The sequence below is a fragment of the Scleropages formosus genome, chromosome 6, assembly GCF_900964775.1.
Source record: "Scleropages formosus chromosome 6, fSclFor1.1, whole genome shotgun sequence".
NCBI classification, from domain to species: Eukaryota; Metazoa; Chordata; class Actinopteri; order Osteoglossiformes; family Osteoglossidae; genus Scleropages; species Scleropages formosus.
In genome coordinates, this window is record NC_041811.1 from 14,229,282 (window position 1) to 14,373,460 (window position 144,179).

General features: G+C 40.5%; 5 protein-coding genes across 14 annotated transcripts in view; 1 reads left to right on the forward strand and 4 right to left on the reverse strand.

Moving 5' to 3' along the window:
• Positions 1–7,965: 7,965 nt before the first annotated feature.
• On the reverse strand, positions 7,966–10,287 carry LOC108929886 (lysozyme C-like). Its single transcript, XM_018744719.2, has 4 exons — positions 10,036–10,287; positions 9,047–9,205; positions 8,725–8,803; positions 7,966–8,102 (listed from the first exon to the last, which is right to left on the reverse strand). The coding sequence occupies exons 1-4, from the start codon at positions 10,166–10,168 to the stop codon at positions 8,036–8,038; spliced, it is 438 nt and encodes a 145-aa protein (XP_018600235.1). The 5' UTR covers positions 10,169–10,287; the 3' UTR covers positions 7,966–8,035.
• Positions 10,288–18,134: 7,847 nt separating this feature from the next.
• macir (macrophage immunometabolism regulator) lies at positions 18,135–22,747 on the reverse strand. The gene is made up of 2 exons (XM_018744810.2): positions 22,085–22,747; positions 18,135–20,399 (listed from the first exon to the last, which is right to left on the reverse strand). The coding sequence occupies exons 1-2, from the start codon at positions 22,354–22,356 to the stop codon at positions 19,763–19,765; spliced, it is 909 nt and encodes a 302-aa protein (XP_018600326.2). The 5' UTR covers positions 22,357–22,747; the 3' UTR covers positions 18,135–19,762.
• Positions 22,748–22,840: 93 nt separating this feature from the next.
• On the reverse strand, positions 22,841–55,351 carry ppip5k2 (diphosphoinositol pentakisphosphate kinase 2). Of its 7 annotated transcripts, none has more exons than XM_029252739.1 (33): positions 55,189–55,351; positions 51,999–52,448; positions 51,090–51,285; positions 49,910–50,000; positions 49,485–49,570; positions 48,766–48,920; positions 48,474–48,575; positions 47,437–47,598; positions 46,343–46,464; positions 46,086–46,187; positions 45,749–45,835; positions 45,344–45,419; positions 44,877–44,986; positions 44,710–44,795; positions 43,135–43,260; positions 42,863–42,984; positions 42,425–42,607; positions 41,517–41,658; positions 41,182–41,405; positions 40,940–41,067; positions 40,612–40,726; positions 38,657–38,764; positions 38,439–38,555; positions 37,808–37,978; positions 34,072–34,116; positions 33,771–33,944; positions 31,043–31,115; positions 29,827–29,946; positions 28,254–28,316; positions 27,336–27,356; positions 24,834–24,977; positions 24,619–24,747; positions 22,841–24,310 (listed from the first exon to the last, which is right to left on the reverse strand). In XM_029252739.1, exons 2-33 carry the CDS (start codon positions 52,161–52,163, stop codon positions 23,592–23,594), a joined length of 4,464 nt encoding a protein of 1,487 aa, XP_029108572.1. In that variant the 5' UTR covers positions 52,164–52,448; positions 55,189–55,351; the 3' UTR covers positions 22,841–23,591. The 7 variants fall into 7 exon arrangements, with proteins under 7 accessions (XP_029108572.1, XP_029108570.1, XP_029108571.1 ...); XM_029252737.1 differs by lacking the exon at positions 34,072–34,116 and adding an exon at positions 43,789–43,833; XM_029252738.1 differs by lacking the exon at positions 34,072–34,116 and having other exon boundaries at positions 22,842–24,310.
• A 6,742-nt stretch (positions 55,352–62,093) lies between these two features.
• On the reverse strand, positions 62,094–119,198 carry pam (peptidylglycine alpha-amidating monooxygenase). Of its 4 annotated transcripts, none has more exons than XM_018744811.2 (26): positions 118,262–118,825; positions 101,227–101,798; positions 100,497–100,617; positions 97,806–97,863; positions 94,201–94,288; positions 92,627–92,718; positions 92,384–92,467; positions 90,694–90,742; positions 88,429–88,496; positions 87,374–87,454; positions 87,176–87,252; positions 83,733–83,836; positions 82,774–82,967; positions 82,512–82,574; positions 75,610–75,918; positions 73,737–73,866; positions 71,640–71,756; positions 71,399–71,471; positions 70,841–71,051; positions 69,999–70,202; positions 69,347–69,465; positions 68,697–68,796; positions 68,297–68,350; positions 67,779–68,030; positions 67,267–67,326; positions 62,094–62,893 (listed from the first exon to the last, which is right to left on the reverse strand). In XM_018744811.2, the coding sequence occupies exons 2-26, from the start codon at positions 101,316–101,318 to the stop codon at positions 62,715–62,717; spliced, it is 2,979 nt and encodes a 992-aa protein (XP_018600327.1). In that variant the 5' UTR covers positions 101,319–101,798; positions 118,262–118,825; the 3' UTR covers positions 62,094–62,714. The 4 variants fall into 4 exon arrangements, with proteins under 4 accessions (XP_018600327.1, XP_018600331.1, XP_018600330.1 ...); XM_018744814.1 differs by lacking the exon at positions 118,262–118,825 and adding an exon at positions 118,843–119,198 and having other exon boundaries at positions 62,715–62,893; XM_018744813.1 differs by lacking the exon at positions 118,262–118,825 and adding an exon at positions 115,595–115,630 and having other exon boundaries at positions 62,715–62,893.
• Positions 119,199–141,647: 22,449 nt separating this feature from the next.
• The window catches only part of st8sia4 (ST8 alpha-N-acetyl-neuraminide alpha-2,8-sialyltransferase 4), a 17,844-nt gene continuing 15,312 nt past the window's right edge, over positions 141,648–144,179 (forward strand). The window contains exon 1 of the mRNA XM_018744722.2: positions 141,648–141,887. Within this exon, the coding sequence (XP_018600238.1) occupies positions 141,778–141,887 (110 nt within the window). The 5' untranslated portion in view covers positions 141,648–141,777. The remainder of the gene's footprint in view (positions 141,888–144,179) is intronic.

Consider the following 144,179-nt stretch of genomic DNA (forward strand, 5'->3'; position numbering starts at 1 on the left):
GCGCTTAGTGGGAGATGACAGCAGAGTGAGGATACGGGGTACAGAACACCGACCAGCCACCGTACTGTTACACACTCTTTTGTGGGGTCGTTACCTCACTGGTGAAGTTAAAGCATAGCTAGAACTGTGCTCATCCCTCTCTACACTTGAACATGCATATTGCCCACCTGGGACTAACATTTACTCACATAAAGAATAAACATTTAAGGCATTTCTTAAACATTTTTTCTTTTTGTAATTTTTTTTGTACATAACATATGAAAATAGCATCTGCTAAATGAATACATGCATGCAAGGCATTAAAGAAATGCAAATCTGATTAACAGCAGAAATTAATTCACGTAGTGGAAACGAAGGTCTTACTATGTTTCACTGAGGTACACTGTACCACAGGAATCAACATTTTGTCTTTGTAAAATAATACCAGCCGTTGTATTGTTGTTATATTAAAGTCTTCCCAAAATATTCTTACGCTGGCTGCAACCAAACACATAATGGCAGTTAAATTCATTATTATTCTGGCATACCTAAAATTGTAGATCAGTTTTTCAAATATATGCTTGGTTTCTCTTTTCCCTTGCACTGCAGGTGGTTGGAGGCCATGGAAAGGGCAGTTCACCCAGTCACACAGGTACTGTTTGGAACTTGTAGTAATTATAACCTTTTTCCTGTGGTTCAGCATCACAGGAATGTATTCAGTTTGCGTTGTTAAGTTGCTGCTTCTCGGTAATTCGATAAATCACAGTGTCCTGAAAAGTCATTCTGCTGTTGTTGAAAACAGCATTTCGTTTTTCATAAAGCACACAAAACAGGTTTGGAGAAATTTTGACTCTGCATTTATATTCCAAAGAATTACATTTGATTAGTTTTTAAGTTAGGGGGTGCGGTGGCGCAGTGGGTTGGACCGGGTTCTGCTCTCCAGTGGGTCTGGGGTTCGAGTCCTGCTTGGGGTGCCTTGCAACGGACTGGTGTCCTGTCCTGGGTGTGTGTCCCCTCCCCCTCCGGCCTTACGCCCTGCGTTGCCGGGTAAGCTCCGGTTCCCCGCGACCCTGTATGGGATAAGTGGTTCTGAAAATGTGTGTGTGTGTGTGGTTTTTAAGTTCTAAAATATATTTCAGCCAGGGCCATCCTTTTTTTATGCATGTCTGTATTGACACAGAGGCTGAGTGTATAGTGAAAGTGCGAGAAACTGAGGATATTTATTCAATTTTACCCCCTTTTTCCATCTTAAACAGAACCATGTGTGGATAGATGTCACACGACACAACTCAAACCTGCCTCCCCTGGCTATCAAAAGCCCTGAATGTCTGGGACTGCTCCATCAGATGGACAAGGCCAAGGATGTCTGGGTTCAGCATTACTGCATCCTAAAAGACGGATGTCTCTACCTCTACGCCAGCATTCGTTCTACATATGCTCTGGGTGCGAATCTTCTGCCACTTTTTTTTAAATCAAATAAGCGAACCTTCATTCACATCCTAAATTAAAATAGAGAAACTGGTTGGTTTACTAGCAAATAACAGATGGGGATGTCACCCCTTTCCATTTTACCATAGTAATGACAATTTTTACCTGCGATCACAGCCATAGCTAGGAAATCTGGCCCCGCTGAAATATAATAAATTACTAGAATTTTTGTGGACCCTTTCCACATTTGTGGGCCTCTGGAATCGTCACCATCAGTCATCCCTGCCTGCAGTTATTCACAGTGTTCAGCCTTGCACAGAGAAGTGTTCAAACTTTCGGCTTATGACAGCATGTCCAGTACATTTGTGTCCTTTACCACAAGGACATTCAGGGTACATGTAAAAGCAGTCACTACAGCTACAACTTCACTTGAAGTTTGAGAACTTAGCAAAACATGTTAAAATGTATCCCATCTTCCAAACAAAAGTGTGCTTATTTCCGCATCCAGGGGGAATTTACCTACATGGTTATACCCTCAAAGAGCAACCTTTTGGGTCCAGGCGTACCACTATTGAGCTGAAGCCGCCATCAGAAGAGTTCAAAACATTTTACCTCTGTGCAGAGAATGCTGCAGAAAATAAACGGTAAGTCTTGAAGTGTAGCATTCTGAGGGTTAACCCTAACCCTAGCTTTAATGAATCACCAAGTGTTTACATTGAGCGTATGTCAAAATGTCATGATGCAACTTTATAACTCCTCATTTCCTTTGGCCATTTTCCTTGTGCTGTTCTGGTGTATTTTATAGGTGGATATCGGCACTAAAAGCATCAATAAGCAAATGGGTACCATTGCATCAAGCAATTCAGGACTTCATGAAGCGCCCACCAGAGGAGACCAGAATGTAAATGAACAATTCACGTTGCCAAAAAGATATCTTCCCTCAAGTGCTCAGTTACACTAGTGCATACTTTAAATGAATAGAACCTATGTGCTGGGAAAAACTAAGCACCTTGCTAGTGCTAAGGTATGCTTTGCTGTGACTAAAAAGGAACACTTTAGAGTTCCCTCCTAAAGTAAGGGAGTATGGGAGCTTCCATCCCCAAAAACTGCCATTCATAGCCATGCAAAGGAAGCGTGTATTACACCTCATACACGTGTCTGCGTATAGACAGAGATTAAGGCAAACCTGAATGCATCATACATAGTTTGTTTATCCATTTCATTCAAAGGGAACTTCTAATGTAACCATTTGAATTGCGGAAGCTGCCAAGGACTGATATGTTGACTGGGCATTAAATCGACAATTCAAACCATAATTACGACCATAGTTATGCAGCAAGCAACATGGCGGCATGATAACATGCAACGGCCACTTCAGGTCCGCAAATGTCTTGCGTACTGTTCTGTGTTGCACCATGGTCCTAGAGAAACAATATTTCATTCCACTGTATACAAGCTATGTAGAGGAACGCCAAAAACCCACTTGACTTATGATAAATCACGACCAGATGTCATGTTTATATACTCAAGCCCCTACAACAGGTATATCACACTATCAGTTGAACTCAGTAAGAAATAGTACTGGAAGTCAAACATCTCTAATATGTTCAGCGACACCTGAAACATTAAAATCTAATCAAAAGAGCTGAAAATATTTTACCTCTACAGAGAAAACAACCCCACCCCCTAACCCCTCAAAAAGTTTATTTTTAAAATGATCCACTAGTTTACATGTGATGTCATACAACTTTAATTCACAGTTTTCTTTGTACTGTTGCGTATTTTACCAGCAAAACTATCAATAAACAAATTGGTATTGTTACAAAAAAAAAAAAATCATGATTTCAACCACTGACCAGAGGAAACCTATATTTGAATCTACACTTTTTGTGTTGCCAGAAGGCTTTCCCCCTTACATCCAGTTACATTAATTGCTTTCAATAACTAATATTTAGATGGAAGAACCTCTGTACATCAACATTATCTTTAAATACCTTAAAAAGGCCCTTTCTGTGGTTTATGCATGCCCAAAAACACAATGCATGCTGGTTGAGACAGATGCATTTCCAAAAGGCTATAATTAAGACATTCACAGTATTTGTACTTGCAGAGGCACAGAACTTTACAATTCCACCTGTGGTACACCCATTTCTTCAAGTTGCCAAGTGCCTGTATGCTGAGTAAGCATTAAATCGAACAATTCCATGTATAGTCATGGCGAGGTGGTTTACTGCTCCTTACAACACCTTTAAGCCTTCAGTTGTAAATTCACAAGCAACTTTTGCTATAATATTTGTCAGACCTCCATTTAGAAAGTCCACAGAATGACGTCTAAACAGTGTATGGAAGCAAAATTCATATTTATTCAAACACTGACATATTGCGAACACTGAGGGCCATCCTCAGAGCAACTGCCATACACTCCACAGGCAACACCATATTGCAGATTCTGACCTTGGCAGTGTCCATTCCAGGACCCCCTGGTGATGGAGGAAGAGAGGATAGTACAGCTTTTGAAACCACGCAGCAAGTTCTTACGCTGAGAACCCATATTCCGAAACAAGACATTAAGATGAGCAACTCTGATGGTGAGATCAGACACAAAGACAAAAAAAGTAATTGGTTGCTGAATAAGATGTTGATCCATTTCCATTTTCTTAACAAGCTGTCATTCCTTTGGAATGTGTTGCTGCAAACTTTGCACATGCAACTGAAGCATTAATGTTGTTTACCAGGTCTGTCAGAATTCACACACACACTACGCTACCATGAAGCATGTGCCTTAAAATGCATTTAAGGATTGTGATCTAAACCAGTTCTGAAAGGATAGCATATAAGTAGCTTTTGGGAGATTTCTTGGCAGTTTGGATAAAGGTGTCAGGACTTTCAGCCCAGCAAACTTTGAGAAACCCTGATGAACACCCTTGCTCACACTTTCCATTACAAATAACATTACAGCGGTTAGCTGAAGGTGATGGTCTCACTACAAAACCAGCAACTGTTGAGCATGAAGGCACTACAGCTTGTTGATCCATTAGCACTGGGTCTTTCAGCACTATTGTTATAGTCTGACACCCATTTACCCACACAGACCCCTAGGAGAGGAGAGATACCATCAGTAGTGTTCCACATGGAGAAAGAATATGCAATGATCATGAACTCCACTGATCATGAAGCAGGAAGACATGCATGGAGTTGAAATACTGAAGTGCAGACAACTGTAGCCTGGTCCTTACTAGGACTTAAGAGCAGTAAACACAAAGTCAAAAATGAGCAGGTCATGGAGCATCCTTGTTCTACATACCACAAAAGGCAAGTTTCACACCAAGAAAAAAACTTCTGTAGCTGTTTGTTCACCGCACAGTTTAGCACCATCAAGAAATTGTCATGCGGCCCAGAGGACGGGGGAAGGTAGGACCCAATTGGAGGATTGCTCATTCAGAGCCAAGGGGATAGACTTGTTCTCATTGTTGGGAACGGGTGAGAGTAAAGACCCGTGGATGAAGTCAAGAAGCGAGGCAAGTGGTCAAGAGCCAGGGAACAAAGAACAGGTTTCCAGGACATGAACCATGTTGAGTGCTGTTAGCACAGAGCAGACAGTCATCTCTATGAGATTCTGCAAGTAAGAAAGGGCTGAGGAGTGTCTTTTAAGGTCAAGTACTCAAATTACTGCCCGGTGCTTAATCGGAGCCAGGTGCTGCCGACTGAGGTGTGAACGTGACAGAAGTCAGTTCGTAAGAAGTGATATTCTATTACGGCTATTAAGTTGCAACGTTTTGTTTGATTGAAAGTAAAGGATAAGTAAATTAAGCTGGGGACACTTGACTCGTGCTCATAAGTTAGAACACTGTACCATACTTCCTCTTTTTTTTTTGTTTTTTTTTTTAAATGGGCAGCGCTCAGGTTTTAGTTTACATTAGTACTTCTAAGAAAGATACTTATCCTTCATATCAGGTATGCAAAGAAAGTGGTTCATTTGTTACCTTACAAGAAGGGACAAATGGACACTACAGACTCATTGGGAAACACTGGGAGCAGTGCCAGAAAGGAGTTTTTGCCATTTAACTGAGTATTGCAGTTATGAGCAGTTCTAGTGATTCAACAAAGAACCAACTCAGGCAAGTTCTGCAACCTGCAAGTTACAGTAGTGTACAGCGAGTGTGTGCCATGTGTGGTGGGAAGGGGGGTTGTGCTGTGTGGCTGGGGGTCGTCTTCTTTCCACGTGTGAGACATGTGAAGATGACCCAAGGTGCGCTGAGGTCTAGCAGGGAGGGCAGTGTAGCTTCCAACGTCAGCAGCTTTCAAGTATCTGCCTGTTGTGATGATAAGCCTGGCAGGGAACACTGTCACTGGGTGACAACTGGTAGTGTAGTGGTTAGAGCTGCTGCCTTTAGACCCAAAGGTTGCAGGTTTCAGTCCCACCTTCAGCTGTAGTACCTTTAAGAAAGGTATTTACTCAGCAGTCTAAATGGGTAGCAAATTCTAAGTAACTGTGGAGAAGAGCGTCGGCTAAATGAGTAAATATAAGGTTGCCGAACAACACCCCCCAGATGGCAGGAGAAGCGGAAATGACGAGCACTGAGGAACCGGAATACGGAAGGACGTTACTGGAGCCCTCTAGCGGCAGCTTTTGGAACTATCCAGCAAAACATGATCGCTCTGTGCTCGCAAATATCCGTAGCTGTTGTGAAATGCGTTAACAAAAGTTTCACCGTTTGCTACTTTTTGAAGGAGGAGAGGGAGTTTTTGTTTTTTACTTATTCGTAAACATTTTGTCATTTGCGCTAAGGGGAGGCAGACTTTACATGAGGGGAATTACATCGTATTCTTTCTGAAGACACGTGTTACAGCTCTACAGCGAGCACTCGAAGTTGAGCCGATTACCGGAATACACCGTGTAGTCGCGCAATTCAATTTTCATTTAGCTACATCACATGCGCATAACGGAAACCACTGTATTTACAGACAATCAGGCTGACGCCCAGGTCACGTCGCAGAGGCACCTTCGCTTCGTACACACAACTGGCAAGGTGGCGCAAAGCAGGAACCCGATAAATCTTACTCATAGTGGCTGAATACGTTGATTGGGCTGAAATGAATCAGCGCGGCGTGAAAGCCTGTCTGGCACGCGGTAGTTTAAAGCCACACGAGCGGATATTCGCAGCGCGTGGCCACGTGACCGACAGTTCTAAGCACTTGTAAGCGGGCCGCTCTGAGCCCGAGGGTGAGCGCTCCTTTCGGAAGGGTTCGCCTGTTTGATAATGATCTCCAGGGGGCAGCGATCGCCACTTTTACACATTACGAGTAAAAAGAGTAAAAACGGGTGAAAAGATGCGTTTAACTGTATCGCTGTGCTGTTACTTAGCCTGCCTGTTGTTAGATAGGATCGCTGGTGCTGGAATCTTCCCCCGGAAAGCGATTTTAAACAATGATCAAACGACTCTGGACAGAAATTTGACAGCGCGCACACACACCAGCAGCACATTCCTTGACTTGAGCCTCGCGCTCACACACACTTTGCACTGACACCCTGGCCTGGCAGGTGATCGCCCACATCATTACTCAGTCTCTCACACACACACGTGTCTTAACTCCGCCCACTGAACTCTTCAGCCTCCGAACTTGACTTATTTTGATGATGCAGAGTTTAGACGTGAATGTCAGTGTGCGAAGGTTAAGATCTCGTATTAGTCATTAATAAAATTAATTGCTGTCTTCAGTTTATTCAAGTGCTTGTTTCAAGTCATTTTACCCAAAACACTTCACTCTCAGAACTTTATTGTGTGTTAGTACTTTTATTAACAGATGTCAGGTAAAATTACAGTCTTGCGTATAATAATTGCATGGTATTCATTGTTAATAAGACGGATGCATTTAATGGAGAAAAAGCCCTTAATAATTGTGTAGATGGGAATTCCCCCTATAATGGTGTTATATGTAGAATATTTATTAATGAGGTGGTATCCTGGTTTATTATGTAAAGTGGTAAGAGTAGGTGGAAGAGTTTCCAAAATGTGAGATCCTGGTGTGTGTATATGCCTATACATATAAAGCATGTGTTGTGATTTTTCTTTTTACTTTGTTAGTACTGAAAAGGTTCAGGTATTTAAGTGGAATCTATACGCCACCAATTTCGAAAGAAAGTGTTTAAGAGACAACAGTATATTGGCATGGGTCAAATATATACAATAATTCCCTGGGAAAAAAATTCGGTTATGTTAATCTACAATGATAAACTGAGAAAGTCTACATCTCCATTAAAAATGTACCAGTTCCGTTATTTGGTATCGATAAAACAAATTTTTCTCTCTGGGATAATAACTGTGTAAATACAAGCTTTAAAACGCACACGAAACATGTTGTTAAAAATAAGTAATTGTGATCATGTGCTGATCATTTTTCTTCTGCACAATGCTGCCCCTCCTGGACATGTCGTGTAACTTCCTCTTTCGTATGCAAGGCGATTGTAAATGCTAACAATGCAGAACAAACGCGATTTGGCGCCACCTAGTGCCAGTACACATTATACACGAAATCTCAGCACAACACCGCATGTAATTGCAATGAAAGTATTTATTGAACAGAGTATTGGCAGAGTAAACGAAATTGTTTAAGAAACATTCTGTCCTCAAACACCACAACCAGCCACGTACTGGCTCAGGTCACGACCCTTGCAGTGATTCCTCCAGGCCACCCTGGAAATAAAAACAGGATATAAGGAGATGGACCATAGAGCTGCACCTTATTCTCATGCATTCCTTGTACCTAACCACCTAACTGACTTTTCTTTTGACTCTTTTTTTCAACAATATATTTGTCAGAATAGCAGATATTGTGGGCTGAGAAGGACAATTGTGTCTTTATATAGTAGGTCTTCCAAACAGCAAAAATTAATTTCGCTGTAGTGCCCTCGTACCCTGTCACACGCTAAGATTAATATAATATTCCTTATAAATCTCCTACATTGAGGAAGTGGAGTAAGGTAGGTTCTCAGCAATCCATGCAAAGGATATTAAATTTAAGGTAAAAAGTACATGCAAGATCTAAATGCATTATACAGTAGGCTGTTTAACTTTTTTTTTAATTTTGTCTTTGTTTAAATGGCTTTTAAAAAAAAAAAAAAGAAAAAAAATTGTATTTTTTCACAGTTTTTTTTTAGTTAAAAAAAAATACAGATTTAAGATCCAAAGCCAAACTTTGTCAGAATGACTGCAGCAGAAAGTACAGGATGGACACTAAAGCGCTTGGCATCCCAGTACAGTGAGAGGCTCTCTGTGATGCTCTTGAGCAAACTTCAATTAGACATGTAATTCTTACCACGCTCCAATGCCATTGGGGTCCTGGACCACCCGCTTCGCGCACTGAATGGCCACGTCAATGTTGGGGGACAGCAGCTCTGCCGGGAAATCACAAAATCGCCATGTTCACTGTGTTGGAAGGCGTCATTTCAGCAACCTAGTGGCTGTCAAAAGGTGCTCAGACTTCCCTTACCAGACCATTTCATTGAAGCTGAAAAGTCTTATAAAATTTAGACTCTGGATGGAGACACACCGCCATTTTCTGGTTAAAACAGTCACTGAGCACAAGGTAGCATATCTATTGATCGCTTATTCATTCAATATCTATGCGTGGCCCTTACGGCTGCAGTCGATGTGACAGGCGTTGGCGGTCACTGTCCGGTGGTTGTTGCACCACCAACGGCTGTTGATCTGGAAGATGCCGTAGTCGGTGGATCCGTCGGTGTTGTGATTGATGGCGTCCGTGTTGTAGCTCGACTCCCATTTGGCCAAACAGACCCCTGGGAAGCACACGGACCGAGCGTTTGTGAAATTAAAATACAGTGATCTGCGGGTAGTGCGGTGCGAAGAAGAAGAAGAAGAAGATGGAGAGAATCTAAAATGTGCAATAAGTGTCAGGTGGTGGGATGAAATGAGAAATAAACTTGCAGAGCTGTGTTGTGTTTGACACCTCTGCTGAGGACAAAACGTACAGAATTGTCAGTCGAAACAGCTGTTCCGTTTCACTGAGCGCCAGGAAGGAGAACATTATTTACTGTAGCCCTGATCTCTTTGATTTACTTTTAATCCAATGCTTTTCATTTGCTTTATTGTACGCAAGGTGACAATTTATTTCCCCCGGGGCGCATGATCCTCATTCCAGCCACTGAAATTGTAAAACCATATGTATTACAGCTTATATAGTGTAATGTGTTCATTTGTTATGCCTTTATCTTTGCCTTGTTAGCAGCAACACTGAAATACTGAGTAAAGAAAGTATACATGTAGCGCGTCAATCACAAAGCCACAAGCCTATCAACACATGACTTGTGCAATGAGGTTCATTTCTGGTTGTTTCACTATAAATGTTGTGTCATCTTCCCACTCTTTGGATAAAAGCACTCAGACTGTTAGGTAAAGAGGAGAAGGAAGTTTCAGAAGCGTCTCGGAAGCTCTCCTGCGTAACGGCAGGATCTTGGCAATGCCGAGGCAGCGGTCCGGTGCGAACGAAAGGTTTTTAGTAACGCCACGACCGCTCTGCCAAAGGTAGGCCCGTTTAAGAAGAATCCCCGTGGGGAATCGGAGATGGATTATACGCGTTTGGTGTACAAAGAAGGAGTGCTGTACTTACAGTTAGCCAGGCCGTATCCATGGTACCCATCCATTCCTGCAGCCTTCAGTTTCCGCGCCAGCTCACATCGTGTAAAAACCTTTGCATCTGCAATGGCTAGGAGAGCCAAAAGGAGAAGCAGAGGAGCTTTCATTCTGGAAAGATTGGACGCTTCCAGATAAGTCAGTGTAAAATGGTGCCGAAACTGATGAAAGCCTGGAATTTAAGGAGGTGGGCCGTCCATTGAAGAGTCACTATTGTTTGTTTTAAAGGCAGCTTCCCTAACCGTAACAATGAAAGAGGAACTGTGTTTCCTCATACCAGTGCCTTAATGCCCAAAGCATATCTTTAAGTTTTACAAATAAGGCCAAGAAGGACTGGCAAATAATCACGAGTTCTCTGTATTGACCAAAATTATGCCCTTACATGACTCTGCTGTAAAACTGCCTTATGAGGAGACCAGGTTACTGATTTTTGAGAAATGCCCTAAGGGAGGGTGCAGTGGTGCAGTGTGGTGGTGGAGCAGGTTTGGCCTGTGCCTGCTCTCTGGCGGCTCTGGGGTTCAAGTCCCGTTTGGGGTGCCTTGCAACGGACTGGCGTCCTGTCCTGGGGGTGTCCTCTGGCCTTGCGCCCCGTGTTGCTGGGTTAGGCTCTGGCTTGCCACGACCCTGCTTCGGACAAGCGGTTTCAGACAGCGTGTGTGAGAAATGCCTAATAACTTTATAATGCTTGGAAAATTTGCATGGCTCAGTCAATAGTTGACACTTGGGTAGATACAAATTGTGCATATGATATGTTGCCTAATCCTCATTTAGTACATGCAGACAGCATCAATGCTGCAATGCTAAGTAACATAAGATGAAACACCAGTTTGCCTCCATGCATTTGCCTCTATCTGGAGCAGGTTCACGGTGATCCAGACGGCAAGGTGGGGTACACCTGCACCTTGGGCCTACTCCAGTCCAAAACTACACTTTCACACCATATCGTAAAGTCACAAAAACAGATTAACCAAGACATGTTTTGAGATGAGGGAACCTACTGCACTGATGAAGCCGTAGCTAAATTTGATCCTGCAGCTCTGAATAATGTGGTGGTATTGGAGCTGTCTACTGACTACATGCAACAGCTACACAGTATATATTAGAAATCAATTTTTAAAATTAGTTTTAAATTAATTAAGATGAATGAGGAAAGATGGACTATACAGTAAAATAGCTACCCATAATCCGTCATGAAGATTTCGGAATTAAGATGCCAAAAATGGTGCTAATTCATGATTTTCCCATTCATTGCAGCAACCTCGCTATACTATTAACTGTTAGCTTTTTAAAGTCACATTGCTACAAAACAAAAAGAGCAAGTGGAAAATGTACAAAATATCTTATCCATAGAGGTGAGTATAACTGAGTATATTCTTTGGACTTTGTTCAAGTTTATTTCAAAAAATGTTGGTCCGCCAGTGACTGAGAAGTTTTCAAGTGTCAATAACCTTTATAACAAAACAACCTTGTTAGTAACAAGTCATTATTAGATACTGAAGGATGCAGAATTACGACATTTTTGAAATGTACAAAATAACATCACATTGCATTAAGAGCATGGAAAAGCTACGTGTGTGTGTGTGTGTGTGTGTGTGTGTGTTGTGAACAGTCACACTTCTACTTACTAATCTTTTCCCTCATTTAAACAATTGCCTAAGATAAGAGCATATATGATAAGAACACCTTATCTTGGAAAGTCCTGACTGACAGACTTTCCATTTGTGCATTTAAACAAGTCTCCCATTTCATTTGGAGAACGGAATAACTGTGCACAAAAGGTCAGTGATTGCACAAGACTGTTGTTGTTCGAGAAATAATTATTGTTGAGACTGCTGAAAAATAAATTACGGTCCAGTGACAAGAAATGATTGATCCAATGGAGGTGAATGTATTTTTTTCTTTTATTGATATCAAGCAACATTAAGAATGTTGAGTTATGGAATAGCAAAATATTCTTCCAAGGATTAAAGTATTTATTTAATATGCAATTCAGTACTCATAGTCATTAAAGTTGTGTGTTTGGCAGATGTCATTCGTTACTTAAACAAGTTTAACATTTATGGGATCTGCTATTGGAACTTTGTTAATAATTGCAAAGAAAGTGCCGACACAGTCAATTGCGAAAAAATGTGGTAGGACGTCTGTATCATGACCAGCAGGTGCAGTTCTTCTAGTACAGTTGACACCAAGGTTTTTCTTGTTTGTTCAGCTGTGGACACCCCCCGCGAACCCACCCCACCCCCAAACTGAGCACACCTTAACTCTCCTCAGTGTGTTATTGCCCTAGTAGCACTTGGCCAACATTCAGATTTTACTGTAAATCGAACCAACCTGAGACCCTTTATAGAGATGTTCTCAGTTCACCAAAGGAACTGATTGATTTATTGTTTAAGGCATGGCTTTCGATGTTGGGATGCACTGAAAGAAAATGAAAAGTCACAAACAATATCTGTGATACGATGCACATGTATTTTTATGGCTCAGGTTAGCTGGGTCCCTGGGGGCCAATCATTGTCTGATGTCAAAACCTGATACCCAAGTTCCTAGTTGGGAAAAGATCTTTACTGCAAAATACTTATGGGTACCTCATGGTACTTCATGTTGGGCTCCACCTGGAGCACCACTTCCACACTGTCAAAAGGGACTGTGACAGGAAAGCATCCCTTGGTCCTCCACCCATTTTCAGGCTCTGAATAATGCGTAGATTTATTGCTACCCCTCCGTCAATCATTTCCAAGCATTGCCTTGGGATGTGCATCACGGTTGCACCCGTGTCCTTCACCACATGAGTGTCAATACAGGAGTCTGTCATCTAAAGGCTTGGCACCATATTGATGTGAAAAAAAGATCCAGTGAGAGCATTTCTTTTGTACTTTCTATGGGTTCGTCATCAAAGTCATTTGACGTGAAAAAATAAACTCGGCTTAGTTACGGTTTAAAGAAGAGGTGGAAAAGTTTTAGTACAGTCATTGTGCTTTGCATCAGTAATTTCAAAGCCTGGAAATACCCTCCCCGTGTTTTTTTTCTCCATCAGAGTGGTATTCATGAGCAATAATCTTCTCTTTTGTTAAAAACAAATTTTGCAAGGTCAGCTGGTACCAAGCCTGTGCCATACAGCAGGACACGGCAGAGCTTACATGGCTCTGAATACTTATCCACCTTATATGGGTTATCTTTGTGGTTTGTTTTATCTGCCTGGCTACTGTGTACTCAGTGACAACGGTGCCAGAATCAATTCTCTTCTAAAAACTCACAAAGCATTCTGACAAGGTTCATGTTTTCCTGACATTGTTTGACTTTCACATTACAGGAATCTCAAGAAAACTTGCCACCTCAAGGTTCTGGTAAAATTTTAACATTCTCCTTTTATGCTTCCATCCTGGAAGGATCGCCATGAACCTGAGCCTATCCTGGAATCACTGGGCACAAGGCTGAGGGGGGTACAGCCTGGACGGCACACGAGTCCATCACAGGGTAATGTCTTTTTATGTTCTGGTTAACTTACTCAGAAGATCTCCAAACATTTGAGGCACATGAGCTCATTTCTTGTGTCATGGAAATCAGAACAGATTAATCCAAATGTTTGTCCTTTCTAGCAGAAAAATATTTATCTAAACCTGACTTCCAAATATAATCATTCTTACACTTTCAGGAAACTAATTCAAAACTGCCTTAATCCTGGAAAATACAAAATTGTAAAATAAACAGAAGTAAAATGAGGGAAAATGCCACCGTGATTGTGCTGGGCTCTGTATTTCCATCTGGGTTTAAATCCGTCTCAGTGTAAATGGGGTTTGTATGTTTTCTCCATGTTTACACGGGTTTCTCCTCAGCGCTCCTCAGAGTTTCCTCCCATGGTCCAAAGAGACACGTCTCTGGTGAACTGAGAAACAGAAATTGCCTAGTAGTGTATGAATCTGTGAGTGAGCGTGTTAAATCGGGTGTCTGTAAATATGATTGTATGTAGTTTGGTACAGCGTATCTAGCATTTCAAATCAGTAGTTAGATGGGGACGGCTGGTAGCGCAGTAGTTGGAGCTGCTGCCTTTGGACCCAAAGGTTGCACATTTGATTCCTGCCTCCAGCCACAGTATCCTTGAATAAGGTACTTACCCTAAAACTTGCTCCAGTAAAATTACCCAGCTGTAAAAATGGGCAAATAATTGTAAGTAGCTCAACATTGTAAGTCACTTTGTTAAAAAAAAAAAAAAAAAAAAAAAAAAAATCAGCTAAATGAATCAATGTAATGTAAGTCACCTTGGACAGAGGTGTCAAATGAGTAAAGAGTAATCAAGCCAGTTAGCTATGCAAAGTGAAAAAACAGTATGTATGTCAAATGTTCATATTTAACATTTACTGCAATTTGCATAGTAAACATACGTCTGAAACAATGAAGTTATATGTTCCCCTTTCTATATACCCTACTTGACATATAGATTTTTCAGTTTATTTTACAGTTTTCCTGTGCAGTGTATCTCACTCACTTATCTTTGTTGCAGTAGTCTTATTCCAGAAGCACTGGGATCTAAGTAAGGAAGGGTACACCCTAGACAGGATGCTAGTCCATTGCAGAGTAGCCACACACACTCATACAGGCAAATAAATGCTATAGGCAATTTAGCATTGTCAGTTCACCTCAAACACATGTCTTTAGACTTTGGGAGGAAACCAGAGCATCCAGAGGAAACCCACACAGACAAAAGGGAGAACATAACTCTCCAGACTGAGCCAGATTCAAACCTACAGTCAAACAGCCAAGGCACTTGAAGGTGGCAGCAGCACTACCTGCTGCACCACTGTACCAACTATGGGATATCCACTCCTGAAATTTGTCATGATGTACCACTAATCTAAGAGCAGAAGAAAAAAGCCAACATATTTTCCTTTGAAATTTCAGTAGCTGTTCATCCGTAGGACATGAAATGTACAGAATAAACCCGTTTGTAATTCTGAAAGAAGAACTTCCTAACAGTAATAACGAAAGAAGGAAATCAAGGGTTCTCCAAACTGATGCAATAAATCACTTTCACAATAAGTGGAATGAAATTTCGAAAACATCAGACCTTGTCCATCACTAAAACCAAACTAAAAAGGATGTCCACAACTGGATTTCTGTCTGCTCAAAGAGGTCATTGTGGACCTGTTAATATGTTGCTGCAGTAAGCTAAATTGCAAGATTAAATATAACTCCATCAAATGAGATTAATATTTTTCTTATGTCTTGCATGTGTACAGCTTTGCGGTTTGTATAAAACTGGCACGTGAGCATGTCAAATGCAAGGACACAAAACATCTGAGTTTGCTTGTAGTTAAGGATATGTTTAATATGTGTAATTTATACATTTAGAAAAACATTTTTCCAAAATGTCACTTATAAAATATGGACTTATTTTAACAAATCACTATAAACTCTCCATAGAAGAAAAAATATGGACAGAAAATGTAAAATACTGATCATCTTACACAGGATTTGTTTGTAAAACCTGCTTTAGGCTAACTTGCACTCTTCAGAACCCATACTTCCGTGCTTACTACTTAAATTAAACTCGTCCTGCCAAAGGTCATAAACCACATCGAGAACTGTGTTAAAGCGGTTGGAGTACAAGATATATGGAAGCTGCAAGAAGGTAAATATTGGTTTCCTTTCACACACACAAAAAAAAAAAAAACCTACGTCTTCAAACGTGGACCAGGACAACTTTCGGCCAGCCTTCTCAATTTATCAGAGCTGGACGTGCTACTGGCAACACTCATCACTGAAGGTGGTCTGTGACTCATGTTACTTCAACATATAATGCAGGAAATAATTCAAAAATGCTAACGCAGTTGTGATCAAGAAACATTTAGATTAACATTGGTAAAGGTATTATTATTATTATTATTGACGCATATTACAATAATTCTGTAATGAATCTGGGAAATTTCCACCCAGTGAATAATCAATATCATACTCTTGGGTCAGTCATGTGCTGTGAATGAATGCCTAATAGGGACAATTATTTAGTCCCAGTATAAAGCACATGTTTCTGAGTAATTTGTTTACATTTCAAGTTTTGACACTGCATAATGTAAAACAAACTTGCTACAGAAGAGAATGAGGTGCCTATTAGGGCTGCCACCATGTAACCTGAAGGTAACACCGAATTAACTACACCCACTGTAATGTCCTTGTTTAAGGTACTTACCATGAATTGCTCCAGTAACACACAGCTGCATACATGGGTAAATTGTAAACTTGCTTGTCTGTCACTAAAGTAACCATCTGAGGGGCAATAATTGGAGGAATTCTTGAATCTCTTATTATCAGACTTATTGCTCATGACAAAAAAAAAAAAGACAAGCATCAGTCAAAATAATCAAAATGAAGCAAGGCATTTAGCTCTAACACTGCAGCAACTACTTTACCACAAACTATAGTTGAAACATCATTGGCCACACCTGGTACTTGTCTCATCTTCTCTTCAGGTGTGGCTGTCAGTTCAGATGGTTTGGGTGTCAATGAGCTTCACATGTACCATACTAACAGGTAAAGTTGCCTTGGACAGAGGCGTCGGCAAAATAAAGCAAAAGCTCACAAGTCAAATATCTTCTTAATGTTTTAAGTGGAAAAAACTACTTAACTTCTCAGGGACCCAAAAGAAGCATCCTCTAATTTTAAGGCTTCTCTCTAGCCTTATTACACATTGATTATGGCAGCAAAATACAACAAATACATAATAAAACATGGAGAGGGAGCCAATTAACAGTAACTTTTTAATTAATATTAAGTGTACAATCACAGATAGCTGCAACAGCAATGGCATCACAAAGCATAAAGACTCATTCAGTAAAAATTCAATTACATGAAAGTTGAGAAGAAAATTGAGTCCACAACAGTTAAAAGTAAACATCCCACTAAGCTGGAACATCCTAGAAAGTAATGTTTCAAATGAAAAGACAACATACAACACAAGCCTTGAATAAATGCACCTGAACTAAACTAAAGGCCTAGAAAAGGCACAGCAGCCAGTGCTGCAGACTGGTAATGCCTTTCATGATAAATGACATGCAATAGTCCACCATTTCCCTCCTGTATTATAATGGCTGCACTGGTGCATGAAACACACTGCCATCTCATATTCTGTTATTGAGACTTCAGGTAAGGGAATGGCTGTATTTCAGTAACTATTGTTATTGCTTTTTTTAAAAGCCATAAATACAAGCTCAGTTAGTGTTTAAATGCATGTAACATGCCCACTAGGATAAAAGGGACACACAATAGAGCGGTCTATAATCTTATTAACACTTCTGATGAGACTTCTTTCAGAAGTAGGTATAAATTGTGTGTGTAAATGTGTCAGAGAAAGACAATGATTTTGTTAAGGGACAGATAATAAATTTTGACTGATAAATTTTCCAATATTCAGGAGGCAAAAATCATAGAGGCAGAACAGGGACAAAACCTATGCATGCATGAGGATGTGTACTAGATTTTAAAAACAAATGGATTGAAAAAGCTTGATTCCACACATCAAGAAACACATGTCAGAAGATATAAATTTACTTAACCACGGTAAATACAAACTGAGAAAAAAAAAAGTCACATCATGAAGATCTGTAATGTACAGTACTGTGCAAAAGTCTTGGGCAGATGTTTCACCAAAATATTTGTTTTAGACAATTATTTAATCTCTTCTGCATTAGTGTCAATGGGAAACAGCATATTTTAGATTTCCAAGCATTCCTTTCGCAAAAAGTGAGAGTATTACAGTAAGGGTTTTGTATATCGTTAAAAAAAAAAGGAAGTATGCGCACGCACGCACACACACAGTCTGAAACCACTTACCCCAGGCGGGGTCACGGCGAACCGCAGCCTAACCCGGCAACACAGCGCACAAGGCTGGAGTGGGAGGGGACACACCCAGGACAGGACGCCAGTCCATCACAAGGCATCCCAAGCAGGACTGAAACCTCAGACCCACCAGAAAGCGGGACCCGGCCAAACCCGCTGCGACCCCGTTCGGAACAAGCGGTTGTTGATGATGGGTGGTTACTAAGCTTTGTAAGAAGTTTATCAATTAAGAGCATTATTTTTGGAAGCATTCTCACTTTACAGTCCCCCCCCCCAGTGCCTAAAGCTTTTGCACAGTACTATATCACTGGCAATTACTGTCCAACAAATATTAACACATTTGTTACTGAAAAATGCTTAACAGTCAGTGATTTGCAAAAGTTTTGTAATGTTCAGATGCTCAGGATGACAGTCACTTTACTTTTAGACATTATGCATTATAGTTTAAGGTGCTTTAACTGTGCCTTTACAAGTAGCACTTTTACTCAAAGGAATACAAGTGTTTAAAACAACAGTAACGTCTACATGGACAACAGCTGTAAGAAAAATAGACAAGAAAAAAAAATGTACAAACCACCTTTTAGTAAACATATGAGAGCACACCAGCACTGTATTAGCTGCAAATAGTTTTTTGATAAGCAGAATTAACAAAACCAGGATCTAAAATAGTTTTGAAATAAAATTTGAAAGAAAAGTCTGAAAAAAAATTTTTTTTACTTACTCAGAAATTAAGAAATGAAATTTGATCTTAATATTAAATCTACTGACCGAGTCAAAGTTCACATTTGGCGGGAAAAAGTTTTGCTCAACAGGGCCTAGCCATGTTACGTCAACCTACTCCAGGGATGAAAACTCCCACTGATTGTCCTTTGTTTTATGCAATGAAAACAAAGTTATCAAAAAGTCATCAGAAGGTTATCAAGTTTTTACAGGATATTCATCAACTCCTTTGGTTTCTAAAGCTATGTGTTTGGGATCTATAAACCTGTACAAGAAGTTTCTTATAAAACTAATTGTGCACACATAGGGCCTTAACCTTCCACTTCTCTAATTTTCAATTTTCTAATAGCCATCCACTTTCACTAAAAAGATGTTTTGAAAGCTCATACATCTACACATTCACACGCACGCAGAAAAGGATACAAAATCAAATAAAACTGGCAGATTAATGTATTCCTGTTCAGTATCAGGCATATTTGTAGGAACAGTGATAAGGATTAATTCTGGATATAACTGATCTTATTTTAAGCACTTTGCCAATAAGCTTCTTCTTCACAAATCCCTCCAAATACTCTTTTAAATAACCTTATGATTATATAACAGTCAGTGTTTTACATAAAATTACTAAAGATGTCGTATGATTCACACAGGCGAGTTTCCTAGGTGTGCTAATATCCAACATGTCGGGTCAGGTGAAGAAGAGGTGTGCTTTTAAGTTCAGAGGCAATATTTTCATAAATATTCAAGATGTCTAACAGTGCAATCAGAGGCAGAAAAATACAAATTCTGCAATAGATGCATTGCGAAAGAGAGAAAAAAAAACAAAACAAAAACAAAGGAGCACTCAGGTTATTGCTACTCTTGGAACTTAATCTAACCATTTGTAATTACTCCTTTAATGCCACACACTGCAAACTCATTTGCTGATTTAAGCAATTTTTTTGTGTGCATCGTGTAATCTCAGGTGTAACCCACATAGGCAATGGTTCACGAGACAAGAGATAAATAACACAAATGTCAGTTTGGAGAACTGCCCATGCTCCTGGGAGGTGCTGATCATAGCATCAGAGGTGGAGTCTTGTGGGAAGTGACCAAACCCACAGCACGCCCATCCTCTGCTTCACCCTCACCCCCCGACCCCCCAGGCCCCTCCTTCAAGTCTTGTTCCTCGTAAACACGCGCTCCCCTCGGAGGGTAAGGTGCTGCAACTGGTACTGCAGGACCTCCGTGTCCACAGATTCCTTGATGCTCATTTTGTCCAGGTTGAGGTAGTCAAGAGACTTCGAATGCGCCCTCTTCCCTTTGAGAAGGCAGAGCGGCAGGGGTCCGTGAAGCACCTTGCCGGGCTCCGTGGGCAATGGCTTGAGGTAGCTGTCACTTGAGCTGGGCATTCGCCTCCGCCTCTGCCCGGTGGCCGCCACAATGTCGTAAGGCTGGTAGTATCGGCTCTTGGTTCTGTATATTCGGGAGGCTCGCTGGAGACCTAGATCCAGTGGTTTAGAGCACAGGCTCGGCAAGGACTCGGTTCCGGGGTTCTCAGTGCTCGACCACTTGTGGGCCAGTTTCAGGAGCTCCTCCCCAGTGGTGAAGCCTACCAGGTAGTTGGAGTTCATGTGAACAATCTGGTATCCCGAGACTGTGCTTTTAATGGGGGAGCAGGGCGTGCTGGCACAGCGTGGTTTCTCAGGACCAGCCTTCAAGGCGGCTTTGGCCTCCGCAGCAGGCAGGACGGACACGGGTGCCCTGGACATGCCACTGACATCCATCTCCATTGTTAAAGACATGACCTGACTAAACAAATACAACACAAGCAGACCAGGTGGATATTGAAGTCTTATTAGTGTTGTCAAACATGCCTGCATTATAAGTTTTTCCTTATTTACTTGACTAAGTAGATACTTTACTTTTACTTACATGCAACTGTCTGCTCAACTTATAGTGTATATTATTTCACAGACAGTATCTGTAATATGTGTCCAGATACACCTGACAGCACCCACAAAATCCATATTACTTTACTTTGCAAAAATACTACTCAGTACTTGTATAAGCTGTGGTAAGAAGTTATACCCTTTTTTATCTATAAATATATGTAAATGAACAGCTTAGAGGTCCAATTTCAAGTGACCAGTCGTAGTAAGTAAATGGCTGTAAACAGAATAGATGCTCCAAACTCACTGAAAAAGATAAACGGCTGCAGACTCAACACATCGAGGTTCAAATACTATAAAAAGCAACAGAAAGGATTATAAAGATGCAGAGTTCTCCTTAAAGGGCAGATTGCTAGGTTGACAGATTCATCCAGCGCCTTTCAGCACTGCAGGAAAAAAAGCAATGGAGTCAGAAATATTTTAAACTGAAACAACAAATGCACTGCATTTTTAGCAAGGAAAAAATACTATGGGTTTTTTTTTTTTTTGTCTGGAGGACGTGATATGTAGTACAAAGAAACATTTATTGCTGAAAATTATGTATTGTTACACAGCGAGTAGTAACACATATTATTAATACAGTGACACATGTTCTATAAAAAATGCTTCCGATTAATCATTAATACGGTAAATTCATATCCACCGACAAGGAAAATCTGTTTCTGAATATAGATTTTAAAACTAAAAAGAGTAAAAATATATTTGTATATGAAACAAGATCATAGCAATCAGATATATCTTTGGGAATGATGTGAAAGCGGCCTGCCTCAGTGCCTGGCCCCACATCATTATTATTTATTATCACCATCATCTCATCTGCATCTCATCCAGTGAACCACTCCTGTCATTCTTTAAGGCTGCTGCACCGAAATTAAAGATTTCTTAAGAAATCCACTTGATTTCTCGTCTGAACTGATTCATCACGCTCAAAAAACACTTATTAGTTATATATAAATGATCGAGAAATTAAAAATTTAAATAAAAATACACCTGTCTCTTCCTGACGACGAGCAAAACCCAAGGATTAACCATCCGAGGACACAAAATTATGACAAGCAAAAGAAAAGGACACATCCACTAAATAAGTTATTGTTTCAAAGTAAATAATTAACAGTTAGAGCCACGAAGAGGAGGTCAGTCTCTGTACAGACAGTCTGTACTCAGAGAGTCTGTTCTGAACACAGGAGCTAGTAGCTTAGGTTTTAGCTACCGGATGGATGCGCCGCGGAGCAAACACACATTTTCCACCATTTATTCATGCTATTTCACACAAATTTCACTTCATGTTTTAAATGTAAACGTTAAGCGCGACTGACGCAAATTTGGACTATTATTATTTCCGCCCAAAAGATAAATCGTCACGTCAAGGCGGCTCTGCCGCGCTGATTACAACATCCATACAACATCGACAACAACGACATTGTACGACGTAGCACTGAATTTTATTACGCCGCCTTTTTAAAATCTATTACTAAACAAAACAAACGTGTTATTCACCACACGCATATCTGTGCGCATTATTAAACGACAAGAAAAGATGCAAACCTGTGGTGGGGGGGGTGAAGCGACCCGACTCGCGCGCCTCCACCCAAGCAGACCGAACGAGGACGCACGAGGACGCGCGTAGTAAATTCACGTGACCGAGTGAGGTAATCGGCTTGTGACGTCACCAATTGCCTCTGCAAGATGCGATTTTGACGCGATGCATTTCTTGTAAACGGAAATTGCGGAGAAACATCTGCATAAGAGTTTAGATGGTAATCACTATTCTTTCTAAATGGAGACATACCAATCCATAAACATGTATCACGTGTCATTATTTCTGACGTGATGTTACACCGCTTGATTGTAACAAAAAGCGTATGCAAAATAAGTTAAATACTGCCAAATCAAATACTACTGGTTTTATTTTAATTGGGGCATTACAACAATTAAGCATTAACCTATCCTGCATTTACCACAACGTTGCATGCTCAGCCCACTGCTATACACCTTGCTGACCCACAACTGCAGTAATCATATTATCAGGTATATTGATGACACGACAGTGGGGGACCTCATCACTGCCTTCTAATGCCCTTGTAACACTGGCACTGTCTGCAATGTTTGGACTGTGTCTATTGTCTGCATTACTGCCTGCTCTCCCCACCCCGACCTCTGCACCCTGGATCTGTGCAGTGTTCATTTGCACATCAGTACCCGATATAGGGTGGAAACCTATGTATGGGTTGCAGCAGCTACTGATTGTGCAAAAAAAAAAAAAAACTTCATAAAACTTTTGGTATTTTCAGCTGTTTAATTTTAATATTGAAAATGTATTGCATTCCTTGGAAAACTAAGTGTGCATTTCAAGCACTATTCAATTGTGTAACACAGTCCTAAATGTTTCTGTACATATTTTAATGCACATATTGAAAAAGAAAAATTTCACAACTTTACAATACATACAAAAGACCTAAACATAATTTTTTATATACAACAATCATCTCTGATTTACAATGGGAGAGAATGTTTCTCAGGTACACATAAGGCAAAGTAATCTTTGATTTTAGATATACAGGTGTGCAATATAAAATGAAAATAGTATATTCTGCACCTTTCAACAGCCCACATACCTTTTAATTGCCTTGTAAAGGATTTTTCTTCCAGATTTCTCTGTAGTTGTTCACTAGTTGTTTTGTTGAACAAAATTCAAATGTAAAATCTGAGATTTACATTAATGCTTTTTACATACCATCATTAATTAGCAAACTAGCTTACAGATTAAACACCAACTTTACACATACAGTACACTGAGAAATACAAGACTGTATGCAGATCGCATTACTAATGTGTAAGTGGAAAAATGGCCATCTAGTTTCAGTGCTAAACGCTGAAATGTTGTCTATAGGTCTCAGGCTTTACAAAACCTTCCTGTCACACAGCATTTCACTTTGCTTCTGCTTTGTTCACATAGAAAGGGGGGGGGGGACTCACAGAAGGTGTTTTGAAACCACGAATACATTCCGTTGCTTTTTGCACACATTTTCATTTTCAGCCATAATCAGCACAACTATTCCATGTTTGCCTTTGCTGGCTTTTGGATGATGCCCCGTATCTGGCTAGTGGCAAGCGAGGGTGTCCCATCAGGAGAAGCAACAGAAGTAGTGTCCTGGGGTGCTAAATCATTCATGATATCCTTTGACGAAGTCTGCAGTGGCACTTCAGCAACAGCAGTACTGGGGGCCATATCTGGTATGGATTGTGTGTTACCAGGAGTGTCCTGCTGTAACAGCTGCTGGTCTACTTCACCGATAGTTTTGGCTTTGGATTTATCACTAGTGCTACTGTAACATACATCTTGTACTGAAACCTTGCAACTGAGGGAAGCATGGGCTGAAGCTTCTAACAGCAATTTACTCTCAGGAATTTCATGCATGGAAGCTTGCATATCTCCCTTACTACCTACCTTATCAATTTTTTTATTGGATGTGGATTGCAAAGACACTTTACTACCGGGATTATTAAGGGCAGTGGCCTCTGTGGGCTCCTTAGTTTTGGAGTCATCACGGGTTGTAGTCTTCAGCTGCATCTCATCACCACAGGTGATATCAGCTGAAAGGTTTAGGGACACAGCAGGATCAAAAGGGATTTTTGGCTCTTTGCTGGTGTTTTGCTGTTTTCCAGAGTCTTTCAAGGTATGCTGCTGTAAAACTTTGTTTCCTGTGGAGCCATGGAGCAACTCGTCTGTGCAATCAACCATATGTTCTCTGGTAGGAGATTCACTGCTGACTACATAAAAGGGTTTTTAAAAAAAAAAAAAAAAAAGCAAACAGGCAATCATAGAGAAGCCACTGCCTTAGTGTAAAAAGCCATGACAACAGAAAACTGTGAAATAGGAAAACAGACATGTACTTAAATTAATCAAGGAATATTTACAACTTTGAATGACTTAATTTTTAGCAGGTTAGTGAAATTCCAATGAAGGGGGGATAATTCAAATCATTTATAAACACTCTGGGACAACCAGATCTAAAAATATAAAAAAATATTTCAAGTATACACTACATAGCAAGCTATACCTAAATAAAACCACTTACCAGTTGCAGCTTTTTCTAAAGTCTTCTTACTTGAAGAATGAGTAAAAGGACAAGGCAGAACCTTAGCTGGGGTGTACGTGTTCAAAGGTGCTTTCTTTATTGGAACAGCACTGTAACTTAATGAGGAGGCTGGAAGCAGACAGATACTACAAGTAAATACTTCTTTCGAGTTAAGTGTTCTACATTGTGTTACTGAATTATAACAAAATACATACCTGGGGAAGAGGTGGGTGTCTCAAAGATGGAGTCATGAGATGTAGCAATAGAAGCCAGGAACTCATCTACTTGCTTCAGCGAAAGCGAGTTGTGCAAAGTCTCAAGAGGGCAAATTGATGGAACCATGGAGTACAACTCAAAACCTAAAAGCAAAAAAACCGCCAAATTATCGAACTTAAAAAAACAAATCAGTGCATAGTCTTACATTTAATCAAGTTACATTTATTCACTTAGCAGACACTTTGTCCAAAGCAACTTACAACACATACTATGTAGTGTTACTAGCCCACACACCTTATTCACCAAGGTGACTACACTACTAGATACATGACTTACAAGGGGTTACTCATCCATGCATCAGTGAAACACACTCACTCTGACACACACACACTATGGGGGAACCTGAACAGCATGTCTTTGGGTCTTTGGATTGTGGGAGGGAACCAGAGCACCCAGAGGAAACCCACGCAGACACGGGGAGAACATGCAAACTCCACACAGACTGAGCGGGGATTGAACCCACGTTCTCTCACACCACCCAGGCGCTGTGAGACAGCAGCGCTACTCGCTGTGCCACCGTGCCGCCCAGTTAAGTCATGAAGTCTGTAGAGAGAGATGTAATGACTAAATTGGAAACGAGTGCAAACAATTTACAATTGGACATCTGAGATGAGCAGAATGGAAGCACATGAGTGGCAGATCTCGCCAAAATCTACCTACCAAGATGCTCTCAAAGCTGGGATGTTACCAAAACACAGCAGTCCATCTCAACCTACCGCACTGATGCTCTGGGTTATGTCTACTTTAGGAACAAGCATATGAATCCCCATGAAAATGATAAGCTCATATTTGATGACAGTCATCATGCAGCTTCAGCAGTATTTAAAAATTAAAGTTGCGGGGGGGAAATACCTGTAGGTGATGTAAATGAAAAAATTCACATATGAATGTACTGCACAGTGAGATTCTGCCTAAGAACAATTTATTAAGTGAAATGGATTGTAGAGGGGAAACATAGTAAATGGCAAAAATACTGTTAAACAAAACATCAAATAAAGAAGCTATATTAAGAAAAAAAAAAGCTAAACTGGGGAGGAAAAAAAAAAAAAAAACCCACACACTTGCTCATCCTAATGTCTCCTTAAGTATTTTCTCAATTTCACACACACACACACACACACACACACACACAAATATATAAAACTCTAATACATTTCCGAAAGTGTGCACACTGTCCTAGACTGGAGTGTTGAAACTTCCACTGCAAGCAACAGCCATCCTGCAGGAACCTGCAAGGCCAGTTAAAAGTACCAGTGTAGTTGGTAGCTGAGAGCTCACAGCAGACTTATGCCCTTCTTCCAGAGGACACGTGATACACACAGTGCTACCTGATACATTCATTTATCAACATCCTGTAAATTTGGCCATCTTTACCCATTACAGGTACAATACAGAACTATTTATGCCAATAAGATATATAAACTGGCAGTTTGGTGGGTACAGATTACCAAAATTTATGGAAATAAGACGTGAAAAGGAAAAAGAATGCCTCCAAAAATAATATACAACAGCCAATACCTAGGCAAATATATAACCAAAACATATCTATATTAAAAATGTTAAGCTTAACCCTTTGCCCAAGGAAACAGACATATAAATACATAATGTTCAATAACCTTGTGCAAAGTAAGTACTACTGACAGGATCATTTCAACACCATTAGTAAAATACAATTTCTGTTGTTGACTGAACTTCTGATGTCAACTGATTAACAAATTCTATGCAGAGAACTAAGACAATGCAATACACTAAATCAAGACACCATTATTTGTCTCTAGCTATACCACGATGATCATATGTATACACAGTACTAGTGAGTTCAGCTTACTGGAAAAAATTTATTAGTCATTTGGTTATCAAGTTTGAACAGGAAATCGGCCACATTTCCCATTCTATTACAACAGTTCCCAGAGATCCCACTTGTGGATTGTTGTTTTTACTCTTCTGCCCAGGTTGTTCCATACTAGTACTGTGTATAAATGATGGCATTTCTGTCACTCAGTTACATGTACAGTAGAACAGTCCACAACTTCCCTTTAGTTTAAAATACATCAGTGGTGCTCAAAACCTTATGTAAAGATTTGGGATGGCTATTTCAATATGTCTTTGGTCTGGTCACATTATCCTAATAAATACTGATCAGGATTTGAAAGAAACCACAGATTATCCACATTTAAACCTAAAGGTACTGCACAGAACATTAACTAATATTAAATGGGTGCCACAGACATTCTGGAAGAATTATAAATACAGTTATAGGAAAACAATATGCACACCTTAAATTAAAAGAAGAAGGAAAAAAGGTTGGCAAAGGGAGTTAAAAAATGATTTTTGAAAATAGAGGAAAAAGCTAAATTAGGACATCAAGAAAGAAGAATTAAGCAATAGAAAACACCAAACACTCAAATAGGACAAATTTATAAATTAAAAATAACACTTACCACAGAACATACTGGGAAACACTGACCCATTTAGAAAAGCAGATTTGAAAAACAAAAATAAAAAGAATGAAAATATGATATCTAATGTAATAAATGTACTTTGTGACAATTAGTATTTTTCTATTTTCACTATTTACCTCTATAGATGACTTCACTGTATGCTGGGGCAAATCAGAAAACTGAAACACCTCTATTTAATGTTTTCAGAACTGCCCTTAAACGGCTAGAAGTTGACTTGTGAAAAAATGTCAAATTAAAAATAAAATGTTAAAATACATACAAATGTAATGTTAGGCAAAACATCTTCATGAAAATGGGGTGTTTGTATCTATTATAAAATGTAAGGATTCCTTCAGGGGTTAACATCACAATTCTAAAAGCTGAAACAAACTAGATTAACATTTCCAGCTCTTTATTATGCTAACTTTAAGGCTGTAATAATATATAAATATGCAACTATAGTATCTACTCAGCATGAACAATTTCCTAACTTATATGGTACCTGCAGGTCTAATAGGCTGAAAATTAGCTGGTTTCTCATTAAACTGTACAGTAATCAACTTTTTAAAATGAAGAATTCTATCAGATCTGAGTCACTCCATTCTGAATCACACTGGCAAAAACCAATATTACTCAAACGCATTTGTTTTCCTAGCACTAAGGAATTTTAGTTAAACACAGATTTGATTTCATGAATACATGAAGCATATAACAACTCTGGGTTACAGGAGCACTTCAGCAGTCCCAACTCTTGAATGTTAAGTTTACAGTCCATACTTAGAGGTTAAGGGAAAAACTGACAGAGGAATTCTTTACTAATGGGGGGGGAAGTTAAATAAATGATGAGGCTAGGCCATTTCTTTTAAAAAAATTAAAAAAAAAAAAAAAACTTAAAAAAAACAACAAAAGCTAACATACCATTGGTTGGGTGCCGAGCAAATGAGATAGAAAATCTTTTTACAGCAGAACCACGCGTGGTCTCTGAGAAAGAGAAAAACAGGTACCTGAAATGTACAATAGCTAAATGAAAAGAAGGGATTACAGAAGTAGAAGAAATCAAGTGTTAAGTGGCATGCAAGGGAAAAAAGCACAGGAAAGAGGAAGGAGCCTGGACTCAAAGTGTTAGAGTTTAAGCTGTGTTAGCCAGCAGAAGGTATAGAATGACCCCAAAAAAAAATAAATAAATAAATAAATCTTTACTACACTTTGCTACACTACCCTACTTTGTATAGTCATCCATGGTGAACCTACCTGACAGTGAGAACTATTTGAGCGAAGGAGTAAATCTGAAATATAAACCTCTGATGACCAATGTTTGATCATATTTGTTTCTACAGCAAAATATTAAGATTCATAAGCCACTTGGTCCATTACAAGTCTCACATAAACCCAAGCGTTTTGGGATGATGGAAATGGTTTGTCTCAACTTCATTCCACATTAAAAAAAAAACCCTGAAATTCTATTTGGCAGGAAGGGAAACTATCTATTTCTATTAAAAAAAACTCAAGGAATCCTGGATTTTGTAGAATATGGAGAAAAAGTAATATCTCAGGTAACTAACACCTGGTTACCAGTATTGGGGACTTAAAAATCTGAGAAGGAATGTTCAGTGAGGCCCGGGCCTTTAAATTTGTAGCCACAGGAGATATCATTCAAATGAAGAACCTTTCATTCAGTACTACATAATCTGCAAGAAAACAACTGAAAAACTGTTCCCTAACTGTTAGGGATGTTCTCTAACCAACTGAATTCTTAAAGAAATTAAATTAACTAGAGACAATCCAACAAAAACATGTTCTCAACATTACTTAGCACATTAGTGTCAAGGAGAGCATAAAGCAAGTGTCTTTGTGGTATAAGTGTCCCATTTTGTGTTTTGCTGTGGTGCTTTTAATATCCTAATTTGAGAAAATAAAGAACATTCAAAATTCTTAAAAGTGTATGACATCAGTTTGTGTGAAACACAAACTTCTGCATGTACTGTACAGTGTGGGATGATATGTAGCAATTTATGTAAATACTATATTAAAACAGTTTCAGTTTTACACCATTAGCAAACCTTCAACAGATAACAGTAAAAGTTTTGAGCACTGCATGGATTTCAAAGCTCTGGTGTTACCAATGTTCTTGTTCGACTGATTTCATAATACAAGAAACACCTGGTTAACATTGTTCTTATTCTTTATTTAACCACTATGCTACCAATGGTTCATGTTACCTCATCAATTTCCTAGCAGTCAAGGTGTGAAACTGGTCAGCAACTTAATGACAATGACTTTTACTGCAAAACAAATGGGTGCAGTCAACAAAACATAAAATGCAGAAACACACATACAAAAAGTATATTTTGGATTGTTTTGCCCATGATAAATTCCAGGATTCCTTTTTGAACAAAAAAAAAAAAAAAAAGAAAAAAAAAGAAAAAAAAAACACGAAAGATATGGACAGAGGTTCATCTGTTAAAAGATGCGTGTGCGTGTCTGCACATACCATCTAAGAAGCCAGAGGAAGTCAGCTTTTTACGGTGTGCACGAGCATAATCTTGTAGGTTAGGTGCACTGGAGGAGCCCCCGAGCACCATGGTGCTGAACAGCCCAGCACAGTGAGACCCTGATGGGAGTTAGAGAAGACACACACAGCAACCATGTGGTCCAGGACTCACTGTGCAGACTCACGCATGCAACGTGCACTCGCTTGAGATTCTTGCCACAAAGCCCTGTCACAACCTTATTGGAAAATGCTATCATGCTGACAAGTAATGTCACTTGATACATTAGCCAATTTTTAAAATTATTTTTCCTTTTCCAACACAAAATATGGCCATTTCAGTTCACTTAGACTGACTTCCCATGCTGTTCCTCTATCTCTAACAATCACATTGTAATTTTAAAAAATAAACACATTGTCAAGGCCCATGATTACATGCAGTTCTGTGACAGCGATGACTTCATACAGTATTTAATAACTGGTTGTATGACAACGCTAAAAAATACTACAATTGGGCTGTTCTGCAAATAATGCAGAGAGATTTAATTTGAATCTCCTTGATGCAACCAGAAATTACTTACACTAATTCAAACCAAGTAGCTCACCATGGCATTACTTTCTTTGGATGAAGGACATTATCAGCATGTATGAGGCATTTGTCAGCCTCATATAAGTCAGTTATGTGGCAAAAATCTTGTTATACATCATAAAACTTGAACATTACTGGTTCTAATAAGCTGAGTCAGATTTTAGTAATTTGTCATTCAAATTCATACGATTAAAAGTCAAAGACAGCAGCCTCTGAAAGGAGATCACAATTATAGTGACAGAAACTGGAAAGATTCATAGGAAGTGTAAGAATTTCAAATGAAACAACGTCCACCTAGAAAATGCATTAGTCAAAAATCTACAGTTCAGTTTTGCACAAAATAAGCCAAAAGCTCCTTTGTAAAATTGTTTAGAAACTACCGGAACAATTCACAAGTGTAAAGCCATATATATTGTATTTCATTTGTAAAGACATCTAAACATAATATTAGTATTTTTTTATCCTTACTCAGTGTATTTGAAGGGACTTGAAATTTTAGCCAGTTCTGCTGGGCAAATCAGGTACCTCTCACAAGGCTACAATAGCAGAATCTCTCCTGGGACTTAAACCGATAACATTAGGGTTCAAGTCAACAAGATATCTACAAGAAACACATGAAAGACACCTTACCTATTCCACTGGTGAACTTGTGTTCAGAGTGCAGCCTTCCAGTTCTTGCGTGACTGTTGTTCTCGGACAAAACCTACAGGAGTGAAAGATCAACCAACATTAAAATGTTTGGGAAACGAGCATGATGATCATACTCTTTGCGTGAAGAGAGCAATTACCGGACAGAGACAAATGTTAAGCAGCACTGAAAATGTTAGCACGGGACAAAAAATATGGTGGGAAGGAGGGGAAAAGAAAAAAAGATGGCGCACCATGCAACATTTCCGAGGAAGTCCATTCCACGTATGAGATCCTTGCAGTTACAAATTATACATACCAAGAACAAAGAGGGATGCAGGAAAGATGGACAGACATGGCAACAGTTCGCAGATATGAGTTTGGTTAACAATCAAGACAGCGCAGTGTTTACCAGCTAGATACCGCACCTGTCTCAAGGAGGAGGAAAAAACAAAAAGTAACATTTGTATTTTTTTGTCTGTTGCGAACATTAATATCACTGTTTCATGCACGGATCAAACCACAACAAACTTGAAATGAGCACATCCTGGCTGATCTTCAAGTATAGCAGGGGGATTCAAGGCATGGACAGTGATGGGGCACAACACTGTGACCCCACTTCAGCATGCTTGCTTATGGGCTAAGAAAGTGCTGCTCCAGCCGGTGATGGCCACAAGGTCCACCGGTTCCATTAAGGCAAATGTCTTGTACCAGTTGCTTCATGGAACAAAATTTTTCCACTTACGCTACAGAATGCCAAGTGGAGAGAGAAGCAGAACTGGAGGTAACTGAGGTTACAATCACTGCTGCATCTGTGGAGAGCAGCTTTTATATACCACATCTCTGGTACTCTAAAGTGTCTACACAGTTTTTTCAAAAAACTTCTTCGTAAATAATATTGGAAATACAGACTTCTCTGATGACTCCGAAAATATTCACTATGTGTGAATTTATCTTGATAATACTATATACATATTCTGCCTCAATACTCCTCAGGAAAAAAATAGTTTTGAATTTTTCAAATTTTGAGGTACTGCAATTAATTTCATATACTGATATTCAGAGCACCACGCATATAGGCAAAATTTGACTCACAAACTTCATAGGTAGAGAAATATAAAGCCAATTTAAATACTGTATATATTACTAGTAAGTCTGAAAACCTATTTGATAATAGATCAAAAGAGTACTAAATAAAAGCAATGGGCAAAAAACAATACCATTTCAATTTGTCAAAGTGGTGACCCAACAGAAACAGTGTTTAAGAACAGCAAAGCAAAGACCCACATCCGGAGGGATACAATTGCTAGGCCTCTGCGAGAGCAGAGCCCTTGCTAAGAACATACACCCATTATTTGGCATACAACTATTCCCATTGCACAGTACACTGTAGCTGAGATAGCGTTCAAATTATTATTTAGCACTGCCAAAGTCGCAAAGGACAACTAAAGTCTTTTAGCAGATTAATGTAAAGTACCACGTTCATGAATACATCCTCTCAAAAGTGCTTAGCACCAAAAAAAAAGCCCTAATGCTAGATGCTGGGTGTTATGGTACTGGTGGAATATTTAGGGTGTTACCATTATAACTATAAATAAGCTAAATCTCTTACATATATCAAACACCTTTTTTCTGTACACTAGCACAATGAATAATATTAAGTGTATACCAGGTGCATAATACAACGTTTTTACGATTTGTAATGTTTCCCTTGACTTCTGGATCCTAATCACATATCCTATACATCAAGCAATTACGGGTGAATGACCAAGTCTATCAGACACAAAGTGTGTACAAAGAACTCATATGGAGCAGAGAGGCACCTCAGAGCATGCTTGGTACACAACATTAAGAGTACATACCACTTCAAAATTAATTGAGGCAATGACTCAATTAATTCATGAAACTCAGTATACGTTTAAAATTGCAATGCAATGACTAATGCAGAAAAAACAAATAATGTGCTGGCACATGTAATTATGCAAACCATAACATTTGAAGAGATTTCTCATACCATCAACATCACCTTTAGTGAATAAAGGCTTACCATTTTTGTTTTAATATAGGCATTTTGAACAAATTTTAACTGAAAGTATCCTCTCCCTTGTCCAACTAAATTTTCCTGAAAGCTTTCATTAACAGTACAGCATCTAAAACTACTGGAGACAGTATTTACAGAAATTAAAAGTAATTTTAAGTAATCATTATAAAAATGTACACAACCACAATAGTCTGACAAAAATAAAGATTTTTGGTAGCTGTTAAATCCAGGAACTGTTAGAATAATAGCTGCTTTATTATTTAAAGCTTCCATTTGCAGTTTTTAAAGACTAAGGAACAATGCACACCAAAGTTTGTCTGACAATTACCGTAAAATATTTAGCATCAGCAACTATACAGTACCATCCGTAAATGACAATAAGCCAGGCTTCACCTTTGCGCATTAATATTTTGTGTGGAGGGGAAAAAGAAAAAAACAAGAAAAAAAAAAGCAAAACAGGCTTTAACCAACCACTCACATTTCTTTACTTCCAGAAAAATTTGTACTGGTGAAAGACATGTGAGGGTTGTTCGACAGCCAAAACAGTATCTTTAAATTGATCTGCCAATTAGGTGTCCTTATTGACTTTAGCCATCTGCTTTGTGTGCAAAAACAAAACAAAAAAAAAAATATATATATAAATAATATACAAGTAACACAATTTTTGAATAATGAATAAATTTTAAAAACCTGTTGCCATGAGCCAAAAATACTGGATGTGAAAGCCAGTGATTTGGGGGAGACGGGGGAGGAAGTTTTTTGGTCCCCTGATCTGCGTCTTCGACGCCCAGTACCAACACCACAGGTGTAATGAATCCAGGTACCAATAGAGTCAGGGCTAGACACACTCAGGGGGCTCTCTTCCTGGAAGTGAGAGAGGGGGCAGAAACAGCACAGTCATGCAACAGTGAAAGAAAACAATCCCAGCTGTGAGCGTCAAAACAACATTCACAGGTAACGGTCCTTGGCGCTGGAAAATGCATCATCATACTTTGCCAGCTGGTGCCTTGTTGTTAAACTCTGGCTGCAACGGGGACTAAAAGGAAAGCAAAATCAATGTACTTTCAATCTTATGTACATAAAACATTACCAGACAAACATAGAGTTTGTTTAATAGCTGTAACTGGGTCCTCATGTTATGAACACAAGCATTTTATTTCCTTTACTTGTTTATTTTCTATAATTTATTAGTTGCAGTAAAACCTAAATTTCCGCACCCAGCCCCTAGTTTGCAGTAAAATGCACCCAAACAGCATCAAAGTATGGGACCAGTTCAATTCAGCTCCCTTCAAGAGAGATTACAGCTTGTGTCTGGTTTTTGTATCTAATCAACATCCAGACGATAAATGTTTGTTGTGGGATAAATCAGTCAATCAGTACAATAAAAGTCTAAGACTACATATTTTTAGTCATCTAATAAACGTGTAATAATGCCGCTAAGCTTAAACAGAAAATGTTCAAGATGCATTTATTAGCAATATAGAACACTTTTACAGAACTTACCCATCAAATAAATCATCTCATTTATATATACACACACTTCTCTCTCTGTCTCTCTGTGTGTGTGTGTGTGTGTGTGTGTGTGTGTGTGTGTGTGTGTGTGTGTGTGTGTGTGTGTGTGTGTGTGTGTGTGTGTGAATTAAGCTTTCACTGTGTAGATAAAACGATGCTTTCAGCTTTCTTAATTATTAGAGGTTGTAGAAATTAGGTTCTTCTCCAATTTTTTTTTTTTTTTACTTTTCAATACTTTTCGTATAAACAATGCTGTTTGAGGTTAAAAAAAAAAGATGAAGTCCGATAACGGATTGCTATCCCGACTACAGTGAACCCTGCCTTGCGTACTATGGCTTCAGGAGAGGGCTGCAATGGCCCAGAACCTGAAATGAGCAGCTGATGAAAATGGAATAAATAGTCTTTTAGACCCATTATAGCCTACCTTAAAGTTTTTACAGATCCTATGAATAAATCAACGGACATCTGTATTAAGGTTCTCACGATTGTGGAGTAGCAGTAACAGCAACTTTCAACTTAAGAAGAAATCAAGTTACAAACTGTCTTCCAGTCCCAATAGTGTTCATAAGTTGAGGGAGCCAGTGTACCTTCTTGTGAAGTTACGCAAATAGTCTGTGTGGCCTTTCCAAACAATTATTCTTAGAAGCATAGTCTTTTTCTTTTTTTAAATCCAGTACCTTCAGACTGTAGCTAACATCAGAAACCAAATACAAAATTAAAGTTATTATTTAGTATAACAATACCTCAATAAAATCAGTACTGTACAAGTGGCAGTGCCAATATACAAAAAAATCTTTACTGCGACAACTGAAAAATTTAACTTGTTTGAACCTTAATTGGAAATAAGTGTCTATTGTGACAAAAAGCAGCATGACATTGATTTGTGCACTTCCATCTGGGGTTAGTTTCAATACTGGACACCTGAGACAAGGGAACTGCTTATCTCAATTGTTTGACATAAATGCAAGTACATGCAATTCATTTTCTTGGCTCTTTAAAGATCGTTTACTGCAAATATTCAGGCTGAAAAAAATGTATTTTTAGTTTATTGCAGCAGTAAGATGGTCATCAAAAGGAAACACTACATACATTTACATTTATTTATTTAGCAGACGCTTTTCTCCAAAGCGACTTACAATTGATACTATGTAGTGTTACTAGCCCACACACCTTATTCACCAAGATGACTTACACTGCTAGATACACTACTTACGATGGGTCACTCATGCATACATCCGTGGAACACCCTCTCTGTGTCACTCACACACTATTAGGGAACTTGAAGAGCATGTCTTTGGACTGTGGGAGGAAACCCACGCAGAGACAGAGGGAACATGCAAACTCCACACAGACTGAGTGGGGATCGAATCTATGTTCTCTCGCTCCACCCAGGCGCTGTGAGACAGCAGCGCTACTTGCTGTGTCACCGTGCCGCCCGTACAAGTACATAGAAGTCAGGTACGTTTTTCACCTCTAAGAAGTCTGATGTTGCAGTAAGACCACAACACAAAATACCACCAAAAAAAAAAAAAAAAAAAAAAAAAAAAAACTACTCAGAACGTAAAATCCAGGTTTAGGTTATAATGCTTTTCAAAAAATTCTAAATCCCGTTGTTCTATTACTGTCAATTAAAAAAAAATAAAAAATTCACGGTTCTTTTTAAGTACTCAACCTGTCATCTTGTGTTAGCACAAATTAGATGTAAACCTTTCGATTGAGTATTGTTTGTGTCGTTTTACTTTCCGAATGCTTTCCTGTGCAGGATTCAAACTCCCATGTGCAGCTCAGGTACTGTGAGGAGCCAGTATTACCCAATTCACTATGCCACTTTCTGTTCCTTTCCATTATTTTCAAATGCATGCTGAAACTACCTTAGAAGCCTCCCAAATCTAAAACACCCACGGGGGGGTATGCCATCTAGCTATAAAACTGCAATGTCATGTGGGTAGAATACAAAACTAAACAGTCCATTTTTAAAGAAAAACATATTAGCATGTCTACACAAAACTTACATAACTTGTTTTTCCTCCTAAAACACCAAAATGGCTTTCTTCCCACTGTTTATATGGCTATAAGAAACCAAACAAGACTACATCTCATTTATATAATAAATTATTAGGCTTATGAGAAGCAAAGAAACAGAACACAAAGGACATGGCAAAAACCCTGGGACTCCAAAGAACCAATTTCCATAAATCACAGGATAATTATATTTCAGATTTCTAGAATCTTAACCTACCCACATCACATTATCAGTGTTAAGAAATGCAGACAGGATAACAGGTGTTTCTAGTCTTTACTTTGTTTATGCTCATATTAATATGCAAATAATAAGCAATTACTACTGTCAAGCTGTCTAAAGTGTTTCAACTGTTGCAGTATTAGGAGATTTATGGTGGAAAATTTGAACTGCCATTAGATCATAAGTACAGAATTACAAACTGAAAATAAAGTTGCAGTACACTGACAACAGGATTCTGAGATACCAAGACATCTGTGAATATGAAAGAGTCCTTTCATTTGGCTGTATACTTGAGATCTGTCACCTTTAAAAATAAGATCACACATTGCAAAAACAGTCAACCCCACACATTTATAGAACTTCATTTGCATCGTCAGGAAATTAACACATTCAAAGACAGAGAAAAATGTTAGTGTATGCATTTCACATGGTCATGTACACTGAAAATACTCTGGTAATAGCATAAGAGGGGGAAAAAAAAAAAAAAAAAAAAAAACATGAACGCTTCTGTGATAAGTACAAGATAGATAATTTAATGTGTGGCAAATACAAACAAAACACCCTGAACTCTGAAATAAATTTCATGCATACATTGTATGCTCACAGAAAGTACTTGTTTCCTCACTTCTGTACCTTAAGTTGCCATTACTGACACCAAGTTAGCTCTTACCCCTTCACACCCACAGGTGACATAGATACTCTTGTGGATTTCAAAAGTATACATCAGAAACACATGAAAAAGATGCACTACAATACCAAAAGGAACTTTTTGAATCGCTCATCAAATATCATAAATATACCCAATTTTATCAGCAGCCTACCCTTTATATAAAGTTCCTCCTCTTCTTGTTACACTATTACCCTCAAAAGCGCCATCTAAACTCCTCACAGAAAGACTGCAACAGTATTATATTCTTTCTGTAGCCCTTCGTAAAGGTCACGCTCCCATCGTTCTGGATTTGGGGACACCTACCTCTACAGAGCCGATTTTTTTGGAGCGAGGCAGGGGGGATTTCCTGTGGATGTAGATGGGGTCAGAAACCAGGGGTCTAAACATCATAAGCGCTCTGTCAGGCTCATCGCGTTTGACACTGCCAGATTCCTCGTCGCTGTCGTTCTGGGCCTTCTTTTTTGAGCCCTCATTCTGCAAAAGAGAATCCACCTGACAGTTTAACCCAGGACTTTCATTAGCTTCTTAAAGAAAGCAGAGTGCTGTCCCTATGGACATTTCATTTCAGTTCACATTGAATCCAAGGAGTTCACCTGAAAATAAGCACATATCATCAGCTTGTGTAATATGAATATGCATTAGCAGCAAGCCAGTCACACTAGGTATCAAATGTTATTCTTTAATGGCTAACTGATGTTACCTGCAATCATTTCATATTACAGCACCCAGGACCTACCTTTGAGAATTATATTTAGAACCTAGGGGGATATTAAAATTTTATCTATGTTAAAATTTATGTTGTAGCATTAAACTGAGTTCCATAATTAGCAACTATGCAGGCAAAAAGTGACAAGGATTGAACTCAGCTTATTTCTATGAAGTACAGACTTGTGCTGGGGTAAGCATAAAAAAAGAGGTCTTTATTGAAGTTTACCTCTCGAGATGCAGGTCTGTAGCCAAATCCTGATGGAAGATTTTTTTCATCCTCACAGCCTTTTGCCCCAGGACTGAAGTGCAGCTCAACATGGAAGCGGTCTTCTGACGATGGGTCCTAAGAGTAACGTACACCAAAGCCAACATAAACAAGTGATAAAGAGGTACATGTCTGTACCTGCTGCTGTAACCATACAAAAAAAATCCAAAACAAACTACCTTGTTTGGGTCCTCATACAGCATGATCACAATCTGAGTCATGTAGTTGAGCTCACTGACAACTTTGAGGTAGTCCATAGCTCTCTTCCACTGCTCATCTTTGGTTTCCTAATATGAAAATAAAAAGGAATAATTTCTATAAAAATAAAAATACAAATGTGAACAATGTGTCTCCAACAGATGCATATAATTGCCTCAAGGAAGGAAAAACATGCTCTTTTGAGTGAGTTTTATCAGGTAAGCCCAAGTGTTTATGAGGAGACAGTGATTTAAAAAAAGGGTAATTTTTTTTGTATTAAATCTGTTAAAAAAAAAAAAAAAAAAGTTTTTCCATGGGGACAATTAATGCATACACACACAGGGTTCCCACACTTTAATCAATTCAGATTTACAAAAAAACCAAAACTAAATCCACAACACAAATTGCTTATCCAAAACTAAAACATTTGGCAACAGGATTGAGTCCAGTGACAGAATATTTTCCTTTTCCTTGATTAAGAGGGGAAAAAATGTCTTCTGACTACAGGATCTACCACAAATGTATTCAGCATTTGCAATGATATAAAAAATCCCAAGTGGCTATTTTCCCCCCTCACCAACATAAAGGATACCCAGACATCTTAGCCCTGTGTCCAAGTTTATGTAGAGAAGATACCTTGAGTATGGCTGTAAATTTGAAAACATAAGCCTGTTTAGTTAATGAGAACTTCACTTTACTCAGAGCTTCATTTAATACCCCTAACTTCAGTTTGCAAGGCATTTCTTCCAATAGGAGGACTTAATTTGGAGAGCTGTGTGGAGTGAGACCAGTATCACCATGGGGTCTTGTTCACCATTATTTGGCTCCTGCTGTATTAAGTTGTGCTGGTGTTTGCTTACCAAGGGAGTGATGCATGCAGGGGGCAGTGTAATAGCAGGGGCAGCATGTCGCAGAGTGGCGGAGTGGTCGGAGCTGCCGCCTTCAGACACAAAGGTCACAGGTTTGATTGTCCCCCCTGCTGTGGTGCTCTTGATCAAGGAACTTATCCCAAAATTGTGCCAGTAATAAAATTAAGTAATTTTTGACTCCTGTCTTAAGTTGACATCAGTGTGAAATCCCCTTATACTGTATTATATAAACCACAAGGGTGTATGAACAATTAACATTAATGCATGAATGCTCTGTTGTAACCAAGGGGTGCGGTGGCGCAGTGGGTTGGACCAGGTCCTGCTCTCCGGTGGGTCTGGGGTTCAAGTCCCGCTTGGGGTGCCTTGTGGCGGACTGGCGTCCCGTCCTGGGTGTGTCCCCTTCCCCCTCTGGCCTTACGCCCTGTGTTGCCGGGTAGGCTCCGGTTCCCCGTGACCCCGTAAGGGACAAGCGGTTCTGAAAATGTGTGTGTGTGTGTATTAAGTTCTCAGCCTCCATTACCTCCTGTTTGCTAGTTTTACCAGTTATAATTTTGGTAATTACAGCCCATTTCAGTAATTATTTTATAATTAATTTTAACTATCCAAACAAACCATTACATATAGAGTATCATATCTATGTATGTTTTGCCTGTGAGCTTTTTTTAAGTGTACTGTATGTAATAGCTATGAAAGTGCTGCATGGGTACAGGTAGACAGCCATACAGTATTATAGAAAGGATCGTTATTTTCAATCCTTCTAAATTTGCTGTAATTTTAATGCAGTTCAGAGGTAATATTAAAAGACTTAAGTTTTTTTTTAAATGACTTAAGCTCTACCTGAGACAAAGGTAAATTGAGGGACTTTACTCAAAAACTTAACTGTTACAGCCATTTATAATAAGCACTTACATAAAATAAGCAACAATATTTAAAAATATGTTGTATCTAAAAGAAGTCTCTTTGAAGATTTTCCATTTTAATGTATTCTGAATGCAGGACACATAGTCCAAGCACATGAGAAAACACCAGAAACAACCAGAAGTGATTTTGTACTGCAAGCCTCTTACGTCACAAAGTGCTCCATATCGTAGAATGGAGAGCAGAGAGTGTACGTGACTTTCACTAGTAAAGTACAGTCTGGTTCTGACGTGACGTTCTGGTGACATTACCCCTCTTGAATACCTGGAGACAACAGAACAACTGTAACATGCTGAAGATTTTTAAAAATATATAACCAAAAAAGTATTTTAAAAAGGATCAAGACGGATAAGTATGTAGAAATACACGTAAATTAAGGTAAATGGTACCTCTGCAACAATTAATTCAGAACCTTGCATCTAAAGCAGTTCCAGATTTAAAAATAATAAAAATGAAACTGCCTGCTATTGGTCTTACACAGGGTGAAGTTTGTTGACAGTATCATCATCTTGCGTCCTCTGGAGATCAGACCGTATCTTTCGGATAAGAGGTGTGCAGTATCCCTTGGCAATGTCAAGTTTCTCCAGCTGGGATATACCATATTCCTAAGAGGGAAGTGGGAGTTTTACATCTTCCTAAACCACTTAAGGTCTTTATGAGAAACGTTCTCCTATATTCAAAACAATGCCCTCAGTTACATATTGGAGAAAAACACTTACCTGAGGAATGACTATGTCGGCAAGTGCTTTAGAAAGTCTGTAGATCTCCATTGTGTTATCTAGCTTCAAGGAGCTATTGTGCTGTACATCGTATTTAATACAGTCATAAATGTCTGGAATCTTGCTAATATTGTATCTACCGTTCTTCATTTTAAAATCCTTTTCCAGTTTGGCCCAGCGACGGAGCATTAGCTCCAGCGTTTCACTGTGATACAGCTGTATATCTTAGAAGAAAGAACAAAGAGACATCACTGACAGCAGTAAAGGCCTCAAAATTAAATGTTTATATTTGTTAAAACATCTTTCTTACTGAGATTAGAATATATTGGTATTACCAGCTGACTTGGGATCCTCCATCCTTTGCCGGATCTGTAACGTTAGGCTTTGGATAAGAGAGTACACTTTGTCACATGTCTTCACTGGATTCTTGATCATTTGCATTGATTTGACCAGGGATGTACTGGATGTTGGCGCAAGCTGTACAAAGAAATCAAAACAAACAAAATAAAAAGTGTAGCACAATATTAAAATAATTGTATTTCAGTTATAAAGCTACTAAAATCCTTTAAAAGTATCCTTTTTTATGCAGCACTACTTTTTACCCATAATGTTCATGGTCAAACTGAATCACGCTTTAATATATTAGGTTTTTTTTTTTAATCAAAATATATAAATATGATCTTTTGCATATTGATTTTTTCCACTTTTATTAAAAATCTCAATGGTTTTGTGAAATCAATAAACACACACACACATTTTCAGAACCGCTTGTCCCATACGGGGTCACGGGGAACCGGAGCCTACCCAGTAACACAGGGCGTAAGGCCAGAGGGGGAGGGGACACACCCAGGACGGGACGCCAGTCCGTCACAAGGAACCCCAAGCGGGACTCGAACCCCAGACCCACCGGAGAGCAGGACTGTGGTCCAACCCACTGCGCCACCGCACCCCTACTGAAATCAATAAACATCAGTCATTAAAAATTTAGTGATTTGTCTCATTTGGCAAAAATTCCAATAATCATAAACTATGTGATAACTACTTACAATAAAGGCTGTGGCAGCTGGAAGCATCCAAATATTGTGCATTTCTCTTTTAAATATTTTTATCACTAAACGCAACATTGCCGTTGACCCTGAGCACTACCAAGTTTGTCTGGCTCTTCCAGTGACAACTTAATTAGTCAACAGCGTCACTCCAGCGGAGTTTTTGTACATGTTGGCGACAGGGTGTCCCTACAGACCTTCTCATAGTCTTCAGCCGTGAAGTCACGGTCCTTCTGCAGGATCTCATGCAGACGCGCCTTGACACGTTGCTGACAACTGTTAAGGGAGTCGCTGTCACTGTCTAGAAGCCCATTCATATTGGCGCTTTTCACCATCTGGACCAGGATGGGTGTCAGCTCCCCTTCCAGTGCTAGCAGACCCTGAAATGCACGAAGGACATAACTCATCAGCTTTTACCACTGCCAGCCCACCATGTTTTCACCACAATTACATAAGCAACATGTAATATTAAACAAAAAAAAAAATTGTGCCCTTTCTTTGTACAGCTAGTAAAGGTGCATGGAGAATTTGCACAACAAATGCAAGAAAAAGGTTTAACATTTTTTAACAGTAGGGACTATAAATATTATGACAAGTGTCTTTCATGAGTAATATATTCTGTGTGGTGCAACTACCTTGGCAAAGGCTGCAGCTGTCATCTGGACCCTGCCTTCATCAGATGCATAGATCTTCAGGTCATGACGGTAGGTGCTGTGAAGCCGAAGCAAGCCACACCCAGGGAACCCCGCATAGTCACCTGGAGGAATGACAACACCAAGTGCTGGTTGGTGATAGCAAAAATTTGAACATAACCCATCTTTGCACGGCTGAATGACAGAGAAAAGTAGTGACATTATTTATAATTTAGGATCCCCCTCTCAGTGAATGGGAAAGGTACATGGTGCACCTTGTCCTCCTGGGTACATGCAGCGGAAGGCTCGGCCAAGCTCCTCAGCCTGTACCCTGCCTGCAGGGGTCAGCTCCCCACCCCATTTCAGCACCAAGAGAAGGGAGGGGTCATCACGTCGGACATCTGGGAAGAGAAAGCAGGTCAACCAATGTGATGGAAAGCCCAATAAAAATGAGTCCAATACTGGTCTACAATCAGAACATCAAATTTACTTCAGAACTTTGCGTTTTAAATTTTTTTGTATTTACATATACACTGGGTCCTTGATTTACGAACGTAACTAGGACTCAAAGTCTGGTCGTAACTTCATTTGTTCATAAATCCAACCACTGTATCAAAAGCAATAAAAGCTTAACAGACATAATTTGATTTATTCACAAGCTAGGTTGTGTAAAAACCTTAAAGCTGCAATTAATTAATTTGCTGTAATACTTTTATCATTTTCATCAACCACTTTTCCTATGCAGAGTTTCTTTTGTTCCAAAGCTCGTCTTGGAAAGAAGGTCTGAGGGGAGTACACCATGGACGGGATGCCAGTCCACTGCAAGCCTTATTTTTATTTACTTTTAACATTTACAATATTCTTCATTATCTGGTCATCTGAAGTTTGCTTTATTGCCAATTAAAATAAAAGTGTAGTAAGAAACATACCTCGATATATTCTCTGGAAAGGTTCTGTAAATGTCTTGGATATAGCTATAATAAATAAAAAATATGGTGTAAGACTTTCAAATTAAGATTTTATTAACTGAGCTACATTAAAACCAATTTTAAAAGACTAAAAATAAAAATACATTTGTCATCACAAATTCCTATTTAATGCTGATTTTTGGTTAATGTATCACGCAAATATGTGCAACGTTTGTTATCTTACTATTGATTATCCCTCAAGCACTATACACAAGCTTTGAATACCACGGAAGTCAGTTCAACTAATCCAGATCCACATTCTCACTCTCAACTGTCAACTAATGACTGGTTAAAGAAAAGCAGATGACATTTTCTCCACAATATATTTTTTTGGAAATAAGGAAAAAAAATAAATAAATAAATAAAAAGGAATCAAAAGAAAAATTTTATCTTTGGGAATTCGTAAATTGAATGTTCGTAATACAAGGACCCAGTGTATAATACAAAATGAAAACTTTGTTATACAGGAACCAGATGTGAACCCTCTTACTAAGTATTTTACATGACATTTTACACAATCTTTTTTAAAACAGGTTTTGACATTCCAAGCCATAAATAAATGTTACAAAAACTGTCCAGGTCTCAATTAAAGAAAGGCAGAGGTAACCTTTCCCTCTTTTCAAGTGGGTTTAAATGACATGTAAGGGATCAGAATGCTAAATGCTACTGCACCATGACACATGGGATGTTTAACTGGCCTTGTAAAACCATCAACTCTCTTAGCATTTTAATGAAGAATGCTATCATATTTCCCCCAAGGAGGCAATTGCAGTGAAGGGATTGCAATATTTACAGTATACTGAGCAGATAAATTTCACATTGCAATGCAGATTAGAAGGCCTCATATTTACTAGGTCACAATGAACAAGGGCAATCTCTCACCATCCTCCTCACTCGATGTTTTTGGACACCCATGAGGAAGGTATGTTAGCTGCACCTTGCGATTAATACCGGAGAAGTGGCCGTACCTGCAAAAGTATTCTTGAGTTAGTGCTATTATATAACAAAGAGAACGACATGCACACGCATGATGTGCGTAGACTGCTTACATTTCCAGGACTGTTTTGAGTTGCTCAAGTTTTGCTTTACTTTCCTCAATTTCTGAGTCATTGTTTTGTCCAAGTTCTACGAGAAGTTGTCTTGCAATGTCTAAAACTTCCTGAAAAGTCAAAGAAATGCAAAATACACAGTCAAAAACTCCTGATATTAAAAAATAAATAAATTTTCATACAAAGGGTAGTACACACACACACACACACACACACACACACACACACACACATTTTCTGAACCGCTTGTCCCATTTGGGGTCACGGGGAGCCAGAGCCTAACCTGGCAACACAGGGCATAAGGCTGGAGGGGGAGGGGACACACCCAGGACAGGATGCCAGTCTGTCGCAAGGCACCCCAAGGGGGACTCGAACCCCAGACCCACCGGAGAGCAGGACCTGGTCCAACCCACTGCGCCACCGCATCCCCCCAAAGGGTAGTAAAACCCACAAAATATTTTGCTCACCTGAAGTTGCTTTGGCTTTTTCAGTTTTAGTTTTCCGCTTTTGTAGCCATCACATTTTTCAAACAAGTCAAAAAACCTAAAGTATCAACACCAAACAAGAAATGCAAAACACTTTGATATAAATGGATACTACATGCTGAAATTAAGGGTTATATGGTACAGCAGTTAGAACAGGTGTTCTGCTGTACCATATAACCCTTAATATATTACATATACCATGTAGAACAAGAACTACTCAAATAGTCAAATCTTAATTTCACTGCAACAGCCTTTATTTATAATTCTAAAAAGATGTGACAGTCTGCACCATGAAAACTGTTTCCTAATCCTTTATTTTCTATATGCACTTTTTGGCACCGCTCTCAGTTTGTACACACCACTTGAAGGACAAACAGGAAGACCAACCTCTGATGCCGAACTTCCATTTTCATCTTCTGTTTAGGGGTCCGGTCCCCATGTCGAATCACAGCAATAACACAGCGCAGCTCCATCCTGCGTTGACAGATACAGTGCATTCTGTAGTCAAACTGTTCTCAAAATGGCATGTATGCAAAAACTTTGCATTAAGTAAACAGATTTTTCCAACTGCATTTTTATGATTAGGCAAATTTTGCAGATGTGCTTTATTATAAGTCAAACTGGTTTTATCACTACTCTGCAACAGACCTTTTCACTTTGCTGTCACAGCAGATACTATTTTTAAAGGACCGGTAATATGCTTCGATGGTCCTGTTGTACTCACATGGTACCAGACGTTGTGGGAACAATGGGAATATCCTCTGCCTCCAAAGGTATGGACCAGGGAATTTGGAACTGTGGAGCCAACTCTCTCATGACAATGTTTCTGTCAAATAGGTGTATCATCAGACAATATGAAGTTATCAGTTGGACCTGCCCATCACACCATATTGTCCATTACTAACACAATTTTAACTAACTATATTAATTGCATATACTTCAGGTAAATTTTAGTGTAAGTAGATTTGAGCATAGACCTACCCCAGAATTTTTGCACAGTCATCATAGTATTTCATGGAATTTTTCACAAAGCTGAATCCATTCACATCACAGACGTATGACTGACCGTTGGCTCGGAGCAAATCAAAACCGCAGACAGTTTGCTGACATACAGGGGAAAACAGGAGTGCTTCAATAAAACACATGCAGCAGAACAAAATCAAATCATCTCAGTAAGTGCTGTGGAGGAAAAATTTAATTGTATATACGTCTTCACTATGGATAAGTACTGCATAAGGAGTGCGTCTCTACAGAAAATTGTGCTGAGCAATATAACTGCAGGGCAGAATGTTACTACTCAGGGATGTTGTAAACTGTAAAACTGCCTACAAGACAAGGCCAGAACAGTAGTGGCTTAGCTGAATAGGGAAAGGGTTAGAGTTAGGAGATGAGAGGAGGTCTCAGGGTATAACAGTATTGCTAAGGAAAAGAGAGCCTTCCATTGCCAGAACTGCTTGTGTAAATTAAATGTAATCAATAGGAAATAGGTAAACAAACTTATAGCCAATGGAATATATACTATGAGCTGATCACGCGTCAAACATCCATGAAGTTTGCTATAAATTGTAAGAGTTTTGTTGTTTGAGGAGACTTGCTTATCTCTACCCAGGGTGTGGAGCTCTCCCTTTACCCAAAGTAAAGGATACCATCAGTGAAATCTTTCTCCTGTCTATTGTTCAGTTGGTTTGTGCAAATTTCTTCCACAGTCCATTACAGTTTATTTTAAAGACAATCATTTTATAACAGCTTTATAATTTCTGAACTACCACTGTTAAAATTTAAAAACCAGCATATAAACGTGAGAAAAACCATACCATCTTATACACAGCATAAAGATTCATGTTACTTAAACCCAGTAAATTCATTTTGAGACTCAGTCCTGCATGTGACTGATTTTATCAGTGACTTCAAATATTTCCAGTTTGTGAGTCAAGTCTTACTTCTCAAATACAAACAAACATTTTCAATGTTTTTAAGCATAAAAGATGAGAGGTCTAATGTAATTACGTGTACTTTTGAAAAGAGAAACCTGAGAATATTTGCAGCACCCTGAGCACCATAAAGTTTCACGTTACCTTAAAGGCCAGGCACACTTTCCAGGCAATGAGCTTTTCCCGGGCGTTAAGGATGACAGGGTAGCGCACCTCCTTGCCCTCGCTGTCCCTCTCCACCTTCCCATCCAAGGCAGGGGACTTCCGGGCCTCTGCGTGGGCATAGTCTGGACCCACTGTGTATACCTGATACAGGAAGGGCACATCATCAAAAAGTAACATTAAACAAAAAAAAAAAAAAAAAAGCTCTAATACAGTGACAGAAAGAATAAAAGTTAAGATTCTGGACATTCAGACCAAAGTAGCACACTACACCAACAGACCTACATGAAGAAAAGCCCCACTGCTGTACTCATAGAAACATAATTTAGTAATTACTGCTTCAGCATAAATATACAGCTAAATAATAAAAACTCAGGTACCAATCAGCAGTGTAATAATAATATTTACTACTTCTGCTACTAGAGTTTTTCCAAGGACAGCAGAGAACAACACTATATTGCACTGAAAAGTTTTAAAGCTGAAAACAGACTATTTTAGTACCATTTAGGGCAGTGGTGGCAAAAATTAGTTATTTGCAATAGGGATTAATTCAAACTGAATATAGAGCGCTCACTCACTCAGTTTAATTACACTTTGCATTTAAAGTGGTCAATAATTTCACATATGACTGAGTAACAACCATGAGCTTCAGATGGTATTTAATTCTTTACATTCAATTTTATACTACCAAGGTTGAGGGTAGTAATATACATATAAAATGATTCACAACAGAGAAAAGGCAGTACTCTGCCAAGATAGATGCTGCATAACCAGCAAAATAATATGAAAATTAAGCATGAAAAAATAACAGCAAAAAGTTCAGTAATGCTTGACTGACAAGGCTATGCCAAAACGATGCCTATGTTGGAACAAATGTCTCTTTTACTAATATAAGGCTTAGCCTTATATTAAAGCTGATTATGGCTATCGCATAGATTGTCTCCTGCCACCAGACATCAGCTATGTCTTTGAAGCGTTTGTAATTTATTAATGTAGAGCTGTGTTCAAGCACATTGCACCTTCACATCAGTTCCATCTGTTGGCATGAATTCCTCATAAATGTAGGATCCAGTTTTTCGGACATTACTTTCCGGAGAGTAAACGCTACTTCTGCTACCGATCTGCAACGAAAACAAGCACGTTACACCAATGCATCACAACAACATATTTAAATCAATTATATTAATCTGCTACCATGTTATGGAGGATTATTTTACTCTGATTTCTGCATTCCACCCAGACTGATGTTTAAAACTATTTGTCTAAATATTGCCTATTAAAAACAAATTTTAAAAGCAAGTGTTACCAAACCTTGCGAAAGAGCCTCTGGCTCCCACCTCCAGCAGATGTTGGGTAGTAGATGTAAACATTGTGGTCCTCTGCACTCACTGGCTTCTCCACAAACGGCTTCTGGAAGATCTCCCCATTTACTTCCACATGGTCCTCACCCTCAACCAGGTTACATTCTAAACATGAGACAGGGTCAGTCACAACACAGTAGGCTCATTCAATGTTCACCTGCTTCCAGGTTTTGGGTTTAATGTCATCTATATTCCTCTAATACTTTGGGTGGTACACATTTTTCACAATATAAGCATAACTGACCATATGGAATACTGATTGGGAGCAGCTGGTACGTGCTTGTTTTCGTTGCAGGTCACAGGTTTGAATCCCACTTCCAGCTGCAATAACCCTGGAGCAAGGTGCTTATGCTAAATTGATCTAGTAAAATTCCTGGTCCTGCTCCGCTTTATAAATAATTGTAAATCGTATAACACTGTAAGCTGCTTCAGAGAAAAGTGTCTGCTATATAAATAAAATGTAATGTAATGACTGGTTTGGTTCAGTAGCACACCTTTACCATCATATTTGCTAAGTAACTAATGGACCAGTAAGATAATATGAACATATCAATGAATGTGGATAACTGAAAAGGTTTTTCATACCTTTTTAGCAGAATGTATTTTGAAGCTGCTCAAGAGTAGATGAGGAAACAACAAGTATGGCTGGTTTGATAACTACTTGTTTACCTTCTGGCCTCGCAGGGTCTCTGTTCAGAACAGCATATCGCGGGAGCAAAATCCCTTCCTCCTTGAGAATTCGATACACTTCTCTCCTGAAGAAAAAACATAATTAATTCTGGGGACAGTCGCTCTTGTGTTGCTGAAGAGAAAAATAAATCCACCTTATCTCTAACTTCATATTTAATAAATATCTCTCACACTTTCATAAATTCTCAACCATTAAAACTTATTTAATTTTATTAAAATACCATGTAAAGTAATTACCCTTTGAACTTCGAAGATGTACAGAATATATACTGGAACTTCTACGTGGTTTCATCTATAACTGTTTTTACGGGACACATATCTGAATAACTGCTGAGCACATTTCTACCAGCACATGGAAATCCAGGAGGAATTTGGGCAAGGCTAAGGGTTTGGACACCCCTCACCTGTCTTGTATGCAGTACTGGAGACTGAGATCATTGATCACAAATGGATTCCTGAGCTTTTCATAGGCCACTGCTTTGTCTAACGGAAACCCTGAAGAATTATAAAAAAAAATGAAAATAAAAAACCCACAAACAAAACACCAAAATTATCATCTCAACATATGTTTGCAAAATTGACTCAAACAAAATGTTACATGTACGTTACAGTAAAACAAAACAAAAAAAAAAAAGTTTTATTTTATTGAAGCCTCACTCAATGCTGAATTGCTAAGACTGTCTTGTAAACACAAAACACAGACACACCATATGATCCATTCACATTACATAACAATGACAATAATATTCAGTTCTTTGCTCATATACAGGGCCACACTTTCTTCACAATAACCGAGGAGACACACATCTTGTTCTCCTAACCACATCTCTCGGCAGCTGCAGCCAGCTCAGTTATGACATAAAACAAAGATGGGTTTTTATTTAGGTCACAAAACCCATGTTGTATCTGAATACATCCACAGTATGGGTGAAATCTAGCAACAACAAGTTTTAAGACAGGGATCTAAATGCAATACATTTATTATTTTCACCACATCAAAATCTTTATTTTCACTCAGCTGAGTTTAGCCTTTAAGCACTATGTATTCACAATGCTGCCTGAAAGTATCTGAAGCCCTTGTGTACCTTACTTTCACCACAAAATGGTAATTTAATGAGAAGCAGTCTTTCTCATCTGACATAATATGTGTGTAATGACCAATTCCATATGCTGGACTAAAGGAGGTCATACCTGTTGTAGAAAAACAGTAGTAGTGCATGGAGGAAAAAAAGTGAACCCCAAGTCGCAGTCGTTAAACCAAGTAAGTAGAAACAGGTGTGTAAATCATGAACTTCTAAAATGAATTGGTAATTATTTGAAGATTTAGATTTTAAGAGTTTATTTTAATATTTTACATAAGAATAATGATCATCCCATAGGGCTAAGATACTTTCAAGTATTTAACATTCATAAATTACACTTCAATTTTTTAGACATGGAAATATTTTCATGATTTCCGGTTGATGCGCTGCTATATACGGCACTGAACTCAACAGGTGACTCAGTTTTCTGAGGCCCTAGGTTGTTCGTATGAATGCAAGATACAATCTTCTGAAGTAAAACAAAGTAAACAGCCCAACTCACCTTTAGAGTGGAAGGAAATTAGACAGTCGCACAGGGGCCAGTTTTCCACCGGCTCGTTGAGGATGACATCCTCCTCGAACGTCACTACAGTGATATACTTAAAGAGGCACAGGCGCTCTAGGATTTCTTTCATGGGCTTTGACTTGGACTTCTTGGACATGGCACAGATCCCAACAACAATCTGCCTCTCCGGGGGCTGAACGGAGAGGGGAGAAAAAAAAGAGAGGGATTTACAATCCCACCACGTGGGATCTGGAACTACTTCAGGTCTTTTTTGCTGGCCGATTTAAAAGGCATGGTCAACTGTTGCCCTGCCATACTTCTCCATGTTGCAGGTGCAGCAAAAAGAATTTCTGGTAAAGCTGTGTACTTCCATGGCAGAGACTGCAAAATATTAATGTCTGATTCCTGATATCAGTTACTGTTTTTTCTTTTCCCATGAATTGTATGAACTCAAAAAAGCTAAAATATCTATTTAGGAAGTAAAATTATTTGCCTCCATGGAAAAACAGAAAAGTAAAACCGAGAAAGAGAAAAAAAAGGTCTTCAAAATAATGAATCATTTAACATCACATTTCTGCAATAATAAGGAAGGTTACATGGGAAACAAAGACTTCTCCTGATTAAGAAACATGGATATTGATTTAAGGTCAACATAAAATTCAGTTTTCTGAGCAATTAATTTACATCACATGAGAAGCTATGCTTAAAGCAATATTTTAAGTGGTGTTTAACTACTTGCAATATACAGTAACTAAGAAATAGAAGAGCAGGCAATCTCTAAATTATCCTGATTCATTTCAGTCAATATTTCTTTGTAAATACTAATTACAAACCCAAACCAAAATAATGTTCAGCTGATGTTCCTGACATACTGCCAGCACCAAGTGATTTAATGACAGTCCTTACCGAGTCATACTCCTCGTCTTCATCATGTTCCTCTTCCTCTTCCACATTCTCATAGAGACAGTCATAGCCCACGATCCTGCCTGGGTCCAGGAGCTCATCACCTTCTCCGTCATCACACCCAACAAAGAATCGTGGGTGGTCCGCGTCTGTCTCCCCGACAGACATGTCTGCTGCTGGGACTCTGGCAGTCTTGCCCCCTCCACCCAACAGAGAGGCCTTGTCTGCCAACCACCAATCCTCTCCTCCCCCACCGTGCTGGCCCTTGCCCCACTGGAGGCCTGGAATTCAATCAGGTCAGCTGCCTCCAGCAGATTAAAGAGATACCCAGAGGAAATGGCTTATCCCCGGTGCATTCTCGTGCAGGCAGACTGTACAACAGCCTGCGTGCCCAGCACCAAGCACAACGTCATGTGTCCTGCTACCTGGCACCCAGGGCCATGACGCCGTCTCCTGGAATCAGAACAAAAACAGTGGAACACAGAGCTTAAAAGTCTCTTACTAAGCGTTTCCATACTAAAAAATGCAAGACGTACTGTACATTACCAAAAAGAAAAAAGAGATATTTCAGCAGGCATAATCTATACTTCTATTTCATAATTTACTAAGGCAAAAAATAAACTTTTTACAAGCAAAAATTATGCGAGGTAAGAAAGACTTCAACAAGAAGACATGTCCTAATGTGGACAAATATCACATCTGGCACAGAAGAAGGCTCATGTTAAGAAAGGCAAACTGTTAACAGATGCCAAACCACTGTGAATAAGCTGTACTGAGCTATTCTGCCTCTGCTCCACCGGAAAAAGACAGTTGGGCAGGACTGCCAAGCGTGACTAAAATCAATATTGACACCCAGGTCTAAAAGTCATCAGAAAACAGAGCAAAGAACTTAACCATTTCAGAACTTCCAAGAGGGCTGTGAATCAGGAAAAAAAAAAGAAAAAAAAAAAAAAAAAAGCTTAGCAACAACACCAAGCTTGACCTACAAACAGCTAGAAAGTGCACAACAAAAATAAAATCACCAAGAAAGCATCCCATAGCAGGCTGGCCTGCCACATGAAGCAAGGATGCAGCTCCACTGCTGGAATCACAGAATTCTTCAACACAGAATTCCTGCCTCTGTTAGGCAGATGGAAGCCACTGCCAATTTTTTACTTCATTTATGGGAGAACATCCTCCAAAGTGACTTGGAATGTTTGATCCGTACAGGAAGAAACATAATGGTTTACCGATCAGATTTTTACAAACCTTTATTTCATGTCAGGATAACACCATTACAGAACAAGCCAAACCCTCATCTAATACTCCTTTACTGTCTTCACCTCACATTGTGGGCAGGATATACAAGGTTTCTTCAGTACGGCCAGTGCTCTTTAATACTCTAAACATTTCTCTGAAGCAGAAACATCTTTAAAACATTTTACTTTGTATACGTGGTATTGTTCTCTGAATTATCTTTTTTCCCCATCCCTCATTTGCACTTTCATTAAGTGCCAATTGATTATCTATCCAAACGCCTATCAGTCTACATCCACATGGTCTCTGGTTTACAACATTTTAAATTAACCTGGCTTTATCTTTAAACATACTTAAAATGCTGCCCATCTCATGTAAGTATGTGAAAAAAAACCCATCCACTGTAATAAACCAAAAAGGACAACAGAAATTGGGATTTTTTCATTTTAAAGTGGTTATATCACATGGAAATTGGAAAGGAAACACAAACAACAAAGCCATAAACCAGGAACCAGAGGAGAAAGCACACATTCAACAGTGACCTATTTTAGCAGTAGGTAGGCTCCGTGTTTCGGGGCACCGGGGGACAAAGGGCTTACGCACATCTGCCACTGGCACAGCCGGTCCTGTACAGCAGCCCACAACTATCAGGTACACAGCTATTCTTGAAACATCTCGACAAAGGCTTAGTGACAATGGAAAGCTAGAGGCCCTCAAAGGAAAGGGGCTAAGCACTAAATTTAGCCCAAAGTGTCCCCATAATTCACATGGAGGTATACGTTTGTTTACGCATAAACTTATTTTGCTAACTAACTTAATGGAATTTTAAAAATAAAGTTTAACTTCAGAATTTATAATCTGAAACTTTCATTTTTAATTGTACTGTACTGGCAAAATCCTATTTTCTTACGGTCAAGTTTAGCTTTTTTCCTTTCTACCCGAAGCAATTTCTGACCACTTATAATAACCAGTACTGAGAACGGGTTATTATTACAGGCTTTACGTACTTTGACCGTAATTGATCACTACCGACGACTTCAACTGTTTATGTCAGATGAGCAACCGAAGCAAATATGTACACTGCACCTATAAACTGTGTCCCTGGGTTACTGTTGTGCCGTTACTGGGCAACAGGTGGCGTAGTGGTTTTGCAATCGTTAATGGTTTTAATTCCAGTCCTGCTCTTGCACCCTTGGTCAAGGTACTCACCCTGAACTGGGGCAGCAAGAATACCCTGCTCCATATTAGTCGCATAAGTATAACCATAGTAAAGTTGATTAACACCCCAAGTAAGTCGCCTTGCACAAAAACTAAGGAACTTTTGTGAAGGAAGTGTGTGCGTGCAGTGAGAAACATCTCCACGTTCTGCTGCTGTCTACGAGCTTATAAGGGTTTCTCCCCGTCCGTCTTTCTTTCTCAAGCTCGGTTTTAACGATGCAAGCAGTTTTAAAAGGCCTCCTCGTCTCTGCAAACACGCGGCTGTCAACGACACTGCTCTGCTGTCAACAGTCATCAGCCAAGCCGCGCGAGTCCCGCGTGTCTCTCAGCAAACTGAACTGATGTCCGACCTGAGGTCAAGAACCTAAGCGTGCTTTTTTTTTTTCTTTTTTTAATTTTATTTCATTTACTTCGTCCGACTACCTTTATAAACCGCCGGCAGCATCGCTGTGTGTCCGGCCACTTCCTGCCCAAGCGATCGTTAGCTTAGCAACCGCCTGGCCGCGTGAGGACACCAGCTCCCGCATCAAGCTCCCGCCTCTGGCCGCTCGCGCTGAGGTGACCTGCGCCCCGGTCGGTTCGCTTTACCTAACAACGTCCGCCGCCACCTCCTCAGCTCCAGCTCAGCTCGCCTCCCCGAGTCGCTCGTCCTCTCTCTCAGGCGCGGGGCATCTAGACTAGTCAAGACTAGCGACGGCGCCTCTCCAAACCCGTCCAGGAAGAAGAACCACTCACTCACCTGGCCTCACTTCTCCTTATAATTCACTCTGCACCGCAGCGCCCTGCACTACCTCAAAAATCTTGCTGCTCATGACATCTGCATCCGGGAACTGCGTAGCACACCGCGCGCTTTCTTCTCACCCACGCGCTGCCACCACAAAACAGAAACTACCAGCGGTAGCAGCAGCAGCAGCAACGGTAACGCGCGGCGTCAGCGTCGGGACGTCGCGTCATAAAGGGGCGGGAAAACGACAAGCGTTCGCGGCGTTTCGCTACTTTGCCGTAGAGGCAAATTTTAATCTTTTCTCCATTTTATTCGCGTTCCCTGGCTCTTCGTTGAAGGGTTTAGTTTCCAGAGCATTTTAGTTACACCGCCTCACGTTTCATCGTTTAGTTTCCAGTGGAGGGAATATTCAAAATTTCTGCCAGTTTTATTTGCAGGACCTCACTTTTCACAGTTTAATCCACAGCAGAGGGAATGTACAATTTAGAAATAGTTTTATTTACACTGCCTCAGTGTTTAATCCACAGTGGAGACACGGTTCACAATTTCTACACATTTTATTTATGTCACCTCACTTGTCACCGGTTAAATACACTAGAAAGGGAATGCTCATCATTTCTACACTATGAAGCCAGATGGAGAGCCCTGTTCTCAAAAGTCTTGACTCAGATGTCCTCACTTCGCAAGGGCGGCATCATTTCCATAATTACATGGCCGCACGCCACATGGAAAGCAGTTTTCCCAAGAGATGTTAAGAGGCACATGTATATTTGCCACGTTCTTTTCATTTTTCCTCACTGCTGTTTTTTGTGTGTGTAGTTATGTCTATATTTGCAGACATCTGGCCTTTCTTTGAAACAGCCAAGCTGCTCGGTATACTGAGCCATGTAAGCATGTGTTTCCTTTACCCTCCAGATGAATAAACTTACAGCTTTCCTACAGATGTGTTAAGTCCTACAATACACACACACTGGCTGAAACCGCGTGTCTCGAACGGGGTCACTGCGAGCCGGAGCCTAGCCCGGCAACACAGGGCGCAAGACTGGAGGGAAGGGAACAGAAGGGAAGGGAACCCACCCAGAACGGGATGCCCCCAGGACGGGATGCCAGTCCGTCACAAGGCACCCCAAGCAGGTCTTGAACCCCAGACCCAGGGCGCAAGACTGGAGGGAACCCACCCACCCGGAGGGAACCCACCCAGGACGGGATGCCAGTCCGTCACAAGGCACCCCAAGCAGGTCTCGAACCCCAGACCCAGGGCACAAGACTGGAGGGAACCCACCCACCCAGCGGGAACCCACCCAGGACGGGATGCCCCCAGGACGGGATGCCAGTCCGTCACAAGGCACCCCAAGCAGGTCTCGAACCCCAGACCCAGGGCGCAAGACTGGAGGAAACCCATCCACCCGGAGGGAACCCACCCAGGACGGGATGCCCCCAAGACGGGATGCCAGTCCGTCACAAGGCACCCCAAGCAGGTCTCGAACCCCAGACACACCAGAGAGCAGGCCCCAGCCAAGCTCACTGCACCCCCTCCTACAATACAGTGATACGTATTTTTCCTACATTGCAGAATAACTGCTTTTACCTTACTGGAAGGAAATAGCTAGAAAAAATACTGTAGAAGTCCTCACTGTTCGCTCACGAGGCAGGGAGACTATCTTACTTAACACCTTTTCAGGTGCTGGACTTTCGGGAGCAAATGTTTTAGTCATGTTTTGAAACATGATCAAGATGGCATTCATCCTTCCATGTATCCCATTTGGGCTTCATTATTATTATTGTAATTAGTATGTTGTTGCTCAGCCAACACTGGAAAAAACTATCCCTTTATACAGCTGGATATTTTACCGGATCAATTCAGTTAGCAAACTTGTTCTAGAATACTGCAGCAGGGCCCATGTGAGTGCTCTAACCAATACATTTCAGACTATGAATCAAAGTTGCTACACAATCTACTGCCCTACCTTTAGGTTGCATGCAATCAACCTTGCATAAAATCGTGGAGGTGTGTAAGATAGTCAAAAACAACACTGTACAGTGAAAGTACAAAAGCATTGCTCGGGTTAAAGTTCTCATCCAAAAATTTACATGAGTGAAGGTAAAAAAAATGTTTCAGGTCAAAAAAAGTATTCCAGTATTGAGTTACTTTGAGGGAGGGGTGCGGTGGCGCAGTGGGTTGGACCACGGCCCTGCTCTCCGGTGGGTCTGGGGTTCAAGTCCCGCTTGGGGTGCCTTGCGACGGACTGGCATCCCATCCTGGGTGTGTCCCCTCCCCCTCTGGCCTTACGCCCTGTGTTGCTGGGTTAGGTCCCCGTGACCCCGTATAGGACAAGCGGTTCGGAAAATGTGTGTGTGTGTGTGTGTGTGTTAATATTTGTTAACATGTTAACCAACAACACAATTAATATGCTATTTCTGTACATCACCTAAATGAGAAAGTAAATGGTTAGAAAAGGCAGTACACAGATACATACATACATACACGGTCGAGTTGCATTATTATGACCACCTCCTGCATTTGACGTCGGCAGCGCGTAGCCCATGAAGTACGTCGTGTTGTGAGCTGGCTTGTGGGTATATAAGGTGTGCAATAGGCCGTCTGCCCACATATCACTCGTTGCTGTCATGGGTTAAAGGGGCGATTTATCAGAGTTGCAAAAGGGATGATTATCAGCTTTTGGGCCAAGGGTGGCAGTATTTCTAAAATATCCGACAGCGGTTGGAAGAGCACGACCAAGACTTCCAAGTACTTCCCTGGCCCCCAATTCCCCAGACTTGAACCCAATTAACCATCTGTGGGACCACCTCGATCGTCATGTTCGCTCTATGGATCCTCCGCCACGCACCCTCCAGCAGCTGTGGGATACACTGCAGTCATCATGGCTCCAGATACCTGTGACAACCTACCACCACCTTACTGAGTCACTCCCAGCCTGTCTAGCTGCTGTCCGTGCTGCACACAGCGGTTACTCTGGATATTAGCTGGTGGTCATAATAATGTGACTCAACCGTGTATTTCTGGATGTTAATTTGATTTATTTTTGGTGAATTATTTATTTCCATTACTAAAAAAGCTGCAAACAGCGTAGCTCCATGACATGTGTTCTCCGATGATAATAATGTAACAAATCTATGAGTACTAATTCTGTGATAGTATTTGATAATTACGGCAACAATGTGTGTTCACTGCTTACACATCCATGTACACTTCACAGATATGTTGCTAAAGGATATGTTTCAGGGAGCATGAATTCCATATTGGTTGTAAATAACTTTGGGTAACGGTGTCAGCTGAAAGATAAATGAATGATGTAACTGTTTGTTCAGGGTAGTAGGTAGTGTTGTTGCTACAGCTGTTACCTTGTAGTCAAAGGACATGTTTGAATCTCTGCTCCTGTTGTGGTACCCTTGATCAAGCTTCTTATCCTGAACTGCTCAAGTAAAAACTACCCACCTCTATAAACAGCTAGATACAGTAACTGTATGCAGCTCACACAAACCTTACATTGTAATTTGATATAGACAAAGATGTCAGATGAATGATGGTGAATCATACCTAGTACACTGTCATTTTTTGGTTAATAATACTTAACAGTGTGGTCTTCTTTCAACCAGCTGATAGTATAGTGGTTACAGCAGCCACCTTCCACTTGAAGGACCTAGGTTTAAATCCCACTACTGCTGTTGTTGCCTTGAGCAAAGCAACTAAAATTCTTCCAGTAAAAATTACCCTGCTGAATAAATGGGTAAATTGCTATGAATAGCTTAATGAACATTGTAAATTGCTTTGTCTGGTAACTATAAGATCTTTGATTAGTTTAATTTACAATATCTAATTTTATATTTGAAATTAAGTTGTTGATTAGAAATACAAATATAATTTATACAGATACAGAAATACAATTGTAATTTGTATTTCTTCTAAGAGTTAAAGCTGTATATTTAAGCTAGCAGTTCAGCACATTAGGAAACCTAATCTGAATCAAAGTAACTCACACACACACACACACACACACACATTTTCAGAACCGCTTGTCCCATACGGGGTCGCAGGGAACCGGAGCCTACCCGGCAACACAGGGCGTAAGGCCGGAGGGGGAGGGGACACACCCAGGACGGGACGCCAGTCCGTCGCAAGGCACCCCAAGTGGGACTTGAACCCCAGACCCACCGGAGAGGAGGACCTGGTCCAACCCACTGCGCCAAATATTAACATATCTTTGAAAAAATAAGATGTTTATAATAAGTAAATAAGACCATACCTCTCCAGTAGCAGTTATAAGAGTCATCTCTAGGTTGTCAGCCAAAGCAGGACAATACTCAACACTCAAAACTCAACACTAGCTCCTGACTGGTCAGCACTAAACTGTGCTTTTCTCATTGTGCAGAGAAATGTTAACTGTTTTTAGTATTAACAAACCGCTCATGTGTTAGGTCGGTAACACATAATATGCAATAATCTACTACATACTGTTACTTGCTAACAGTGACAGACAAAGACAAGTGTAATTGGATTGTTTTAAAAAGAAAGTTAAAACAACAGAATGTGAAATATTCAGAAGTAACATAGATAAATCACACACACGCATTGACTGAAACCACTTGTCCCAAGTGGGGTGGCGGCAAACCGAAGCCTAACCCAGCAACACAGGGCATAAGGCTGGAGGGGGAGGGGACACACCCAGGATGGGGTGCCAGTCCATCGCAGGGCACCACAAGCTGGCCTTGAACCCCAGACCTGCCAGAGAGCAGGCCTCAGCCAAACCTGCTGTGCCACTGCAACCCCCCCCCCCCATTGATATGATTACAAGTAATTGACTAAATACGGGGGGTGCGGTGGTGCAGTGGCACAGTGGGTTGGACCACAGTCATGCTCTCCAGTGGGTCTGGGGTTCGAGTCCTGCTTGGGGTGCCTTGCGACGGACTGGCGTCCCGTCCTGGGTGTGTCCCCTCCCCCTCATGCCCTGTGTTACCGGGTAGGCTCTGGTTCCCTGCGACCCCGTCTGGGACGAGAGGTTCAGAGTGCGTGCGTGCGTGCGTGCGTGCGAGAGACTAAATGTGACTTGTTACCAGGGGAGCATGGTGGTGCAGCAGGTTTGGCTAGGTCCTGGTCTCTGGTGGGTCTGGGGTTCAAGTCCCACTTGGGGTTAAAACATTTTTGTAAACCATATGCAAGAAACACTGAAGTGGTTTGGCAAGGTTTAGTGACATTCAGTGTCATACCTATATGTTGTTTTTAACAAAGGCATTATAATGATAACGATGTGTACTAAAAACTTACAATAAAAGAACATACTGTAATGTCCTGTGCAACAACAGCAAAAAAACCACAGAGCGTTAAATCCAACTTGCAGTTTGTTTAAAAATAAACAGCCTCAGCCATACTGATACACACCAGGGATAGGGCACTAATATACATCTATACATTAAAATGTATATGATGCTTTAATGTTAATTTCAATATACAAGCATGAGTCATTGAACGTAGAATGAAAACAATTAAATAAAAATCCAACTGAACAATAACTTTCCAATCACAAGTACCTTTATCTGCCTCCAGAGGTCCTTCCAACCACAAGCACCTTTGAGAAAGTTCCACTCAGAGCGCTGTCTACATTTTTCTTCGGTTGATGGTTGCTTTGTCAGGCCGGATTTTTTCAAGCTTGTTTAATTAGGTCTATGTGCCTCTTCAAGCTAGTTTATGAAATATGTATGTCAAATGGCAGTTATGAGCATACTTCATCCAATGGCGTATTGCTTTTGCAAAAGATTTCAAAGAATAATGTGTTGCGACCAAGGTAATTTTTTTTACTGGCTTGTGATAATGTGCAACATTCAGAGCAACATATACTACAGTCACTCACTTTTGCTAACCACATGTCCTAGTCAGGATCAAAAGCCTGTTCTGTAATCACTGGGTATATTTATGGAGGAGGGTACACCTTGGATGGGATGCCAGTCCATCATGGAGTTGTCCCACACACACATGTTCATGCTACATGCAATTCAGCATCACCAGTTCACCTGACCTGCATATCTGTGGGAGGAAACCAGAGCACTCGGAGAAAACTTACGCAAACACAGGGAGAAGATGCAAACTCCACACAGACTGAGCCGGACTCTAACCTACACCAGAATGGCCAATACAGTGCGAGGCTGCAGCGCCACAATGCTGTCCAACACAAACTATCCACTGTGTCAAATGATGTGTAATAGTGTAATGTTGTCAAGGCAATTTTTAAACCCCTTATGCTGTTTGATCATGATATTTTGATTTTTGTTACCATTTTTCTGCTGAGTAAAGTATTTAAGTTACACAAGAAGACCTAGGTGTGTGTAAACTCAGCAATGGCGCCTGTTTTGTAGCGTTAAAGGCACTGCTCTGCAGTACACATGATGTTTAATTAAAATGCATTAGATGGGGATTAATTTCTCCCTTGCTTTTGTTAACTGCTTATCCTTCTGTGGGTTGCTACAGGCCAGAGCCCATCCTGGAGTCAATGGGCACAAGGGTATGAATACTACACCATGGATGAGATACCAGTCCACTACAGGATACCTACACATACATTCCTGGCAATTCAGATTCACAAATAAACCTGAAACACACCTTTGGACTGAGAGAAGAAACCGACAGAGACATGGGGAGAACATGTGGATTCAAACCTACACCCAGGTGCTGTGAGATGGCAGCGGTACCTGCTACACATGCTATCATGCCACCAAATTAATTTCCACTTAAAATTTGTTGACATGTCATACAGATTTTCATGGGATGTTAATATATCACTAACAGTATGGAAAAAACAGAGAAGCAAAGATTTTTTTGAAAAAAAAAAAAACATCTGAAAAAAGAGTATGCTTTGCAGACACTTTATTACACAAATAACATTGTTACTGAAAATAGTGTTCTGGCAATAAAACCTCAGTATGTCACAATAAATATCAGACACATCTCACATCCGATTGGAAAATTGAGTAAATAGTTTTAGATACGTAATAATAATAATAATAATAATCTCTTGTCCATGAATGCAATAATGAAATTCAAAATACAGGTGACAATAGCAGCTTGTTTTTTTTAAAATGTGGCACATCTGTAATAACTGGTGCTGCAGAAGGCGGAATACATACTTTAAAAGGCACAAATGTACAGATAAAATTGGTCAATCAAAGTACTAGACCAATAACCTGGAAACTTAAACATCCCATTCGGCTGAAATATTACTGGAAGAAATTGAACTTTGACTGGAAAAATAAAGTTTTCTCATTCCTAGTACAAATTACAATCTGGTCTACATCCTTTGAGCTACCAGTGTAATTAAAATCTGACCCCATCCATTTATAAATAAAATGACAGTCATACTTGTCTATTGAGGAATTTTTGCGCAAATAAATAAAATGTTGGCAGCCAAGGCAGACAATTACATATACAATTAAAATACATCCTGAACACGTGAGCAAGAAGATTGGTCAGCAATAAGAGTCAGGGGACAGAAGGCCCTTTTGAAGGTGGGCACTCTTGATGGTGGGGGCTATTAGGACGAGGTGGATGGGGGTGGCGGGGCAATGTACTCCTCGTTCTCAGAGTCGGTGGCGTCCTCATCATCCTTCTCCTGGTCACTGCCTTCTGTGCTCAGCCGGTCAAAGCCTTTGCGACTGTAGCCTTTATGGGTGGCAAAGAAGTTGCCCAGATTCAACCCTCCGCCTGCTTTACCTGTGTGGCAGAAAAAGGACAGCACACAACCTCACTTTTGATATAGCCAAACACAACTTGCAGTATTTACTAATGAAGAGTTTTAATTGCACACTGATAACACAAAGAAATATAAACAAGAACCTACAATTTAACATGTCAGTATAAAGCACACAGACACCCTTCTACTTACGTAAATTCAATTTACATAAATCCATAAATAAGCATCTGTTAAACGAATGCATGTAATGTAAGGAAAATGGGAACCGTCTTGCAAGTGTACAGCAATCGATTTGGAGATGAAATTCAAAATACACACACACGCACACACACACATTTTCAGAACCGCTTGTCCCATACGGGGTCACGGGGAACCGGAGCCTACCCGGCAACACAGGGCATGAGGCCGGAGGGGGAGGGGACACACCCAGGACGGGACGCCAGTCCGTCGCAAGGCACCCCAAGCGGGACTCGAACCCCAGACCCACCGGACAGCAGGACCGTGGTCCAACCCACTGCGCCACCGCACCCCCTTATGACGGTGGACAAAGATTATCGTCTATAGCACGGGGACCAGGTTTAGCCGTATCAACTGTGAATACGATAGTGAAGGATGCTGCACATATAAAGGAGCATGTGAAAGGAACAGCTAGCATGAAAACAACAATAATGAAGAAACGTCAAAGTGGAAGAACTGAGATAAAAAAATTATTAATGTTATTATGTTGAATGGTGGGGAGGGGGGCAATCCGACATATGTAAATTTTGACTTACGTAAGGGGTTGAAGAATGGTCTTTTTGCGTAATTCAAGGGGTGTCTGTATTATGTCTTGTACATACTTTTAAACATTAGAATTGTATTAATATCAAAAAACATTAATACACACACAATGCCTACAACCGGTTATAGGATCGCGGAGAAACCAAAGCCTAACCTGTCAAGACAGGGCCCAAGGTCAAAGGGGGAAGGGACACACGTCTGCTGCAAGGCACCTCAAGCAGGACTCGAACCCCACACAGCGGGCCCCCAGCCAAAACTGCTGCACCACCGCACCCCCCACAACATTAATATTCATACAGAAATTATATCAGTGGACATCAAGTGTAAAATTTAAAAACGTTTCCAAACTTTAGAAAACGCCATGAAGAATTTTTATTCTTTACTAAGAAAGTATTCAATTTACAAGTATGACTGCGAGAACAACTCAGTGCAGCGTTGCCTTATTAACAGAAACCTCCAACCTGAGTGAAACAGCTTGAAACAAAAGCCAGGAACCCACAGGTTCTGAGTACATCATTTGAACACTTGTATTCACAAGACCATCTGCACCGGATGATGTGACTAGGTTTGATTTTTGACTTATCCCCAGATAATGCTGTCTATTATCGTATTATTGTATCATATTATGATAGCAAGGCACATTCTTACATCTGCTCATCATTATGTTGTTGATGAAAGGAAAGTCATCCAGAACACATCCACAACAATAAAGGAGTGACGGGCCTGGAAGTTACATGAATTGCATTTCTTTGCTCTCTCACGAGACATCCCTTCGTTTGCACTGCATCTTTAATACTGAATGGCTCCCTGTTTCTGCTCCATCGTGGGAATTGTAACTGTTAGCAAAGTAACCTTGGTCCTCAGAGCGAAGGATATTGCCAGAGGGACAATTTTTCATACAGTGCGACATTTAATCACTGTGCACAAACGGAATGAAACTATTTCATAAGACATCACCAGACTGCTGATGTGAATTCGCCAGTGTCAAAGTCCATTTAGACCTGCTGGAGACCACAGCCATTTGTCAAATTGGGTCAAACACTGCCTTCAGAAAGAGAAGTGCCCTGGTAACTCCTTCTGCTGAGAGAAACTAATGTAGCTTTGCTCTTAATTTTATTCTTTATCACAGGAGGGTACTGTGGGGCAGGCAGAGAGTTCCCTTCCCTCCTTACTTTAGTGTCAAAGTCTGAATTGTGCTTGCTGAAGTAAAGCCAGAGCCTGGCGTAGTGATTAAGAGCACAGACTTGTACTGTAATTTGAAGGCTGCCAGATCAACTCCCGGGAGGGGAACTGCTGTCATACACTTGATTAAAGTAATTAACAAGATTTTCTTTAATAAAATATACAGTTATATAAAGAAAAAAAATGGTAAGGTTAATTGAAACAAACATACAAATAAACAAACATCATATATAAGATTAAAAAAATGACCTTGAATGCTTCAACCTTTGGTTGGGTCAAGCTCAGCATTCCTTTCAAAGGTCAAATCCAGAAAGGATGGTTCAGAAAGAGCAAGTGCTTCTCTGTTTCACACAGCTTTGGACCTTGTGTGTGTAGAGAGTAGCACAGCATGCTGGGTTCTGTTTCCAGACTAAATGGTTTTTTTTTTTTTTTTTTTTTTTTTTAACTTGCCCTGGATTTTCTGTGGCACAGCCAAGGTATGTCAAAAAGGCAAAGGCTCTAAGCAGTACTCAAGGGCCATCAAGCAGAACTCGAAAAGAACAGGCTTTAGGTTCTGGCTGACGGAGAGTCTTGACTGGCGTTAACTGCATGCAGTTATATCATGGTTACCATAATACGCTGCTGCTGGCCTGTCCACATTCTCTCCTCATGGTGGCGGACAGTGAAGGCAGAAGTCCATGACATGCAAGTATTTGAGAGACTACAATCAGGAATAGAGTCCCTCTGATATCTCATTAAACAGATGGATGTTCCAACCCCTGTGCCTTGCCGGATATACAGTGCATTCATCCACTAGGCCAGATTGTTTGGACATCTCCTCTCCCGGGTCTCCCAGCAGACCCGGAGTGAGGACGAAATCACAAGGGTTATTAAATTTATCAAGTCACTTGCCGGAGGTGGGCCAGACAACGATTTCCTTTGTGCCTGGCACATCAGACAACTATAGCTGCTCCACCCCCACCCCCTGGGAAGCTCAGAGGGGTGCTCCGTTCCAGCAGACATTTCACTAGACAATGGGAAAATTGGACATCCAGAGACAGATGTGGGGGGGGGGCTGCCACAAATCAATTCACACACTCGAACACACTACAGCTCATCAATTCCCCCAGATACAGTCACCGTTCCACAATTTGGTATAGCGTTCAGTCTGTCTGCAATAAGCCTGATTTCAGAACAATGCAGTTTTACACTTTATACTGCTGTCCATTGCAACCTTTGTTTTCACACTGAATTCTGTGCAAGATTCCAGTGTACACACCAACCTGACCATCGTGTCAAAAACACAATAGGAGTTGATCTCTCTGTCGCACACAAAAATACACAGTCTTCACCCACCTTAAAAAAACTCACTCCTGAAAAACCCTCTTTAAGGTGAACCCATAACACAAAGACACAATTACCATTGCTGTCAATGCGAAAAATTTTTTCAGAATTCTTGAGCCCCAAAATTGACATGGATTTATGCTAAAATATCACCAAATGTCCTTAAAATAAGCACAATTACTTCAAGTGTCTCTGAACTCCTGGGCTGCGCAATTCAAGGTAGGTTCAATTCCTGTTCAGTTTGTGTGGAGTTTGCATGATCTGCTCTAGGTGCTCTGGTTTCCTTCCATAGTAAAAAACAAGTTCCAGAGTAGCTGGTCACTCTAAATTGCCCATAGTGTGTGTATGTATGTATGCATTTGTGATAAAAGTAAATAAATAGGATAAAGGTGTTGGCTAAATACACACAAAAATCACTGTAAGTGACTTTGGAGAAAAGTGTCTACTAAATGAATAAATGAAAATGTCTCAGATGTCGGGACACATTCAAAATCCACATCTGTAACCTGAAGTGGGCATTAGATGAAGCTCCTTGTAAAGCTGAATTCTCAAAACTTGAACATGTCTATTTCAGGGTATGACCATACTGTGCGAAAAGAGCTAAGACAGACACAGGGAGAACATGCAAACTCCACACATAGTACTGAGCCACACTTAAACCAACATTTGAACCTACAGCCCAGGAGCTATGAAGCACCAGTGGGTTCAAAAGTGCCACCATGCAACAGGAATATGTTACTTATGTTATGTAAAATAATTCACAAAAATTCAAATGCCACAAATGGATTTACAACTACAGCAACATTTCCCCATTATGTATTACAATGAAAATATTCTGCTTTCTTCATTTTCTGTGACCATTTCTAAACTGAGGTTATTTAATTCCACATCAAGGTTTAACTATTTTATGCTTAACGCTTCTAATAAACTCCTATTAATCTGATAGCCATTACAGATATTTCTACATATAGCCATTAACCATGAGTGGAAAAAGAGAATGTCTGTAAGAATAACTGTATTTGGGCAAATATACTGTGCCACAGGCTTCTAAAAACTTTAATTAGATGGATTAGTGCATATAAGTTAATGGGTAAATGATCCCACTTACCTCTGATTTTTTCGAGTAGTCCTCCAGAAGAACTGGGTTCCAGTTTCACTTCACTGCCATCTGGTATAAAGACACCAACAAATAAAGCTGACCTTGCTTTTCATTTAATTTAAATCAACAAAATATGGCTCAAAGTAAATTGATATTACTCTGAGGCATATTACAATATATTTTTTATACAACAGGAAGCAATATAATATTGTTGTCTAATATGTTAAAGAATTCTGAGATCCAAAATGAGTCTGTTTAAAGTGAAATGAGAAGATTTTGATTAACAAAGCTCTCTTTTTGTATTTAGTTTTCATACTTTTTGTGGGACCTAGCAACTGCCTGAAATTTAAAACATTCATATTTTGATTAAAAAAAAAGCTGAATTCAGTGTTTGCCATTTTCAGTGAAGAATACCTTACTTCAAATGTTGCTCTCGACAGTTATTTCTTCCGTAATTAGAGAGCAGTGGTGCGTAATTGTTCAAGGTCTGATACTACAGTACCCTGGGAGCTGCTCCCTACCTCTGTACATTCTGGTCTTCCTCCAGCGTATGAACACACCCAAAGCAATAACCACCACCAGGGGAATGAGCAGCAGTGTGGTGATGATGGCTGCTGATGTGCCCTGGACACTCTGCTTAGACACGCTCTCCACCTTGTGGTTCTCCTCAGGCTTACGAGGGGGCTCCGGGACTTTCAGCTGTCCAGAGTCAGGGGTCTGTACTGGCAGCTTGTGCAGGGGCTTCAAATGGGTCTGGACAAATGTCTCACTTTCTGGATGAAGGAGATTAATAGTTAAAAAAACACATACACACATCGTTCTGCCCTTTGGTAGCTACTGTCTTTTCAGACATGAAGGTTACAGAGAGGAAAAAAAAACAAATACAACACCAGCAATTATCTCCAGTAAGTCTGTTAAATACAAGCATGGGAAAAAGATACAATCAACCGTGGGTCTTATTTACAGGAAGGGTTTAGCTTCGTCAGCCCTAACCTTTCATAAAGACACGTGTCAAACCATCAACAAGTATAAGGCACACCTTCAATTTCTTGGACTTCAATTCCACCTTTTTTGACAGATCGATGCTCTGCTTCTAAAAATAAAAAATGAAAATGAAAGCACATCTGAGAAAATGAATTTCATCACAACACTGAAACAGACTTCTGAAAACAGTACACATAATGTACTTGACAAAAAAACTGCAGGGAAAGGTTCACTGAATTAACTTTGCTTTTTCATTCACGGTTTGGAAAAAAACTACCTTAAAAATTTAAATTAATGTTTCACATGAGTGACACAAGCATTTTTGCAGGGCAGGTTTAACAACTGAATTAATACATTTTTATTGTGTATTGCAAAAACTGCAATATATCAATATCAAAGAAGACAACTTTGAGAGGGCCTGAGAATTTTAAAAGTCAAGTTTAAAAAACACTCACTTTCAGAGGAGACAAACTTTATGACCGAGTCAGTTGCTACATCTCCAACAAAGACGCTTCCATCATTGCTGACAACAATGTCATGTGGCATTTTGAACTCCTGTGTAAAACAAAGGGAAAGCATCCTTGTCAAATAGATTAGCTTATCAGCAATATTCAATTACGTTAAAGGTTTGAAATCCATTACAATATTTCACCTCAACACAAGCTACTCCAAACTTGTGAGGCTCAATTGCTAGTTTTGTGAAAATTTATTCAATTGGTCCTTGAGTAACAGCCAAACAATAAAACAGCAAGGACAAGCAACCGTACAGAAATCTATTTCAGCGAAAATTTACCATGTTATAAACAAAAACAACAGACCTTCAACAGTACATTGAGATGGGATCATATATCCCTTCAAATACCAGAGAAAGAGATAGCACAAGGCAACAGAGACCAAAATGTTGTGACTGAGCCACTAATACTGAGTGAATTATTTTACACTTCCCTGTAAACTCTCCAAGGAGTCTGAATTTTTAAAGAAGCAAAGAACTGTGGCCTTCAGTTTTATAAGAATACACATCTTTGTGTTCAAAGGTGAAATGGTGAGAATCACCTGCTAGGCACATATTTTGCACGGATATAAGATATACTAAAATATAACCTACTTGTGAGTCTGGGCTGAAAGAGTCGAGAATTTGTTTGGTTGAATAATCAATGACAAAACCTTTGAGAGGTACTGATTGACCATAACCAGATTCTCCATTTACTGCATATATCAAGCCACCTAGAAGAACAGAGAGAAAGAGTATGTAGGCAGCAACACAACATGATGAATTAATATACAGTTTGGCATCTGAATCCAGTCATTAATAATTGCAGTTCTGAAAACAGCACTGGATCCAATCCCCAGTTTAGTGACAATTTACATTTTTCATTTACTAAAGGAAGTTACTGAAATCTCTAAAAATGCATAGTCCATTTTAAATTTCACTGCCAGCTCGTGAGTCATAATGGAGCCATTGGGTGCTGCCTAAAATAAGGAAACGAAAGCTATATTTAGTATGATTCATTCATTTATTCTCTACCCATAATCATACATCCAGTGCAGGGACGATGGTGATTTGGACTCTGTCCCAGTAGCCTAGGGCATGAGGCAGGGTACATCCTGGACAGGATGCCAGTCATACATATAAACACCAAGGACAATTTAGAATCACCAGTTCACCTTAATATTTAGTACGACACAAAGTCAGAACATACATATATACATATGGCACATGATGGACTGGACTAAAACAGAAAATGCATTATACACACCATGTACAGGGGCATAAGAGACAGCAAACACCTCTCCCCCAAATTCATCCTTCTTTATCTCCTTTACAAATTCTCCTGACTCAGCCAAGAAGCACTGGATTCGGCCATTCTCCCTGTCGGCAACACAGAGCTCCCGTTTGTCTGGCAAGAAGGTCAAGCTGTGAGGGATCTTGAACGGGAGCCTTTTCCGTCTGTCTGAAGACCCTGAAAAAAATGTGAAAAAGCTTAAAATGTCTGAAAGAAAACTAAGTGCAAAGGGCTATAAGAATAATGTTTTATAGAATAGCGATCACTCTTAAAAAATTTATTTTTGCGATACGTTAGGCAGCGCATGCCGAGTACTTCAACAAAGTGACACTGGAGGAGTAGTTTAGGAGTTATCATATCGGGTATCTTGAGTTCTGCAGCGGGCTGTAAAATTTCAGCAGTAACTGTTGAGGAAGTATGAAGGAATCGTTGCTGCCTTTATGACACACACTGTGGGTCAAGCCATTGGTTTTATAGCTCCAGGATTAATTTACGAAACTGTATATAGAAGTAGTACATTACTTCAGTGCTGCACTGTCCTACTCTTTACCTCATGAGGGAAATACATTTTCCATGGAGGGCTCATCTTCTGATATAATTTACCAAAATGATTCAGAATTCGCTGACATCTTATTTTTAACAGAGTTTCTGGAGAAGATGGCTATAGATTTAATCCCTGTTGCATAAACTAAGATCTACCCGATTATCTAAATCTCAGATATGTTATTTAAAACACATAAAGGTGTGTTCTGATTGGATTTCACCAGGTTAACAAAGTAATGTGCATTCTTGTTTTAAATTTTGTTGTTCTTCACCTGCTCCCCAGTGCATTAGATAGTTCCCCTCTGGAGAGAACTTGAGTATTCTGGAATTGCAGTAGCCATCAGACACATAAATGTTCCCAGTCAGGGGGTCCTCAGCCACATCAGTGGGCTGGCAGAAGTGTTTCCTGTCACTACCAGGTTCAAATGCCTGTCCTAAAACCACCAGGGGCTGGTTTCCCCCATTGGTTCCCAATTTGAACACCTGAAATAAAAGAGTAACAACTCAGACTGATGCAACATAATGTATGACTGGTGTTGCAATCCTGCTGGCAGACTAACCTCAATAATTTCAGCTCACCTTTTTCTTTCCTTTAATTGACTGTATACTTTTTTTTTTTTACAGAGACATTGAACGTTATACCCTTTATAATTGCTCAAGGGATAATTTCTCATAAAATAAATTCTCACCCACACTTGAACGTCAATTCATCTCAATTAATTCAAATATATTGTCTATTTTAATAAACGAATGGAAATCTGCACTGCACTAAAAATTATAGCTGAAAATTTCATACAAAACTGACAACTGGGGAGTGTGGGAGTGTGTACCTGATGAAGAGCCACATCAGTAACCCAGTAGTCATTGTTCTTATCTGTGCTTATACCATGGGGAAGATAAAACCTGCAAGAGAGCAGGGATTCACAATGAAAATGAAAACCAACAACACAAAGAAAATTTAACCAGTAAGAATAAACAAGCAACTGAGTCTCCTTTTCTTTCATAGACAAACCTTTGCCAGCATAAACTTTCTAACCCAGATGTTTCAAATCACAGAAAACTGGTGCTTACATGTTTCTTCCTGTAGCTCTGAGAACATTCCCCTTAACAGGATCCACCACAAGTATTGTGGACTGCTGAATAGGACCCAGTGACCGCTGCTGGTAAACCCGCTGGTTGTCGAAAGAGCTAATGTGAAGTGCACAAGACAAGGAGACAATTATGAAAATGACTGCACATGTCCACAAGGCAAAAGGTTGTAATAAAACACTCAATAACCAATTGGCTCTGTCCATGCAAATAAAGTCTAACAAGCTGACTCTTTTTGGTAATTCTGATTTTATTAGTGGGGTGGCATAGCAAGCAGCTATGGAGCCTCACCGTATGGGTTTGAATCTGGCTCAGCCTGTGTGATACTTGAATAAATTTCCTCCTGGTGTTCCAGTTTCTTCCCAGAGTACAAAGTCATACATTTCACATGAACTGCTGACTCTACACTGCCCCTACTCTGTGTATGTGTCAGTGAATGAGTGTGTGTGATTATCCTGTGACGGGTAGGAATCCTGCCAGTTTGTACGCTGCCTCAGGTCCTATGCTTCTGGAATAGGATACAGTCCATTGTGACCCTGTTTTGGACAAGCGGTTAATGGTAATGCACAGATGGATGATTTTTATGGTGCTTTTGTCTTCAGTGATTTCAGGACAACTGAACCTTTACTCTTATCTGCTTTATTTCTACATTTTTTTTTTACACGATAATTATGAGTCAAGAACCAACAACAGTATTCTAATTGCAGTACTGAGGAGAGCCGAGGTACACATTTGTCAAGGTCTCGTACTTCAGCATTTGATGAATATGGAGGCATTTCCCAACAAGATGAGGAACACAGTGCATTCGGGTAAGAATGCCAAAAATAAGATTTCAAGGTGATAAATGGATCTGGGAGGGCCGTCTCTCTATACCTGGCAGCCCACGTCATTAATTTGCCTACCCCTCCCCCTCTCTTTTGCTCGGTCTCTTCCTGAACTGCATAGGTGAGTCCACAAGCAATGAGCCAAGGACTATTCAAACTGTAGCTTAGTCCCCAGTGCACAGCTCATCAAATTAATGTTATTCTAGAAACGCCGCTCCACCACTTTCTGTTGAAATGATACAGGGCAAAGCAGCAAAGCTGAGGCTGCACAGTGATAATTAATTATCCGTGGAGGATCATTCCGGCAGGCCTGCGGTCAGCAGATCTAGCACAACTGGACAATGGTGAATGTGGATTGCAAGAGACTCTTGTATAGCTACGTTTCAAAGATGCACTGTCAATTTTTCAAGGTTAACAGTGTTTTTTCCTGTAACGTTCAGAATTGATAGCAGGGAGTTTTTTGCAGTTTATTTCAAAATTCTTAAAAATTATTATACAGCAGTAAAATTTGCATATACTCAACAGTTTCAACAAATAGTTAATTACTGCTGTTAATCAGTCCTCTTTATTGTTATTGTTAATACACACTTGACTGAAATTATTAGTATTTTTCCCAAAAAAGCAATAAAAAATGGAACATATTCTACATTTACTCATTCAGCTGATGCTTCTCTTCAAAGTGACTTCACACTGTTAGCGTACAATTGTTCTGCAATGTGCCATAGGTAGCCTAACTACAATAATTTACCAAATTATACACTGTTGTACGGTGAGTACTTTGCTCAAGGGTACTACAGAAAATAGGTGGGATTTGAACCTGCAGCCTTTGGATCCAGACCAATAACCCAACAGCTTTCTATGCTATCAGCTACTCAAGCATGTGAATAAATCATATATTTAAATATAGTACATTCTAAGAACTTGAATAATTAGTATGTGCATCTCAGTAAATGCAAGGAGATTTTAACATGGAATTTTGATAGGGTATATGTTCTGAGTGGGAGCTGAGTGATGATTTAACTAGTGGGGCTGTAGCAAAGCACTGTACATCAGGGTATGAAACAATCACAATCAACCTCTTTTCATAGTCTACAGTTGGGGCTGCCAGGCCCACAGATAGTTATGCAGATAAATTTGATGGCTGTCATTGCGCAAGATTCCTTTATATAATCAAATTCCACTTAAGTAAAAGTTAGATGGGAGCACAGAAGTATTTGTAGTGTTCAGGGGTGGTGGGGGGTATAATAATACTTACCTGACCTCCCATCGGTGGTCACCTCTGTGAAAGATGACCAGGTTATCGTTGGAGTCTAGGGCCAAGCCAGACACCTGTCCCAGTTGTAACTGGACCTCTGGCCAGTCCGTCATCTCCTCCAAGTGGGACACTATAAACAAGGCAAAAAGAGAAAAGTTCAAGAGTCAAATATGTATAGCAGGTGAGTCCATTGTGCTGGGTAAACATCTGTCTGACTGAAATAAACATTTATACAAAAACTTTTTTCTTCTGAAAAACAAACCACAAAGTCCCTGTCCTCAAGACTGATGCAGCCAGACTTAAGTAACTTAATCTACATGTTAAGTCCTGCTGTAATCTACAGCTGTTAAACAGCAAAGCACTTAGTAAACAGCAAACGGCAAACACTGGCAAACAATGTCTAAGACTACAGTGAAGTATTAAAGAGTCTGGTACAAATACAATGGTAGCAGGCAACAGTGTACACAAATGCTGTGCAAAATTTATAAAACACAGAGGGCCAACCAATAATGTGACAACATTTCAAAAAACTTTCTATATGCACAAGTTGTTTGCACTTGTTCACACAATTCTAAAATCCACAATGAAGGAAAATGAAAAGTGCTGGAAAAGAAGATGGTCAACATGCAACTCAGTGATCACAAAGCAAAACTCGTGTTTTACAAGAAAAAAATGAACAAGCAAAAAGAAGCTAAACTTCACTGTCATGGTATACTAGAAATGGTTATGAATATACACAGTATATTTTACTAGTAACACGGCACTAAAAATTTGCAAAACACTCATCTGAAGACAAGAATGTTCAGCATTTTCCTTAAGAACAAACTCAACAGCATATTTATTTCTTTGGTGCTTCCAGGCAATTAAGCAATACAGACACTGAAACAAAACTACATGTTAACAAATAAATTACAAATTACAAAAAGCATTTCCAGAGCAACTAAAATCCATGCTGGCTTCCTATATATATTGACTTTTTTTTTTTTTTTTTTTTTTTAAAGACTTGTATACCATAACCTGTCAATACAAATATTTCACTTTCATAACTGTAAACATTATGTTTATCCATATAATGACTCCATAGACTGTAACCATGCTAATAAAAGAACATGGCATAACTGTACACAACCAGCTAGGAGGCAAATTTCATTTTGCTTTCTTTGCATATAGGCTGGTAGTTCTTCTGTGGTTTAGTTTAAGGGCATGACTATTGCATGTTTAAGACAAACAGTGAAAGCTTTCTCATGAATTATTCAACGGATGATGGCAGGAGTCACTGAAATCAGAAAAAACCTCAAAATGAACAATTACCCTGCACCTGCTTTTCATGTCTTTAGAGAGGTACAGCTGCCTGATACAGAATTCATTTACACTGACTGTGAGGTTCCAAAACATACTCAATATAAAACGGAAAACCAGTTGTATTGAAAAGTATTCCTGTCACATGAAATCTACTTTGGAGACCTGAGCAGAAAGTCCTGAATTATAGACCTATGTCTCAATGCATAACAAATTACTGGGCATAACATTTATATGAAAGATTAAATTTAGGTAGCATTATGTCATGAGAATATTTCGAATTCACTCACTGATGTGTCAACTCCATGGGATGGAAACTCAAAAATCTCTCGGCAGGTGACCTTTAAACACCACTCATCTGAATTTACAATTAAGTGCCTGGTCCACAACATCAGATTTTACATCAAACGCTAACTGTCAAGACTTTAGCAATAGATTATAATGAGATGGAGGAAAAATACATTATGCTTTCAAAATGAGACAAATCAAAAGCCAAACAAAAACAAAATAAGGGAAAAAAACAAAGAGCAGAACCCAGCTTTGGTCTCTAATACAATACATGGCCCAGACCCACCTTGCTTTTGAGTGAATGCCCCCAGTGCATTTGCTTGCTTAGCTGGCATTATCTTGCTCCCGGGAGGCATAACAGTGGACTCTAACTGGTGGAATTTGTGAATCCTGTCCCTCATTAGAATAGCATCCTCCCTCCCACTGTAGTCTAATCTCGAGCTGGGCCAAACCAGGTCCTTCTTTTGGATTATGCTATCAATCTCTGCCATCAGATCCGACTGGGCTCTCTCTGCCTTGGCAGGGTAATACTTATGCACGTGGACAATGTCCTGCCGCTCCCCTAGGAGTTTGGAAAGAAGGGAATAGAAGTCACCTGCACAGAAAACAGGAAAGAGAAGGAACAGTGGGCCATAAGGTAGAAGCAGAAGTTGTTGATTTGTGGGAAAAAGCAGCTACAAAGAGGGTAAATGGCTGAATAAAGACAGAGCTGGTGTGACCACTGCGCTGTGGCCACGTCCACATAACAATTCCTACGCCCTGTTCAGGTGGGACATTCAAAAAAGCCCAGCAGCATCTTCATTACCAACCTCAAGACACAGAGTACTATCTCCAGCTTCAGTAACCCCCTTTGCTGATCCAGTCAATGTCAGTATATCAGAGGACTCCTTGTGTAGTATCTGTAGTATTGCATGACATCTAAATGGATTATTTTCCATCCATAAAAATTTTCCTTCATATTCCTTACCCTGTACCTTATTACTTTAATGGTGTAAAACAGCTAATTATATTTCTAGAGAGAATGACAAAAATATAGTTACTGTAATTCCCCAGAAAGCATGAGTCTTGGTTGTAAACCAAGCGGACCTTCTCTTCAGCTGCAGCAGCAGCATCATTCCTGCCATGTAATCAATTTCCTGCAGTACAAGGTCAAAGACCCACACAGAAAGACTGATTCAAATGAGGGAAAACAGAACACATTCCAATACACCCTATGCAGCTTCCTACTAGACACATAAGTGAAAAGTTAATTTGGCAGAGAACATAAAGGGAGGAGAAATTAAGACAAAAGTCAATAGAGAGCTGAGAACAACTGTAAAACACAGGATTTATCTGCCTGAAGTGTATTAAGAAAAAGCTGACAAATAAAAGAAGAAATCAATTAAAGTACCAAGCTTCAACAAAATACTTCTGTCCTCTGGTCTGAGTGGCCCGGCCAGCTCCTCATTCACAGAGAGTGGGGCTCCGCCTCCAGTGATATATGAGCCATACCCGGTCTTTATTTATTGAGTTCATCCATCAGTACCAGCCCAGCAAACACAGAGGGACAACAAACGCGCTGTGAACGACAGCCTCAGAATTTGTGTCCTAATAAAGTCAAAGGCAAATATAGGCAGAGATTTATCAAGCTGTCAGGACCCTACTTGTAGAGCCAGAGATAATGAGAGTCTCAGGTTCATGCGATTCCTTGAAAGACATGTAGAACGACATATATAGGCATGTATTACTGAAAGATTTTCAGTGTTGTATTAAGTAGTGTTAAAGGCCATACTTTATAATTTCTTGTAGAAGCACCATGTAAAACAAACTGGACTCAACTGTGCAAAATTTATGGTATGGTGACTAAACAAGCTGTAAGCAGATTTGATGTGTTACACTGCACAGTTGAGGGATACAGCATTTGTAATGCTGTTGCCATCCAACAGGCAACTGCTCTTGTTCAAGAAACCATGGTAACAATTTGCTCATCTTTCATTTCATAAACAAAAACGACCACAAAAAGGGCACTTCTATAAAACCAGTCGTTGCCAGCATATACAAATTCTATTACAGTAACATGTATCATTATATTATAGCAAACTACATGACACATTTAATTCGTACACTTAAGCACGGCCAGATGTCTTAAAAACTGAACACTGTGGAATAATACAAAGAAAATCTTCCACTACCATTACTGTCAGATCCAGCAACGAGACAAGTGGCTTAAGCTTTACATTGACTAATGGATTTTCCAAGGCTCAATAGCTGTGACTGTTTGCCAAGCGTCTGCTCAAACAGTGATCAGCACAGCAAAATCACCTCCCTTCATAGAGAGCATGTACTAAAATAGCATGATTGGAGCATATGGGTGGAGTGACTTGTAAGGGTTTCTGAAAGCACTGGAGAGTCACAAGGAAGTTATTATGTTTCCTGCAAGTTGTTATTTGGGATAAAGCTGTTTATTTTGTAAGGGTCACCAGTTTTTGAGTACTATTTTCCCCACGATGAGACCTGAGGAGACCGGCCATGATAGCAGCACTCCAGGCTAATGGAAGCTGATGAATTCATGCCACAGTGAACGAGACTTGCATGTGTGAACCGGGGCATCAACTCACCAACAAACTAGCATCTAACAACCATAGCATTGGTATAAATGGCTGTTTAAATTGGTTTATAAGTCTTCTTTCAATCTAGAATGCCTAGGAGGCATCAGCAGCCACCGGTACTCAGACCTTCAGAGGTTCCTCTCTTGCCTTCCAATTGGGATTTTCTTTTTGTTTCTTTTCCTCTGTGACAAGACAGGTTACTTACAGCTTTAATAACTAATATAGTTTTTGTAGTAATTTAATGTATAGCCAACCTTTCATTTGCATTATGTCTTCTGATCCTTTGTTCAGTGCTCCGGTTCACTACGTGAGAAGAATGGTCCATAAAAAATAAATTAAACTGAATTAAAATTGGTTCCCAGATCACAGACTACTTTGTCTGTCTCTGTACGCCTACCCTATATGCGATTGATGAAAAGGAATAGTCTCTACTGAGATTCATATTTCTCACTTCAGGCGGAAGGATGTGCCCTGTACTATGTCTCTTACTTTGCAAATCTTAATCTGTTGTTTTACATTAAGTTAAATAACTGTCATTGTGGCACCATGGGGGGTGAGGTAGATGACTAGGGGGCTTGAACTGATATCAGGGTCTGCTGTCAAGTATCTGCATACTGCCTATTTTTACAGTTACACTTTTATTTCATAAGCACTGTAAGGCTACTGACACATAAAATCCTCTAGATGACAGTTTTCACCATTCCACCATTAATTGTGTTTATAAACAAGTGTCATTTACGTAAGGTATGTATGTATGGTTTATCAAGATCACTTACAGTTTTCATTTGCATAGCAAACAATATACATAGTTTCTAGACAACTGTGTGAAACAGACCTTAGATGACACTTTTAAATGATGCCTCACTTTACAACATGACAGCCAAGAAACAAAAACAGAAGAGAGCTTTCAATATCATTGCATCATGTTCACTTGGGCTTCAGAAAAATTGCATTTCCTGATGATGACAAATAAATTGTTACTTTTAAGCATAATGAGGTTAGAGGTAGCACGTGTTTTTGGTTGTTTAGTACATAACTAGCCACGGTGGACTCAAAAACAAACCTAAAAGGTATCTGCTACAATCCCTGCACCCTCTAGTGCAAAGTCTGACTTATACCTTGGCAGGATAATAGAGCTATGAAAGTTCATTTTAAAGCTCATCTTATTCTGTTATTAAATATAACATTTATATTTTCATATTCACAGAAAATGAATGACTATATTTTTGTAAATGTTTTAGATTATTGGGAGACTGAAAAATGTGGATGATATATAGTTCAGTTTTCTGGAAATCAGGAATTTAAGATTTGCAGTGTTTCTCAAGAAGTATGCAGAGGGAAAATGTGAACAAATATTTAGAACAGGGAAAACCGTCATTATCTAACACAGTTTTATCTTTTTTTAACCATGCTGACGCATTTAGACTGAATATGACTGTACAGGGCTCCAGGACTTATACTCCCCAGCCTCAGTAAACCAGAACCAGAAATAGCACTGCGGCAGAAAAGAGTTCAAATGCTTCAAATAATGAACCCTTTTCTGAAGCAACTGGTCAAAATGATTCATTAGTATAAAATCCTTTCTTTTTATCAGACACAGCAGATGTCACACTTGAAAAGCTACAGTTTATATTTCATATCAGTTCCTGAACATTGAAAGTGCCAGTAGACATTTCAATATATTAAAACTGATCTGGCTAGGTATTACTAGCTTGACTACCATAGGAATTATATTTAGCCATTTTTTGATGGTATGTGTGGTTTAAAATTATGTTTTGTTTTTTGAGAATATTCCATTTTTTCCACTAACCAGAATAAGACACTTCAAAAATCAAAGCTACTTCATTTATTTGGATGCAAAATTTAAAGATATCGACCATTTACGTTTATTCATTTAGCAGATGCTTTTCTCCAAAGGAACGCACATCTCAGAGAACCAACCACCATTCCCATGTACAAAAGTTATTGTGCACATTTGTAACCACTGCTACTGAAGCATCACGGTGGACGTTACCTTGTTTACTTGTGTAAAGCAAACACCTCTAACACAGCTCAGAGGTATGGCGGGAAATGGCGCGTTGCAGTGGAAAGAATGAGCTATGTTAATGGATGTCGGCCCTCAGAGGACTAGCGGGGTGCAATCTGGTTGCTTAAGAATCTAGTCCCTTGGCACAGGTCCACTCATTCACATCCAGTCACGAGCCACATGCTAACCGCGCCTGGCAGCTTATTCTCATCCTCTGAAGAAGTGCTAAATCCAGTACATGATCCTTTAACGATAGCGGTGCCACTCCTGCCCCCTCCCCACTGCCAATTTGTGACGGATTATTTTACACAAACATTACGGCAGCCATTCCAATTCTGAGCTTACTTTGCCATATTTCAAAGGTTTTGCTGCTGATTTTCCTTAATTTTACATGACTTTTAAGTAACAGCATATTTAACACAACAATTATCACAAATTCATGCATAAGAAACACATTTAAAAAATCTCAAGACATACATAAAGAGTTCAGTGACATAATGTGATGGAATCCTATTGTTTTGTACCTTTTTTTTTTTTTTTTTAAAGTATTTCTCTCATTTTCAGGTTTCCAGAGAATATGCACCATAGCATTATTAAAAAAATATATGGCAAAATATAAGACACAATATTGTAATGTCATCTAATGGCACAGCGATAAAAAACAAACCCCAATAACATGTAACCTACTTTCCATTAATTTGCCATTTTGTGTGCACAGTACAGCAATTAGGCAATTTTCCCCTCATTGTCAACTTTTCCATGTACCAGAAAAAGCAATTTCATTTGCTGATGCTATATGGTGAAAGCTGAAAAAATGTTCACATTTACTGGGAGCTGCACAATGCTGCATTGCAACAAACTATTGTATTATCTAAGTACTGATCTCAAAATCCTGAAGACTATAAGTGAAAGCAGCTTTCGCTCTTTGTCACATTTAAAGAAGCACATCATTTGCCTCCTGTTTAACTTCTATATTTTAGAATTAAGCTGATGCTAATTCTTCATTCCAGCAGCAGTACAGAGTTAGCTAATTTATTATAATATCCCACTGCAATTTCCATATTGTTGATTATTTAACAATGCAATGTGCTCAGAACTGCCTTGAGACCATACAAAATCTGTAGCTTCTCCATGTTGAAATGAGAGGAAATGGTACTAGCTGGCATGGCTCTGTTAAAAACACAGAAGTGGTTTGATTTCAAAAAAGATTTAGTCATAAAAGCAAACTCATCACTGCCAACTCTGCATGTAAATAAAAACAGTTAGTAGTCCTAAGCTGCACTATGAGTAACAACGGATGATCTGAATAAATTTAAGATGCACTGTGCAATGAGCTTTATTTAAGCTCAAATGAGAAACAGCCGTTGCTGCATATTCTGACCCTGCTGAGAGACTCACAGCAGGTGTTACTTGAATTAAAGGAACATGTCCAAAATTATTCACCTGCAGAAATACACACATTTTCCTCACAACAAAATCAGTGTGTGCCAGGCAAAACATAGCAAAGCACACCACACCTTTTTCCTAGTTTTCACAAATTGGAGTCGGTACTTATAGAACGGTAATTGCATTACATATTATGCAAGTGAACCCAAACAGATACAGGCAGTATGAGTGGCTCAATCAGTACAGAAGAATCACCAAAGATTTTATGGCAGCTGAATGCTATACGTTTTTAGTTTATTTGGAATGATTCTTTACTGACAGTTCCTGGACAAAGCCAAGACCCCACAAGCTTCTGCAGCAAAAAAAAAAAAAAAACACAAGGAGGCTCCATGCTGAGATTCATCCTTGAATGTGATGCAAGACGATGAGGGTTGTGTATCCATGGTAACTGGCCTCTGAGCACCAACCTCTGTCACATGTGCAGATACCTCCTCGGGCTTCTGCTTAGCCTCTCCCTATTCCATTAATGCTAATAAAACCCTGGCCCTACCCATGGCAGCTAATCATCAGCAGAAAGGCCAATCAATCAATTTAATATAATCTAACCGCATTAATAAATTATGCATCCTAAACCCACAAATTATTTATTGGAATTACACATTCAAATCAAAAACCTTCTTTTCTGTACTGTTAGTATACTTGGGTAACTCCATTATAGTGCTGCTTTGAAAAGCCTTAGATGACAATTCTGCACTTTCCATCCCCATGACTAACACATTTAAGGTGAAATAGCAAGTATGACAGCAGAGTTAACACAGTACAATTGCTGAAAACATTTAAAAAAAACGAATCAGTATGATTCTTTATCATTTTTTTTTAATTCACTTTAATAGTCATCCCATTCATTTGTGTTCTCTCAGACTGAATAACTGCATACTTTTAATCTTTACTAATATTTGCTTTTCTTTAACATCTTTCACAATGTATGTAATGTTTTCACGGCCCAGGTCTGCGCTGTTGCTTGCTGTTGCTGTATTCTGCAAACCCTCAGCGACATTCTATTATCAAGGGTACACTAATGAAAAGAGGAACAGACTGACTGAATAGAAGCAAGGAATGTGGAGACAAGGTTCCTTAGCTATTCTGTTACTACTGTGTTATGCTCTGTACCTTTCAAGGACAACTCACCCTGATCCAGAACATCTTCCTCTTCTCTCTTTGGCTGTGGCAACGCAGAGCTATCTTGAACATCTTTGAAACATGAGAGAAGATTTCAAGCTCAATGGCATTCTTTGACAAATTAACTTAAAACAGTGCACAAGGGTATCAAACATGTAACTACCACATGAGCAACAACAACAATGCAGTGCATGCAGCTCGTTAGTTTACAAAGGAAAACATTCTGTTATAAACTGTAAATGCTGGCAGAGCTTGTAAATCTGTTCTCTACCTGTGTGATGCCCATGGCCTTGCATAGTCATCATCATGTCAGGACTCACAGGTATGGGAACATTAGCCTCGTTTGGGATATATTTGAACAGGTCACTTTTACCATCTTCTACACAGTTCATGTAAGGGATGGCATGCTTGCTGTCCATATAGTACATGATGTAAAAATTACACATCTCATCTTCAGAGGTACCCCTGCAGTTAATGAAATTATAGTGCACAAATAGACAGTTTCATCAGATGGCAAAAGACTAGAAAAAGTCAACAACATCAGGCATCATGGCAGGTTGCCAGCCTTATTTAAAACAACTACATATCACAGAAAAAGAGCAGGTGGGAGAGAGTCTTGCTGTAATGCAGTGCCATGTTAATCTGCTTTTGCACTGTGGGTGGATGTGTGCCCGTGGGAGCGCAGGGCAGCAGCTGCCTGAGAGATGCGTCAATGCAGCCTTCGCCAGTGCCCATCACACGAGCTTTTACTCCCCATGGCAACGAGAGCGACATAGAAGACATGCAGAGACGCACGCACACACTCAGAGACAGATGCACGCATCCGAGCTGCTTGGGTAGGGAAGCTGTGAAATGCAGACTCCTGAGACCAGGAGAAGCTACCCTATGCTTGACAACACAGTTTGGGTCTCTAACCACAGGAAGCCCACACCACACTATTGGTCAAGGAAGGAATGATAAGGGACTTCATGAGCAACAGAAGCCCACAGCTACCAGTCACCAGTCTAGTGACACTACAAACATGAAATAACAAGGACATGCGCAGAGCCAACAAACAAGATAAAGTATGTGTCACTGGACTTATGCTTTAAAGGATGGTTTGTATTAATTACTCTGATTTATTATTGTGTTTTACATCAACCACAAAAGCTCGCATGTAACCCAAGCCACAAACAACACAAAGAAATTTTTACATTTTAACAATTTTTCAGGCTGACAGATGAGACTTACCCAATTGTTGTTACTGAGGTCTTCCCCTCTCCAGTAAATACACATCTAGCAGCAAGTTTATCTCCATACGCAACTTTAACAGGGTTCTGTGCCGGGTAAAATGCCTAAAATGATGTAAACAAAGGTCATCAAATACCGAAAATTTCCCCTAGTCACAAGCTTTTTCCCAAAATGAGTGTGACAGCCATAGAAAGACAGTAATTGAAAAAAAATCTTTGGGAATACAAATATCTGCACGTTGCATGCTGAACAATTTTAAAGGAAGAGCTCACTGTATATGGGAAATCTTCATACAGTTAATTGTAGTTAAAGAACATAACCATAATAGATACAACTATAAGAGACAAAATAAATAAAACAAATCAAGTAGACATATTACAAAACGTAACACTAAAGACAAACTGTATCTTTTATTAACTCATTTCATAAGTTTTACTTAATTCCCTAAGCACCACAACATTATTATTAGAATAGGCTCAATTTATATTTAGGCCTGGTTATCTAAATCTGCTCAATCTTATCACTTCCACTTTCCACTGAATGACTCCATGGCACTGCAGAGCATGTTTTACATAGCTGTCTAATCATTTGTCAACAGCTCATTCTGTGACTATGTAAAAATGCAGTTGAAGCTGCTTTGCCTCTAGAAAATTTTAAAAAATTATAATATTGGTAATGTAGAAGCGGGACATGTGCTCATAATGTCAAAGATTGCTGGTTCAGGTCCGAGAGGGGGCTATGTTTTTGTACCAAAAAGAAAGATAGCTAACCTAAATTGCTCCAGTAAAATACTTAATGGCATAAACAAGTAAAGCTAAAAGCTACTCTGAATAAAAGCACTGGCTAGGCAGTAAAACACTAAACAACAAATTGTTTTTCAAGATCTATTTGTTAAACACAGATCATATAGCCCATGCTATAACTTTAAGTGTGATAAGGGTTTCCAAAGATAAGAAATATTCCAACACACAATTTATGATGGGATGACTGCATGAGGGAACTTCGTTAATACCCAGTCCTCTGATTGTGTTAGACAATTTGTAGCTCAATGACAGCACCAAAACAGCATATCCTTTCAGGTGTTCTGGAGACAACTCCACTCTGAAGGGGCACTACTATGGAATCTGTTGTTGCTGCTACGAAGCAGTTGCAAAATACAAACCCTGCATGTTGAAGCATGACAAAGGATTACTGTAGCTCACTTACTAATTATGTGACCAGGATGACCAAAACACTGAAATAATCAATTTTGTTGGCACGTATCTCATTTAGTTAGCTATCTGTCTTGATTTTTTAAAGTCAACATATGGCCAGGTGTCACTCTGAATATCAGTGACACATTCTAATTGGGGGGGGGGCGCAGCGGGTTGGACCGGGTCCTGTTCTCTGGTGGGTCTCGGCTTCGAGTCCCACGTGGGGTACCTTGCGACGGACTGGCGTCCCGTCCTGGGTGTGTCCCCTCCCCCTCCAGCCTTATGCCCTGAGTTGCCGGGTTAGGCTCCGGCTCCCCGCGACCACGTATGGGACAAGCGGTTCAGACTGTGTGTGTGTGTGTGTGTGTGCGCGCGCGCATTCTAATTGGCTGGGCATGCCCGTCTGAAAGGATCACACTATAGGAACCAGGAGCATAACATTTTGGGGATTTTTTCTGTGGTTACGTGCCTGTGTACATAGAAGAAGATATATATTTTTAAGTGTATCTCAAACTGTATATGGTAAAACGCAGAATGCCTAATGTACCCTAGAGAGAACATCCTATGCTTTTACATAATACCACATGTTTCGGGGAGGGGTTTGGACAAGTTCCTAAAAAACCTAGAAAGTCCTTCAAATATCTTTTTGCTGTGTCTCAGAATGACAAGAGAAATTCCCAAGTACCTCCCACCAACCTTCATAAGAAACCTCAAAAAAATTAAACAAAAATACACTATAGTATAACATTTACCTACATGAAGACACTGCCATAAAAAACACTGCCATCATAACTGTCTCATAGTTCAACATAAGGGTATTAAACAAATATCATAATAATTGGTTGTAAAATTTAGTATAAGGTGTGATCTAGTTTCCATCCCTCCTAGACTGATGACACTATTTTGTCTCTTTGAGACTGAGAGACTGTAGCAGCTATGTATGAGAGGATAACTGATGTATCACATGCAGCATTAATGTCAAACAAAACAGGTTAAGCAGTTCCTACACAATCTCTGTTAAGAGACAGCACCTGGAAGCACACTGTATGTTACTGTGTTTTTGTCTGGTTGATGGACTCATGGCATCTTTTTAAAGCCACTAAGGGAAGGAGGAATATCACACAGTGGACACTGTTTCTTCTCCTACAGTAAGCAGAAGTAATAAACAGTAATAATGCTCTATGAGTAAAGACAGTTATGGTATCTTATGAACATGCAGTCCACAGATACCATACATGATGATAACCACTAAGCCACCCTGGGCAATGAGATTCTCTGGCATCCTTCTCCATGATGTGACTCTTGGATCATTAAGCTGCCGTTCAAGAAACAGCGTGAGCAGGACAGCACAAAGGCCCCGTTCGTGTCGATAATCTGTCTAATGTTCTTATGTGCTTAAGGCATTAACAGCAGGTGGCTTCCGATGAACGAGGCACCTTCTGGCCAAGGCACTGAGGCCAAGGACCGAGGTGGAGGGGGTTAACAGAAGGTAGCTGCCCCATGAGTGGTCCTTTTCAGAACAGACATTATGTTTTAATTCTCAGCCTGCACAGTTAACACAAACCTATCTCCCTTCCTTTACAATGTGGAATCCATGAGGCACACATCATTATTTTAACCAAAGATGTTTAAAGAGTAACACCATACCAATCACATGTACAGATATGGATGCTGGTAGCAATGAAGCCAGTTCATCCCCCCATTAAGACGCCAATCCCTTTGATGGTGCAGTGCCTGAGAAATACATGCAATGCTCCACAGGTTTCAGTGTTAAATAAACGCCTTTGATGTCCCATAAAAACCTTCCGATTACCATTGCCTTATTTCAGTAAGAAGCTTTCAGCTCCCAGTATGAATTGTCTACAAAGACTCACACATTGCTTTTGATGTGTTCTGCATATCACCGCTGAGAGACGTGTGTACTTGGCAGACAATTTTTTCTTAAAAAGTTGCAGTTAGGGTCAGTTTTTTGCATTTCACGGACATAACAAATATGGTCAGTCTACTCCGACTGCCATTTCTAATAGAAAATGACTGAGTGGGGCTACGATAGGCTATTTTCCATGCTGAATCTGTAGTATTTTTAAATACATAAATAAAATATCATTTTCAAAGTACTGAAGGTGCTAAAAGTTGTAAGGAATTGAAATACATAGATTCAAGATGTTCTTTTCTTTCAACTTCCCCCCCCCCCCGACATTTTATGCCCCGTTTGGCTGAAGAATTACTTACAGGATACAAGTGAATTACCTGTGGTAACTGTGGAGACTGTCGTCCAATCAGAGTCCACTGTCCATCACGAACCCGGTACCCACTGACAACTTTCCCTGTGTCCAGTGAAGATAGTTCAGAAGAATTTTAGATTGACTACAATGCTCACCATCTTTGTAAAATGTAAGTAACAGGAAACAACACCGTACAGTAAAACTGGTCCTCAGCAGCTCTTACCCAGCTGATGTGTATGGGTTCTGAAGGCAAACGGGTACATTGGGAAAAACCTGTAAGTGCATTCAATGTCTGCATTTGTCACTGTAGAGAAAAAAACAACATAATGAGCTTCTTGGATTCACCTTTGATCGCTGATCTAAAAATGCAGCATGTAAAGAACACAGAAGCGGTGTCAAGTAGCCATATTAATACTAAATGGCAGGGAAAGCCAATATTCTTCTAAATGAAATTGTAAGGCATGTAGACTTGACACTGGAAAAAAATCACTCATTTCAATTTCCCCATCAATAATATCTGCCCGACACACATCACCAGACAGGAAGATTGAATGAAGTCATTGTCAGTTTCTCTGCCTCTCCTTTTCACACTGAAAAATACCATTTTTTTCAGCAACTGCATGAACCAGCAATATTAGTACAGCTTCAAACTGTAGTAGTTCTTAGAGGATTTTTGTGATATAATGCACATGCTGTAAAGATGCTTCAAACACGCACCACTGAGGAAAAATTACCCCTTTACCTTTGTAATACTAGTTGCAATCTTGTGTAGTACCTTTGTTCATCCAGCTCTAAGTTTCATTTATTTTTTCAATTTAAAAACTTGCCTTTTAACCATAAAATATTAAAAAAACAATTATTCAGTTACAATGGGTCAATCATGTAATGTAAATTGAAAAATAACATAATTCATCGTGTTTGCCAAAATGCTAACAGTTAATTACAGCAGCCACCGCAAATGGTGCAGCAAACTTTACAAGTACAAGAAACAGTAAGTGGAAATAGCAATAAAAGCAACTATACCAGTGACTGCATTAAAATGGGCAGTGTGCTGGTGTTTTGAGCAGCAGGTACAATCCCACTTTCTACCACATCATGCTGTTAGAATTGTGACTCAGTACCACAAACACAAACTAAGCTCCTTTCTCTTAAGAAATACCTTCAATGAGGTCTGCATCATCTACAGCTCCCCAGCTTCGGCTATTTCTGTTAATAGATGTGCTCCCTTATACACCCCAAAAACTAAAAGAACCCACTACACAGTGGTCGTGTGCTCACCTCTTTTTCCTGGCAGAATTCTGGTGTTCTTGGACATCATGAGATATATTCCAGCAATGTAGGGCTGTCTAGGGGGAGGGGAAAAAAAAAAAAAAAAAACTATCTTCAACATTTGCTATCATTATAGCTTGAAAGTTTGTTAGAGCCCATAAAATAGACTATTCAGCAATGGCACAGCCATTTTTAACACAGCTTGCCCTGGAGGGTTGATTCTTTATAAAACATGGGAAACTCTCCTTGAATTTTTCCTTCAAAGTTATGCAGGAAAAATGCTACTGATGTAATGAACTGGCTCAGGTCACTGAAAAAATGCTACTTGCAATTGCTAGTTCATCAATAAAGACATCATGAACAGACTAATCTCCCTCAATCCCACACAATACTTATGCTAAAGAACATATTTCAAGTTGATTAGTCTGTCGAGATCAGTCAGAGTCGTACTGGAGAACAAAAAGGCCCATGGCTGTTGCCACAGCTGTAATTTTTACTCTACAAAATGCACTTCAACACTTCTGCCACACAGAAATCATTCAAGACCATTCAACACTACGATTAACGTAGGACATTGCATGAGGCAAGATGAAGGATACATCCAAGTATGAACTAACAATAAACAATACACTAACCATTCTTCACCGGAACCATTAGGTTAGTCATATACTGTGCAGTTTCCACTAAATTGACACAGCCATGTGAAAAATAACAGGAAAATCGTTAGTACAGTCAGTCCTCACTAGCATCCATACGATAACTACAATTAGAACATTTTTACTAAAATGGAGAACAAAGATTAAATTAGCAAAAACACAAGCCTTATGACAAAAAAGAGTCTCATCAGCTTCCTCTCAGAGTATAAAAATTAGGGAGGAGTGCATCAACATGGTACAGTACCCACCAGTCAATACTCATTTGAACAGTTTCTTATCTGAACTAACTAGCTATCTTTTAAACTCATGGGGCAGCTACCTTCTGTTGACCCCCTCCACCTTGGTCCTTGGCCTCTTTTAGCATCTTTGTACTCATCTTTTAAATAATCTACAGGATTCAGAATAAGGGTGTAAGGAGGCATTTCACCCAGTTCATTTTGAATTCACTTCTCTTTAGAGTGCTCACACACACACACACACACACACACACACACACACACACATATCATCTGAAACCACTTGTCCCATACGGGGTCGCAGGGATCCGGAGCCGAACCTGGCAACGCAGGGCGCAAGGCTGGAGGGGACACACCAAGAATGGGACGCCAGTCTGACACAAGGCACCCCAAGACCCACCGGAGAGCAGGACCCGGTGCAACCCGGTGCAACCCACTGCGCCATCACGCCCCCCATCCTCTTTGGAGTATTAAATATTAATTATTTTCATTGATCAACTTCATCTGCAATTACAAGATCATCGTAGAGGAAAGCAGGTTATGAAATTTTAGATAAAGTCTTGACCGGTTGTCTGCAGATGCACTTTACAGTATCTGAAGGGCCTGCTCTGTTCTGAACCTCTTTTATTTGCCCTTCTTAATATGAACCCACTGTATCTCTGTAGCTGGAAATAGTTGCTATTATTTTCTCTTCTCATTGGCCAGCTTTCTTTCAGCCTTTCATTGAGCTCTCATTCAACACTTTCCTTGATTGCCATGATAATGACATTATTGAAACCGTTTTCATTATTTTCCTCAGGACATGACGCATTTGTTATTCAATGTGGCAACTCCAAAAGAGATCAAATGCACCACAAATTAATCATTTTCTCTGTTGTCAGATAAGGGAGATAATTCACAAGAAAAAGAACTCTGAAAACAGTCTGTTTATCTTTATTTAAGGACCAATTTATCTGCATTTATGCTTCTGGCCTTCCCAGAGATGTCTTACTAAACCTCGCAGTATCAAAAGAATCGTAACACTTCGTGATAATGTGACCCACAGCAAGTAGCCACTTCTGCAGTTCTAGAATTTGTTTAACTACTCCATCATGCACAGTTAGATTGTGTTCTCTGTTAACCTATATGGACGACTACATTGTGCCCAAACCCCATGGAACAGACCTCAGAATCTGAAAACAGAGATTCTTACTCAGTGGAATCAAATGGCAATATTCTTTTTGCAGAACCTGCTCCATGACTCAAGTACTTCTAGTTAGCTATTTTTTATGCGTGCTATGTTTAAAAGCCTTCTATCATGCTAAAAATATTTATATCACTAAATGTCATGTTGTGAGAACATGCACAATGACAGGGACATTTAATAGTCATGAGACACTTACGGTTTGGAAGTCATTCTCAAGGTTACTCCTGAGCAGTCTCTATGGCCATCTGAAAACGTAAGCAGTAATGTGAGATTAAGTAATTTTTTTACAATTTTCTACTGCAGTGATTTAACAGAATTAAGATGTGTGTGATGCATTTTAAAAAAGTAAGGGGTAAATAAATATATTCTAGCAACAGTGTTCTGGACATTATCTGCTTCTGTTTGTATTATTTAGACTGCTATAGTATATAGACTTCTAATTTTTGAAAATTCTATTAAATAAAACAGGAACGTGAAAATTCTTAACACACACACACACACACACACACACACATTTTCAGAACCGCTTGTCCCATACAGGGTCACGGGGAACCGGAGCCTACCCGGCAACACAGGGCGTAAGGCCAGAGGGGGAGGGGACACACCCAGGACGGGACGCCAGTCCGTCGCAAGGCACCCCAAGCGGGACTCGAACCCCAGACCCACCGGAGAGCAGGACTATGGTCCAACCCACTGCGCCACCGCACCCCCTAAAATTCTTAACATTAACATTTTAATACTTATGAGGTTTTATTGTATAAAATGGGAAAGTAAATTAACAGCAACACTAAACATAACTTATATAATCTGTCTGATAAAAATCATATACAAATAATGTGCCAATTAAGTGACTACATAGCTGTACGTAACTATACCGCTTCACATAATTAAAATATTTTTTTAAATTATACTGAACGTACAATGCAAACATAAACAGATCCATTAGAATGTTTCCCTTCAGAAATATACCTAGAATCATATAAGCATCTAAAAATCTAAATCCTGCAGTGTAAATTCACAGCTCGCAACTCACAGACATCACCCACAACACAAACACAAACACACACACACACACACTTTCTGAACCGCTTGTCCCACACGGGGTCACGTGGAGCCGGAGCCTAACCCGCCAAGTCGGGGAGTAAGGCTGGAGGGGGAGGGAACACACCCAGGATGGGATGCCAGTCAGTCGCAAGGCACCCCAAGCAGGACTTGAACCCCAGACCCACCAGAGAGCAGGACCCGGTCCAACCCACTGTGCCACCGGGCCCCCCGCTACAGCAAAAACATTAAGGCCTTAATATCAGTCTTGTGTTTCCATCTGACTTCTCAGCAGACACCAATCATTGAATTTTGACAAAACACAGGACACTGTTGTCTGATCGTGCCATTGTTGTTCTGTCTCATTGCTGATGTAGTCAGGATGTCTGCAAGCAGCCCCCATACTTTACATAAATAAAACATTCTTCCATCATAGCCCTTTACTGTACAAGGCTACTCCCAGCAAGTAGACTGCCAATGAGGATCCCTAACTGAAGATTCAAACTGGGAAGCTAAACATCAGGATGCTGCACATACGCGTGATGAACACAAAAAATACATGAGCATCCTCAGTGATGAGAATGTAAAGCTAATGGCAACACAGCTTTATAGTTCCTGACTAATGAGAACTGGAGCCATAAGGACTCCTGCAAAAGCAGGAAAAACTCCTGATGGTATTCCAACATAGGATACTCATCTGCAAGGGCAAAAAACATAGCTGTCTCCTATCTTAGATTAGTTTTAATGAATCTACCAAAAAAAAAAAAAAAAAAAAAAAAAAAAAAAAAAAAACAACAGCATAAAAATTCCACATTAGTTTGTTTTTAATTTACTGCTCTGCTCACCTCTAAAAGCGTTGACATCCCCATAATGAATTTGCAGCACAAAGTGAGTAATTGTTGTATCACCTCCGACTTTAAAACCGACATCTACAGAAAGGAAAGCAAAAAGAGGTTTAATTAAATGCCAACGAGCTTTTCTCATACAAAGGAAGCTCACTGGAGAGCAATTACAAACACAACAGGTAAGCCTTTGCAATAAGAGCCAACGTCACATCTAATAGGCCAAGTCTTTGTGGAAAGACTTACCTTTGGGTAACTTTGTAGGTGGTGCATTTCTGGCCCAAGCATAGATGATTTTTGGATCATATCTGCAGGGTCCTCGCTCAATTCCACACTCCCTGACAGGCCAAACAATGTTGTTTAGTTTGTCCTCATTCATTTTTAGCACATATATAGCTAACTTGGTAGCTGTAGACTGTACTAATTTCTTCAAAGCAATTGTACCGAGAACCACATCAAAACAAACTATTAAATGTTTGCAGCACCTCACAATCATAAGAGGAAGATGGATGTATTTATAGAAAAGCAAATGGAAAAAAGAGAAGCACATTTCTTGCGAAACAGTTTACTCAGAGTTCTGAATTTGTATGGATCCTGTTATATCATGTATGGCAACCTAAAAGGTTGCAGCTGTTTTCCACGAATCTCTGCTGATTTGAATGTGACTGGTTTGTACTCACTGTCAGGGAACACTGCTTTCCTGACAACTCTTTGTTCAAGCTTTACAATCAATCATGTAAATTTTTCTAAATAAATACTGGCTCAGTTGCGTCTAACCAAGCTAAAACATAGACTCTGCTTAAATGGCTATAAACATTCTGAAGAAAAACAAGTTGTAACTTTAACACAATAAAACGTTACTTTTACCACTCATTCCAGACATTTCCACAGTGGTACTCTTACTTATTCTGTGACCCCTCATTCATACTCAAGACATTATTTTTGAGGGCCTTTCAAGCCCTTTGTGGGTTTTACTTTCATTTTCAAATAATAATTGTAAATGTAGGAATTCTTTCCTATATAATAGACAACAGGATTTAAGCCACTGCCTAACGCTCTGAATGGGTTATATTATGTACTAAAAATAAAAAGTGAGGGATTTAATTAAAATGGAGACAAAAAAGCAGAATTCTTTGTATGAGAGTAAGCGTCAAATATTATTAACAAGGTGCTGAAACAAAAATTGTATGAAAAACACAAATTTAATTTTAACCATCCTTTTTAACCATCCTCTCGTTCATTGCCAAGCCTGTGACGAATACGGAGGGGAAAAGCCCCAAGGGTCAGTTCTGTGAATCCCTGTTGTCTAGGTGGCAGCTGTTGCCATAGTAACTGGCAAGTTTATTACTGCAAGTGTGACTAAAGGCTCATTCCATGCTGGAGACAAAACAGCCACCCAACATATTAGGTAGCTGTATAACACAGGGAAGTGTCCAAGCATTCACAGTGCTTTTCTGTATGGAAGAATGCCACAAGAGATAGAACTGTATTCGATTCTTCAATATAATCTATTTAAATGTGTGTTTCATTTGTTTGAAAAACAAGTCATAAATTTTGTATGTACATTTGATAAAAATGATAAAAGATACAAGAAAACAGTGGTGATGGACTTCAAAACAAATAGTTGTATTTACAGTGATGCAAAATGTTAATTGTCAATTATTCACAAAAAGGAATTTATGGTAGGTCTTAGGGAATGGACCACAAGACCATGTGCAAGTGTAAACAATTTGTATTTATATATAACAAAATGTATTTCACTGCTTTCTATAATGACAGCTGGAAAGTAGGAAGGATACTGGATCCAATGTGTAACCTACCAGTAGGAATCGGTGGAAGCAGGACTGTTGCAGCCATATAGGAGCATGTGGTGGGCTGTGTCCATACTGGCATGCGGCATGAAGTCCACTAGAGAAGGAGGTTATAAATGTTAGCTCAGCCCTACTGGTCTGCTTGGAACAGAAAGCCACCATGCAGATAGGGAAATACACATTTGACTTTTTTCATGCCACACATACCCACATTCCATATTCCTGTGTGCTCAAAACCGTGTAGAATTCTAAACTTGTAAAAAAGTTAAAACTTTTAGAATGCACTCGAATTTGTTTGATCAGGAAACAGGTACTGTGGGCCTGCGTTGTGTCTTTACATCTCCCCTGTCACACAGAGAGGGAGAAATGCTGACAGATAGGCGATTTCATTTCCATATCAAAGTGATCGGCACCTACAGGGTTGAACCTGCGTTCCCAGAATATCTGATGCGGAAGATGAATAATGCAGGAGGTTTCCTGAAGAGGGGAGTACAGAAGCCTTCGAGCGCATCTCTGAGCCCACAGAGAGGTGTATGTGGGTGTGGGAGTGCTTTGTGCACACTTGCTTTTGTTTGTCCTGGGAGCTGCACCACTCCCAACCAAAGCGTCAGGTGCCATTTTAATCTGACACAACTTCAGAGAGCTGTAACTGGTGAAATCCTTGCGCATGAAGCTGACGCCAAACTTGGCTTCACTGCAGTAGACCGCATCCCATAAGCAGGCCGCAAGCACCCTGGCATCAGTTACTGCAAAATGGAGTCTTAACACAGCCAGCCATCCTCTTGGGTGCTTGCGACACTGGTGAGGGCACACCCAGAGTCAACACTGTGGTTCAATATCTACTCTTCGGCAACAACAGCTACTCGGTTTCATCATCTTCAGATATGACTCAGTGCAATAAACCTGTTGATACTGCAATTTAAGGGGTTTGATCAAAAAACCCTAATAGGTCGTCTGTTATTTAGTGGTCAGTCTAGACTATTAACAATGGGCATTTTTGTGAGAGTACTTTTAATTTATCTAAAAAAAAGTCATTTAAGTTCTTAGAATTTATCAGCTCCCAGTCTGAGAAAAACTTTTCATCATGGACATTGTACAAACCTAATATGTACCTAATAAAGTCTTGTTAACAAAAAGGTATGGTTTCACAGATATCAGCCAGTAAGCTAAATGAAACTGACAACTGCAGAGAGATTCTGAATAACAAATAAATGTCCAAAATGAATTTTAAAGATTGCAATAATTAAACAATTTGTCGTAAGTTATTCAAAATGTGTCAAAATGTGCGTTCTTCCCAGAAGTAACAATACTTTTAAACCAATCTTTCATCATGCTCCTACCATAGAAAAATGTAAATTAATTTGTATGAAGAGACAAGAGCTTTTTTCAAGGCCAAAGCATATACTGCTAAACCATCCACAATGCCTCTAAGTTCATGTTGATTTTACGGTTAACAAGACACGTAGGATTTTCTGAATGGCATATCTCGAGTTCCCCCCCTTTTTATTTATTTATTTTTTTTAAACTCATCACAACCAAAATCAAAATCTATGGCAACAAACAGCTGCTTCGCAGCCCAGAGAGCAGTACAGAGAGAATGCTTCACTTTCTTAATTAGGGCCATGATTCCATCCCAACAGCCACAATGCAAATGAAGTAACATGCATTTCATCAATGGGGAAACAACCAGACGGCTGGGGCTGCTGGTGCTGGATGGTATCCCTGAAACGGTCGTTGTGAAGCTGAAAGTGACAGATGGTGCCCACTCCAATGTAACGGTGGCAGGACCGTCCCAGGTCCAGAGCAGATGCGTTTGAACAAGCACGCTGACCGATATCCAAGCATATATACAAGTGACTAAACTGCACACGTAACTACAGACAAAAATACCAAGCCCATAATTTAATTCCCACATCTTCTACTGCCAAATGAAGCAATACCAATACAGCAGATTAGATGGCTAAAGAAACGCTCAAACACGTGTTCTTAATGGGATGGGTGAAGCAAATTGGCCATAGTCATTTATTAGGAAAAAAAAAAACAAGAATGATAAACTGTAGTGTGAGCCAGTGAAGACTTGTTTACATTTTACATATTAAATTAAGGGGGGAGTGCGGTGGCACAGTGGGTTGGACCACAGTCCTGCTCTCCGGTGGGTCTGGGGTTCGAGTCCCGCTTGGGGTGCCTTGTGACGGACTGACGTCCCGTCCTGGGTGTGTCCCCTCCCCCTTCTGGCCTTACGCCCTGTGTTACCGGGTAGGCTCCGGTTCCCCGTGACCCCATATGGGACGAGCGGTTCTGAAAATGTGTGTGTGTGTGTGTATTAAATTAAGCAAATATGGCAATAGTAAGGATCTCGTTCCACAGGGCATGCTGCTACATCTATGAATTTTTTAACTGTACTATATTTGGTGCTGTTCAGTTGCACTGTCTGCATTTGTTTAACGGATTAAATACCAATGTGTTTCACTGTGCCTCCAAATCCATTAAACAAGAGCCGGAAAGTGGGAAAAAAATATTTTTCCTATTGACAAAGATTAAGAACAAATCGCTATGTTTCCAGAGTGCCAAGACTCCCAACAACTGAAATGGCAAGGGATTTGCGGTTTGAAGATGAAAAATCAAACACTGTATCACAATACCGGCCAGCTGTCTGATACAGAAAAAGGGGAAAAAAGCTACATTTAGTAAAATTAAACTTTAAAAAAAAAAAAAACATAAAGCACTATGCTAGTATGTTGGCACACAGATTTTACTGATAAGAAGTCCTGGCTCTGGCATTAAACCCTCACATAGAACTGTGCTAAAATTATTTATGACTGGTTACCTCAATACAGCTACTATGTATATTGAGTTGTTTTACTTCATCCTTGTCTTGACCAGAAGAGCCAAGAATCCTAAAATATACGGCAGATTTTACACACTTGTTATATGCCACTGCAGATGTAAAAACAAAACAAAATGTCTGGGGTCTCACATCACTATAAAATTAAAAACAGTATCTGGCAATTTCCTCATACGCATGGTATAATGTGGCACTCAGAAGTCATCCAGTCAAAAAATGTCAGACACAGCATCTTCGTTTGGGTACAGGATGTTAACAGCAACTTTTTTTTGTTAGATGACATACATTTATTCATTTAGCTGACACTTTTCTCCAAAGCAACTTACAAGGTTAAGCTACTCACAGGTACTTTACCCATTTGGACAGCTGGGTAATTTTACTGGAGCAATTTTAAGGTAAGTACCTTGCTCAAGGGTACTATCGCTGGAGGTGAGATTGAAACCTATGACCTCTGGATCCAAAGGCAGCAGATCTAACCACTTTGCTACCAGCTACCCCATAACATATTTCCAACAAAAACGGTAAAATGATTAAAACGGATTTTTAAAAAACCTGATAAACAGGGATACTGTGGAACAGGTATGTCTTGCAGTATTACTCTTAAAACTCTGTACACAGGCTGACACCATAAACATTCAAGTCAACTAAAATTCTTCTAGTCCAGCTATCATCTTCACGTTGAAACCACTTCATCTGCTTTATCTTCCACGTTTTTGTTTTTTGTACCATTAGACAGTCATGACTAATGGAATTATTTTTGGATACTCACCTATATAGGAGGCCCTCTCCGTAGGCACTTTTATGGCCACACACAAGTAGGACTCTGACTGAAAAAACACAGATACCATTTAAAATAATCATTCAAAAAATTCAATAAAAGGAAGTGCAAGAATTTAGGAAGTATTTGAATAATACATCAGTTTCACACTATCCAGCAGATTGCTACAGTATGTCAAACAGCTGAATTTGCCCTTACAGAAAATTAATCTTCACTTGAAAAATGCTTGAAATTTATAAGGAATGGTTGCAATGGTATACTAGTTCTGTAACATTTAAACACATGCTGTATTTCATCTCTCTTTGGGACACTGGAATAAAGGTATAAACAGGCAACAAATAGGAATTTGCATGGAAAACTGCGGAGCACTGTAAGGCTCACTCCACAACTGCAATTGTGTGGCTGTCACATGTCAGACAAAGTCAATATTTGCCCAGTGAAATGGTAAAAAGAGCCCCTTAATGAGATGATTTATGGCTCAGCACACACGTCAAAAAACAGTTTTCCCAACCCATCTCAGTTTCAGGTCAGTCAGGAGATGCTGTTAAGTTTCACAAGCTGAAAATTGCACAACGCAGAGAAATGTGTCTTTGAGAAAATTTCTAATCTGTTAATTGTCCCTGACACAAAGCTGTATCCAGTCATGGCTTTTCTTCCCACAAACAGCTCTCATAAACTGCACCCTGATGAAACACGTACAGCAGCTGCACATGCCATGCAATGTTTATCACACAAACTGCCCAGCATGTAACATGCTGACACTTTTACCCAGAGGGAGGAGGGAATATCAAAACAAGAAACACCCCCCTTCTGTACTTATAAAGTAACACAATTATAAGGAGAATGACAGGAAATAATTTAGTGAAGGCTGATGGCTTTCGCTTGCCATGTATCCTTTTATTTCCTGTTTAGCAGTACATGACTATATCTGTTAAGCTCCTCTGATTTCTCTACTATAATGACACTACACAATCAAACCTGTGACAACATAGTTAACTATTTTTTCTGGACACTACCATGTATAAGGAACATAATTTAAATGCTGTGCAGGTAAAGGGATCCTACGATTAAGTGTTTATGTGTAGGTGAAGAATCTCACCTGAGACTATTTAACAACCCTTTAATGTTAATTACCCATCATAAATTATGGTAGACCCTACAACCATCAAAAAGTGAAGCACAACCTATATGTCAATAATATTTCTGGACAAGACTGTTTGCATGACATTTTAGTCAGCTGCAGATCTATTTGATGACATTTAAAAGGCAACAAGTTATAGATGATTAGATTATAATATTATATTATATTGATTATAATATTAATATTATAATCAATTGCAATGCTGTGTACGTGTACAGGTTATTAGCATTTCATACCCATTATTTGGGGATCTCTAGAAAAACTGAACCACATATTGTGTCATCGTATTTCTCAAAACAGAGTCAAGATACCAACTCTTCCATCCAAGGTATTCATCTTTCACACTTCTCAGAATAACAATAACTTTAGCTGCCTACTTAAGTAGCAGCATTTAGCATTTTTACACAAGGAATTTAGCAATGGTTGAGGGTCTAGCAACATTCTTCAATGTCTCCTATTCCTTCACTAATTCCAAAAGGATTGAAAAAAACAGGCTGACAAAACAAATTACCGAATGCATCCAAATGAGTCAACATATATGTAAAATCATTTGAAATTATACCCTTGGCCTCCAGAAAAGGGTTTGTAGCATGATTCAAAGTCACCGCATTACTTAAGCTGACCAGTAAAGTTTAAATCTTGTTTTCGTGGGATGTTACGGCCATGTAATCCTTTCAGCAAAGTTATCAGCCTGCGACTCTGATGAATCATTCGCAGATGACTCATGGACCTGCACAGAGAATAATAATAACTCGCCCTTTCTGCGCTGCCTCTAACAACTTCCATACACCACGGAACCGTCAGGGATTCAAGGAGTCGGAGCTTCATTTACGTAACTTGTCCTTAGCAGTCTGTCTCCTTCTCCTGCTTTCTCTCTCACGTACTACTGCTTTAGTCAAGGCCAGTGAGCTGCTTTCAAGACACTTCATAGCAGAAATTCAATAGGACATGGCTGGAAAAAGCCACACGGTGCTAAGGCATGGAAAACAATTAGGCCTATCTGTAACAGTGACTCACTCCCTCACTAATGACTAAATCATAGGAGAATCAATAATCTGTGCACAAATACTGAAAGAAAGACACGTCAGTTCTCCTCGTTACAACACTGCTGGGAAGCAACACAAGAAGACCATAAGGATTATATTATTTCAGTATCATTCCATTTCATGACACTCTACAGAAGTTACTACAAATTTCTGATTAAGTCCACATTCCAGCAGAAAAGTCATGATGAAAGAATCCTAGCAACAAAACAAACACTGCATACATTTCAGCAAATCTTCTTGACATAAGATCATTAAAAGCTGTCCTTATAGCAAATCACTCTTGGGTTAATTTAACATTCTGCATGCTTTCACCTGACCTACTCTCTAACTTTACTCACAATAACTATTTTCCTTCATTCATTCAGGAAGAAGAGTTCAAGCAATTCACAAAACATAAAACCAACTATCCTAAAAGTCAGATTTTCTTCACTGCAAAAGCAGAAAGCATGCAGAGCAGCTGAATTTCAGACACTTTTTTGTGTTCACGGGACTCACCGCAGTTGGAATGACCCCAGGCATACGAATATCCATAGAGAAATTGTTGGAATTAGGCAGCAAGACCGGCTGTGTTGTCCTTGGACATTCGTTAGGAAGTGACCAGGCATTTTCCTGATACCTACCCAACATAGGGATTCTCATCATAATTTGTAACATAACTCAAAACAGAGATATCTGAAATACAGCACAAAAAGCACTAAAGTACATGAACTGGCACAGGCTTCGTAATGAATTAACGTATTTTAATGAAAATATTAGCATTAGCTATGTGTTGCACTGGTAAATGTAATTAATTTTGCTATTACAAAGATATAACAGATGAATTACAAGATGCAAAAAAGTTCCCTTAAATGTCTGATTTCATGCATATATTGTGTACATATTCATACATGTACATACATATATGGATGTATGTACTGTAAAAAAGAAATAAAATAATTTACAGAAGAATACACTTCGATTGACATGCACATGCCTTAAGAATAAGTTAGAATTCTTCTTTAACTTTAGAGATATCATATTTAAATATCGCACACATTGTCACATAAGGCAGTATGCATTCAATCGTATGTACCGGTTCAAACCCCACTAAAAAGTACCTTTAATACAGAATCTAACCAAAACACAAGCAATGGTAGGGTGGTGAATTCTTAAATACCTCAGACTAATAAACCTTCAGCATGTGAGGGACTTCATTTGCATTTTAGAAAGATCCATAAAATCCTACCTTTTAATCCGGGAAAGTGGATTTCTGACACCTAGACTATGGCTTTGACAGACGAGGGTGAAAAAGAGCGTGTAGCGGACGAGTGCTCCCATGCTGTGTGCTAGTTGCCAGCCTGGTGCGGGAAGAAGAACAGGCAGCGCGGCTCCTCTCAGCTGTGGACCTGACACGCAGGGGACCCGAGCACTACAAGCAGCATTAATCCAGCACCCTGGCTTCAAAGGCTCAGGCTCTCTGCAGTCCGTGTGCAGGGGGTAAAGGGAGGGCTCTTTTGTTTTCCCCTTTTGATCTGTAAACAGCGGCGGGACTCCCCTCCGCCCACCCTCACCTTCCTCTCAAACACACCGCTGCTGTCACAAGCACACCACGCTGACTTTTCCACGCTTCTTAATGCTGGTGTCCAGTGAAGGCAATGAAGATGCAACGTGACAGCTTGGCTGCTACAGCCTTCCCAGAGCTTCTACCACCTCTTCGTGCGTGGGGGGAAACCACGCACACAAAAAATCTGTAGGCTATCACTCCCCTGTCAGGCTGCTCAGCATATCACAGTTCCGGCATCAGTCTTCATTCAGAACCTGATGTAAAAAGAAAAGAGGGAGAGAGAGAGAGAGAGAGAGGGAGAAGCAGACAATGCATAAGTAATGCTGTTGACGTTAGTTTGTCTTTAGCAAAAGTAAACTGGGGATTTACAGCATTCCATTTTATCACAAGGGAGAAAGCAAACCCAGAAGTGGAGTAGCACTCCCACCAATGCCATAAACATCCAGCCTGCTTTTTCTGTCCTCTTCCTGGCTTTCTTTCATTAAAAATGTATAAACACAGTCTGCAGTGCCGTATAATGCATGGTAGCCACGACGTGGAAACCAGGAGCCAGTTGGTGACACATAAACGAAAAGGAGGAGAAAACATCTTCAGACAAGCTCAGTAATCCAATAAGGGCTTCTTCAGCACAGCAAAGAGGATTCCCAGCATGAGGGAATACAGATGTTCACCAGTAGGAGCACAAGGAAGACACTGCCGAGAGATTCGCAAGAGTCTTGTGGTGTACGATTAGCACATCATCCTAAAATGCTTTAAAAATAAACTAAATGTCCGCATTAAAAATATCAGTCTTAGAGCACCAACTGAAAATCTCCTGTTTTTAAATAACATCGTTGCTTACGAAAGGATTACACATTGGCTGTTACTGAATCACATACTGCTATTCTCTGACAATGGAGCAAATATAACAAGAACAAAATTTTAAGTTAAAACAGTGACATTTAAATGCAAAGAACATAATGCGCACAGTATAATTATGTGATGGATCATTTTAAAAATAAATATTATGATAAAAGTCACTGCTAAAATAAGAATTTAGAGCAGATGAAACATTCTTCACATCCGTGAAGCTTCCTTGCCTTGATCTACTGGGTCATCCATCTTTTTTAGGTTCGCCAGGTCTATTTCTGTTACAAATTATTTTGCTTCCTTGCAAGGAACATCAATATAACATATTGATCAATAGCGAACCACTGAGTCCCAGTAAATCATGCACAGTTCTCTGTCACCAGCGGCATGCACACATTTGTAAACAGCAGGATAGAACTGCTATGCGTTCCTAAGCGTAATGCCTGATCATGCGAAACCCAGAGAAACCGCTGTGTAATTTATGGTCTGGGAGACAAAGCCTTTATATACTGCTGCAGTACTGCTAACAATATGTACCCACAAATATGTATTATAATACTGTATGTGTTGTTTGAAAAATAATCAGCCTCCGGTCACTGGAATTTTTTTTTATTTCTTTTGGATATTCTGCTTGTGTCATGATTAGTCTCCAGTTTAGGCTTTTTAGACATGTCTACTGTACAGATGAAAAAATCCCACTATCACTACCAGAAGTAACAGAAGGAAGAGAGACTGTATTTTCAACTACACTTTAAGTTAGGAATTCCAGCAGTTATTTATTACACCACATTTCATATGATGTAACAGCCTCAAACGTGTGCCATTGCATAGGTATACATGTTTTCTTAACCCTTTTTCAACAGGCGTCTAAATGCATGCATTTTCTAACTCTTCATAAATAGCTCAAATCCACATCATGTGAAAAGGTATTCTACTTAAACAAGACAACCCACTGATCCACTCGGGCACTTAGCAGTAGAAATATGAATATAAGAATATAAATATGAGAAATTCCAAAGAAAAATGTCCCAAAGATGTTAGATTTGAGAAATACTGGGTGGCCCAGAGGTCAGCCTTTTTCAAGATACAGCTGTTTCAAATGAATACACCTGTACCTCAACTTACAAACACAAGCTTAATAAATACATCTTAATATGTGTTCATTGGTTATTTTCTGGAAAAAAAAACCATAAAAGTATAGTGAATTAAAAATGCCCTATGAGACTTATTTTTGTTACTCTGTTTTCATCAACAGCTCACACACTGCAGGGTGTCAGTGCTCCTCTATGGAAACATTAAGCATGAGGCAGGGAACAGTGTGGATTGAATGCCAGTCCATTGCAGAGCTTTTATTATATTTTAATCTGAAGCAATATTTAAGTCTACTTTAACCTGACTGACAAAATAAAAAATGTTATATCAACAACTTAATATGTAAACTGATGTGTTCTGCTTTAGACATTCGAAACATTGCCGTGTTGTTCCTGTGCCTCAGGTAACACAGGAGAATGAAACAGTGGAGGAGAGAAACTAAGCTGAATGACATCTTGAACATATTAAAAAGTGTTTGACTACATGTTGCATTTGCCACTGAGGATACAATAAAGATTGCCACAAATGTGGCACCGATTCATCAAATAAACAAGCGAGGCATCATCATGTCAGCATCAAATCAATTTTGTTTAGCATTCAAAACCTTTATAATAGACACATACTACTCTTTTCTAGGTACTTTCCATAAAAGCTTTAATATATACAAAAAAATCCTGCGAGTGAAACTGCTCCTGCAGAACTCTTTAAAGCTGCCCCTACCCTAATGACAGCACAGTTTAATTTTCTATTTTACACACACGCAGACTGAAACCACGTGTCCCGAGCGGGGTCGCAGTGAACCGGAGCCTAACTCAGCAACACAGGGCGCAAGGCTGGAGGGGGAGGGGAGGGAACCCACCACCCACCCAGGACGGGACGCTAGTCCATCTCAGGGCACCCCAAGCAGGACTCGACCCCAAGACCCACCAGAGAGTGGGACTTGGCCAAACCCGCCGCACCTGCTTGGGACAAGCGGTTGTTGATGATGGATCGATACTAAGCTTTGTAGGAAGTTTATTAATTAAAGAGCATTATTTTTGGAAGCATTCTCACTTTACAGCTTTATTCCCCAACCAAGTGCCTACAACTTTTGCACAGTACTGCATTTTACATAGTACTGTAATAAATAATTATGGAAGTTCTGTTCTATATGTATCTATATTTTGTATTAAAATAAAAATCTGTATACAATACTATTTTTTATACATTACAAGATGAAACAGTGAAATACTTAAAAGCTACTTCCATGTAAAAACTTAGAATATCAAAGCAGCCCATCTTAATGACATAAGGCAACCGTCAAGACCAACTAGTACAGGAAATGAAAAGACTTGAGTAAAAAATTTGAGAAAAACCATTTTAAAATGGATTTCACTTGAACTTTATGGGTTTTTTTTTTTTTTAAAAACTTCAAGCACACACACACATGCACGTACGCACGTACCCTCTTGCTTCCTACTGACGTGTCCTCAAAGAAATCCACCTGACAGGCAGCCAGTGGCAGCATTCCAGGGAAGCCCCCAGGTGCCTGGGCACAAATGACTCACACTCCACATAGCAACAGTTTCAATTTCCCAATGTATTGCTTCATTTTAAAGAAACCCGTGAAACAAGCACTTGGATGAAGGCAAACGGTGGCAGTAATTACACCGTTCACATGTTTGTTGACATTTTCACAGCGCTGCTGAGAGAAGCAAAGTATTCAGACTGAGGGAAGACAGCAACAATTAACTGCCCCTTTTGTACCTCCAAACCTCATCAACAACAACCTTCAAAACAAGTAGCTGTACTGCAGTAAGTAGCTATGTTACAGCAGCAGCGCTAATCAATACTATGTTCTTCAACATGACATTTTTCAATCGAAAATAAATTATTACTTGTAGAGTGGACAAAAAAAACATTAAAAAATACAAATCTGATAGCAGTACACAAATGGAGTAGTTTTGACAACAAATCCCATTTTTTTAATCTTTATATTTGTTCCCAGTTTAGTAGCTTCCAGTTGTGTATCATTACCCCATTTATTCACTTAGCAGATGCTTTTCTCCAAACTGATGTACGGTTCAAAATAAACAAAAGTGCATTTCACCAACAGATATAGAGATACAGATGCAGGCACGCAATTTCTGAAGTACAGTTAATTAGTCCAATGCAATTGCTTCTGCAGGCATAAACTACACAAGTTGGTGCACATAGAATTGTTAGAGAATACAAGTTTTTTTTTTTTTTTTTTTTTTTTTAATAACGTAGTTCATGCAGCAGAGGGAAGCTCAGGAGAGAAATGGGTCCGAAGGGATGTATTTTGAGAGCCTTTTTGAATGTTTAGAGGGATCTGACAGTTGTAAGGGAGAGAGAAAGCTTAAACTGAAAACCTTCAGGCTTTTGCTTTTGGACCCCTTAGGGTGGGGACCACCAAACGATCAGAGGTGGACAAGCAAAGCAGTCTTGCTGGAGTGTCGAAAATGATGAGGTCCTGCAGGTATCAGAGAGCTGATCCGTTCATGGTCTTGTAGGCTGTGACCAGAGTCTTTCATTTGTCATGGGTAATTACAGGAAGCTAAGGGAGAGAAACAAGAAAGGGGGATACACAGAAACACTTACGCAGGTGAAACACAACTCATGCAGCAGCATTCTGAATCAGTTTGAGAGGACTGATGGCAGAGGTCAGAAGACAAGAAAGGAGGGAGTTGCAGTATTCCAGGTAGGTTATCATCATGACATAGACCAAAAGCTGCATAGTGTATTGTGAGATAAGGGGACATTATGCAGGACATACCTACAGGACCGGGTTATGGCTTCGATATGTTGGGAGAAGCAGAGACTTGAGTCAATCATTACTTTCAGGCTGTTGACCAACGAAGCAGATGAAATGAGCAAATTGTCCTGTCAATTGAACAGACCTGCTGAGAGGTGAAGGATCTTGTTCTTTGAGAGGTTGAGGTATAGAGAGCGACCAACCATCCAAGTGGAGATATCCAATAGGCAAAAAGAAGTATCATACTGTAATGTTCAGCTCAGATGCTCAGTATACACCCTGCCAAGCAGGCAGCTTTCTTTACCCAGCACCCATTGTGCCATATGAGAAGCTGCTGCCTCTGGACACAAGGGTCACGGATTTGAATCCCAAGTCCAGCTATAGCATCCTTAAGTAAGTACATACCCTAAATTACTCCAGTAAAATTATCCATATATAAATAGGTAAATAGTTGTAAGTACCATAACATTTTAAGTTTCTTTGGAGGAAAGTGTCAGCTAAATGAATAAATGTAATAGTGGAGAGCAACTGGCAATTTAGCTGGCAATTTTTTGGTTCCCAAAAAATTTTCATAATTTAAAATATTTGTTACAGTAATGTGAAAATCTTTCATTTGGATGCCAGGATTTATTTTAATCTTTTCGTTAATCCCAAAATTAAGGAAGCACTATTTTCAGATGTCAGAAATAACATATATACAGTATTTAGATACTACTTTGCTTTTCATAACACGGGCTTAGCACTCAGTTATGAGCAGGTTGCATCACAGGGGAATGTAAATCCTTACTCTGGGCCACCAAACAAGCAAACAAACTGCAACGAAAATAATCTCATTTAACGTCTTGGCAGGTTTTCATAAGAAGGCTTACCGTCTTTCAGACAAAGACTGATGAGATTAATCCTCTTAATATTCATGGCAGAAAATATACCCTAATGCAAAGCTGACCATCCTCTCAGATGTGCGTAATCCCAAAAACTGTAAACATATTTCAGGAAAAACAACAGCAACTAAATTTTGTTTTCATTTAGATTTTTAATATCCCAACTCCAGCTGTAGCAATCCTAATATACCATAACTGCAAACGTCAACTCATGAAAAATTAAGTAACATTTAAAATTTACATTTACATATATTTTTCTATTTAAAATAGTGCCGAAAACCCTTCCAATGAAACCCTCATAATATACATTGAGCTGCTAAATATTTACCTTGCTGTCATTTAAAATGCAATTCAATTCGATAAGCATTACACAGTGCTGCTAAGGGACCAAAGATGAAATGACAGTAGTACCATTTTATACAGCACTCAAACAAAAAGGCATTAAAATAATGGATGGTTGCACAAGTCCCAATATCAAAACAGAGGCAAGCTCTTGAAACGGCCCATCAGTCCTTCAGCTCCAGCTATAAACTGCATCAGCAGAATCATAACCACCAGACAGCCTGATATTTTCCTTCACACCATTTAGAGTTGTACCATAGAACTCTCTGTTAAATGGTCCAGAAGTCTCGCAAGAAACAGACCTACAATTCTCATAGCATGCATAGTTAAAGCAGTAAATGGGCTTACGTGTTGACAAGTGTTTCCCACAGAGGTGATATATGGCAAGAGTGCACAGGCACATCACTATACCAAAGGTTGACTGAACTGGTAGTAACTGCAGCCAATTGTAAAATATCACAATAGATGAGAATGCACGTAAAAACTCCAAATAAAATCTAATATCTAACTGAAAGAAATCAGGTAAAAACAGAAAAGTTAGGGAAGAGGTAGTAATTCAATTGAATTTTGTGTACATAGACATCTAAAAAACAGCTTAAACAGGAAGTTATTATAAATGGGGCATAAATTTACATTTATCTCATGCTTTTCTCCAAAGGGACTAATAATTTCAAGCTACCTACAATTATTTACCCATTTATATAGCTGGGTAATTTTACGGCACTATTTAGGGAAAGTACCTTGCTCAAAGGTATTAAACCTGGAGGTAAGATTTGAACCTGTGACCATTAGGCCTAAGGGCAATAGTTCTAAAAACTATGCTACAAGTTGTCCCAGGGGAAAGAAAGCAAAAATAAATGAGGCAACAGTACTGTGGCAGCTAAGAGCCTTGCGCTAGCCTTGCACTCAAAGGACCCCAGTTTGAATCCCACCACCTGCTTTAGTACCCCTGAGTAATGTACTTATCCTGTAATTCAATGTAATAAGTTTAGTGTACAAGTCTAACACTCTAAGTCGCACTGGAGAAAAGCTTAGTTTTGGAGAGCAGCTAAATTAACAACAACAACAACAACAACAACAAAAATAATCATGTTGGACAAAACTAAATGATTCAAGAACAGCAACTTTCATATAGGTTAAAGGAAGTATGATGGGCCAACACAAAAGCTTAATAAGGGGTTACCAGGTAAAATAACAATGACAACATACACAGCACCCATTTCACCTGGATAGTATACAGCACCCCCCAATGTGCTCCTAACTAATACTGACAGAATAGCTTTTCATCCTGCAGAGCTGAATTCTGTGGGGCATCACAAACCATACAAGCCATCGTAGAGAACAACCAGACAGGTACATCCTCTCAGTGGGCGGACAACATTTTCCAGAGGACAATTATAGAGAAGGCAGCACCCAGCCATATACACATTGAGAACTCTCTATAAATTACCAAAAGCCTCACAGTGCATTTCGCAAGACTTTGAAATGCTGGCTAGGATTTTGGATTTTTACTCTTTTCAATAGTATCTGCTGCTAAAAGATTAAGAGGAGAGAACAAACATTCACCATTGCTGAACTGCTGAATTCTGGAAGAAAATGTTATTATTGCTCCCCTCACAAGATTTTTGCTTTAAACACAAGAGCTGTAACCTCCAGTTTATGTTAGAGCGAGGTTCAAACAGTGTTGACTGATGCAAAAAAGATGACTCACTTATGCAGCATCCACATGCTCACACCGAAACTGTTTAGACAGCTTTTAAGCTATTAGACAAGGTCTCTGTGATTTTTACATTTATATTTAACATATTAAAAATTCTTTTTATTAATTAAATTAAAAGCTTAAAAAAGGCAAGCACTCATAATACATCACCTATCATGTGTATAACCTGTTATAAAAGTAATGTGTGCTCTATTATCCTAAATAACTAATGTCATACAACTAATGACAGTAAGTAATGAATACAGTAAGTGGAACTTCAGATCAAGCAAATCATCTTGCGCATCAGACAGAATACAAAAGTGTTGACACCATTAAAACAAAATGGTGTAAATTAAGTAAACATACATAGCAAACAATGAACAACTTGTCTGCAAGTCAGGACTATTCTTGAAATAAACAAGATGTCCTATATTGAATCACACAATTGTACTTTACACACCAGGGCTTTCTAGGCTAATGTCAGCATAACAAATTCAGCCAAAAATATCAATTCAGTTTCATCCAATTTATTGTTAAACATTATTCCAACAAGTGGTACAATACAGATATCCATTTCCTAAGGCTACGGACATAGATAACTATTTCGATAAAGAAACTGGAGTGGAGAGGAAAAGAAAAAAACTCACAGCTGCAAAGAACAAGAAAAAAAATAAACCTCTGGGCAGCCCCAAGGAAGTGGTATCACTGAGTTATGTTACCGTAAATACTATTTACTTTCAATGTAACATTATCTAAGTAGGACTCCTGGAGTATCACAAAAAAACCTGTAAAATCTGTACAGGCAGTCCCGAGATTAGGAACGACTTCCGTTCCTAAGTCAGTCTTTAAGACGGATTTGTACGAAAGTCAGAAAAGTTACGTAGGGTTTGTGTCTAACGTCAGTCAAATGTTTGTCTTAGTATATAGTGTAATTTTCTATGCATAGAAAAATTACAGAATACAGAAATAATAATAATAATAATACAATGTACTGATATAATAATAAATGTAAACACAGTATTTGTAATAGACAGAGAAAGAAATACTAAATGTTACTAGTTTTTTTAATAGAGAGAGAACAGAGAGTGTGTGTGTGTGTGTGTGTGTATAAAAAAACAAACTTTAATGTTCGCTTTTCTAATGTTCGTTGCCATTTCACCTTTTTCCAATCGCTTTATTATTTCCACTTTAGTTTCAATTGTGATTGTTTTCCTTTTCTTTGATGCATCACCATCACTTGCATCACATTTACACTAAACCCAAATACAGTAACACACGAGACACTTAATAGCAATGTGGTCTGTGTCATACTGAGAAGGCAGGAGACTGAGGTAGGTGTGTGTGTGTGTGTGTGTGTGTGTGTGTGTACTCAATCTGGGGATCTTTATTGTCAGTACACAAGGGAGCAGGCAAGATTCATGGTCAGGGACAGGCGTGGGTCGGTCAATGCACAACTGTAGGTCTTGGGGAGAATCCGATGTCGTAGTAGATGAGGTGATACAAGTGTCGGGAGCCGTGGACATCAGAAACAGGAATGAGCGATTGAGGAGAACGAGGGAGTGAGGAGGACGAGGGACTGGGAAGGACGGGTAGGTTGTCATGGATTCACTCGAGAGCACTGGAGAGACGGGTTTCTCAAATGACATTCCACAACCAGGGTGTGCAGGTGCAGGCTCTTTATACCCTGCTGCTCCAATTTCGGGCGGGTGCGGACATTTGGGGCGAGGTCGTGGGCGTGACAATCCGACTGAAAAGAAGGAAGTCTTTGTCCTACTTTGGGCTCATGCACCCACGACCCGACGAACTACTGTAGATGCAGAACATTTTGATACATGTTGCAAAGTAGCACCCGTTTTTTATTACGAATCACTATATGTATAGTAACTTGAATTTTTTATATAGTAGGCTTCATAGTAGGGGTGGTTTATAACTACAAGTTTTAGGTAAATTGGATGTTCATAACCCAGGGACTAAAATTATGCAAGACGGGAAAAACCACTCTTAAGGTTCAGTCATGATAGCATCTACTATCCAAATTCAGTCGTTCCCAAAGTACACCCATTTAAATAACAATTTGACTTTACAAAGAGTTTCATTTAATAACCCTACTTCGGCTTATGAGGAATTTCTTAACATTATCAGGGGCCAAATTTCGATGTTGTGCACCTCCCATCAGCTGAGGCGTGACACATTTACTCATTTTAGCAGACGCTTTCTTCCAAAGCGAATTACAGTGATTATTAACTAGTGTTTAGCTAGCTGATGTTTTTACTCAAGGTGACTCACAATGTTAGATACACTGCACTAAACTCCTTAGAATCACTCACTCATTTGCACATCAGAGCAATATAAAATACACAAACCCACACGCTACAGGACAATGAGTCTTCACATTAACACATCTTCGGACTGAGGGAGGAAACTGGAGCACCCAGGAATCCCTCGCAAACATGGGATGAGCATGCAAATGCAATATAGGCTGAAGAAAACTCAACCCATGTTGAATCATACAGCTCAGGTACCGTGAAACACCATATCAGCTTCATTTTCGTTGATTTCTGTTTTCTTTACAGCTCCGTTTGGTTTTTGAATTCAAGGTAAAACTAATGCATAAACCTAGAGTATCATATGTACACATATTTTGTTTGCAATCATTTAGTGCACAGCATACAACAGATTCAAAAAAGCTGTGCTGGTAGCTGGCCATATAGTATTACTGAGTAACCAGTGAACAGAAACTACGTTGTTTTGTTGTGTAATAAAAACTACTGTTAAAGTAATTGTGTCCATTTTAATAGCACTTGGCAATATTTCAACAAAAAGGGGTGTCAATTTTGGAGATGAAAAATGCATCAAATTTTGCACCACTGAAACTAATGGTAATTATGTCTTCAAGTTTCAAGAATTCACCTTGCAAAAGGCTTTTTTTTAGAAAAGTTTTACTTTGGAATGCTGGCAGAAGACTAATTACCTCTGTAAACAGGCAAGGGTGAACAAAGAGTAAACCAGCATACCTTGCAGGTATCTAGGCCTAGAGTTGCCAGGGTAACGTAAGCAGTCTGCACACTGTCTGCCTATCCAGGTCCAGAGTCTCTTTGCTCTGTTACCCATTAAGCAAGGGGATGCCATATCCCCGGGGCCGTGGTATTTACTTTTCGTTCACATCAAGTCAGCGCATTGACTCACACTCATTCCTATTACTTGCTGCTTTGAGCCAAGGGAACCCAATAGATGTAATAACCTTAAATTTTATTCTTACCTGTTTTAGGAAAAGGCTAAACATTCAGGAATTACCAATAGCAGCACCAGAAATTATCTTTCAGTTTTCCCCTTTTTCTACTTTGCAGGGAGTTGCACATGATATAACAAGTTCGTACACAAAGCAGAACCAGACCTATGTGTCTGTACATACACATGCACCTGTTTATATACAGTATATGAATGTGTGAGAGAATCTCCAATGAAGAAACACAGCATCCATTGTACAGCAAGAAAGACAAACAGAAATTTACTGCACGTTTCAAACTGCATTAATGTATTTTTTACTAAAGCAGCTTCAGATTCAGACTTTTTACAGGACCAAAGATCACTAGCACTCCTAAAATTTAAGGTTCACCCCTTGTTGATTTTCTCCTCTCAGCAATTCTGGGATCAAGTCAATAGAGCCAGATTGGTCTTAGCTTTCAGTTTTCATCAAAGTATGCTTCTGCTCTTCATTAAATGTAATAATTCTTATGTAACATGACAAAAACTTCCACATTAATTGCCTAAAGGCACAGTAGCAACCTCAGAATCAGCCAGCCAACTAGAATGTTATGAATAGTGTGTAAACAACAATGCACAGCTAAGTTCAAAGAAGCAAAAAAGCTCATGCTCATGTTAAAGTGAGTGTGGTGTGGGTCTACATCACAGACTGATGAATCTAGAACTGTCATGAGAAGAAGCATTCTGATCATGGATTCCAGGAGCAACGGGGCCATTTTCCTCATCACTCCATACACAGCCATCGTGTTAGTGATGAAAGAGGTTTAAGGATTTGTCTTTAAATGTTTGATTTTCTAATTATATCCCGTGTCACCAAAGCATGCTCATCTATATTTTCTCCACAGTGACTTATGGTTTCAAATTTGTATATTAAGCTACTTAAAAGCATCACCCATTTATGTAGGTAAATTGTTTTTACTGGAGCAATTTAGGGTAAGTATCTGGCTCTGGGTACTACAGCAGGAGCAGATATTTACAAGCTGTTCTGTGTATTGCACGGCAATGACTAATTGCAGTAGTAACTGCTGACCAGTCTATAATCGGTGTTAAGATTCTTCCTTCATATACCGTAATTTGCACTAAAAACTGGACAACAGTCAAACAATTTAGCTGTATCTCTCTCAGGTGCCTATCAAGATTCGCATTGCTTCTAAGAAGGAATAGAAAAATTCTGTGTATCTGCATGGATTTTTTTCTCACATTTGCTCAGGTCAACAGACAAATCTAAAACGGCCTTGGTGTGTGACACGCCTATGTCCTGCAACACACTTCCATCAAGGATGTACTCCGTCAGACATACTAAACAACCAGGGACTTACCACAGGAACAATGACATTTACTCATCGACTCACAATCATTTACTGATTTATACAGCTGCATGTTACTAGAACAATTTCGTAAATACCTTACTCAAGGGTACTTCAGCAGAAGGTGAGATTAGAACCTACAACCTAAAACATTTCCTTCCTATTTCTGTTTTCCACTCACAATCTTTTAAAGGTTGAGCTTAAAGATTTAAAATACATTTAAAATGTAAAGAAAATAAAGATACTAGGAAATATTTATTAGCTGATGTGAACATGTTTTCTTGAAAGTGCCCAAACCCTAACCCCATTTGTTTTGAGGCATCTTAGGGAAACAATTTTAAACTAGGTTTTTGTATCCCCTTTATTAGTATTTTGAAATACAAATTAATGCCTACAAAGTCTTTACTTTCATCCCAAGGGTTTTAATTTGCCCCACTGCCCTTGAACCATTTATTTGGACTGAATCATTAAAATGAAGCCTCCAGCCAGGGACTTAATATAACTTCTCTTTGAACAGCTTATAGGTCAGGGAGCTGGCAAACACATCTCAATCGTGCCCCTACTAAGCAATACAAACGCAACACACGCAAATATATATGTAAGAATAAATACTATTCTTAATTTCTATTTTCATGCCAAAAAAAACCTTGAAATTGGCAAAGTTTGCATCATGAGCCACTTAAAACCACCTACAGAGATATTAAAAATATGAAAAAAATTACGGAACCCACGTCTTCTTTTGAAAATACATATATACTACAACAGCAGTATAATAGTATAATTTAAACAAAGTAATTTATTTTGCAAATATATTTTGCTACCACAGTAACAGGAGTGTAAATACTTTCTCACAGTAAGGAGTGTGGTTAACTTACAGTTGTACTGTAAAGCATCTGCTACCTAAGGAGTCCCAGAGCTTCAGATATGAAAGGGTTCTTTCTCAGTTTGTTCAATTTCTGCAATCTAAAGTCATAATTCCCCCCCCCCCCCCCCCCCCGAGTTAGACATTTTGGATTCACAATGCTAGAATGAAAGTATTACAGCTGAGTGTTTGTATGAATTATTCTGTACCACACCTGTTGTTTCTTGCCTTTTTAAGCAGAGCGAATGCCTCAGTGTCTCCATAACAAAACACAGTGCTTCTGTTAAACCAATGCAACAAAATCAAGATGTTAAATCATGTTAATTTATATTACCTGTCACTGTGCTGCTTACTCTTTCAGCTTATTTGGACAGTACACTTCAGCTAAAATTAAAGCTCTGTTTTATTTAGTTTAAAAATTAAACAAAACATAAAACAGTTAGCTCTTCCATTCTGGAAGAAAAAAGCATATGTTTACAGATGCATATTTTCTTACTGTACATATTTAACAAGGAGAAAACCATATCAAGTACACCTCATGACAATGAGTAAACTGAAAATGGCTACTTAAAACCCAAAAAAATACTGAAAATGCTTCAAGAGCTTCAATTCAAAGAGATTAATAAAAAATGGAGCAAATCCTACAAATATCAGTATAAACACATCTTTGGAACAATGCAGTCCTTCTCAAAATCTGTCCCAACACTTTTGTCTTCTTTACAATAAATCACAGCAATGCAGGACCTACTAAAACAAGCACCAGAAGCCTAAACACCCATGACTGCTTTATGTTTCCTACATGGAAAAAATATCTAGTGTGTACAGTGTGAGGTTAAAAAACATACTATCACAATAGAAAAAGGAGACTTCAAGACACCGACACAAGCACAAAGATATTACTTAGGGTCTACTATGTCATGGGATTATCCATTCATATAAAAGAGCCATTCAGTAGTGAAGCAAACCCAGAGAAATGCAGTTCTGTTATAAGCTCCTTACCTGACTGTCATACTCATGCCTGAACTGAAGCAAATGATAGACCAGAGAGAAACAGCAGGAACGATCTCGTGGTCACAATGACTCACTACAGGGAGAGGGGAGGGAGGGGGAACTGATTGACGGTAACAGAGATGCTTAGAATAAGCACAGCATGCTCACTGACATCATCGCTGAAGACTGGCTGCAGAGGAAACTATGGTAACCGCTCAGTGCTCTCACAGTGAAAAGCATTTAACTGTCTGAACAACTATGGGGCTTCGGCTATTTAGACTGACAATCATGGTGGAAAAGGAGGACCGCTGCTAAGGCCCAAGCAAGCAGAGAGAACAGCAGAATCCAGAAAAGAGCGCAAATTAGATCTTATTATTGCAAGGTGGCAGGGGAGACAGGAACATGAAATAACTCAACCACTGTCTGAGTAGAGGTATTAGGAAAGCTCTCTTTAATTATCTATCCACTGCTTAAAAAACATGTACTGGGGTGGGAAAAAAATGTTTACTAAAAGAGGAATGCCTTGATATGATTTGTCTTCTTTATGCTGATGACAAAACCTAGCAACTGATGTGTCATACCATGAGTTGTGCTATATTCTGTATGCTACTGTTGCAAAATTATGCAACAGATGCTGTGATACCACCTCTCAAAGATCCCCTCTGAAGCAGGGGAGGATTCTTTGCATTTTACTGAGTATAAAAAATTGTGTTAATTCGCATGTATCCATGTAACTGATACTTTTTTCCAAAGTGAGAGGATTACATATAATATACTTACAATAATCTACCCATTTATACAGCAGGGTCATTTTTGGTGGATCAATTCAAGATGAGTACTGCGAGCAATGCAGGAAATGGGATTCAAACCTTGGTTGTTCAAGTGAAAGGTGGTAGCTGTAACCAGTACCCCAACTGCTGCCACAATAGCAATTTACTAATTATTATCATCATCATCATCATCATCACAGAATCTTCAAAACCCTTACAGCTGTATGTAATGGGTCAGAAGTTGCAAGTATCTGGATTCAAATATCAGATATATTTATATGTAGTGAACACTCTCTCCCAAAAGTGTCTTACAATGTTAAGCTACTTACTCTTATTCACCTATTTATACACATGGCTACAAGCACAATTTTAGGATAAGTGCCTTGCTCAAGGGTACTACAGCTTGAGGAAGGATTCGAACCTATGAACTTTCAGTACAAAGACATAAACTAATCACTACGCTACCAGCTGCCCCACAAACACAGCTAAAGAAAGAATATATAAACTGCTTATCATCAACGTTACTGTCGATGACCCACTCTGCTGCTACTACTACTACTACTACTACTACTAAGTGTTCTGTGTTTACATTGCTGGGTCCTTTCTACTGTAAAGTGTACATGCAAATGTAACTTAAATGTATTTGCTGATCCAGTTCTACTCGGCTGTCACTGAGTCTGTCCTGTGAACTTCGATAACTACGCTAATAGGCTACAAAGGACAGTCGAGACGACTGGAAGGCTCATCGGTGCCCCCTTGCCTAACCCTTCAGGTCCTGTACGAGTCCAGAATGAGGAAGCAGGTGAGCAAAACCGCTACTGATCCCACGCGCCCCGGGCACAAACTCTTTACACTTCTCTCCTCCGGCAGGCGTTACAGAGGATTGCCCACCAGAACGACCAGATACAAGAACAGTTTTTTCCATGAGGCCATTATTTACTCTCATGAACAGTTAACAGTCCCTTAGGTCTCCTGTCAGTGCAACACTGTCCAACCACTTTTTGGTAATTTAATTATTTATTTGCTTTTTTTTTTAAGTATATATACTACTATTTATTTATACTCTCGTGTTTGTATACTCTGTAAATATGTTATTTATTTAGGTAATTTTCTTTAATTTCTGTAATTGACTTCCGTAATTTTGTGTCAGCTGTTTGTACTGGAGGCACTAACTAAGAACCACAGCAAATTTCCTCGGCTCGTGTGCTTCACTTGAGTTGAACTCATTCCGACTCTCTTGTCCTGTCAAATATGTGAGAGAAATGTACGTGTAATGGAAAAGTAATGCACAATAAAAACGTAAAAGTGACTTAAGTGAGGAAAGCAGATCCACTTTTGTTCACCTCAGACGGGGAGGAGCCGGAGGTGAAGTACAAGCAGTACGTGATAAACGGCCCGTAGCTCGTGCCAGGACTCAGGAGGGCCGCGCCAGGTCAACCCACCACACATTATCAACACGTAGCGCTTCATTATCGCACACAGTCGGCCAGAAAGTGACACTTACTTGTGATATGTAAAGTGTGGAAGGGCCTGACCAAGGCGCCTGGTAGTTAGCTAGACAACGAGAGAGGACTAGTACTAGTACTACTAGTCGGTTCCGGGTGGGGTGAGTGACACTGGAGTAGACACGGACGGAGCGAAGCATCCGTTCTCTTCCGCCTCGGATCTCTTTTCCCACAAGCAGAGAGGGCTGAGCTGCAGAGCGCGTCTACTGGGGCCGAGAGCGCACTGTCCGCTTTCTCCGGACTGAGTTAGCCAGCCTGCTAAGTCGATACCTCGCCCGGGCCAAAGCTACACACACTATGTTAGTATGTGTGATTCAGGATAGGAACGAACACACACAGCAGCCATACACCAACACTCGCGGAAAAAGAAGAAACGCCAGTTCGTCGAGTCCCGCACTTACTTCTAGTTCTCGGAGGACTTCACTCTGTGACAACCAGCGCGCACACACTCTCTGTGTGTGTTTCTCTCTCCCTGTAAGCTGAGGAAAGTGTGTAACCCTGAGGTGGCAGTCGGAGCGCAAGCGACGTCTCTGCTGAGTAAAGGAAGGTGGGGTGGCGCGCTACCCTCGCCAGCTCGCGCTCTGCGTCAGACAGCTGCCGCGTGCGTGTCGGCGGCAAGCAGATGTTGTTGGGCTGCCGTCGCTGCTTTCGCGGGACCCTCCCTACTGTACGTTTCGCGTGTTCAGATCACGGTGGGGGGGCGAGTGTCAGCTGCGCTTTCGGCGACGGCGCAACTCCGTAATTCACGATGGTTTGAAAAGAAAACTGAAAAGTCAGTGCGTATGGGGCCTCGAACGTGCCGCAGTATCGATAAATAGCTATCAATATTTTAAAGCACACACCGCGTAGCGTTCGCTGAAACACACAGTTACACACTAGTATTTCTCCGCGCTTCGTCAAACTTTCGTACAGTAGCCACTCAAATCGTTTTTGCCGTATTCCTCCTACTATTGTAGCTCCTTGAATTTATGAGCAGTACTACCGTGGAACAGGATTTCGCGCAGCTCAGTTGTGCTCTGGAGAGGTGAATGGTACATAAACACAGCAATGATGAAGATGGTGACTTATTCTTAGCGTTCCTGGAACAGCTCGTTGTCTTTGTCCCGCTGTGAGTCACGCAGCAGCGGGTCCCAGTCCGCTCGGGTTATCATCCGCTGCCGCTGTCATTCAAGGGACGTTCAAAGAACAGGAAGCTGGAAATCGCCGCCCAAAGCGCGTTTTCTTTCTTTTTCGACTCGGTTCTGCGCGATGAAAGAGCGCGGTCAGAGATACGGTTTCACTGACATGACATAACGTAAACGGATGATTGGCTCCTCGCCCTACCAGCACAATGCTATCGGTCTCTACCTCGCTTTATTCCTCACTTTACCCACAGTTAAGCTCAGAGACACACACACACTGGCTGAAGCCGCTTGCCCCAAGCGGGGTCCTGGTGAGCCGGAGCCTAACCCGGCAACACAGGGCGTGGGGCTGGAGGGGGAGAGGACACACCCAGGGCGGGACGCCAGTCCATTGCAAGGCACCCCAAGTGGGACTTGAACCCCAGACCCGCCAGAGAGCAGGACCCGGTCCAACCCACTGCGCACCCCGTCATATGGTGTTTTTTGTGAGTTTGGTTGTTTATAAAAGCCTGCATTAAAAGTATAATAAATACGAATTCTCCTTTAAACCCTGTGTTAATATTAATTCTGAGATAAATTAAACAGTGACATTGAAAATAAAAATATGCTGTTTCAAACTGCTCTTCAGTTCTGGTTTTTGACATGCAACCATTGGGTACTATTTCCAAAGTCCTGTATGATGTACGTTTTGGTTTGGGGACATTTTACTAGCACCTGCCTTTACGTTTATTCATTTCGCCAATGTTTTTCTCCAAAGCGACTTACACTGGTTTGCCTATTTATACAGCAGTGTAGTCTTTACTGTATTGATTCAGGGTGAGTACCTTTATCAAGGCTACTACAGCAGGAGGTGGAATGTGAACAGTGCGGGGTGGCACAGTGAGTAGCGCTTGGATGGTGCGAGTGGACATGGTTTCGATCCCCACTCAGTCTGTGTGGAGTTTGCATGTTCTCCCCGTGTCTGCGTGGGTTTCCTCCGAGTGCTCTGGTTTCCTCCCACACTCCAAAGACATGCTGTGCACTTCATAGTGTGTGAGTGACAGAGCGAGTGTGTTCCACTGATGTATGGATGAGTGACCCAGTATAAGTAGTGTATCTAGCAGTGTAAGTCACCACGGTGAATAAGGTGTGTGGGCTGATGACACTACATAGAGTCCATTGGGAGCTGCATTGGAGAAAAGCATCTGCTAAACAAATAAATGAAATGAACCTGGCTCCTTGAGGTGCAAGGCCACAGCTCTAACAACTACACCACCTGCTGCCCATCTATCAGCAGAGCCGGTAAACCACAAACTGAGTTCACACCATTACAAAAAGACATTTTAAGGAAGTGACAAAGGTGCAAACTGCAGTAAATAAATTGGAAAATGTATCTTCAAAAATTTGTACCACAAACAATCATTGGAACACCGGCACACATCGAGAGGCCACTCCCGCGACGACCGCTGTCGCAACTCTCGCGATCTGTCGTGACTTGTTTTAGTATTTTCACTAGAGCTACTTTCCATTTTTTTCAGTGCAGTCATAATCTGAAGAGTATAAATAACAACAGAGGTGCATTGTGTAAATGTATGTCTACCGAAACAGTTTTTAATTTACCTTCAATAGATGACCTCATTATATATTTTTGCGAAGATCTGGTTTATTTGTCACTTGAGTACTTTGCCATCAGTATGCTATAACTTCTAACCAAGTCATCATGATTTCATACTTCTCATATTTCTCTTTCGCACATAAGCCATTGTAAGTGGCAAACGCTCCAGTTTGTTCAAAATACCGTACAGCTGTCAAACCCGTTTTAGCGCAGTGCTTTGCACACCACACACTAGCAACCAAAGATTAGCTGAACTGTGAAAGCAAGTGCTGTGAGGGTATGGATTCAATAGCTCCTTTCACTGTATGACAGCAGCAGATGATAGCCTCTGCTATGGAGGAGCACAAAACATGACCAACTTCTTCCCACAATACTAGAAATATAGATGACAATATGGATGACAAATATAAATGCAATGTGATCATTTTACAAACGGTGAGTTAAGTAAGGTCTTTATCTGCAAAGTTTCTGAATGAAAACGTAATGCATTTTTCCGTTATTTGGTTCCCAATCTCAGCATGAGGAACGGGGTAAATTTAGGAATCCAGGCCTTTGATGCCCAGAAAGAGGGGCTCTTTGAATTACGGATTAGACCGAAACTGACATCGTGATTCATTGCCTGTGTGTCTGAAGGCAGCACCGTGAAAGAGAATCTGCCTCTGCAGACAACACAAAGCGCTGTGTGGTGAGCAAGGTTGTCATTAAAATAGCGGAAAGCCGTGTGACAGAGCTGAACAAAGAAGGGCCTCCTATGTCTGCTCTCCGCTTGCATTTCACTGCAGATCTGCATCTTCTCCCTCAGCTTTCTGTTTGTGTTTTTATCAAACGGCCAAACCACCAGTCTAGAACATCTAGAGGCGCTTTGTCGTTCGGATCGCTCGAGAATAGTTTCTTCGCCTATCTTTTTGATGCATTTAAATTAGCACTTATGTCTTTAAATGAAATGATCTTTGCTTTAGCTGCCCTTGTCCTGTTCTGGCCCTGGCTCTGGAATGGCTTTGTAGCTCGACACCCCTCCTCCACTCTCCACCCCCATCTCCAGTCCAGCTTTAGCTGCCTTGGCTCCAGCAGCTTATCGCATGTTCCAGGTCCAGAGCCAGCGTTCTGCTGGTTCCTGGCCAGTGCTGCATCGGGAGCAACTGTCCAGCAGCGGCTTGTGGATGCCATGATGGCCTCCTGCTCTGGCCCTCTCTGCCCTTACCGTCTAACCTTGATGACAGACTTCTTAATGTTTTCACACACAAGAAAATTCACGTAGTAGCGCATACGTAGCACAGTCACAATTAAATAAACTGAGTAGGACGTGGATAGGATACTTGGATTGTTGCCACAAGTCATGAATAGGACCTCATTACAGTGTTTTACTGATTTACTCTTTCCTTTGGATACAAAAATGTCCCCATTATATTCCCATCTGAAAGTGACGCCATGAATTTGAACATGCAAGGCAAGGATGTGAGTGAATGAGTGTGTGATTGCCATGTGGGGGACTGCTATCCCATCCAGGGTGCACCTTGCCCACATTCTATGCTTCTGGACCACTGTAACCCTACACTGGAAAGGTGTTTATTGAGAATGAATGAATGAATGAATGAATGAATGTGTGAGTGAGTGACACAGAGAGAGTATGTTTCACTGATGTATGGTTGAGTGACCCTTTGTAAGTAGTGTATCTAGCAGTGTAAGTCACCACGGTGAATAAGGTGTGTGGGCTGATAACGCTACGTAGAGTTCATTGGAAGTCGCTTTGGAGAAAAGTGTCTGCTAAGTGAATAAATGTAAATGTAAATGAATGAATGAATGAAGTTAGCATCTGGAAGCATTTTCAGTAGATGCTACAGTTGTAAATGCTCATATTATGTATGTTCTCGTACGATTATGAAGCTGGTGTTCATAAAGGCAAAACAAAATGCTCGCCCATGGTTTTCGGAGCATTTGCTTCAGCTACAGCAGCTCCATCTTGTGGAAGAAGCACAAATGCGTCTGTTACAACATGCCGGTCATGTAGGGATGGAGAGGAATACACTGCAAAATGTTGCAAAGTTTAAATAAAGTCCTAAAGTATTAACATTTGTCTTAATTTCTGTCTTTCATGTTATCCTCCTACCAAAATATTATGTTTTCTTTTCCAAACATTCCGACTTTCCATGCATTTCATCTGCGCAGTGAAATCTGAAACCAGAGATCCATTTATGCCAAGATCAGAGACGAGTTTTCTTTTTTGTCATTAGTACGGTGATTGTATTACATGTAACCTGAACTGTACCAGCGCTTAAAAATACCCTTTTGTTAATCCTAAAAAAGGAACAATGGGTTATTGTCTTCATCACTATTATTGTGGTAGCTTTCTAAGAAAGACCATTGTGGGGTTCAAACACTGAACTGAAATACAGCAACCCTAGCATCACCAGTAGTAAGTCACACCTTCTTGCACAGCTCCTAGGGTCACTGCATTGCTCCTTCCCATCCATTACGTTTGCATTTATTCATTTAGCAGACACTTTTCTCCAAAGTGATGTACAGTGGTTATTAACCAGCATCTGGCTGACAGATCTGACCAAGTTAGTTTACAATGTTAGATTCACTACTTACCTGTTCACTCAGTTGAACAATGTGAAATACATTGGGCAATTTAGGGTCACCACCCACCCACCCACATACACACACACACACACACACACACACACACACACACACACACACACTGAAGCCACTTACCCATGCAGGGCTAACCCGGCAGCACAGGGCTGGAAGGGGAGAGGACACACCCAGGATGGGATGCCAGTCCATCACAAGTCACCCCAAGCAGGACTTGAACCCCAGACCCTGCAGACAGCAGGACCCGGTTAAAACTGCTGAACCGCTGCACTACCACACTTCCCACTTAGGGTCACCAGTTCACCTAAAAAACATGTTCTTTAGACAGTGGGAGGAAACCAGAGTATCTGGAGCAAACACTCACAAGTACTGAGAGAACATGCACACTCCACACAGACTGAAGAGGAATCGAACCTATGCTGAACACGGACCCCAGCCGATGTGAGGTCCCTGCAGTTCCGCCTGTCCAGAGTTACCGTATGTCCCTCCTACAGGGACATGCTGCCGAGGCAGCATTTTCACAACTCAGCAATAACAAATCAAGCGATGGAAAAACCATAGAAATTTCACGCTATTATCAACTTCATATTCCTATCCAATTGCATGGCGAAAACACAGTAAAGACTGCTTAATTATACTGATAGCCTGAGTTGTCATACTGGGAGATCCCTATGTGGATAGTGCAAAAAAGGGCCCCCACTAGGCAAAATGGGTTGAGTGTTGCTGTCGTAGAGGAAGAAGAGCTATCAAGTATTAAATTGATATTTAAATTACTGAGCTTTTACTGTATTTGCAACTCTTTGTTCTACATGGGGGCGGGGGTGGTGCAGTGGTACAGTGGGTTGGACCGGGTCCTGTTCTCCGGTGGGTCTGGAGTTCAAGTCCTGCTGGAGGTGCCTTGCAATGGACTGGCGTCCTGTCCTGGGTGTGTCCCCTCCCAGCTTTTCACCCTGTGTTGCCAGGTTAGGCTCTGTGACCCTGTATTTGACAAGTGGTTCAGACAGTGTGTGTGTGTGTGTTCTACATATCAGCTGTTCTCTTACTGTAACATAGCTAATTGAGGTGAGATTCAGGAAACTTGGTTTGCTGTTTTATTTCAGACAAGAGGAAGAAACTATAAAGGAATCCAATGTGAAGTGTGTGAGCAAGTGTTACAAGTGTCAGGCCACCAGGGGTAGCTAGCTGGAAGGTCGCACTGTCCTGGAAATGGATGAGCAGGAACCATGGCAACCAATAAAAGCGTTAACAGGAACTCACAGAGGCAATTTCCTAGCACACCTGTAATATGATTTAGCTTATGTTTACTTTCGACATTGTATTCATGAGCATGTTCGGTGCCTTTTCAGAAATGAAAGTAGGGCATGACAATCACCTACCTGGTAAGCTCCAGTCCTACACTTGATGGGGTCCAACATTATCTAAAGCCAATGAATTGAGGTCAGGAAGCAAAATAATGTCAGAATAGTCAGCGCGGGTGGGGGCAGGGGGATGCTGCACATGTCAGTCATAAATTAGAAATGATGGGCTATTTATCCAAAAGCAACAAACAGCAATGATACCATTACATCAAAAACCTTCAGATTCTCAGTTCCTATAGTGAAAAAAACACACACACACACACACATTTTCAAAACCGCTTGTCCCATATGGGGTCACGGGGGAACCGGAGCCTAACCCGGCAACTCAGAGCGTAAGGCTGGAGGGGGAGGGGACACACCCAGGACGGGACGCCAGTCCGTCGCAAGGCACCCCAAGCGGGACTCGAACCCCAGACCCACCGGCGAGCAGGACCCGGTCCAACCCACTGCACCACCACGCCCCCCCGTGAAAAAAACAATAATCTTAAATCATTCCTTAGATTCTTATCACAAAAAAGTACAGAGCAGTGGATACATACTGTAGTGCAGATGGGGTGAAGAAGAAGGACGCAAGGACAGGGTTCATCGCAAACGTTTATTGGAACACCGGCACACAAGGCAATAATGCTCTTGGTCCGAGGACCCCTTTTCCTCTAGAACCTACACCTCAAGCCAGCTTTCCCAGCATGCTTAGTACCCCTTAGCCTTTTTTTTTTCCACTGGCAAACACAGTCAACCCCTTATATTCCCCATAAGTCCCCACAACGGTTAAACACAACTCTCTTTTACCCACACACACACTGTCTGAAATCACTTGAAAGCACAAGGATGGTGGGGGAGGGGACGCACCCAGGGCAGGACGCCAGTCCATCACAAGGCACCCCAAGCAGGACTCGAACCCCAGATCCACCAGAGAGCAGGCACAGATCAAGCCCACCACGCCACCATTTTACCCATAATTCAACTATTTACAATAAACACATTTTCCTGCTCAAACACATAATAATGAGGGTCGTTATAATACCTAGGTTGTATTGGTCAAGGGTACTGGAATTTTTTAAAAATGTGGAAATGCATGTGAGATTTTTTAGGGGGTCTTGTCGCCATACCTCCAATGAAATTCTGCTGGGCAAAATGGAATTCCTTAATTTCTACATATACATATAATACATCTGTATTATCCTTACATGATGTAATGTCAACTTGTTAAATGAAGAATTCTGACTGTATATGAAGTCACAGGGAGACACAGAAATATTTAAAAGGAGGAAGGACATTTCACTCTTCGCAGTGGTGTATAATTTCCTGGGGAACATGTTATTGAAAGACAAATGACTAGGTTAGGTGAACAGAATAATGGACAGGATTGCTATGGATTACTGTTGCTGTTTACCAGTTACTATTATATGATAAAAAAACTGCACATTTACTGTTCAGATATATAAACCCAATAAAAAACAAACTGTTTCTACCATATTAAAATGAGTTTGATAACTTTCTGGTCTGTTGCCAAGTTTTCTGCATTTCAAAGATACTTTCAAACACATTACAGCTAGCATCTCATTTTGGGTAAAAAAAAAAAAAAAACTATGACAGAAGAAATTTAACGGCTGGTGGTGTTTTCAGTCTGTGAAGACAAGTAATGAGTATTGTGTGGCCAGAAAAATCATAGCAACAGTCACAAATGTCGCCCCGAGAAATTAATATGCAAACAGGTCATGATGAAAAACTACCGATATGTATTAACAAATCTGACTCATCCAAGATACAATTTACCAAAGTCTATCCATTCATCCATTTCCAATAAGTGCTAAGGGTTGCAGGGTTGCTATGGTCCTGAACTTATTCCAGAAGCTCACAGCAAAAGGAAGTGTACCCCCTGGAAGGGAAGCCATTCCTTCACAGAGATATCACATACCGTACTTACACATAATCATAATGTGTGCAACTTATTGTAACCACAACAAAAGTCATTGCAAACACACATCTTTGGAATGTGAGAGGAAACCTGAGTATCCAAAGAAAACCCACAGGAACACTGGGAGAACACTTAAAGACCCCTGAGACTGAGCCGGGTTCAAAGCCACATCCAAACCCACAGCCAGAGAGCTGTGGAGCACCGCCACCAACCACTTTGCAACTTTATTAAAGTCTAATTCACTTTTAATCTTCTTCATATTAATACAGAATAATGGAAAAGTACATAAACATAAATGGAAAACACTCAAACTAATTTAGCTTTTCTCATTCTATACAGTTCTGTACAGCTGTCATTCTTTGTTTTTTCCTGGTTATGTTCACAGGGCAAATGTCACTTTCACTCAGTGCAACATCTCTTCAGATCTGTAGGAATAGTCTGGAAACCCAGTGATGGAGGAAATCACATGGAGGGAAGAGGAACTCATTGAGTGATGTGCATCACATGGAAACTGCTGAAAAGCAGAACTGAGGCACCAAAACATCTATAGGTTACTGAGAATATCCAAGCTGACATCATACGATCAGGAACTGAGAAGATTTAGCAAAAAGTCACAAGGTTAACTTCACTGGTCACAGACAACAGTGGTCACATGGCAGGGTGCATTCCTATCACAATAATCAGAAGGTATAATGCAGTGATCGGAAGTCCCGGGTGCAAATCCTTGATCGAGGGACTTATCCTGAGTTAACGCGGTAAGAAAACCCTGTTGTATAAATGGTATGCCATCGTAGACTTACATATCGCTCACTGTAAACCACCACGGACAAAGGTGTCAGCTATTTTTAGAAAATCCTTAGAATTAATCTTTGCAGACTTCAGCTTAGGTCAGTTAACCCTAAGACCACAGTCAGACCAAGTCCCACTTAACACATTTTAGGTGTGGAGTAGGAAGGAATTCTTAACACTTTCATTAATTGAATTCTTTGATCTCCTGGATTTAATTCATTGGTAGGGTTAAACTTCAGATGCCTATACCAAGGGCTTCATCTCTGCAAGAGGAATACTAGGCACTTCCGAGGGTCGACCCTCATGCGGCGGTCCTGAATTACCATCAGCAAACACTGTAAAGCAGAGAGAAGAACCAACACTGTTGAAAAATCTCCAGAGCTTCAACGTTCCTCCTGCATTTGCAAAGTCCTAACCTTACGCCCCATCTTCATCATTGTTTCAGTCAATATCCCATCAAGGTCGTCATGACAGCATGTTCCTTCATCCTGCGTGCTGACCTTCTGTTCTTCATGATCAACAAACCCTGCTCGCTATGGCTGCACTCCAAACACAGTAAAACTTACCTGAGTGAGTGGGTTCAACACCTCTCTTGCCCCTGCATTCTGCTTACAAACCTTGTCAAACTCTTTTAATGCACCAGGCCAAGTAGGATTCATAGCTTGACCATCTAGCTAGCAGAGTGAGTAAGCACTATTGATAGCCATTGTAAGTTATTAAGGCAATATCCACCCAGCCTCCTATAGTGCTGTATACTGATTCAATGCTGTTCAGCTGTGTGTGACACCCCTCCACTACTGTTACTAAAAGCTAAACAATTTTGAAATGCATACACACACACATTTGCCGAAACCATTTGTTCCAAGAGAGGTCGGGGTAAGCCGGAGCCTAACCCGGCGACCCAGGGCGTAGGGCTGGAGGGGGAGTGGGAGGGGACACACCCAGGATGGGATGCCAGTCCACCAGAAGGCACCCCGAGCGAGACTCGAACCCCAGACCCACCAGAGAGCAGGCACAGGCCAAACCCACCGCGCCATCGCACTCCCCGTTTTTGAAATTTTGAAATGATAAAATACAAATCAATAAAAAGGCATTGCTATCATATTATGACATCTTTGCAGTTTATTTATGTTGCTCCTTGCTTCCTGAATCCTGACGCTGCTCAGCTTGGACAACCCACATTAAAATCTGGAGTCTGGAGTGAGGGACTGAACGCTGACAAGCTTCAGAACAATGTTCAGCTGAGCGTCACTAAGTTGAGCACAATATTGTAACGTCAAGCCTCAACCACATTGTTACTGATGAAGGGGGCTCCAGAAACACATATTTTATTGCGCCTCGGCTTGTCTTTTCATTAAAACTTTACAGAATGTGTTTTCATCGACTGCCGTTGAAGAGGCAGTAAACGATTTGACGTTTTTAGAAAGCTTGTTGTGCGTTTGTGAACATATGTTAGTGTAACAGGCCTAACTATCAGGGCAACTTGTGTTGTCATTACTGAGCCCAGTGCAGTTCTGTTCTGGAACTCTGGCTGGAGTGCTTGCGTACCTTGTCAAATTTGGCTGCTGAGACACTCAAAGGTGCATTAAAGTAAATGTTCCTGGTGCCCGTCTTCCAAGCCATTCTTCAGTAACACCGCTGTCAACAGTGTGGCTGAGACAGATGTTGCAATATCGATTCCATGGCAAAGTATCGTTAAGCACTTTAAAATATGGATATACTGTATAACAGATGGGGGTGCGGTGGCGCAGTGGGTTGGACCACAGTCCTGCTCTCCGGTGGGTCTGGGGTTCGAGTCCCGTTTGGGGTGCCTTGCGACGGACTGGCGTCCCGTCCTGGGTATGTCCCCTCCCCCTCCGGCCTTACGCCCTGTGTTGCCGGGTAGGCTCCGGTTCCCCCGTGACCCCGTATGGGACAAGCGGTTCTGAAAATGTGTGTGTGTGTGTGTGTATAACAGATATACAGCATTTACTTACTGTATAACTACACATAGGCATTCATTGACAAATTTTAGTCATAGGTGTGTGATTAGTGCTAATTCACATAGAGCATACTTAGAGTATTTTTTCAAGCCTGAATTCCCACCCAGTCATCATGCCGGCCAGGTAAATATCTTCCGGTGGTTGGACATGGCACATGAAAAATATATTTGATACTCCTGACCTGTACTGAAAAATGTCTTGCTTATGGGCTGTTGTTCTCCAACATAAATAAATAGTTTAAATATGCTACATGTGATGCTAAATTATACAAAAGCGTTAATGGAGATGAACTATCATTGCTTTTTTTACCTATTATTAATGACTAACATAATGCAAATCCTTGCATAGACTTTCAGAAGAAATATGCTGAGATGAATCGTGATTTACGGCTGTTTGTGTGTCACATAACACAGTCTGTATTTTGAGTAAATGGATCTGCCATCTGGGATCCATAACAGTAACACTTTCTTCATGAGAATATTACTGCATTATTTCCCAAGTGCATCATATCAGTGTCAAAGCCAGTTTTGTGGGAAGTTTTTTCTTTTATGCACCTTTGTTTTCAGTTCGCCTAGATCAACAATACAGGATCCTGTAACATCTTTTTTATGTTCCTCCTTCATAAATAATTCTTAAAATTGTCTTGCGAAGAAAACAAAAAAAAAAATACATAAAGCAACGTCGGACATCTTTTATCCGACCTTGTCAAGTAAGTATTATTAGGTCTGGCTGGTATATATTTCTTAAATTTTGTGTCTGAATGTTTCTATAAAAATCAATATGTCCTGGGTCTTTGAAACACTGTCATTGACATGAACATTTCTCCTTTCAGTGTCTATGACTACACTGCTGTGGCTTATGCCAGCAAGACCTCATTTTCAAGTGGCCTTTGTGAAAACGCCCACAAGGCACTAAAGGAAATCAGATAACTGAGACTCAAAGTGTTACAAGACTTCAGGAACATGCCAGAAGAAGGGCCACAAAAAATGGGGACAGACAGCCGCTGCATCATTAATTGCTGTTTATTCTCTGGGGGTTATTATGCAATGCAATGCTCATTTCCTCAGTTGAAAGCTGGGTATGTAATATTTTGCATATCATGTACATTTGGGTTTCATCTAAGATCCTCTTCCCTCCTGTTTCATTTTCATGTATTTCACAGCCTTTGTCTCATTTTTGCTGCTGCTCTGCAACGCTGGCCATTTTCATTCTGATCTTTCACCATTGTTGGTCTCAAAGAGGGTGGGGCCATGATGAATTGGAATTCATTTCAAACTCCTCTGTGGGAAACTCCTGATGCGTCACTGCACACAGCTGTCTGCAAACATACCAAAGCCAGTAGTCACACATTCTGCCGCAGAGTTCGCTACAGTGTAGGCCTATGTGGATAGTAGGCTGAAGTGGATTAGACAATTGCCACCTAACGGAATTTGTTCTTATGGACTTCGTAGTGGCAAAAAAGCTCAGAAATGTCCAACACTGGCAAAATTTTATTCTCTGAAGAGGTGCGTTATGGAAGATAGATTATTATGAATTTCTAATCTGATCAACCTGGAGCCCACGCTCCTTGTACTTGGACCTTGGATCCCAGCCTTTAAAAGAGCCATGTTGTATCTGAAGGCTGACAAATGTCTTAGTGAAAACAAGGCTGATACAACAAAAAAAAAAAAATCTGTTTCTCTACCAATTCTTTTTTCTAGCAATAAAGCTTTATGTCTGCTTCATAGAAATGATTTGTTACTTTAAAGAATCTGCTTTGAAGGAGATGATTTGATGCTATGCAGTTACAGTCAACCTTGGGGCCAACAAGCAGTAAAGAGCCTTGGTAAAAGCACAACAATATAAACATCAAGATCAACAGAGCAAATAAAAGGGCAAAAATAAAGTACCGCAAATATAACTGCCAATCTTACATAGACAGGCATGATCGATGAGTGGACGAGAGACCGGGCTACTATCACCAGTCAACTTTTATTCGGTATAGACTCTTAACAGTGTTCCATGGTGTATCATCTGCTCCTGCAATCTGGCCTGCGAGTAGGGTTTCGCTGACGGGATGCATACGTGCAGTATGGTGCAGTCAGATGGATGAATTAAAGGGTTTAAGGGGCAGTCTCCTGCATTGCGTGTTTTGTTTTCTGATGGCCCAGGCAATTTAACAGGTCTGCTGAGCACGATAAGCATGCGGGGAGACAGCAGAGACATATAGCAAGCTTTCTTTATCTGTTGCACTTTAGAAAAAGACCCCGCCTCCGTATTTTATTTCTGTCTCTGATCTATGGCTATATTCTTAACGGACTGATTTCGGGACTCCAAGTGGTTTCAAGTGAGCTGGTATCTCCTTCACAGTAGCTGTTTGGTAGACCCTGGTTATGAGTGTAATCATAGTTATTTTATGGAGTTTCGTCTAAGAGGAGAGGAGAAGTGACAATTTTTTCTCTGGGTGGTAGCACCAGTTCCACAGCCAAAATTTAGGTTACTTGGTTCAAGTATAGTTGTGAGAATCTATGTATTGCACTCTGTGGATATAAAATTGTTTCAATGACATAATGAACCTAGAAGACTTGATTCATGATATTGGTTGAACGCTTCTAAAATAAAGAAAATGAAGAGATTCTTCAGTTTACCATCAGCATTCTTCCGGGACCACGTGCCTGACTGAGAAACCAAGAAATGTATGTATTACATTAATCATTTTCAGCACAATGAAGCCTTTTTTTTTCAGCAGACCAGAGCACTAAAAGTAGCTCAGGCCACAAATAAACAGAAGGGCTGAATTGCTATGGACACATATAGGCTTAAAATGGGAGTGGAGACGTGGGGGCTGGGGGCTTAAGTGAAGATAAAAATAGGGAAATATAGATTGCCCAGAAAATGGAGCTCATGGACAGCAAGAAAGAAGGTAAATTTAGTAAAAATCAATTAGGGACTAACCTAGTTCCTACATTTCACAATGCATGCCTGACTGAGGTAGATATGGGGAAAACCTTGTGGTAAGGAATAGATCGAAAATGTACTACCTGAAGGCAAGAAGTCTTGCTGAATTAATTTATTCATAGAACATTCTGTACAAGTAGATCAGAAAACAGGCTGCTTAATGTTGTTGAAGATGTTCCACAAATTGCTGATGACTGGTGGCTCTCAAGATGCTAAGATGTCTCAGTTAATTTGGCAACGAAATTGAACATGGCCTTTTAATAGTATATTCTATTCACGCATTAGCTATGTTTATATGTTGTATGCTATACGCTCTCTTTCAGCGTTAATTCGGTATAACATTAATGACATGTGTAAAAGGGGATATGTCAGTGATGCATGACTGTAACTGACCCTAATAAATTGAAGGAATTCAGCACATGGAAAATTGCAATCTTTCGTTCATAACCGAACCCGACACAGTGATAGATGCAATTTAGATTATGGGGAAATGGCAGCCTACCGCAAATCCAATGTACTGAATTTTCAGTTCCCAGTGACAGCTATTTATGTTGCTATCCCGGGAATTTAACAGCAGTCTAAATGTTGATTGACCCACTTGATTAAAATTAATACCAGCATAATAAAGATCTTGTCAGTTTAAAATCTCAGTAGGTCTGATACAAAAGAGATTTTATCTGCTTTATGAATTTTAAATATGTCACTGGACTGCAAATATGGTTTATAGCATGTCCACAAAAAGAAATATGGTTAGATTTCTGCATTGAGTTTCAGCATTGAGTTAAATACAGCACTACCTCAAAGGCTTTAGAAATGAGGGCTAATTAATGTGCCACTAATCAAATTAATAAATATAACTAGGAAGCAATACAAGAAATGAAAGCAATACGCTTAGTAACCAACAATACTAACTCAATTAGAGCTACCTCCTATAGAGCTGTTCTGCTTTAGTTCTCTTATCTTAGCCTTTCGAGCAATTTTTCATAACTTATCGTATTTTAAAATTCTTAAAAAAACATTTCAAAATGAATTAATTAATGTTCTCTTATGGAGCCGTTTCATTTAGCACCTCATTTCTCAAGAATGCATCTAGGGTGCTAATGGAGGTATTACTGCAGTCTTTGAGGGCTAGATGCTACCACAGAGTTTTAATGAGCCAAATGTTCTTTGGTGAATCTGGATGAGGTATGTCTTGAGGAAGCCACAGAGATGTTTTGATGGATGCAGACAGTATACTTCATCCCAATTCATATCAAGAGAAAATAATGGCTTTAAAAACAGAAATAAGGATGGCAAGGAACTGGGTACCTGTTGTGGTGGTTCCTGGAAACAAAGCTTTTGATATAGAGAGAGAGAAAACGATTTTTTGTCAATATAGATGGTGTAGTGATGGAATGGTAAGAAAGGAGATGGAAACAGATAGACATTAAGCAAACATATATCCAGTTTTTGCAGTCTCCACCTTTTTCATTGCAGTACTGTGTTTTAGCTGATGCTTTTCTTCAAAGCAGCTTAGCATTTGGTATGTACAGTATATTGTGCTACTTTGTACAGCCATTTATTCAGCTGGCTAACTTTTACTGGAGAGTCTCAAGGTAAACACCTTGATCACGGATCCCACAGCAAGAACAGGCCCTTCTGATTGCAAGGCAACGCGTCTAACACCTACACTACCTACTGCCTCATTAAAAAACTAACACTTCAGGGAAGCTGGGAAGCTCTTTATTATTGATTAAATTATATCAATAGCGTAAAACCACTGTCGAGTTTGGTAGAATAATTAGTCTTCTTTGAACAGATTGTTTACACCTCATTCAATCTACCATTAATTAATCACACTTTTCCCAGGTGTTTTCTTCTTAGTTTCTGTGTAAGTCTGACACATTTATCTCTCAGTGTCAATTACAGAATGTTCTAGGTAACAGATTCGCAGAGCCAATCTCTGGTAATCCATCAAGGGCAGTGCTCAGTGTCAGACCGCAATCTCTTTCTGGCCCGTAGGTTGCCCTGGTCCACCCACATGTTTTCTGGGGTTTCCCTCATCAGACAAGGAGCAAAGATGAAGCCTCTGATTCAATCTGATTACTTTTCCCTCTTTTTCCATCCTTCAGCATGTTTTGGATGCACTTTAGAATTACAGGTTGATTGCTGTGATAACTAACTCCAGTTACATTTCAGAGTCATGGCTCCTTGAAATGCACCTGGTGATGTTTTCCGTAGACAGCATGGTGGTACCACTGGAAAAGTATCCATACACTTATCCAACTCAGTCTGTGCATACGTCTTATATTCTCCCCATGTTTATGTGGGTTCCCCATACAGTTCAAAGGCTTGTGTTTCTGGTGATTTGGTGACTGTAAATTGCCCATACTATGTGTGATTGAATGAGTGTGTGTATCTGACATTTCCCTAGGATGCCTTGGTGTCCTGTGCAATTTGTATTCTACCACATGCCCTATGCCTTCAGCATATGTTCCTAACCATTATAAGCAGGTAATGACAATGAATGAATATTTTTTCCAGCTCTTCTTTGGTCATCAGATATTTCCGAAGCTCACATTGGTTATGCTAAGCCTAATTGGTTATGCTAATAAGCTCATTTCATCCATCCATCCATCCATCCATCTTCCTCCGCTTTTATCCGGGGCCGGGTCGCGGGGGCAGCAGTCCGAGCAGAGTACTCCAGACCTCCCTCTCCCCGCACACCTCCTCCAGTTCCTCTGGGGGAACCCCAAGGCGTTCCCAGGCCAGCCGGGAGACATAGTCTCTCCAACGTGTCCTGGGTCTGCCCCGAGGCCTCCTCCCAGTGGGACAAGCCCGGAGCACCTCCCCAGGGAGGCGTCCAGGAGGCATCCGGAACAGATGCCCGAGCCACCTCAACTGGCTCCTCTCGATGCGGAGGAGCAGCGGCTCTACTCCGAGCTCCTCCCGGGTGACTGAGCTCCTCACCCTATCCCTAAGGGTGCGCCCAGCCACTCTGCGGAGGAAACTCATTTCTGCCGCTTGTATCCGCGATCTCATTCTTTCGGTCATGATCCAGAGTTCATGACCATAGGTGAGGGTAGGAACGTAGATCGACCGGTAAATTGAGAGCTTCGCCTTACGACTCAGCTCCCTCTTCACCACAACAGACCGGTACAATGACCGCATTACTGCGGACGCCGCACCGATCCGTCTGTCGACCTGCCGCTCCATTTTTCCCTCACTCGTGAACAAGACCCCAAGATACTTAAACTCCTCCACTTGAGGGAGCAACTCCCCCCTAACCCGGAGGGAGCAATCCACCTTTTTCCGACTGAGAACCATGGCCTCGGATTTGGAGGTGCTGATTCTCATCCCCGCCGCTTCGCACTCGGCTGCAAACCTCCCCAGTGCACGCTGCAAGTCTTGACTTGATGAAGCCAACAGGACCACATCGTCCGCAAAAAGCAGAGACGAGATCTCGCGGCCACCAAAGCAGACACCCTCCGTTCCCTGACTGCGCCTAGAAATTCTGTCCATAAAAATAATGAACAGAATCGGTGACAAAGGGCAGCCCTGGCGGAGTCCAACATGCACCGGGAACAGGTCTGACTTACTGCCGGCAATGCGAACCAAGCTCCTGCTCCGGTCATACAGGGAACGAACAGCCCGTAGCAACGAGCCCCGAACCCCATAATCCCGAAGCATCCCCCACAGGATGCCACGAGGGACACGGTCGAATGCCTTCTCCAGGTCCACAAAACACATATGGACTGGTTGGGCAAACTCCCACGAACCCTCCAACACCCTAGTGAGGGTATAGAGCTGGTCCAGTGTTCCACGGCCAGGGCGAAAACCGCATTGCTCCTCCTGAATCCGAGGTTCGACTATCGGTCGGATTCTCCTTTCCAGTACCCTGGCATAGACTTTCCCAGGGAGGCTAAGGAGTGTGATCCCCCTGTAGTTGGAACACAATCTCCGGTCCCCCTTCTTAAAAAGAGGGACCACCACCCCGGTCTGCCAGTCCAGAGGCACCGTTCCCGAACTCCACGCGATGCTGCAGAGGCGTGTCAGCCAAGACAGCCCCACAACATCCAGAGACTTGAGAAACTCGGGGCGGATCTCATCCACCCCCGGAGCCTTGCCACCGAGGAGTTTTTTGACTACCTCAGCAACTTCAGCCAGGGTAATGGACGAGTCCCCCTCCGAGTCCCCAGCCTCAGCTTCCTCTACGGAAGGCGTGTCGGAGGGATTGAGGAGATCCTCAAAGTACTCCTTCCACCGCCCGAGAACATCCTCAGCTGAGGTCAGCAGCGCACCACTTCCACTGTAAACAGTGTTCGTGGAACACCGCTTCCCCCCTCTGAGTCGCCGGACGGTTTGCCAGAATCTCTTTGAGGCCGACCGAAAGTCTTCCTCCATGGCCTCACCGAACTCCTCCCAAGCCCGAGTTTTTGCCGCGGCGACTGCCAGAGCCGCGCACCGTTTGGCCCGTCGGTACCCGTCAGCTGCTTCAGGAGTCCCATGAGCCAGCCAGGCCCGATAGAACTCCTTCTTCAGTTTGACGGCATCCCTTACTTCCGGTGTCCACCACCGTGTTCGGGGATTGCCGCCGCGACAGGCACCGGAGACCTTATGGCCGCAGCTCCGAACAGCCGCACCGACAATGGAGGAGCGGAACATAGTCCATTCAGACTCAATGTCCCCCACCTCCCTCGGGACCTGGTTGAAGCTCTGTCGGAGGTGGGAGTTGAAGACCTCTCTGACAGGGGCCTCCGCCAAACGTTCCCAACAGACCCTCACTATGCGTTTGGGCCTGCCAGGTCTGTCCAGCTTTTTCCCCCGCCATCGAATCCAACTCACCACCAGGTGGTGATCAGTTGACAGCTCAGCCCCTCTCTTCACCCGAGTGTCCAAGACATATGGCCGAAGGTCAGAAGAAACGACTACAAAGTCGATCATCGACCTCCGACCTAGGGTGTCCTGGTGCCAAGTGCACTGGTGGACACCCTTATGCATGAACATGGTGTTCGTTATGGATAAACCGCGACTAGCACAGAAATCCAATAACAACTCACCGCTCGGGTTCAGATCAGGGAGGCCGTTCCTCCCAATCACGCCCCTCCAGGTATCACTGTCGCTGCCCACGTGGGCGTTAAAGTCCCCCAGTAGAACGACAGAGTCCCCAGTGGGAGCGCTTTCCAGCACGCCCCCCAGGGACTCTAAAAAGGCCGGGTACTCTACACTGCCGCTAGGCGCATAAGCACAAACGACAGTGAGAGACCGTTCCCTGACCCGAAGGCGTAGGGAGATGACCCTCTCATTCACCGGGGTAGACTCCAACACATGGCGGCTGAATTGGGGGGCTATTAATAAGCCCACACCAGCCCGCCGCCTCTCACCTTGGGCAACGCCAGAATAGTGGAGAGTCCACCCCCGATCGAGTAGAGTGGTTCCAGAACCCAAGCTGTGAGTGGAAGTGAGCCCGACTATATCTAGACGGTATCTCTCAACTTCCCGCACCAGCTCAGGCTCCTTCCCCGCCAGTGAGGTGACATTCCAAGTCCCAAAAACCAGAGTTGGCGCCCGAGGTTCGGGTCGGCCGGGCACTCGGCCCCGACCACCGCCCAAATCACAACGCACCGGCCCCTTATGGTTTCTCCGGCAGGTGGTGAGCCCACCGAAGAGCGGCTCCACGTTGTGGCTTCGGGCTGAGCCCGGCCAGGCCCCGTGGGCATAGACCTGGCCACCAGGCGCTCGCATGCGAGCCCCCCCCCCAGGCCTGGCTCCAGGGTGGGGCCCCGGTGACCCCATACCGGGCGGGGTAAACGGACGCCTTGATTTTTTTGTCATAAGGGGTTTTTGAACCGCGCTTTGTCTCGTCTGTCATCCAGGACCTGTCTGCCATGGGAGACCCTACCAGGGGCATGTAGCCCCAGACAACATAGCTCCTGGACTCATTCAGGCACTCAAACCCCTCCACCACGATAAGGTGGCGGTTCACGGAGGAGAAGCTCATTTCATTTTAACATATTGGACACTATTTAGTCACTAATCAATAATTATATTCCACTCTCTAGATGCAGGGCCAAAACTGTATGAGTCTTCAGTTATAGCTTCTCACCAAAGCAATCTTTTAATTATTATCTTAATAAAAATGACAAATGGGTATGTACAGTTACACAGCCACATAAGCATTATGCTTTGTTCACAGACTTCAAAAATTAAATTGACTGTTTATTTGTACCGTTTAACATTTTCTCACCATATAATTCCGTATTCCTCCTTAAAGATGGTATCAGCAGTGCTCCACAGTTCAGATCACTCCATCTTTCTGGTGTCTATTGTGAGGAGGAATTATGACGCACAGCTGGATTAACTTGCTGCCATCTTCAGTTGGTCTTTTCCAGCTGGCTCAAATTAATCTGAATGGACTCTGATGAAAACAAAAAGGGCCAGTTGGACCAAATGAGGATGGAGTTTCTCCATGTCGCATTTGCGACTCGGTCTTCCATTTAGCCTGCCATTTTGTTTATGATTCCAAATGAGGCTTTTTGATAGCATATTACAGTATATTAATTGTTTTTATTTGGTTAATTAACACCATTGTCTGACTTGAATTACAAATTCCAGAAAATTGAACCTTCTGCTTGTTGCAAATTGTAAATATGCAACATTATTCAAGATCATAACGCAGGATTAACTCAAGCCAACCATAACTAAAAACAAAAACAAGTATTAAATGAAGACAAATAAACACTTGACGGGCTAGTAAGAGCCAGTCCACAATGTTACATAATTTTCATAGGAAAACTTGAAGCTTGTGTTTTCGCATCAGTGATGGTGCAGTTGTCATGTTTGCTGGCAACTCATTCCACCACTTGGGACATAGAAGATGAAAATCGGCAGGCTGCCAAAAAAAAGAGTTTTTTCTTTTGTCATTTTTCACCAGCACAAATACACCACCAAAAATCTTAAATTAATTCAGAAATTTAAAGGTAAATCAAGCATTCAGAACAAAACTGACAGCTCAACGATACCTAAGTAATTAGCTGTCACAAAAACCAGCATATACCATGGCCCCCCAGGATGAATTTTGAGAATCACTGCATTACAATATTCACGTCACATACTGCAGGCCACATTCTCTTCTTTTACCTCTCCCTAAGAAATGGTAAGTTACTCCACAGCAAAATTCTTCCTCGAAGTCCTATTCTCTGAATAGTTTAATTGTGACTGTTCCTTGTGATTTCGTCTGCAACATTTTTCCAAATCCTACTTTTGCTACTGAGAATTGCTCATTAGTTGCCTGACTGTTTGTCCTCTCTAACACAGGGTTGCACTGCTAGAAGTGTGTCTTTATTTCTTTGATTTTCTGAAGCTGGTCTATTAGCAAGTTGCCCATGACGGATCCCTGTTGTGTTTATGTTTATTCCCGAACATTTGTTATGACATACTGCTGAGTTAGATCTTGCTGCTCTTCTATCTGTTCCACTGGTCATTTCTTCCTACCTGTCCTGTGATCAGCAGTTTCTCATCATCTTGTTTTCCTTCAGCTGTGTATAAATCAAGTTTTCATATGTAACAAAAGAAACTGCTATCACTTAATTCAAAATAGCTTTTAAAGTTCTGTCTTGTAAAGAGGCTGAACGTTAAAGCAACATACATTTTTATTTTATTCAATTTATTTTTGATATTAATTGGTATGGATAGTTTGTATTTCAATGTTGCTATAGTGAGTAAAAAAGTAAAGGACATCAAAAACAGTTAGTTCAAAAGACACATCCATTGCTAGCTGAGCCTGTACCTAGTGGTAAGGTTCTGAATTATTAAAACGGTAAATGGATAAGTCTTCAACTGGAAGTGGTTTATATGTTTGTATGAAAATACATTATTTTGTGTAAAAGTAACTCATAATTATTTAACACTGTAACCGTTAGCGGAAATGTAAAGAAAATCAACTCAAATTGATTGAAAATCAAATTGTTTTTAAACCAGTACTTATTCGACCACTGGGGATTTAACAATGAAGAAAAATCAAGTCTGAGAAAGGTACCTAGACATAGAATCTGGAGCGCTTCTGTAATACAAGTAAGAGTTTTGCGACATTTTAGCAAAAGCAATCTGATGGACCCAGTTGGATGTGCACAGGAGAACTGTGTTCAATTATTCGTCCACCGAAGTGAAAAATTAAATCATTCGAAGCCTTTCCTCTTCCTTCACAGCCCTCGCACTTGCAACCCCTTCTACTAGGAGCTTCTCTCTCCATGGGATAGTATGGAAGAGTATTGTTTAATCATGAGGAACAAAGGGAGGTCAGAGGTCAGGCCACTCCCACCACCCCCACCACCCCCATGACAGAGAGTAGACTGCCCTGACTTGAAGAAAACACCTGTTCACTTTGGTTCAGCGGCCACCATCAAAGATGCACAGTCATTTTAGAAGTCCCGGGGAAAAAAATATTTTTTTTGGAGGGACACGAATGGTATTGGATGGACTTTACAGACCAGCTAAAAGAATTGGCTGCAATCCCTCAGCGCATAAACTCTGAGAAAAACCCTCCAGAGACACACAATGTCAGCTGGAAGCCTGATCAGGGAGGATTTCTGTTCCTGAAGAAGTCTATGGCAGTCGGGTGGGCAGCCTCTCGACTCGGAGCAATACTTGAAGAAGGAGCAAACGCCACCTAAATCGGAAACTCTCAGATTAGCGTGTGAAGTTATGCTAATTACTGGGAATCTCTGAATTTAGGGAATCTGAGTAGACTGTAATGCAAAAGATTAACATAACTGCCTGTGTCTTCAGCCTCCTATGGAATCATCCAGGGTGTCCTGGAAAGGAACATTTTTCATCACTTCTTCTGAAACAAACGGGTTTCTTTCGTGCTAGAGCACGAGCTGAAGTACACATTCCTGTCCGAATAATAAATGTCACATAATCATGAGCGTTATTAGTTGCGTAATAAGATTTAATCTAAACATATTATTTCTGTTGCAGTGCCCTGCTGACCTATTTACACTCTTTTGATTGAAAAATCCCTTGCAAATTCTTCTCATGCTTGCATGGTCTTTTTTCCAGATTTCCAAAAAGATTTTCAGAATCTTTTTCCTCACTTACGCGGCATCTAAATTGTATTATTGCGTAATATATATAGTAACTATTACACTTGAAGGAATTGCCTCTGTCTGACTGAAGTGTGCTCACCGTAGTTTGCACTTTGACCGTCATTTTTACGCATCAGATCACCTGTAACGCAAACCCTTGCGCGCACAAGCTTTGTTGCGAGACTCATTTAACAGCACCAGTCCTCGCATCTCACAACATCTCCTTAATTTTGAGTCTAGACACGCTCCAGTCTGCGGCCGATCACGAGCGCAACTTCAAAGAGAAAGCGTAAACGTTCCTCCAATGGCGTCGCTCAAGATCCCTCTTTGATTTGCATATTGGCTATCCGCGGACGTGATTGGACGTCGGACGCTTCAGTCAGCGAGCGGGGTGTCAGACGCTCCTCTGCGCGTACAGCTGCTGAGTAAGTAATGGTACCGCGCGCGACGGCGAGGAGCGTGCCACCGCGGAGGGAGACACCCGGCCAATAAAGGGATTTCAATAAATATCCGTTTCTTCGCGTCGTCGGGACACACCGGGGCTGAGCTCGCGAAATGCGCATCACGCGGAAGCACTGGACCATCTGCACTATAAGCATTCTGCTGATTTTTTTTAAGACAAAAGAAATAACAAGAAGTGTGGAACATGAGGAAGCCCAACTAGGGTAACGTTGCCTCCTATTGTACAGACGCCGGTGGTCCGCATGGTCGGTGCTCACAGCAGCGCTTCTCTCTAGCTCTCTGTCGGCTTCTTTTTTTTAAAATCGGCTCAGCGTGCCGTGCAGCAAGGTTCATGTTTCCCTACAGAAACTCAAGTGATGATGTGAAAGCAGGAGGATGCAGCCGGGCTCGGTGCGGAGTCCTGCTATTGGACCCTGCAGTTGGTCCAGCCCATGGTGGCATTGTATTGGGATGGATGCTTGTTTTCCTTTGTTTGCTCGGAATTTAAAATCACTTGCGGCACCGACACTTGCTCCTCGCAGATGTGTGCCACTCGTCTACCAGGTTCTTTGACGCCGGTGTAAAAATCGTGGGTTTTTTTTTCTCCTCCTGCCTGGCTTTTTCAGCAGCGCGTGAGTCATTCTTTCGGGCTTTTTTGTTATGGTCAGTTGGTGGAGAGATCTGAGATGTGTTGCCGTGCGTGGCTTGTGCGTGAAACACACAGTTCGTTTGGTGGCTGTGCAGGTAAAAAAGAAAAAAAAGAAACGAGGCTCAGTTCCCCGTGACCGTCGTTCAGACGCGATCTCGGTGCGATGAGCCTTTGCTTTGTCGGACTCGCATGTTTCGGTCGTGGGGAAACGTTGACAGATCATCATGAGCTTTCGCTGTACACTTTGTCTTATTTTACGGTGCTTGGTGTCATTCCGGAAATATTTTCCTTCTCAAGAAAGTTGTACCAGTGGCTGTGGGCAAGTGTGTTGATTTAGGCTATACAAAGTCTGGTGCTGGAAAACCTCCCTAATTTTTTAAAATGTGTTTATTTACCGTGTAGGAAGGAGAAGAAGATCCCAGTCGCAGGATCATCATCATGTCTTCTTTTACAGTTTGACACAATTTCAGGGAATAGAAGCTCTTGCAAAGTTTTTTCTTTTCTTTTTCTTTTTTTTTCTTTTTTTTTTTTTTAACCACAGGACCAGTAATAATTCGAATCCGGTCATGCAATGTGATGCCCATGTTGGAAATTACCAGAACACTTGGGTAGGAAACGCAGAAAGTGAGCTACTTCCTGGCACTGAAAGCGGCCTGTAGCCGCGGCTTTACCCCGTCGTCGTGAATGTCAGGTCCCACATGCCGGTCGCGCATCGACAAGCCACGAACCGCCTGCGTTTGTGTGTCAGGGCACGTCAGATGGGCTCACTCGCATCGGCGTCCGTTCCCATCCAGAGTGCCGAGTTTCCAGGCCTTGGGGAGGTTCGCGCCATTACTGTGGCCACGTCTGTGACAAAATCACACTTCTTACCATCGCCATCCTTGGCAAGAAGAGAAGAGTGAGACGGAGCGCTCGCTGATAAGAAGACGAGATAAAGCTAGAAACCAGCTCTGCAAAGAAATGCACGCGTGTGCGTTTCTTTGCATAGCTGGTTTCAAAACGGGCGATGGTTTGACAGAACTTGTGTTAGACCTGCGGTTTTACTTTTTCTGTCCTTGCGCTCTTGACACGGGAAAACACCTCTTGCCAAACAGAAGTTAACTGAGAGAAGCTTCCGACCTGCATTGTTTCCCTTATCGGTCTGAAAAAAAAAAAAAAAACCTAATGGCAACGCATTATTTATATAACATAACAACCCAAGAGCATATTTTGGGTTGCGCTGGTTTTTAAGTTTAGGGCATGCATTCGTTTTCTAAAATACTCTCACAGACGTGTTAAAAACACTCAACGCTCACAAAGACCCTGAAATGGACAATAGCCTTTGCGATGTTTCGATGTGTGGTCGTTCACAGCATTGCTTTTGAACTAATATTTCCGTTATTTTTCACATTAGAGAGTCTACAAAGCATATGACTCTGTGTGTGTGTGTGCAGCACTGCTGTAAAGTATCTGATCCCCTTGTGTCCCTTAGTTATGTCACAAAATCATCATCAGAATAATTTGATCAGCGCGAGTGTTTCTCATTTGATATAACTTGTGTGATGAGCAGTTCCATATATTGGTGTAAAGGAACTCAGCGTGTGTAGCAGAAAAACAGAAGTAGTGCAGGTTACAAAATAAGTAAACCCTGAGTTGCATTGTCTTAAACCCACGTAGATAAGTAGAATCAGGTTTGCAAATCGTAATCATCCATTCATTTTATATTTATTTTAAGGTTTAGATTTCATTAGTTTGTTTCACATATTTTCAAGCAGCACTGGGTGTGTGTGTGTATATATACATATATATACACACAGTAAGCACACACATTATTTATATAACATTTTATTTTTATTTATATATACTGTATATAAAATATTTAATCTGA

What these genes read in the sequence shown, in the direction of transcription:
- LOC108929886 (XM_018744719.2), bottom strand. Translation starts at nt 10,168, where the DNA reads ATGAAAGCTCCTCTGCTTCTCCTTTTGGCTCTCCTAGCCATTGCAGAT. An exon ending in CTGTCACATCGACTGCAGCC is followed by an intron (nt 8,804 to 9,046) that starts GTAAGGGCCACG and finishes ATTTCCCGGCAG; the next exon opens with AGCTGCTGTCCCCCAACATT. An exon ending in CCCAATGGCATTGGAGCGTG is followed by an intron (nt 8,103 to 8,724) that starts GTAAGAATTACA and finishes TTTTATTTCCAG; the next exon opens with GGTGGCCTGGAGGAATCACT.
- macir (XM_018744810.2), bottom strand. Translation starts at nt 22,356, where the DNA reads ATGACACGTGATACATGTTTATGGATTGGTATGTCTCCATTTAGAAAG. An exon ending in CTTCACCCCCCCCACCACAG is followed by an intron (nt 20,400 to 22,084) that starts GTTTGCATCTTT and finishes GTATTTGTTTAG; the next exon opens with TCAGGTCATGTCTTTAACAA.
- ppip5k2 (XM_029252739.1), bottom strand. Translation starts at nt 52,163, where the DNA reads ATGTCTGTCGGGGAGACAGACGCGGACCACCCACGATTCTTTGTTGGG. An exon ending in GCCAGAGGCTCTTTCGCAAG is followed by an intron (nt 48,576 to 48,765) that starts GTTTGGTAACAC and finishes TTTTCGTTGCAG; the next exon opens with ATCGGTAGCAGAAGTAGCGT. An exon ending in GACACCCACCTCTTCCCCAG is followed by an intron (nt 24,748 to 24,833) that starts GTATGTATTTTG and finishes GTCTGCTTCCAG; the next exon opens with CCTCCTCATTAAGTTACAGT.
- pam (XM_018744811.2), bottom strand. Translation starts at nt 101,318, where the DNA reads ATGGGAGCACTCGTCCGCTACACGCTCTTTTTCACCCTCGTCTGTCAA. An exon ending in CTGGGGTCATTCCAACTGCG is followed by an intron (nt 97,864 to 100,496) that starts GTGAGTCCCGTG and finishes GTGTTTTTTCAG; the next exon opens with TCAGAGTCCTACTTGTGTGT. An exon ending in GCTTCCACCGATTCCTACTG is followed by an intron (nt 92,719 to 94,200) that starts GTAGGTTACACA and finishes TTGGCCTGTCAG; the next exon opens with GGAGTGTGGAATTGAGCGAG.